Source organism: Genypterus blacodes, unplaced genomic scaffold (genome assembly GCF_046128005.1).
Source record: "Genypterus blacodes isolate CSIRO-AG114 ecotype Tasmania unplaced genomic scaffold, CSIRO-AGI_Gbla_v1 ptg000067l_1, whole genome shotgun sequence".
Taxonomy (NCBI): domain Eukaryota; kingdom Metazoa; phylum Chordata; class Actinopteri; order Ophidiiformes; family Ophidiidae; genus Genypterus; species Genypterus blacodes.
This window is the reverse complement of record NW_027466879.1, coordinates 11,035,210-11,168,104: the sequence shown is the minus strand read 5'-3', so window position 1 is coordinate 11,168,104 and position 132,895 is coordinate 11,035,210. Positions and strand designations below refer to the sequence as shown.

The following is a 132,895-nucleotide window of genomic DNA, read 5'->3' as shown; positions in this document are numbered from 1 at the left end:
GTGGCTTAGCCAACAACAGTAGACATACATTTTTGTGTTGTAATGATCAGTACATGCGATTAAAGGAAAATCCTCGGATAATCGTCAATCCAGAATTCTCACAGTTCAAGAGCTTTGATCCATAATGCCTCATAAATGGTCATATTGGTGATTTCTGTGTCCCCGCCAAACTAATCAGGTCTTCCTGTCAAATCTTGACATCACTGCATCATATCGAATCAATGAACCACCTGAAGTCATTATTTCATGTGGCACTGGATTTTTACTTTACTTTTGTGGCCTCGATGTGAGAAGCAGTTGAGCTTTGATTCATGGTCCTCTCAGAGGCCAGTTTTCCTCTCTGTTGTCCTACTGCCAGTAAAGTAAAATAGACATCTTAATCCTCCCCTGTGTATAAATGTGTGCGGCCATCTATCTGTGTTTGCCCATCGTGATGGACTGGCAGGTCATCCAGGTTATTTCATTCTCTCGCCCCCCCAAGATTGAGTGGCGGTGGGAGTAGAGGTCTCATACTGTAGTTTGTTGTCACGCTGCAACATGCTGCTCTTTGTTGCATTTTTAATTCTGGTGCTTTCTATGCCAGGTTGCCGTGTGTGTTGAGCTTGCATTGGAATGCACCAAACGTTTCAGTAAAGACGCACGATTTGGTAATTTGGTGACTTCGCCTGAATGCCGCATCCGTTGGAAGCTGTACTATTTGCAATCAAGCAGAGTGGTGAGGCTTCAATGTGAATGATTACTTGCATCTGTGTCTGTGTCAGTTAACAGCCCAGGCAAGGTGATAAGTGAACACCATGGTGCAAATTGTTTCAGTGATTCGCTGACAACTTTACCTTCTATCATTTCATAGACAGCCACTGTTCCTCTCCTCCTACCTGCCTTATTTCAGCCAGTATACTGTATATTCACTTGTAGCATTGGTGTTTCTCCTACACAATGGCCTTATTGTTGCTTTAGAGAGAGGCTGCTGTGGACTATTTTATTAAATCACAAAATCCCTCAAGTTCAAAAGACGGGAAAATGGGCAATCAGACTGGTTATGATTGAAGCCAGGCCCAGATATAATACTACACTTCTCGTAATCCAACCTCACTTCCAATGTTCTGTGTGCCTCTGGTATCGAAATTACCGGAATTCAGTCAACACACACTGTGCACATCCTTTCCCAGAAGCAGAGCCCAGAAGTAAGATATCTTTTATCATGCCTATAGTGACAGCAGCCCTTTTTCAGTTAAACTCCACAGGGCCACAGGTTATTTTTGTTGTTCCTTCCTCCTGTCTTCCTCCCTCACCCCTCACTCTCTGAAGCCTCCCGTCCTTTGCTTCTATTCTTGCCTAACCCTTTCTCACTTTCCCCATCTCATTCTCCAACACTTCAGTCCACATCTGCTTCTCTCCTTCCTACCTATATGGCTCTACCTCCATCCTTCTCCCCTCCATGTGCTTGCCGTCCCATCGGTGAGGTCATGGAGGGATTTGTATCCCGTGGCCTCTGTAAAGCTTTGTCCGGTTGGTGTAATTATGATCGATGGAGTAATTTCCAAAGGTGCGTTTCACCAAGAGGGTTGAGGCCACCATGCTTTCTCTGGGCTTTAATGACTTTTTAATAGAGCTCACTCCCAAACCTACATCACAGCACCAGCGAGAGTCACCAACAAATCAGTGCTGTTAAAGCAGGTAATAGCACAGCAGGACATGGCTGGTCCGGGCACTCTAAAAGCAAACGTCCAATTGGTACCAGGAGCTCTAAGTGGAGGTGCATTGGGTCGCCTGCACCTGTGTAATCATATATTAGAGCAACCTGCCTGAGGAGCTAATAGGTGCTAAATTAATGGTTGCTCTTCTCTAGTCTATACAACGCCTCAAATTTCAAGCAGGGTTTTGAAATTCTTAGTTAGTAAGCATCAATAGTTTCTTGTATCAAATATTGTATTTCTCAATCAGATCCGATAAGAATGTGATCTGTGCAGGTGGACTCTACACACACCCATGAATGTTTGCAGAAATGGACTTTTTAATGGACTCGTTATTGATCATCTTGCACTCCGAGTTCTACTGATGTTATTGTCCAGATCACACATCACACAAAAAAATCATTCTCAAAATAATATAAAATTATGCCAGTAGCATTTTCCATCGCCTCTCACAGGGGCAGTGGAATACAGAAACTATCCAACTGGGACTTAGCTTCACTGCTTCCATGTGCCAAAATGTCTGTTGGCCAACTGTCCCAGTGAAAGTTACTGAGAGTACCTTGTCGTTCTTGATGAATTCCTTCAATATAAATGTAAAAATGTCAATGCCCTGCAGTGCTGACTAAGGTTTCTGTTATATGGGCCTTTGAGGTTCTGTAATTGTATACAGTGAATTAGGCTGAGACAGCAACCATCACTTCTCTTCGCCAAGGGTGGAAACAATAATTTAGAAATACTCAATATAGCATCATGGGGCTTTATTGAGTATTTTAAAGCATGTAATTGAGCTTCTAAGCTGTAATATGTCACATGTGTACAGGTCAGTGTAACTAATGGTTTAAACAACCTCCTATTTAAGTGTTTGTAGGCTCTACCTGAGAATCTGGACTTTGTTTGTCAGATATATTTAGGCTTTACTTTACCTCGGGCAGATTTGCTTTGACACTCATTCTCAGCAACATTCTACACCACAACAAGGAGGCTACCTGTATTAACACTGACTCCACGTTGTTAAGAGGGAGCAGTAGGTGTAACCATAATGAGACCGATGCGTCCACTCAGAGTTGCTGCCAGTATGTGGGATCAAAACGTTGACTCCCTGGTAACAAGCTCGCCTCTTCAGCCTTCAGCCCTCCTCTGCTAAAGAGCGGCTGAGTATAGTTGATATCGACGACATTTTAAATGAGTTTCTTCACTCAAATAGCTTTTGCTCCAGTATTCAGTGCGTCCACAGCAAACTGGTGATGAAACTCAGCTTTGAATAAGACCAGGGGGAATTTCTAGTTTATGAGTGTTCACATAAATATATAGTGTGTGTGTGTATGCTATGTGTTTATCTACTGCCTCCCAAACACAGTGTGTTTGGGGTTGAGTCTGAATGTATTTTAGTTTCCATCCCAGGTTGCTGCTCCTCTCTAGTATCCTCAACATGATCTTTCACCTCCTTTTCCCTCTCGTCTGCAGAATTCTCCCCCTCTTCACTCGCCCTGTAAACACTCCTTCTTCCCATTTATAATAATAGGACTTCACTTGTGTAGATTACTTTTCCCTGCTTCCTCCTCCTTGTTTAATCCATTGTCTGCTCTCCTTGTCCCTTCCTCCAAACTTGTGACCTTCTCCACCCACAGCCCCGTGCTCTAAGGTCTCTTCCTTCACCAAAAAATAATTGGTCGCCACCTCAACAATGTTCTCCACCTCCCCCTTCTGTCTCCTTTTAGCTCAATTGTCACCAAACTTTACATGTGGAATGTCTGGGGGAAGCCGGGTGAAAGACTTAACTTTCACCCGGCTTCCTAACCAGAATTTGCTGCCAAAGTTGAGAGGGTATTCACTTCAAGTGCAGAAGAAAATTATAATTATCAGTCGCCCTGACAGTGGCGCTTTAAAGACAACAGTGAATGTTTGCTAATAACTTGCCAAATAACTGCTGCAGTAAACTAGTAAGATCTGTACTGCGGGTGTAGCATTCCTCTGTGTGCATTTCTTGTTTAGAACATTTTTTCTGTCTCCCTCCCCATCCTCCTCCTCTGTATGGTCCTCTGATGTTCCATAACCGTAACGGTGGGACGCAGGGCTGCTGGGGCTCTGTTGGGGCTGAACAACTACTGTCAAATTAGCAAGGAGTCTGGCCAAAAACAGAGAAGGTGGCTATTAAGGCAGACAACAAAGTAAATACAGCACATGTAGAATCGCTTCCCCTTCCCTTTGCACTTTGATAGAGCCAGACAGGAGCTTAAGTTGAAAATGCAGATTATCTCTGTATTCGTTTTAAGAGATACAGACACAACCGTCTCTGAACTCCACCTACAAACAAGGGCTATAAGTAAAACCTTAATAAAAATCTGCCTCTATTACCTCAGTGACACAAACCTCCATCCCATGCATGTTTCTGGTGATATAATGGGCAATCAGGCCAATGACATACTAATGAGGATCTTCATCATTGCCAACACATGGAGAAAGGCCTCATCTGGACATCTGCCATGCAGGAATGTCTCAGTCTTTGGAGATTGGTGTGTTTGGCTGAGATGTGGTGTGTGTGTGTGTGTGTAGCGTTTCTTGGCTCAAGTTGGATTTGGAGTATTAATGCTTTGTGTTATCCTGAGGTCCAAACTGCATGGGATCCTTCACACATTCATAATCAAATATTGGCATTGGCTCAGAGCTGCAGGCTTACATATAATAAGTTGTGGCACTGATGTTGCCTCAAAAATCATAAATATAAATAAGAGAAGTGTGCTTTTTATACATTGATGATTTCTGTTTGAAATAAGGCCCCGAAACACATTGTATACTGCTGACATGGTGTTCAGCACCTTGGACAGCACATTACAGTGTTCATTGTACCAAGCCAGGGCCATTTCTGCTGTTACATCCACCCCCACCCGCTTCCTCAGCCCCCCTTGTTCAGTAAACCTTCCTGCGGCTTTGTGTGCAAGCTAAGTGAAAGAATCAGATGTTCCATGGTGGCTGATTCTTATCACTGTGAGCCTTCTTTTGTGGCTTTACTGTGTCACCGCTTCATGATATAAATAACTCACGAGTGTCTTTTCTGTCTCTTTCAGTCACCTCCTCCGACACAGAATCAAACCACAATCATTAACTCGTGCTTCAACGCGCACATTGGGTGTGTAACACGTGAAACGCCTCCTATCGCTGTGGTCAAGCAGGATACAGCGACCCGAGACATGAAAGCAGCTGGTCAGCAAATTGCCTCTGCTCCCCACCGCTTCCCCGCATGGCCCCTTCTCCCCCACACCATCACAGTGCTGAGCTGTGGACTTGTGGCCTGTAAAGAGGTTTAGGTGCAAACAAACAGGCCATTTAGTAGCATCTCTGCTCCATTTAGGCCGTCATTACGGCCCTCAAGGCCCTGGCTCAGCACTGAATTATGAATTAAGTTGTCAGGAGAGCCTTTGCTTATGAGCTGACGGGGTCATTTAAATTTAATTTGAAAAGGGATTCTGTTAAGAATGTATGCTCAGCAACCTCCTGTGGAACTTCTCCATCAGAGAGGAGAGGAGTAAGTACTGACAAGGGCAAATTAAATAAAAATGGCCTGAAGAACATTGACTAACTAATAATACATAGTGCATGATGGGATAAAAGCTACAAGACACTGACATCACCACAAAGAGTATATGAAATTAAATTCAAATTTAAAGTTGGAGTCTCGTAGACGACACGTTTGCCGCTAAGTGCATATCTTTTTTGTGTGTGTGTTTATGATTTTTTTTGTCTTTCATTGACTTTAGCTCTGTGACTTATTGGGTTGAACACTGAGTGCTATAAATAATTTATCTTGATTTTAATTATTTTATTTCTTCTTCTTCTTCCTCTACTTCTTCCCACTGAATGGTTACTGTGGTTATTAGTTTTTTTATCTGTGACCTGGAAGTGTTAAAGGGATCAGAGGTAAGCGTTTCTTCCATATGGAAGTTGTCTCACGGAAAGAGAATAATTGTGTTTCTTTAGCTTAATAGCCTTTCCGGGCTGACATTTGCCCAAAGCTTTATTGCCTTTTCTCCTTGCAGACTGCAGTCAGAGACGAGGGGGCATTGTGCCCATTCCACTGAGGCAGCACATCCCCCTCACATTTTCCTTTTTGGAGCCACCACTTGTGTGCAACTGCTATTTATTACTGTCAACCTGTAAAACACAAAATTCTGCTGTTAAAACTCCCTTTTTGCTTCATAAACTAGTTAATCCTACAAACACAGAAGCTCCCACCTCTCTATAACTTCAACTCCATTGTTTTAGCAGGTGATGTGTATAAGGGATTTTAAATGCACCCACGGCACCTGTTTATACATAGTTAATGCGGTTTATGATAGGAGCAAATCTCTCTACGGCAGACGCCAGCATTTTTAGGGTTAATTAGTTGTGTGGGTATCCACAAGCGATAACACTCACGCAAAAGGTCGCCGGTTTATGTTAAGAGTCTGTCTCCCTCGCCGAGCTCACATGAGGTAAATTTATTCGGAGCATTTGCAACCCACTGACAATGACTGAGAAGTAATGAGCCCACTCAGCACTCCACAGAGCATGTTGCTGCTTGCACAGGTCTGATAGCAGCACCGAAACCATCAGAACAGCACGAGTTTGACATGTGAACAGACAACCGACGGCCCCAGCTTGAAGGCTCCAGCCACGAAGTTATGAATCTATTAATCTCCATTCAAAGCAGCCTGTGATCTCACTCAGCATCAGACTCCAGAGGACGTCTGAACGGTACACAGTTTATGAGGAGCTGTGGCAGGAGAGAACCCAAACTGTGCCTTTTACTTTGAAGGTCTCAGTTCGTCTTAATTAACTGTGCCTCGCGTTCGATCGCTGTTAGAACTGACGTCGCCTACCAGCCACGTACATGTACACACGCCTTGTGCAACATCCTATAGAAACTAGTATCAACAAAAAACGTCTAAGGATCTGAATTAGTAGAACTGATTTAAGCTCTTGGGGTCAAATCAAAACAGGTTTAATCTAAACACAACTTTGTCACATTTCCAGACAATTTCACAGAGAGGAGGTACAACAGCAGGGAAATGGATAAATCTCCTCAACCTCCTCCTCCTTTGTCCACAGTGATCACCTTGCCTCGAAGTAAACCTTTACTGAATGATATAACGTAGACTCAAAATGTATAGACTGTCACACCGCTCTCCTACTGCTTTCCTGCACCCTAAGGAGCAAACCTCAATTCTTCCCAAATCATATCCTCTTGGGGGACGCAGCTGAAGTGCAGTGATAGTTCAGCAGGCAAAGAGTGCAAAATGTGTCTTCCACACCGACTGCCATCACGCATGCAATATGTAACATTATCTAGCAAAGTCCCCCAGGCCATCCCATCAAAACCAGTGCCTTTTATCGTTGTGGAAACCTTGAGCAGCACTTTAAGGGAAACATTCAGATGACTCGTCTGTCTGGGGAGCAGCGTGTCGTGTCGCTCGCAATCTCTGTTACAGCAGTCTTACACGATTCTCAGTCTCTCTCTCTCTGTCTCTTTCTGGCACGACCTTTCCGGACTAAACTTTGACTTTCCCACCTTTCTGCCAGATGTTTGGTCCTGCTGTACCAGCTGTTGTCCCAGCTTTGGTCTCTGGGGACCTCTGACAGGAGCTGCTGCCAAACCAGAGCCATTCAGAAGTCCCTCAGAGACCATTGATCGCCCTTAGGAAGGTCTTTGGAAGGGGACACTCACTCCACCCGCCTCTGCCAACAAAACGTCCACACCAGTTAACGGAGCTGAGCGGTAACTTCATACGCTTACTCGAGTACGGCAAATCACTACGAGGTGCTATTACTTCGCCTATTTCTGTTTTATGCGACTTTCCACTTTCCTCGCTGCCTTTCAGGAGGCTATATTGTACATTTATGGCACTACATTTACAGCCACATGTATTATTCATTCATTCATTCACAATGAGTGAGAGGCCGTGGTTTTGAGTCAGGTCAAGGTTACAGAAAGTGCAACACAGCTCAAAGATGTGATCACAAACAAATTACATTCAAATCAAAATGCAAAGTGTATCAAACTAGGTTAAATTCAATTACAACGTATTGCAAATTAACTTAAAAAGAGTTTTTATGACTGTAGTAGTTTACCAAATGAATAGATTGACACTTTATTATGAAATAAAGCATAAATATAGGTGTGGCCAGTTAAAACCTTGTATCTGTGCCTGATTTTAGTTTAGTAAAAAGTAACAATGTACTGTATAAAAACTGACTTCAGTGCAGGAGCGTGTAATCCACCAATGTTCTCCCTTTTGAATCAAAGACAGATTTCCATTTTGGGGGATTTTTATAATTTAATTCCAAATCCTTCACAGATATATGAGGTTTTTCAGAATGTTAGATTAATAATATTCCTATTTGGCGGACATCAGCGTTGTGAAATGAAACACACACACATCTCTTCTCTCTGCCTACATGTGACTGAGACTTTGCAGCGGTCTTTGTTCCATATGTTCCCAGTGACCTGGAGGTGTGATGACACTCCTCTCCAGCTGGTGGGAGGTGGTGAACCACTAACCCCAGCAGCCAATCAGAGAGCTGGCAGGTTGGAAGACTCGAAGAAATGTTAGGAGGAGATGATAGCGATGAAGAAGTCTGGGTCAGCAGGGGGAGGGCGGGGGGGGCTGTGGGCTGGGGGGGGTCGTACATCCTGACATGTTGCCATCTCGTTACACAGCGGGACGTAACCCTTACAATCCTGTTACCACTTCACACTCCTTCTCCTATTCTACCCCAGCTCTAGCTACGCCACACACACATAGACAATGTTTCCGGACATCCAACCTTCCCCCACCGCGCGAGCGCGGCCGTGTCACAGACTGACAGCACCCAGGGAGAGGGGCGCTACCAAAGGGCCACCCCCCTTTGGTAGCAGATCCAGATCCAGATCCAGACAGTCAGAGGAAGGGGAGGAGGACTCCCCCTGCAAGCCGGAGGTCTGCCTGCCAAACACAGTATGTACGGAACTGTGTGTGTGTGTGTGTGTGTGTGTGTGTGTCTGTGTGTGTGTGTGTGTGTGTGTGTGTGTGTGTGTGTGTGTGTATGGGGGGGGGGGGGGGGGGGGGTGGAATTAGGGGATGAAGGAAAAGAGATTTGGATGGATTGATGCCAAGAAAGAAATTATGCGTCATAAACAGACTTATTAACTGAAAATGAAGAGCAAATGTGTTCTGTTCAACCATGCATTTCAACAGTCTGGATCATGTTGACAGTATTTTACCATAATGAATATTTAGGGGACATCTGTGAGTCTGGTAACCATGTTTGATATGTACACAAATGAAAAATCTGATCATATATTCATCATAAACATTGTTACGAAGTGACACAGCTCGAGATGAAGCAAGGGATAAGAAGAGGGAGGGTGAGAAGGAGGGATGGATGGAGGTGTGGGGGACTAAAGCGTCCTCCTGCAGTGTGGAGATTGGGACAGGAGGAAACAGGAGGAGCGTCTGCCATCTCCAACTGTTCCTTCCCAACAGCATCGCGCGTGCAATCTCTCGCTCTCTCTCTTAATACATGCAGATTTACTCAAGATGGACTTGAAAAGCAGGAATGGCCACAAGTGAAATATGAAACATTTAGTCTGAGGATTGAATGTGTCTCTTCGTCTAAAGCCACCACAACACGGGCGTCTTTATTCCCCCGTAACTTCAAGCATTCGCTATAATTTCACTTCATCTGCTGTCACGCTGAAAGTTTACTGTGCGTATACACACTGTATGCTTTGTCACTTTGGCCACTTTTTGTATGTGTGAAAATATCCCAACCCTATCCCGTTCAGCAGTGCAGCAGGTGCCACATAATGCATATAACCAGTGACCTCCTGCTCCTTTTACATCCTCCAACTGTCTGTCTGCTTGTGTCAGATGAAGATGTTTACTCAGCCATTGGAAATCCCATCAGTGCAACAGGGTCGACTTTAGCGGGAGCAACGGCTCGCTACCAAATCCATTTTTTTTGTCTTTCCTCTCTGCTTGCACGCCCCCGTACTTGCCTCTGCACTGTGATGGATGGCAGACTACGGGTTCAGATGGCTAACATCACCCCCCCCTACTCAGCCCCGGATCTACGCTATCACAGCATCCCAGCTCCTCCTCCAGTCTGCCACCCTGCCACCCATCAGCAAGGCAGCAGGATCTGTGTTTGTTCCATTTTCTGCTGTGCTGGGCATTATGTGTTGTGATAATACAGCACACACTGTTGGGATGCTATATTAGATGCAGTGTTTGTACCAGAACGGTCAAACCCTTCCACCTAAAGGAAAGTATCATAAAGTCTCATACCCAAATGAACCCCTCCTATTAGATACATGTCCTGCATTACGTAAACAAGCTAATATGAAGCAAATGATCAGCAGTAAGAATGTTTTCATCCATCCCCAATAGTAAAACTACTCATAGTGAGGAAAATCTGTCAAGATATAAAGATTATTCAAAGAAAAGCTACAGAAATGAAGATAAAAGAGTTTTAATCAACAACACAAAGAAGTAAGTTTATGGATCTTCTCTATCTCTCTCACTTTATCAGTCAGACCGAAGTTTGTCTCAGTATTCAGGTATTCCTCAGTTAGTAGTACTACATAGATGCTGAGGCGGTACAATAGGAGCGATGGTAGAAAGATGAAGTGCAGTTTTGTTACGGTGAAGCTGCAGACGAGGATAAAGTGGAGAACGCAGCGGAATAACCGGAGAGAGAGAAACACATCAAACATCGACGTAATCACTCAGCTGGATAAATCAACGAGGAAATGACCATGTTCACAGCAGCAGTGTGCGTGTGTGTGTGTGTGTGTGTATATGAGAGAGAGGTAGTTTATACCTGCATGTTTCTGTGCTTTAATGTATGTTATATAAATATCTTGATAAGCCTCACCATCCAATGTTTTGCTAAGCTGCTGTGAATGATTGGCCTTCTTACATCCCACTCAGTCATAGCTCACATTAGCATGAGAATAAAACGCTGCTCTGTGAAAGTGTCATTGAGGAGGTCTGACGTGTGTGTGTGTGTGTTTATGTGTCCTTTTATGTGAGCAGAAACTCTACGTGAAGAGGTTATTTACACTCAGTCGGGCTGAATCCAAACAAAAATTGTCCAGTTTTTCTGCCATTTTTTACAAAGGGAAGCTTTGTTAGCAACAACAGGTGACACTGACAGATTCGGATCTACTGACCTGTCAATACACACGCCGCCGTATTTGTACTACGTTCATATATGATCACACATTTACAGTCAAACGATGGCTTTATTGGTGTTAATAAATAATTTCTGGACGTTTAGATCCGGTAATAATAAGCACAGCCAAACAGGAAGTCTCCTATAAACGGGTCATGAATTCTAAACGTTAGTAAATGTCAGGTGTGTGTGGTTGTAAAAGTTCACAAGTTGTTCATAAAAGGATTGTGGCGTGAAGGGTTTCGCTGAGAAGAAGAAGTCGCTCAAATCGAAATGGTTGCTATAAACAGAAAAGGGGCGATATTAAGGAGAACTCCAGAATGCCCACTGAGTGAAGCGGTAGAATGGGGACAAAGGCGAGAGATAAGAAGGGCTGATTGCTGCTTCCCTGCCTATGCAAACTGTCTCCCCCTCAAGGACCACTTTGCCCTGAGGAAACCAAGCTGATAGACATCTATACCCCCACCAATGACGGTTGGATTTGAAGCGAAAGCACGAAAACACTCAAATATACTATTTTCTGGGTGTTTTTTTTTTTTCTTCTTCTGCCTGCTAAATCAAGTATGTACTGAAAAAGCTGTTGCTGTGAATGTTCCAGATTTATGACTGCGACTTTCCTGGATAACGGTCGATGTATTCATTGAAACGCTGAGTGGCAGAATCAGAATCAGGCCCGGCAGAACGAACGAGAAGTGATTTCTCGGCGCTTCGGGGGTTAATTAAAGAGATAACAAGGCAATATTCTGCTGGAGGATGATCCATGTTTTGCATTAAGGCAATAACCAACATATCTAAATATCTAAAAACCTCTTTCACACAGCCTCTAATTGGAATACTGACTTTTTAATCAGCGTAGTAGAAGTAAATCCCATCCATCGCCTTCACTGTGTCGTTGAAGCGGAGGTGTTGTATTTGCTTGTGACTCGTCCAAGTGTGTGTGTGTGTGTGTGTGTGTGTGTGTGTGTGTGTGTGTGTGTGTGCGCGCGCTATTATTAGCATGAGGTCGTCCCAATAGAGCTGAGCCCCGCACCTATAGGCGACGTCACGGTGCCGCTCCGAACGCTGAACTTCACAAGATGGATCACAAGCCGAAGGTTAAAAAAAAGTCAGCTGAAAGTCTAAAGGTGAAAATGAGGCCGGAGTTGAGCTGCCTGGCATGATATGAAACATCTCAGCGTCTTCATCCCTCTGGATTCATTTGACCCTTTGCAGGATCTCTCCTGATGCTCTCGCTCTCTAATGGTATGTGGTCCTGGTTTTGCAGCAGGTAGAGGATGGAAAAATTGCTAACCCTTCGCCCCCTTTGCCTGAGGGGAAACTCCTGTACAATCAGTCAGAGCTGTTTGGGCATGGAAGCTCCACCCATCAGATCCTGGGCGGTTGGAGCGCCCATCCTCCAGAAGTTCACGAAAAGGTTCCTGCCTTTCTCCCTGCAGCTCCAGCTCGTCCATTATTTTCATCGATCAGGATACCTACTGTGATGTGTTATTGCTTTAGAAAGGTGTGTCAATGGTTGTAAAGATACACACTCTTATAAAAATACATGTGCAGTTCCATCAAAGCGAGTGGAGGTTGAGTGCCTTGCTCAAATGCACTTTGCCACTGGTCTGTCTGGATGATTATGTGTCATCAGTCACTTTGGACCTCCTGCTTCTTAGGATTCAGACCATCAAGTGTCTGGTAAGAAATCCACTACTCCACCTCTGAAGGTTCTCTCTGCACACACTCTTTGAAGATGCTCTCAAGAGTGGAGAGCAGAAAGCAGGTTGCACCATTTTTGCACTTGCACCACCATTGGTTTGATGTCAGCACAGCAGGAAGCCCAGCAGACATGTAAAGCCTGGTTAGGTGTATAAACCCATGGTCTGACAGTTGGAAAAGGCTTCATCAGATTGATCCGACCTTCATTTATCACGCCGTCACAGGCGATACGTCTGCGTTTCACTCAGCTAATCTCCTGAGCCATCCGTGCATTGTCTCCACTATGTACTTTCAGCAAAACCTGCATATAAAGATGGAAAACATAATGACTTGTCTTCAACATTAAATAACTCTGTGTCCCTACAGACATAAATAGAAAGAACAGGATGATCCCAGCCAGAGAATGGATCGGGAACATCGGAATGCTCTTACCCAAGAATTATCGAAGCTATTCCAGAGGAACATTAGCCAGGTATGATGATGGATATTTGCTGCATGAGTAAGAGGAAGCCAGGTTGGGTAAAAGGAAGCCTCCACAGACACACACACACACACACAACTCCCTCCCTCTCTCTAAGGCCACAGTGTAACAAGTGTAACTACAGAGCCCAGCTGTGGTGTCTGATGCATCAATACTGCCATCTAGTGGCGGACAGCGGTCACGCGCCTGCTGAGGCTCAAAAGTTCATCTTCAGCAGGCCCACGCAGTTCAGCATCAAGTGAACAAAATGGCAGCAACAGCAGCGTTTGGTGCTCAGCCCATGGTTCCCCTTTGTGCCCATTTACAGCTCAAAAACAACTACAAGATACTACTAAAAAAGTACTTCAAAATATGTTCTGTACAAGGATAATGGTCATGTATGTACAAATGGTCATGTGTTGGTAAGGGAGTAGATATAGATATGGCAAATGAAGGCTTTTAAGCACAAATGTATGTAAAACAATTTATTTATACCATTTAGTTTATACAATTAAATGCAAGTACATCATATTGAATGAATCGGCAACATTTTACAAGACAGACAAGACAGATACACCTTCTTAACTTCTCTAACTGCTAAGTGTCCCCTGTCTGTGTTGATCCATCACGGGCCCAGGATGAAGCGGTTGACCTTCATCAGGTACGCCGGCTTCAGGTAGTGCCGCAGTTCACTTTTCTTTGCCCACATCAACGTAGCGTCCGGGGCGACGGAAGGAGGGCCGCCGCCTGACAGAAGGGCCTTGAAGAAGAAGACCTTGGTGCCGACGGAGCTCTCTGTCCGGACAGCTTTGGGCAGCTTGTACTTGTAGACGCCGCAGGGGGCGTTGCCGAGGATGGACGCCTCCAAACCAGCTGCGGCGGCGAGCAAAGCGATAGCGTTATTGCGGCGGATGAGCGAAAATGCACATGTTGCTACATTTCATAGGTAGCAGGTGCAGCAGCTGTGTTTTCTTTGTGCTGCGTTACTCTCTAATGTGTATAGATGCTCAATATGTCACTGCTAATGCTTCATATCCCTGAATCTCAGCACCAGACACTCTTACACGGCTCTGCTCAGTTCAACAGAGAAATGTGATCGTCCATAAACAGACAGCAAAGTAAGAGTGAACTAAGGTAAAACCTCATAATCAAACATCATTTTATGCTTGTCATCCCGCTGATAGATGAACTAGGGCGTCTTCCACCTCTGATGACAGCGACTCAAGTGGATACATCTTGGGGAAAATTGCTTTGTCTGAGAGGTTTTAAGAGGTTTGAGCCGCTTGTTGGAGATTATAGTATAAAGATGAATGTATCTGAAGCACAATAAAGCCATTCTAGATAAGATCACATCAAACTGTAATGATCCTGGCGGTGAAATTGGGTCGTTACAGCAGCAAAGATTACGCCTCAGATTAAAAAACGGCAAATGGAGCGTGATGAAGAACCTGTAGCAGCCGGTGTTATGGATACAGATAGCGCTTATAATCTCACAAAGCGAGGGGGGGGGAATTCATAACTGATAGTAAACGCACCTCAATGGCAAGTTTTGATCATTACAAAAGGCAGAATGGATTACTGTCATCTGTGTGTTAACAGGGACACGATGCAGGTGAGGTTTGCCATACACACCTACAGAATGTAATCAATATCATTTAATATTGGATCAGTCTACTGTCTTTATTAGAGCTGAATAAGTGACAGTAGGGCAACGGTGGTGATCCCAGGGAAGGTTTAATGAATGTTTAGGTGATTTTGGTGTAAAATCTAAGAACCCTGGAGTGTGTCCTGGAGTGTGTTGTGTACCTGGGAGGGTGGCGATCGCTCTCTCAGCCGTCTGCCGCAGAGTTTCGACTTCTTGCCACTGCGTCTGAGGCAGCAGCCACAGTTTGGCATCGCCGACCTGCTGCTGGGCTAGAAGGACCAGTGAGTCGGCCAGGCAGCGCTGGGCCGAGGTCACGTCCTTCTCCAGGTCATCTGATGGACAGAGACAACAGCATCAGCAGGACACACACACACACACACACACACACACACACACACACACACACACACACACACACACACACACACACACACACACACACACACACACACACACACACACACACACACACACACACACACACACAATGAGGAAATCCTGCAGCCAAGATAAATAAAACAAGTCTGTTCTCCTCAATTTACATTTGGCTGCATAGCTTTTATAGATAAAACTGTGTGCACTGTTAAACCAATCTACACCATCATCTCACCTCTGACTCTGGGCGCCGGCAGGAACGTCTTCATCCTCTGCTCCCAGGAGTCCTCCAGGTCCTGAGCCAGGACGATGTCGTCCGCGTGCTCCTGCTCGTCGTCCGAGTCGTAGTCGCCCGCCTGCTTGCGGCTCAAGCGGTCGGCGTCCTCCAGCAGCCGCAGCTCGTGGTCGGACAGCAAACTTTTCTCCAGTTCCATCTGGAAATCCCGGCAGAGTTAAAAAAAATTTAAAACACACACACCGGCCACATTTCCATTTACTGTCCAATATGTCATCTGCTCATATAATCCTCAATATGTCTGCCATCTAAATCAAATCTCTCTATAGTGGAACATTATTCTACACCGCAGCTAATATCATAGTGGGCCAAACGACAGAAGGTCAATGGCTGCAGAAAGTCTGCAGGAGCAACACAGAGCAATACGGCCAAATGAATGTCAGGATCATCATAAATTACTTCAGCGCTGATTAAAAATCATAATTGCGAAAGATTTTGGACTTTCCTGTTTGCGTTACGCTGCTTTTTGATGAAGTGTCTGGGATTTAGAGCCGCGGGCGTCACACCAAGTCTCAAACTATTCATAACGGCACTGACCAATGTTTTCTTTGGCAGGCACGAGTACAAAGCAATTTCATCAGTAAGAGCAGGGGGGGGAGAGAGAGAGAGAGAGAGAGAGAGAGAGAGAGAGAGAGAGAGAGAGAGAGAGAGAGAGAGACTTCGGTGCTTATTAAGTGTTTAAATATCTCAGTATGGAGGAAAGAAATGTGATTATAACTCTGATGGAGAATAAATAATAAACCAAAGCTGCTCAGTTATCTTGACATTAAACAGGATTATTAAAAAGTGTGTCTTTGATCTACAGCTGACACACACAAGCACACACACACTAACACTGTCTCACTCTCACACACACACACACACTCTCTGTCACACACACTCACAGACACACACTCACTCACAGACACACGCGCGCGCGCACACTCACACACACACACACACACACACACACACACACACACACACACACACACTCCCTCTCTCTCTCTGTCTGTCTCACCTGTCGCAGCAGCCGGGTGAACTGCTCCTCCAGCGGGCTGCACTCCGCTGAGATGACCGGCAGCCTCTGAACACACACCGCTGCCGTCAGAGTCCAGGGAGACGCCGCTCTGTCCTCCACATTAAGACTCTGCGCGGCTGCACGACGAGCACAGTTACTGGAAATGTGACGAAGCCCCCCGGTACCGAAACTACAGAGAAACTGTACAAGACGCTGACTCGCCATCCTGCTACAGGGGGCAGCCATCTTTGTATGATGCGTTGTCGTTCACTGCGAAAAGTCGTAACGCTATGTGCCTCTGTATAATATTGCTTCAGTTTGTCCTTCAAGGGACAACGTCAAGCGTTTTAATCACTACTGAAACCAAATCAATAGGGTTGTTGATTACCACTTGTATTTTATTAAATATAATTTGTATGGAAATGACAAAGAAACGAGTTGATAGTTGCAATGTAATATAAATCAAAACAAATGGGGGGAATTTTCACCACTTAAATAAACTAAGAACAACGATTCTAATTACAAGTCATTGGATCTCTATTTCTATTCATCCAACGTAGAAGGAATCTATCTTAATACACCCAGGACCACAAAACAGTGTTGACAATTTAAAGATTGTGGGGTTTACGAGGCCTTTGAATGCAGCATTCTACTGTACCGTTCCCAGCATGCTGTGCAGAAAATAGAGCAGTCCACTTTCATGTAAGCGGGGGGTGATGGATTTAATTCAAATCATTTTAGCACAGTACGTGTTGTATTCCTGAACATACATACAGTTAATGCAGTATAAATTCAGCATGGATTTGAAATGTGCATAATACATTTCAAATACATGTTAAATATGCAAGAGAAAAATTGTATTTTCATTCCGCTACCCCCAAAATTAAAGACGTGACTGGAGCGGTCGGGGTTAGCAGTGCTTCAATGTCACGCTTGTTGTGTGTGTCTTAATGCCAGCTTGTTAACTAAACTTCCAAAACATGTATACATTCAAATGTGCATTATTTGGTTCTGTCGGTAAAGTATGTCGACAGCTGGCTGTCTCTCGGAACGCAGAACACTCTTAGTAAGTGTTTTATCGGGAATGTTAGCATCGATTCTAGCTAGCGGTGGCTAGTTCCGATGATTGTGTGTAGTGCAATGTTCGTGATTTGATGTCACATCGAACAGATAAAGGAAGAATTGAATGTTTTCAGTTGCATTGCGTTTTTTGGACGTGTTGTCATTGTTTGTGTGTGTGTAGTGGGTTGCAGAGGGCTTTATGTTCCAGCGCTGTCAGACTGGAGGAAAGTGCAGCATCCAGCACTGATTCCAACGTTACCTCCCAAGACTTCAGGTCAGACACACTCACTCACTCACTCTTTTTCTTACACTCACTCACTCACTCTTTTTCTCTCGCTCACTCACTCACTCTTTTTCTCACACTCGCTCGCTGTCCCTCACTCTCTCTCTCTCTCTCTCTCTCTCTCTCTCTCTCTCTCTCTCTTTCTTCCTCCCCCCCCCCCCCCCCCATTCACACACTCACACACTCACTGGCTCACACACTCTCACACACACACACTCACAGCCAATCACTCACTCCTCTGACTGAATGAATCTGCATTAAAAAACAATTTTTCTTACACTCACACACGCACTCTTTTTCTTTCTCTCTCTCACACTCACTCACTCACACACTCAATGGCTCACACACTCTCACTCACACACACACACACGCAGCCAATCACTCCCTCCTCTGACTGAATGAATCTGCATTAGTCTCATCCCGTCTCCTTTCCCTCATGCAGCCACCTGCCCCCCCCTCCTGGTCAGGACTGTGCGCTCAGGTGGGCGGGTAAGAAGTTTGAGGAGCTCCCCATCGCTCACATCAAGGCCACATACAACAAGTAAGCTCAGGCTGGAAACATGACCAAGGGGTTTCAAACTAAACTCAAATCTAAGCGCTGCATTCTGGGATGATCAGGAGAAACTGGTGCTTAGCAACATCAAATCCCGTTTCCATGGAAAGTGAAGGTGTTGATTTGCTATTTGCTTAATGTTCATTCACAGTATGTTGTTATGTGACTGTGAAAGTGTCCATATGTTCTGTTCTATGTTCTGTAAATGTGTTTGCTGGTGACAGAAGCTTTAATAATGTTGATGAAGTGTTTATTTACTTCATTCCCTCCAATAATGTACTGTACATGGAAAAATGTCCTCTCACCCTGTCCCCTCCCATCCCATCTCGTCCCAGCACACACATCCAGCTGACAGACAGCGAAGGCCAGCCGATGGTCCGGACGTCCTGCGGAATAGAAGGCTTCAAAAACAGCAAGAAGTCGACGCCCATCGCCGCTCAGACTGCAGGCATCTCTGCTGCCACGGTAACGTCACCACCACACTGCATACACTCTGATGAACACTGAGAGTTCAGGTAGGTGTGTGTTTGTGTTAAGGGTTTGCGTTAACTACCCCGACCTTTCTTATCCCTGCAGTTCTTTTATGTAAAGTTCTTAATTAAAATAAAGTGACTGCAGGTTGCTGCTGCTGCCTCTTCCCTCTGTGTAACATCATCTAACCATGAATATTCAATTAGAGGCTCATTTGTAAATAAACGTCCCTCTCTGAGGACTCTGGGACAAAGTGGAGCAGTTAGCGTTAGGTGCTTGTTTAGGCTCTACTGATTTATGGAGGCTGCAGTTTAAAACGGCTCGGGTCGGCCGCGGTGCTCTGCTTTGTCGCGAACACGCCGGGGGAAATGAAACGTTTTATCTTTGTGCGATAGCCACGTCTCATCACAGAGGAGGGTTGAGGTTATTCCAAACTTCCTCGTTGCTGTTTAGCGTTGTGTTTGTCCAACATTTGTTTTGAACACCCAGGTGGTTTCCTGCCTGGTAAAAAGCTTTATTGCTGTTTTCTTGACATTAAATGAAGGTGATGTAAATGCCATATGTTCCTACTTTATATACATTACACCTTAATGTGCAGTGACCAGATTCAAAGAGTTTAAGCCTCCAATTGGCAAAGTGGCAATTTTGATTCGAGGCGACAATATTTTTGATACTGGAAAGCCCTGTGTCTCTATCAAGTCTTGTGAAATTGGTCAGACAAACCACAAATAAATATACAATAAGTAGAAGTTATTCATGATTATACATCTTCACTTTCTCGCTCTGTTTGGCATTATATGTGTTGTTATTATGTATTTTTGTAAAATGTCCCTGCATGTGTGAGACGTCGGTGTGTTTCTCCTCGTCTGAACAGAAAGCCACAGCGAAGGGGGTGGCGTACGTCCGCGTTGTGATCAAAGGTCTCGGTCCCGGACGTCAGGCGAGTACAAGAAGCTACTTAACAGTTTCCCATTTCTGTTGATCGATTTGGACGATACCACGACCGCATTCACACCTTTGTCTTTAAAATGCCACCATATGTTTCATTTTGATCCTCCCACGTTCGCAGCGTTAATGCATATATTTGTGTCTGTTGTGTAGTCGGCCATCAAAGGTTTGACCATGGGGGGCCTGGAGGTGGTCTCCATCACTGACAACACCCCTGTGCCACACAACGGTTGCCGCCCACGTAAAGCCAGAAGGATTTGACCAAACTACAGTGCAACCAGAGGAAATTATGTTGTAATGTGCTAATAAAGTGTTTTGTTGTATAATTTAGCTGGCTTTGATTTGAGTCTGATTATTTAATAGATTGAAGTTCACAGGGACCTGCAAATTTATGAAGGGAAATTAGCACAAAACCTCACACTTATCTAATCTAATGAAGAGTGCAGGTGGTCACCAGGGGAATGGAGCCTGTAACCATGGCACCATCAGGGACACATAACAAATACTGCAAATGAAGAGATGAAGCCATTGCAACCGTGTTTTGTCCAAACAAAATTGTCTTTATATATATTTACTTAAAGTACACCAGACAGCCATACATCTGTCTTTACAGCGTATAAATACATAAAGTATGGAGGGAACAAGCTGGCATTTACAGCCAAGTACAACATGAGGAGTTAACTCAAAACAAAGACGTGCACTAATCATGCCACAGATCTATCGCCAACATTTTCCAGACCTTTAGCTCTTTACATTTTTTTATCAACCATTCAATTTACAGTTTCAAACTAAAGCTTCTCTGCCATAACAAAGTGCTGTACATTAGTTTTCTGTACATTTGATAAACCAAGAATCCCTCACAATGTCATCCCGAATCCCTTCGATAGTCTGATCAGCATCCGAGGAACCCCTGCGACGATTAAAGGGTTACAAAACAGGGCCGACCTCCTTCAGTGCAAACGTTACACGGGGGGGTGATTAATGGAGTCGTATCCCTTTGATCATAAAGGTGCTTATGTGGTCAGAAAGTTCATACGCTGTAAATCACCATTGACCGCTCTAATGTTCTGAAAGGAGTGTTTTACTCTGACATGAAGAAACAAGATGGAAGCTGCTGAGCTCTTAGCCTGAAATCTGTTTTAACGCCAGGCCGGATGGGAGTGTCATTGTTTACACTTGTAGTTTCTCACAGTACAGAGGTTCAGGCCTCAGCTAGGGAGTGAGCGAGTGACTGAATGAATCCAGACTGACTGAAAGACAGAGTGCAAAGTGGATTCACTACTAAACCCCTCGCATGTGAGCGCTTCATTGAAATGTCAACTGAACTTCAACATAAACACATTCACTCAGAAAGATTAGCCCTTTAAAAGCAACATCAGGATCACTGAAAAATACATCTATCCCCTTACGGTACATAGCAGGAAAAGGTGAGTATAGTGTATACATGTAGAAGCTAAACAGTAGGAAATGGAGACATAGAGTAGAAGTAGTGCAGTACCCATGCAGTGAACCGTGGGGGGGTCAGAGTTCAACATAGACAGTCGGAGAATTTCACCGACTGATGTAAACGTACATTTACCAGCATCACAGCGATTGTGTGTGTGTGTGTGTGTGTGTTGACGTTTGGTATGAGCCCGACCCCCTTTTGTTTACATTTGGATCAAAGCTTGTGGCTTCAATCTTAGCGTCTCTATTCTGCATATTTGTCATCAGCATTAGTCTTTCCATCCTCTTTATATTCATAATTCACCCGTCCACCAGGCTGTCAGTGAAATTGCTCCGGGAGTCATTTCAAATGCAATTAAAATGATAAAAGCCGATTCATGTACTTCATTGTAATGCGACAACGCTTGACCCTGACTATGATGTTAACCGCGAGATAGAGATTAATCAGAATATCTACAGGACCGACGCAGCTAATATAAGATAAAGCTCTTATTTACACATTTGCAGCACTGAAAATAAGATAGAGATTTTTTTTGTTTTTTTACACACTAGCTATACAAAAATACATCGGTTTGTTTGAACGTCTAAACTCTGGGTCAGGCTTCAATTCAACAGCACTAATGTAAGATATCAGGAACTCCCAACAGATGAACCCAGGGTCACGGGCTCAGCTACGGCCTTCACAACCACGTTCACAACCACCACAGACATAAATAATGGGTAAGATTATATTAAATACATTAACACAAGCATCCCACCCCCACACACACACACACACACACACACAACTAACGACACCAGAACAGCTGAACGTCGATGTTAGAACATCCTGGGGAAAGACGGGAGACATCACTGACTTGTAAGAATAAAGCACAAAGGTTGAATAACAATTAACAATGAAGAACATTTCTTCTTCCGGACTGCAGTTTCTAACTTTTTTTCAATGTCTTGGATGAAACCAGACATTTTCCAAATTCTTAGAATCCTGTTGGAGAAGATTTGTCATTTGAAATCTCTTCAATGTGGGGACGCCCAAGAGTCCTCAACAGCTTCTGTTGATGTGCCCTTGATGAAGGCACTTAATCCTTTTTCTCAGCGCCTCAGCCAGCGTGACTGTGCGGGGCTGAAACAAAGAGCTGCCGACACGTGATGACACGGCATGACTCGGCATTTGGTGTGTTTTGCATATTGCACTTTACATTAGGGGAGATGCAGCGTGGTCGTTAAATGATTGAGGGACGTGGAGTGCGTTCAGGCCTCCGTGCGGGGCCTAGAACAAAGAGAGTGGCGCTGCATCCAGCTACAGGAGTGGAGCGGAGGAGAGGAGGTGTGGTAAATGCAGGAGTGGATTTGGTGGAGCTGGAGGAGATTGACGGGAACCCTCGTTTTCCTCCTCATCACTTGCCCTGGAGGTTGCTGAGCTCCAGATCTTCCTTGCGGCGTTTCTGCTGGGCGAAGAGGGAGCTGAAGGGGTAGAGTTTGGCTTTGGCTGGGTAGCGCTGGCCGGCAATGTCCACCTCGTAGTCCCCGCGGTTGATGAAGTCCGGGGTGATGGGAGTCGGGAGTCCCTCGGGGCTCAGTGGTGGAGATACGAAGCCCAGGCAGACGTGGCGTTCGAGGGTGTAGCTGTAGGCGCTACTGGTGGTTGTGCCGGCGAGCTGGCCGTTACGGTAGATTGGCTCCCCCCACCACGGCCACAGGTCCAGCTCGGTGTCATGATCGTCCAGAACCAGCATGACGAAGCGACGAGGCACGCCGTCCTGACGCTGCTGCAGCAACGCCGCACGACCAATGAAATCTGAGTCCTGATGGAGGAAAGACGAGAAACACATGTTGTTAAAAGGCTTAGTAGTAGAGAGAAGTAGTAGAAGTAAAACCTTCAACATTTCAGTTTGCTTAAAACAGGTTTGCCAAAGTCAACAAATATCTGAGCTCAGCATTTACATTTGAGATCATAAATAATAAAAACTGTCTTTAAGATTTTAATTAAATGCAGAAATCCTCCAGGCAGGATTAAACAGATCGTTCCTGCTGTGTTAGTGAAGTAACAAGAGGATTTGCTGGACACCATAGCAACAGCTTTCTTGAAGTTACACACCTGGTCGAATTTAACCCTGAACTCCCGTCCGCACTCCAGCGGGGTGGTGAAGGCGTCAAGGTCCTGACCCCAGAAGGCGAAGAACTTCTCTATCCGGAGGCTTCTCAGAGCGTAGTATCCTGCGTTGCGAATGCCGTACTTCTGCCCCACTGACATCACTTCATTGTAAACATGCAGAGCGTACTGGGGGAGCAGAGACACGTCATGTTAGTTAGACCGTAAGAGGCTTGCATGTGTGTGTGTGTGTGTGTGTGTGTGTGTGTGTAGGTATGAGTGTGTGTATGTGTTGTACCTCTATAGGGATGTAGAGCATAAAGCCTGGTTCCCCTGTGTGAGTCATACTCATCACTCTGATCCCATTGGCGTAGCCCACACTCATTTCCTGTGAACATGCAGGAACACACACTGTCAGTTGTGAAGAGTACAACAAAGAACAGATAGTAGTGAAGTCTACTCTATCAAGTTTACTCTCAGTAAACCACTGCAGCTGCAAACAAAATGTATGCTGCAAGAATCCACAGTCTCAAATACATGACTACTATCTCTGCTATCCATATTATTAACATGACTGACACGAGTGTTTGTCTCCTACCTTACAAAACATGGATGGGAAGTGATCAGGTGTCATGGAAACGTAAGAAAGCTCAGCCAGAACATCCATGGCACGAGGTCCAATCAGGTTCAAAGCTGAGGGCAAAGGACCGGAGCCAAAGAACAAAGACGTTTTAGGTAATTTTCCTGACTGATGGGTTAATCTTCACCAATGTGTGGAATTGTTTCATACGCCACACCACTCCTAAGGCAAGGTTGGTTGATTACCTGTGTACTTCCAGCTGACATCCTCTAGGTGGAGCTGTGGGTCGTTGGGCATGTGTTTCTTGATCCAGGACCAGCAGTGGACCTGCTGATCCGTTGGTGAGACGATGAAGAAGCTGGACAAAGAAAAGTGACATTTGTGGGTCAATGTTAGTTACAAGTGAGATTGGCCAGTGAACTCTCACTCTACTGCACGTCACACTATAGTATTAGGTCTTATAGCTTTAGTCTGAGGGGGTTTCCCACCTGTTCTTGCTGATGCGGACGACGCTGCAGTCATTCTCGTAGCCTCCCTTATCGTTCAGCATGCCCGTGTGCACAATGTGTCCTACAGGAACCTCCACGTCATTCGAGCACAGATGCTGCAGCAGATCCAGGGACTGCTCACCCGTTGACTACAACATCAGGATAGATAGAGGTTTTAAAATCACTTGTATGAAGTTCACCCGTTCAAAAAGACACAGTATCAAACGTTTTTGTGTCTTAACACACAGTGGCACATTGCTGCTATGAATAACATTATGCTCACAGTGAGAAGGTCACAGGTCAGACCCCAGAGGAACGGGCCTTCTATTGCCTTGCACCCATAAAAGCATGCATGTTAGGTCTTAAATATAATTCTGTCATTAAGCAAACATAAGATTTATTTTGGGCTCATTTCTGCGTCATAAGATGGGTCTATGGGTTCAAAACGACTTCATCCCACTTCAATAATAGACATCTTGGCTAAATAAATCAAGAGGATGCAGTTTAACATTTGTATTCATGAAACTATTTGATGAACAGCTGCTGCAAACATCAAATGCTACACTCTGCATGGGATCTATGAGTGGTGACAATGTGAACGACGCTCATAGTGCACATACAGTACACAATGATGTACACGTTAAGATGTACACATCGAGCAGGCACAACCCAGTTCAACCGAGTGACATAACTACACGGTTGGACATGTTGCCTCGCCAAAAGTTGTAACTAATAATAGCCTTTCCATTGAGGTGTGCCAGGGAGAGGGGGTATTTTGTGTCAGCGTCGTGGCTTATCACTACACCTAAATGAACGAGCAATAAATAATGTTATCAGTTCAACCAGTGCTTTTCCTGTCATAACAACTCATAAAAAGGGTCTAAAACAGGGTCAGAGACAAGGATCACTCTGCTCCGTCCAAATGTCATGTATGCTGCACTGTGAATGATTGGTTGGTAACAGGGTGCGTCATGACTTACAGTCAGCTCGAACTTGGTGAAGGAGGACATGTCAATGACACAGACGGCCTCTTTGCAGCATTTAACCTCTGATCCAACGATGTCAAACCAGTCTGGCTTGTAGAAGGTCTTACTCTGGTCCAGAGAGAGCAGATCTGCACACACACACACACACACACACACACACACACACACACACACACACACACACACACACACACACACACACACACACACACACACACACACACACACACACACACACACACACACACACACACACACACACACACACACACACACACACACACACACACACACACACACACACACACACACACACACCAGTAGAAGTGTCAGTATTTCTTTGTATTTACTTCATTGTAGAACTCATTGCATTGGTTTTGATAGATCACTGTGGACAACCTAACACTAAGGTGCGTTAGTCAATCTGTCTATCCTGTCTTGTCTTGTTAAGAACTTAGAATAGAATATGTATCTTTTGGAGGGTCAGTGAAGGCTTTGAGATGAAGGGAACGTTGTGTAATCTGTACCTTTCCCTGGAGGAATAAAGTATTTGGCTCGTTCAAAGCCGTGCTTCTCCATCCAGCGCGCTCCCTGGGTATCCAGACGATCGTACAGCGGGCTGGTTCTCAGCTGACGCCCGGTCTGAAAGTCCCAGCGGGGGACCTTGAGCTCGTACAGCAGGGCTGAACAAACAGGCAAGCACATGCAAACTGTTCAATAATCTATCATACAGTAGAGAAATAATAACGGGAGCAAAAGTTCAGGTAGAACAAATGTGGGGGACGGAATTATTAATTTCTTCTACACTGTGGAGAGCGTTCTCTACTTACGCATGACTTCCATGACTCTGTGGCGCAAGAAGGTGCGGCTGCTTTGCAGGTTGCCGAAGCGTTTGATGTCCAGTGGCCACACGTTGGCAGTTGGGTAGCCATAAGTCATCCACTCTGCCAGGTACCTAGCAACAAAGCCCAGCACACAACACAGTCCATCAAAAACTAGACAGATGATTTCAATGAGACCTTCATTTTGACCTCAAGTCTAGAAGTAGTTCCTTATCCTCCAAATTCAGCAAAATGCTAACTTTTTTGATAACAAATATAGTGTATTTTGTGTGGACTGGATGGCTTCAAACGTATTTGGTGATTGTCTTCTTAAATAATACTCCAGATCGTTTCTGTAGCACAAACACTTCCACTGATTCTTACTTGCCAGCTCCTCCAGCTAAGGACAGGCCAGAGGAGTTCATCCCAGCCAGAACAAAGTACCCAGAGACCCCCGGCGTCTCCCCCATCAGACAGCGCATATCAGGGGTGAAGGACTCTGGACAGTTGACCAGCTGGTGGATCTCAGCTGAATCCAGACCCGGCATCCTCCTCAGCAGGGCACTGAGCATTGGTTCTGGAGGCAGAGGACAACAACAGGGTTCCTATTGACAAAATCACTGACAAGGCGTTTTAACAAATTCCATCATGAGGAGTAAGACAACTGCTGAGCTAAAACTCGTGCCTGCACTTCTCTCACCCAGTAGTTCTCAACATTTGACACCATGATTTCGTCACAAAATAATGCCGCTACATGGCTTCTTACTTATTTTGCGCTTTACAGAAATAACACAGCGATGTGATATGTTCAGATCTCTACCACCACCTGCTTCTGTGAGAGACTCTCCAGGCTTTACTGCTGCTTACATTGCAAGAACGCTGCCCTTTTCCCATGTTGTGCCACAAACAGCCCTTTGTGAAATGTGACCCACTGGCATTCGGTGTAGAATATACACTGTGGACTGGACTGGACTGGACTGACTCTACTGGCCTTCGTATGGATCCCTGTGTTTAACATATTGAAAAGCGGCTCGACCTGAAGAAGTTATAAGTTTAGTTTGATACAAATATGTTGCAGCACACAGAGTGTACTTGGGAATCCACAGGATAAGTCAATCTATTATTGAGGTGTGGAAGTACTAAGCACATACAGAACTGACATGTGAAGGCCAAATCTAATCCATAATGGTATAACTTAGATTAAAAAACTATGTCGGTGATCTAGATCAGACATCATTTGTAAACTAGAGGCTTTTAATACTGATTTGTAGCGTGACACACACACACACACACACACACACACACACACAGGAGTTACTGCTGCAAAACTACACTTGACAAATGGGTTTGACCCTGGACATGGCTGCTACAGTTCAGGGGTGACTGGTGATTTACCACTTTGACACCATGTCACGTTGCACAAGACGCCCCAGATTATAGGTGACATCAAGCCAAGGCTAAGGAAGTGTGTGTGTTAAGCTGACTGATTGAGCTGAACAGAATTTACAGTATCGCTTGCATTCGTTCAGTTAAGAGGCTAAACTAAAACCTGCAGCTTGATAGAAAACTGGCCTTGAATATATAAAATCAACTTAAATAATTGCAAATAAGTTCACTTTGCACTCTGTGGATGTTGGATGTTGTACTGTAACTTAATATCAGCTAACATAGAACAAATATTCAAACTAATTACAAACTGAACTGGACACCAATGAACACAACACAAAGGTTTCATCCTTAGATATTAAATCAAAAACATATTACTGCAAATAGCACACAAGCCTCAACATAACTCCATTAAAAAAAAAACATCCCAACTTTAATGTAATTATGCAACACATTCTAACTGGGTCAAGTCCATTTCAAGGCCAGGTTAGGACATTTACCGTGGCCTAAAAATAGAGACAGCCCTGCCCCGCTACAACACCACAACCTGCTCCTTCATACCAACTTTAAGAGGCACTTGGGAAAAGTCCAGAGCCGCATGATGTAACCCTTAAATCACACAATGTGGCCAATGTGTTCAATGTGTAACTCTTGGACAGGAGACAAAAGTGCACAGGGATTCTACTCGTACAGTGACAGAGCAGATAAAAGGACGACGGGACACTTGTGGACGTTACAGCTACATTACCAAAGTGGTCCCAGTCCTCCTGCATGTTCTGGATCTCTAGCTGGTTGCGGCCCTCGGTGAAGATGGGCTTGGGGTTCTTCTCGAAGCCCCCCGACAGCAGGCCCCCCTGCCACGGCCGCACATATATCCTGCCGTCCAAATCCACCACCACTGAGGGAAGAAATACAGGCTCATTTAGACCGTTTGAGTATTTAGGCCAATAGTTTGAAGCCTGCGACCTCATGGAACAGACATCAGCATAAGCATTACTATTATCATAATGAGAAATAAGACACCAACAGATAACTTTAGAGTAAACTCACTTACTCCTGCATTTGTTTAAGGGCGGTTGGGCAATGGAAAATTTTACTTATTTTTTACAGACAAGCCTCATTTTCAGCTGTTTTGCATTCTGATGATGTCACATTTACTTCAGCGCAAAAAACAAATCCACAACTAAAATATTATGGGTATATTATGTCATTTTGAGTCAATGGGGTAAGTCAGGGTGTGTCTGCTGTGATGAGGCTTTCCTGTGTGTCAGATGTTTCAGACCTGGAGTGTTGGGGGAGAGCGGCTGCTGGAGAGGTTTGGTTAGGAGGTAGAAGTGTTCACAGCCATGAAGAGGAACGGACACCTTCACCTCGCTGGCCTGGCCCAGCTCGTACGCCCACTGCAGAGGAGACGAGACAGAACAAGCGCTCAACCTACATGCTGCATTCCTTATAGTTAAGCTTTGTTTAAGTTAAGCTCTAGTGTCTGGTTAGGGTTGTCCTGGTCCCGTCCCAGCTTACGCCATCAAGTGTTAACTAATATACTTAACAAACTACCATATAATATCTGTCTGTCTGTGTATTACGCAATGATCTGAATCTGTGTTCACCTGTCCAGCACAGTTGACGAAATATTCGCACTCAATGGAGCCGCGATCTGTCTCCACCGCCGTTACTTGACCTTTTTGTATCAGGACCTGCTGGACGCTGGTTCGATCCAGGATCTGGACACCTGGATAGGATGAGAAGGACGAGGAGCAGGAGGAGCGGGAGGAGGAAGGAGGGAAAATGACAATGAAACATTATAGACACACACTTAAAACAGCAAACAAGAACCGAAGGTAGATTGTTTGTCATGTTTGCTGTGACTCTTCCATTAATGGCTACTTATGAGTATGAGTTCTTTACCTTGACCAGCAGCAGCCACAGCCAAAGCGTGGTTAACATCAGGCGGTGACACGACAGCATCTGAAGGCAGGTGGAGCGCCCCCACCAGGTCGTGAATGTTGAGCAGAGGGTGGAGCTTGGCAACCTCCTTTGGCTTGATGATGTTACAGCTGATTCCCTTGACCCTGGGGAGGCAGCGAGGGAGGTACAGGTAAAGGTCGCCTGTTAAAATGATCTCCACTGAATGTATAACAATGTCTGATAAAGTATTAAATAAAAGGGGAAATGTAGGAGAAAAGTATTACTTTAACCGCGATGCCATGCGCTTAAGAGAGATGAAGCGATCCTGATTTTGGGCCAGACACAAAGAGCCCGTCTTCACATAACCTAGAACACACACACACACACACACACACACACACACACACACACACACACACACACACACACACACACACACACACAGTTCAATTATAGATCTCAAACCTCACAAGCCTCATCATGCATGGATGAGGCTTGTGCACCTTGAATACAAACTAAAGGCAAAATTATAGAGATTATATTCAAATTGTAGGGGAAGTAGCACGACTCGCAGGAAAAACAGGTAAGTAAAGGTCCATAGCCATTTAATTCTTTAAGATATAACAACAATAATAATCATAATAATAATAATCCCCTAGTATAATTTTGTTTTTACGTCTTCTTCACCTGTTTTGACTCCTGTCTCCTCCTCCAGCTGCTCGTAGAGACTGTTGGAGTAGTTGGCCATCTGACACTCAATAGAGATGGGCTTGGCAACGCTTACAATGCCAGCACACAGTCGGGTTGTGCCTGCACCCAGTCTGTTGGCAGAAGAAGACACTTCACATGCAATGACATTATCCACTTGACTGATCCTCTATTATCTCCCAAAGTGTCCCAGCTCAGCGGCGGGTCCATCCAGAGGACCCAGCTCATTAAGGTGGGTCATCATGAGGACCCTGATGGCAATGGGATCAATACACACAACAAGCCTCAGTTGGGAATGTTGTCAGTTCATCAAATAGTTTATACATGTCTTGGCTCAAACTACAGATATTCAGACATAAACACACAACTTGTATTACTGTTCATGTGGATGTTGGTGATGTCAGAGTGGGTGTGTCTGTGATATAATTCTGTGTAGGGTAGAGAAGAACCACATGGATGAGGTGAAAGTGATTCCCATTACATTTGTTTACAAAAACAGTGTTAGTAGAGGATGATGTGCACCACCTGCAGAGTGATGTGGCACACAGGAGCTTCAGCCATACAGGAGCATACAAATAGCTTTTATTACGTGACCCAAGCATTCCGAGCATATCCCAGACATGTTTCTCACCTGCCTTGCTCCAACAGCACTATATCAGTCCAGCCCAGTTTGGCCAGGTGGTAGGCCACTGATGTGCCCACTATACCTCCTCCACATATCACCACTCGAGCCTGGCTGGGCAGTGGCAGCGGCTGGGGATCTCCACTGACAGCCAAGCACAAGGGGGACGTCCAGAGACTGCGGGCACCTCTGTACCCTGTCTGAGGCAGCAGCACCCTGGGGAGCAGAGCCCTGGAGCTCCGCACACAGCTGCACATGGCTGTGCTGTCTGTAAACATCACATGTGGTCAAATGTTCAGATTGTATTCGTATTTGTATTCGTATATCGTATTCAAGGTTACTGACAACGATGGCTCAACTGGCTGCACTGCTAACTTCAGCCTGTTGTAAACGCAGCAACCCCGTTGTCCATGTCTCAAACTGCAGCTAACTTCTGCTTGGCATCTTATCATTAAGTCATTCCCAGTTCAGTTACATACGTAAGCAAATTTCATACATGTTCGCTATGTTGAGGTTAGCTGTCACTCATACGTCTGGAATTGCCTAAGCTAGACTGAGCTCACCTTCTCCATACATACGTAACCTTCATAAATTATACTGAATATTCATAATATTTATCCGCAGCTGACACGAACACGGTCTGACTTCATTAACACTTTCCCGCTATGTTGTGTTTGTTGGGGCTGCAGAGTTAAAGTTTATAGTGTGCTACGCCGCTAGCTAACATGAGCTAGGGAAGCTAAGGTTGATTATTGACCAAAGTAGCTAAACGTCATCGTTTGGAAACTTTCCCTTTCGTTGTTTGTATCGAATAGACTCACCGAATCACTCCAGTCCAGGCGTTGTATTGTAAATATTGACACAGAAGCCACTGGCGGAATGATGTGACTGGGCTTGTTTAGTCCTGTCAATAGTAAAGTGAAGTCAACTACCAACATCGACTTCCGGTCATCAGAAGTACGGACTTCAAAATTAAAGCTGTATTCAGTGGCGTTGGATTTATATGATGGTAAACGCACTAACTTTTCATCACACAAAATACGTTTGAACTGTGCAAATTGTTTGTTTGTGGTGGTTATATATTTCAATGTGAATACAAAAACAAGACAATCTCAGCTATGGACTAAACCTGCCTATTTGACCGCAAACTTCTGAAGAGAATGAACACTTTTGCGTTGATGTTAAATATATAAATGGTTGTAACGCTGTAAGAAATGACCAAATGCACAAACAATACCAGCGCAGGCTTGGAAGGCACGAGGAATTATTATAAAAGTAGAACAAAACAATACAAAATGCTAAATCTCAAAATGCTTAACAATGACCTCACATTCACCCATTCATACACTGGTGACAGGGGCCGCCACAAATTACCAAGCAGACATAAGACAAAAACAAAAGTATTTTAATGACTTTTCAAGTTCAAGTTCTTAAAGTACATAAATAGATTCAAATGACAGTTGAAAGAGTAATTCCAGAGCTCCGCCAGTTGGTGGCAGCAGACACTATTTATTGCTGCTGTAATAACTGAATTGTTCTCAAAGATTTAAGCTGGTGCAACTGGTCCAGGCTTCTGACAGGGCCAGGCTCCAGGTTACTCCAATCCTGGCCTCCCTCTACTGACCCAATCTCAAACTCTGAGGTGACTGTCCTTTCTCAATCATGGCCCCTAGACTTTGGAACACCCTGCCCCTCTACCTCTCCACCTGATCAGCCCCCTGTGCCGATTCTCTTAGGTCCAAGCTAAAAACCCACTTTTATTCTCTGGCATTCGAGACCCCTGATCTGTTTTGCCCTTATGTACATAATGTAGTACGTTTTTAGCAGTTTATTCTTAATTAGTCTTTTGTAAATTGAGTTTTCTTTCAAGGAATCTTTGTCTTTGTGCAGCACGTTGGGCAATCTCTGGCTGTTTTTAAATGTACATCATAAATAAAAATGATTTGATTTGATTTGACACAAGCATTATCATTGTGTAGCAATGGCTGCTCCGTGTATCTCCCACCACCTCTCCTGCTGTGATCCTGCCTTTGTCTCCATACGCCTCTTCCCTCTCTTTGAAGTCATCTTGTGTGAATCCTTCATCTCTGCCTGCAGCTCTGTGGAGCCCAACATTAAAAATTGAATAAACAGTTAGAATGAGGAAGAGATGTTTTCTGTGGAGGCAAACCGGCTCAACATATAATTAATAATATTAATACTAATACTAATACTAATACTACTACTACTACTACTACCCCAACCAGTAATAATAATAATAATAATAATAATAATAATAATGATGACGATAATGATAATGATAATGATAATAACTATAATATCAAAATAAATATGAATAATAATTCTGTATTATGCCCAAGGAGTTGAATAAAGTATGTATCTATCTATCTCCATAAATTAAATATTGCAAGTGAAAAATCAGCTCATATTGGGAGCGAGTGCACTGACGAAGAGTGGAAGTAAAAGTGAGCCACATTAGTGTTGGAGAAAGACTACAGCTCCCGTCGTGCTTTCCGTTATTTAGTCAACATGGCGCCTGTCTGTCGGACAAAAGGCGAATCTGTCTGACGGAGCGATGAAACCCAATTACAATCACAGAAGACATTTTGGGGAATCTGTCTGTGCCCGGGTGTCTCTGCGCCTTCACACAGCGGAGCTACAGTAAAACAAAGCCCGGCGGAGGCTCTCTGACTGCCGCAGCAAGGTAAGAGACGCCCCGCTGCAGCTCCAAACTGCAGCCGTAAATCCTTCCTGTTAGCCGGACACGTTTCCCTTCGCTGCATGGAGAGAAAGTGGAGATTCCTTTGGATTTGTTGACAGCGCTGTTCTTGTGGACTCACCGGGCTCACACACACCGATTTCACTCTTAATTCGATTGCGCATATGGACGATCCAGAAGCAGCCTTCAATTCGGAATGTGTGTTGATCACCAATAAACACTAAATTCTAAGAAATATCAACTTTTCCTTTAAGTGTCCTTGGCTTGTTTTCCGCTATGGTCCGTGTACTTTAGTGGAGGATCGTGATCACAGGTGAACCAGTACAGAGACAAACGTGTAATTAAGTGTGTGTAGGTGTGTTGAATGGAGACTTCCCTTTGGTAAGCCATGGAAGTTCTTCAAACGCCTTCCATCACATATTGTTCTACACACAGGGGGACGTTTAAATGTCCATTTTATGAACGGGCTTCTGCTTGAGTTGTATGGAGAAAGTAGATTTAATGTTAGAAAGTAGTGTTGTTGTTTGTTTGTTTGTTTGTTTGTTGTTAGTTGGAGTCTCTTCTACTGCATCCTGGTCAGCGAGTGATGCTTTGGTGAAAGTCTTCACTTTTTGCCTCTACTTAGAGGTCATAGGTCAAGATCGGTGACAGAGCAACAACCCTGGTTCAGTGTTTGTTTGTGGGCTTAAAACACAAACCACTGTGTTGGCCTCATTTAATCTAGTTATCTGACTATCCTGGTGCAAATGTGTCAATAGTTAACATGTTCTTGTGTGTGTGTGTGTGTGTGTGTGTGTGTGTGTGTGTGTGTGTGCAGTGATCTGAGTGAGTTGAGCACTATTTGACTTCTAATCCATCTGACCTGACATGCTCCGTCTGTGGGTAAACGGTTACACATACACCGTCTCTGTCTCAGGGTCGTGTCACCTCACTCTCAGTCCAGTCATTCAGTTATGATGGAAAAATCTAAAGATATCATTGTGCTATTCTGACCCTAATACCGTGGTAGCTATGGAGTCTGTATCCATGGTCTCCTATAAAGTTACAGTACTGTCAAAGCCCTGTGTACATCGTGTACAGTGAACAACAAAAAAATAGATATGTCTTGCTGATGTCACTTGAGAGTTTGGATGACATCACATGTGTAACTGTTATTGGATGATATCACTTTGTTAGTTGAAGAACATGACTTTGTTAGTTCGATGACATCACTATTGTTAGTTGAAGGACATGACTTTGTTAGTTCGATGACATCACTATTGTTAGTTGAAGGACATGACTTTGTTAGATGACATCACCATTGTTTCTTTATGTGGCTGTACAGTCTGACGCTGTTGAAAGCAACATTGGAAGCAACAGTTTTTTGACTGCACTTTCAAACATAATTTTATCTAGTTGCGTGTGTGGGAGTTTTTGTCAGGTTCATCCTAAAACGTGACAAATGTACTGAATGCTGTAGAGGGTAACGACGTGCCACTACAGGCTGTAACCTGGTATCAACAATTTCCCTCAGGATAATAAAGCTATCTTATCTTATCTTATCTTAGATGTCTTGAAAACTGGAAACATAATTTCCGTAACCAGTTTAAGGGTCTGTGAGAAATGTGGTTAACACGTGTAGATTTGTGCAGGACTCATCTGGTAATCTGGCCATGTAAACCCTGAACAGATTTTTTAAAAGTGCACGTCTTTGTAAAACGGGTCAGAGAAGTAAACGGTTAAATTAGAGGCATATGAAGAATATAAAGTTATAATGACTTCAGAGAGCAACACCACAGCTGCAAATAATGTCAGAGAGGAATGCTGACAGAGAATCGTATAAATGTGTAAGTTCATGCGTTAACCTTCTTATTCAATGCGCTCAGAAAGGCCTTAATGAGAGCCAGTACTCCCTCCAGTATTTGAAATATTTACATGTGTGCGTGCGTTGGTGTGTGTACTACAGAGAGACCCCCTAACAACGCATCAACGGGATCCTGCAGGAACGGTGAATCTATTTTCCAAAGGAGTTGATTGGTCGTCGGCAGTGCTTTATATTTCAGTCCAACTAAACTCAAACATATGCAGCTCAGTACCCAGGCTGGCCTTTGGAGCTTAAGTTACCGTGGCGACAGTGCGACCAGAAGTGAGGCAGCTTGTCATCGTGACCTAACCCCTTAATCACACCGTGTAGTACAGGCCTCAGGTTACTCTCACTAACCCTGTTTTCTGTGTGCATGTGAAAGTACTCGCACTGGATGCATTTGCTTCTCTCTCTCTCTCTCTCTCGCTCTCGCTCTGGCTCTCGCTCTCTCTCTCTCTCTATATTTCCAGTACCAAAGTGAATGGTTCTGGCTTGAGTTTTGTCAGCCAGTGTAGGTGGACTGGGCTTCAGTTCAAGACCCCGACAGGCTGCTTAAGAGTGCTGATATATGTTCAGCCGATCCTCTCTGACTGCCCCTTTTTAAGGCTGCAGCTTTACATGCTGTTTGGATTGATGATAAAATCCATTCCAGCATTCCAGCTTGCATCTGGTGAAATATGAAATGCATTACTGAATACATCTCTCATGATGGCATTTCAGTTGCAGCCTTTTAAATGGCCCACATATTTTTTTCATGGCTTAATTATGCATAAAGTGATTCTTAATATACCACATGATGAAACATTTGAGACTGTTTCTATAGGTTTTGCATAATTAATTGAAGTGAAATGAAATGTACCAAGTCCCCGTGGTCAGTGACTGAGGAAATGTGGGAACTGTAAGGTTCATTGTTTAGCAAAAACAAATCCAGTTCTGCGGTGAAATGATGCATCTGGTCCCTTTGATGGTCCCTGATTTGGAAAAACACACACCTGACTTGGTTCTCTATAAGGTCGCGGTGCATGCCAGAGCAGCACTAAACCATGATGTCCAAGGAAAATTTCCCAGAACGCAAGTGGCCTCCCTCGCTTTTAAAATGGAAGACATTTGGAGCCACGAGACTCAAATGAAAGAGGAAAAGCAGGCCCAGGAAGATTACATAAAGATTGAAAGCAGATGACGAGTTCCTGATTCTATAGAAGTTTGCTTTTGTATGGCAGCTGTGCATAAGTCATTATTTGTGATGCAGTTAATGTATTATAATGGAGTGAAAACATCCTCATAGCTGCCACTAGTACGACAAAGACTGTAGTAGGAAGTGAAATCATCGAATCAAACATTGTTTTTCCGAAATGAATACCCGGTCAAACTAGATATACATACTGGATCTGCTGTTTGCATGATGCATGACTCATCCTCTGCAGCAGAGGGGTGAGCATGAAGCTTGGCTGCCTCAGATGTAAATTTTTCTTGGCATTTGCCCAAGATACAAACACACACACACACACCCTCACACCCTCCTTTCTGTCTATCTATTGTAAGTGTTGACATGCCGGCTGACTGATTCTCTGCTGTGTCTTGTTTTTCTGTTCTGCAGTAGAAACAAAGTGTCGAGACAGGCGTGTGACCTCATCCTGCGTTCCTCTTACTGTCTTGCTGCCTGTCTCTCGCTCAGATTAGTTCAGTGACTGCTGCAGCAATTTGTGAAAGACCAGCAGACTTTTAACAATTAATAGTATATGATACAAGAAAAGGAGTTGGATGTCGTACGGGACAAATCTGCATGACTAAGAGACTGAAGCAATGTGTTCTTTGAAGGTTAGCCGGTTATCAATGGTGACACCCAAGTTCCTGGCAGACTTTGTGAGATTGACTTAAGATATCTCGAGCTAGATGCTGATTGGTGGTTGACTGCAAGTATTGGCTGGGATGAGAAGGAACTCAGTCTTTGATGGCACGCTCACATTCCTGCCAAGGCTGTACAGTCTACTGACAGGAAGGAGGGGAAGATTTGCATGTCGTCAGCAAAGGAATGGAGGGAGGAGCCAATCAGCACGAGAACTGAAGGCTGGCCAGCAGTTTACACTTGGCATTCAAATTTCTGACACATTATCCACATCCTAATCATTATCTAGCGTTACGCTAGTTTAGAGGAACACGTTTAACTAGACCCATTGGTATGGCAATGTTTACAAAAGCTTGATTTTTAAGCACAGATAATAATACACTTTTCTTTATTGCTGTAGTCTTAGCAACTCATTTTGCATCGAATTCCAGGGAAGCGGAATCACGGAAAACTGGAGCGTGTAACAGAGAGATAATCCACTTTAAACTCGCTTCTTCGTATTCCATGTTCACAGACAGCTGGACGGTTCTAACTGTACAGATTTTGTTGTTGTATAGACCTGATGTCCCTGTGGTGTCCTCCCTCCTCCAGGATGTTCCAGCAGTGTGAGGAGCCTCGTTTCACCATCGAGCAGATAGACCTTCTCCAGAGGCTAAGAAAGACAGGAATCACCCAAGCCGAGCTCCTGCACGCACTGGATACCCTGGACCACCTGGACAGGCAACATGGACACAAGCTCACCCATAAATCCTCCTACCTGCCGCCCTCTTCTTCCAGCGCAGTCGCCGCCTCTTCCTCCACGACTTCCATTGCCACTCAGACGAACTTCCCCGACCGCCAACACTCGCCGTCACCCAACAACAATTTTGACACCACCTCCCCACCCATTTCGCTACCGGCACCCGCTGTTGCCATGGCAGCAGTGGCTCAGAACGGTCTAGTCGCCGTCACCAATGGGAAGCTGTCACCTCCCCGGTTTCCTCTCGGCATCGTCAGTGGCAGTGTGACAGGGCCAAGCTACGGGTTTGAGACCAGCGAAGAAGACATAGACATCGACGATAAGGTCGAGGAGTTGATGAGGTAAGACAAGATCTCACTCGTCTATATTTAGAGCTGTGTTGAAATACAAAGACAAGCTGAGAGAACAGTATTGATTGCTCTGGAAGGAACAATGCCAGATCAGTTAACCAAAGTGTCAACTGAATTAATTTGCTTTGATTTACTGTTTAACTTTCATCTCATCTCAGACTTTGCATGTATGGACTGCTAAGATCTGAAATGTGATGGTGCTTGAGTAAAGGTGGTGCTCAACCTATTAGTGCTTCCTGACAGGCTTAACTCAGGGTGTCTATGTCACATTTCAGGGTTTCTACGGTCATGAAAATCACAAAAGTGTTTTGTAAAACTCTGAAATATCCAAATATTTTGGAAAAACTTTGATAATGATCTTTATCTTCATAAGTCAAGCTAGAACCTGATGATAAGGGAAAACTATTCAGTATTGTATTCTTTTTTTCCTTGATATCTTATCCTTTGAGTCGAGTGAATGATGGTTGCTAGGAGACATGAGGCTTTCCATTCCCTTATTTGAATGTGAGTACTGATTGTGATAGACTAGAGCAAGCTGGCGACGGCTCACTCCAGTCATCATAATGTCTCGCAAACATCATTTTAACAACACCTGGGAATCTGCCAACAATTATACAATGAAAAGGTTGCCGTAGAAACAGAATCTACCTTTTTCACAACAGCCTTTGTTCATTCCAACATTATTTCAAGCTCTGTAGCTGTTGGCAAATGAAGTACCAAACAATGAAGCAGCTTGTCCAGAGAAGTTACATGAGCTCTTCAACTTATTGTTTTGCATCCTTATACTTATTATTCACTCATTAGTCATTATACAGCCGTGGAGATGTGGTATTCAACAACAACTCATGGAAAAGTTTCAGAATTGAATCAGGAGCTCTGTTCCTGGATCCAGATTTTCACCAATATTGAATGGGTTCAAATCCCAGCAGGTAAATCAGCAGCCATTCCTCAATCAGACTTTAGATTTGCTGCAAAAGGTGAACGTCGGCCCTTTGTGTCAGCAGCTGCACCACAGAGCCTGGGGGTCCTGCTCCCGCTGCATGGATTAATGACTTAGCTGGATTCAATTGTCCAGGATCTGGCGTGATCCCTGGATCCCTCTCCTCATCGACGCTGGCGTTGGCATTGTAGCCATGGCAACATATCTCGGGAGAAGGCTTATTCGATGAAGACACAATTAGCCTTCAACAACTTTAGCTCCTGCAGTTAAATAGTCTGTGTGTGTGTGTGTGTGTGTGTGTGTGTGTGTGTGTGTGTGTGTGTGTGTGTGTGTGTGTGTGTGTGTGTGTGTGTGTGTGTGTGTGTGTGTGTGTGTGTGTGTGTGTGTGTGTGTGTGTGTGTGTGTGTGTGTGTGTGTGTGTGTGTGTGTGTGTAGGAGGGACAGCGCTGTGATCAAAGAGGAGATCAAGTCCTTCCTGGCAAACAGGCGAATCTCTCAGGCGGTTGTCGCTCAGGTAACAGGTGAGTGATGTCATGGCAGTTGTTTTCAATTCCCCTCTGACAATCATGTATAACTAAGCATGGGTAAATGATGATAAATAAGCAAACATAAAGGAGCATACGTGATGACATGAATATGATGTCATATTCAGTGTCACTTCATGTGCGATTAAAGTGACCTCATCATGTCACCGCTTAGTTTACAGGTCACCAACCTTTATGTGCAGCACAGCTGTCTGTTTTTGGGTTAATATAAGATATTGTGTAATTCATATACGGCAGTGTACTCAGAGAAACTTGGGTTGGCTCCAAATTTGTCCAACGAACAGATGAACAGATTCCATCTTCGTCCTGTCTGTCCTCCTGCAGGGATCAGTCAGAGTCGGATCTCACACTGGCTCCTCCAGCAGGGGTCGGACCTCAGCGAGCAGAAGAAGAGAGCCTTCTTCCGCTGGTACCAGCTGGAAAAGAGCAGCCCCGGTAAACGCCATGACGACCACCACCACATGTCCTACTGAGAAAAGCACCGCAGCATAACAGGAACACACACTTTTAGCTCAGCCGAAACAACACGGCGGCGTAATACTGAGTAACAAATGAAGTATAAACGGTCTTTGTTGTTGACGCCGGCTGGTGGCTGTGACTTCAGGTGCCACCCTGGCCATGCGAGCGGCCCCGCTGGCCCTGGACGACATGATGGACTGGCCCCAAGCTCCAGCACCATTCGCCTCATCCCCCGGCAGCTTCCGTCTGCGGCGAGGGAGCAGATTCACCTGGAGGAAGGAGTGTCTGGCTGTTATGGAGAGGTGAGGAGGTGGAAAATATATCAAGCTTGAACTGTGAAGGAACTGTGTATTTTTATGTGTGTGTGTGTGTGTGTGTGTGTGTGTGTGTGTGTGTGTGTGTGTGTGTGTGTGTGTGTGTGTGTGTGTGTGTGTGTGTGTGTGTGTGTGTGTGTGTGTGTGTGTGTGTGTGTGTGTGTGTGTGTGTGTGTGTGTGTGTGTACAGTTACTTCAGTGATAATCAGTATCCAGATGAAGCCAAGAGGGAGGAGATCGCCAACGCCTGCAACGCCGTCATCCAGAAACCAGGTAGGAAAGAAATTAGGACTGAGTGATAAAAAACTGAAATATAAACATGTTACTACATCACATGTCGACCAGCTGTTAAAATGACACGTGCTGTATGTGACAGGGAAGAAGCTGTCTGATCTGGAGAGAGTCACATCCCTGAAGGTCTACAACTGGTTCGCCAACCGCCGCAAAGACATCAAGAGGCGCGCTAACATAGGTAATGTCTGCCTCTCTGCCTGTGTGTTGTTGTTTGTGAGGTTTGTGTTCTCGAGTGTGATATGTTATGGTGAGGTTTGTATTTTTGAAGAAGCAGCCATCTTGGAGAGCCATGGCATCGAGGTCCAGAGTCCAGGAGGTCAATCCAACAGCGACGAGGTGGACAGCACCGACTTCCCCGAGCAGGTAAACGTAACACAAAAGGTCAGAGGTCAGAGGTTCAATTCCTGGCGAGGCGATTTCCTACATACATAGTGTGAAGTAACAGCAAAACATCCAGATCTGCACCAACATTTCACGCTTTCCTGCTTGGACCCTGTAAATGTATAAACACACAGTTTAGTCATTAAAGTAGAGCAGGCACCACTTTGTACTTCTTTTTCTTCTTCTATATCAGGTAGTATAATCTGCTATCCTGTTGTGTGTCACAGAGTTGCGACGTCTCATTATTTGACAAGAGGGCTACAGCCAGGATGTTTGGTTTCAGTCGGGCCGACCTGTCGTCTCCGACTCAGGTACAAGCTCACAATATCCTCCAGTTTGGAGTAGTTTCTTGATATTCTCCTTTGTTTCTTTGCTGTAAACAAGCTCTCCTCTCCTCTCCTCTTCTCTCCCAGGTTCCCACTCTGCTGCCCAGCTGGCTCTCCGTCCTGGGTAGAGGTGGTTTGGGGCAGAGGGGAAGCTCTCTGATCGCCCGCTCGCTTGTGGCGTCGGGGCCCGGCCCCCAGGTAGAAGGCGCCAGGTTGACCGGTGCATCCTGGTCTCCGCCCTCCCCTTCCCTGCAGGACGAACCCACGAGTATGCTGTCAGAGTCCCAGGATCAGACGGCTGCTGCGGCCACGGCGAAGGTGCCGATCAGTCAGGCGGACGGGGCGGCGTGCAGCCTGGGAAATGACATCAAGACAGAAACGCTGGAGGACGACTGAAGGGAGGAGGAGGTGTGTTGATATGCAAGCAGATTTTATAGGAATGTAATAGAGAAAAATGTCAAAAAAGACCAAATGTGGCGTAAACTCGGACCCTGAGATACCTCCTGACCTCCTAACCCTACCTCCAACCACCAACCTGCTCTGCTACTCTCCATAGGCATTAGTCCACTATCATAATAACGAGATAAGGCGAAAGTGTATTTGTAGCGTTGCTTCCCAGCAGATTGACTGACAGGATGACGCATGAACCGTTTGAAACCAGAATCCATATAGTTCACTGATCACAACACAACCGATCAGCCTGATTGATTAATACAGGAACATCAAAGTCAAGCTCATTTTAAAATCCACTTCAATTGATTAATTCTAAAAAAAAAAACAAATGCATCGTATATCATCGCAGCAGATTGTGTTACATTTTTAAAATCTGTGAGCGAGCAGCAGAACGAGCTTAATCAGCAATATTAAGATCGCAAGTAAGTCACACGAGGATTGAATACAAATCTAATCACTGCCTTAATCGCAGTGTAATTGAAAGTTTCCAAAGTGGATTCTCACTTAGTGGGCGATCGTCTGTTCAGCGATCGATCTAAAATCCCTCATCCATATCTGTCGTCTGGGATGGAACCTGTAGTGTAATGAAAACCAGTAGGTAGCAAAGCGAATAGTGTACAGTGAAAAAACCTACATACAGGAGTACATACAGTATATATCATTAAATACAGTATACTTTATAAGCTGTGAGGGTGTATAGGTGCAGTATAGACCCTGACCTCCACCCTATTTACATTATATCCACTGTAGACAATATGAGCTTCAACAGAGAGTGAGAGAGATTGTTGTGAAGCTTTAGCCAAAGTATTAAGTTTTGTATATTTTTTTTTTCTTGAGTGTGTGATGGTGATGAATGGAGATAATCATAGACGCATCAGATGTGTCAAAAATTATAGGAAGCAAAAAAAAAAAAAATGCATCACTTCCCTCTCCGGGTGTGTCTTTGTGTCGGCTTTGGCGGGCCGTTGTGTTGTAAACGCACGCCGCCATCGCTTTGCCTTGGTTGTATTTTGACTTTTAACGACACTTTATTGAATCTGTACCGTGGTGCTTCGTGGTGCTTCGGCGTCCCTCCCCGTCCCCCCCTCCCCCTCCCCCTCTCATCCTATATGGATTTGTTATTGGCCTGAATGAGTGAGCGATGATAGACCACATCAGCAGGAGGAGGAGGAGGAGGAAGAGATGATACAAGTTCACATTTACAGAGCAAACGTTCTTCCACCACAGCAGAAAACAGATCAACCTCAGAAGTGTTTGTCCCAATATGGCCGCTGCAGGAGTCCAACTGCATTTCTACTGCTCACACTGCTCCTCCGCCCCATTCAAGGTCCAGTTCCACAGAACAGAACACACTTTGCACAGTCTTGATAGTTATTTGGCTGAAACAGAAACGCTTCTTACATCTTTATATAGAATCATTTAAGCCTGCAGTTGATTCATTCACTCCTTTATCAAGAATCACAGACTGCAGCTCAGTTTGGGATCAAAACGTTTGAACCCTGCTGAACACCGGCTTTCACCTGAGGCTCCTCTACACCGCCCATTAAAGCGTGATCTGCATCTTATAGTTCAAAATAATATGTTTGAGTAATAACATGACACACACACACACACACACACAGGCTGACAGTTTGAGCTTATTTGCCTTTCGACTGTAATGTGTCCTGCATCAGGTGAGGTGAGGTGACAGAGGTGCGTCCACCTCACATGACCACACCCTCTTTCTTACCTGGATAACCTGTATGGATACGGATCACATTTTAATGCAAAGTGTAAATGCAGCCTCCATATATCTGAAAGTCATGTTGTACAGCTCAATAGATTAGAATATCGTGGAAAAGTTCATTTATTTCAGTAATTCAATTCAAAAAGTGGAACTCTCATATTTTATCGATTCATTACACACATAGTTAAATATTTCAAACCTTTTATTTGAATTGTGATGATTATGACTTACAGCTCATGAAAACCCCAAGTTCAGTATCTCAGAAAATTGTAATATTGTGAAAAAGTTCATATTGTAGACTTAGTGTCACACTCTAATCAGCTCATTAACTTAAATTACCTGCTGAGGTTTCCTGAGCCTTTAATTGTCTCTCAGTCTGATTCAGTCGGCGACACAATCATGGGGAAGATTCTAATTTATTGAGCTGCACCTGTAGTTTGAGGCCAGCGTGGTTTTAGGTTGAGGTTAAGTGCCTTAGTGTTTTCTGCAGTGTACTGTCAGGATAAATGCACGGACATGGACTTCTGCAATGGCTTCCACTGTATCCAATACTACTGCTCATTCTGTAATGGCCTCCACTCACCAGGGGGCTCATGTATAACCCTTGCGTTTGCACAAAGCAGCCTTGAAACACACGTTATGCCACTTTTCTACGCAAACAGTGGGATTTATGGGAGTTTATGTGAGACTTTGCGCACCAGTACAGATACTTTCATCCACGCCTATGCACATTTTGGATCTGGCAACACCTATGGACGGCAGTGAATGATGACAGGTTTCACAGAAGTGTTGACACTGGCATCACTGTGAGAGCAGTTATTAATGACAGAACAAACCTCCACACCCACAGTGTCAATGTCCATCAGCCTAGATGAAAGTTCCTGCCCTGGGGGCTCACATTCTCACGTAAATTTGTTTTATTATTCCCAAGGTTTGCTTAAGTGACATATGCCAGTTTGAAGTCCCATTTGTCTGTAAGCAACGGTTACAGATGAAGCCTCTGGTGCTTTACAGGCTGCGGACAGTTTAATAAAACCTGTGTTTACTGTCAAAGACAGTTCAGAGTTAAAAACTCAACATAAATACCTCAGTTTACTTTCTCTCAGCTATAAGCTACATACACACACACACAGATACATTCATACTATACCTAAACAGCTGCTCCAATGCATTTCTCTCTCCCTCATGGAGGCGCTGTTCTCTGGGACAAACATGATGTTAATGGTCACAGATATTATTAAATGATCAGGATGGATTCTATGGTGGGCAGATATTTGCCCCCAAAATGACCTCAGATGATTTCCTCCCTAAATGTAAAGGAGTACAGCTGATGGTGTCTCCCTCTTGCTGGTGGTTCTTTAGGTTTGGTTTCATACTAAATGCCTCAAAGAATTAAGTTTTTGTGGTGGACTCTTTTTAATTGTGTGACAGCTAAGCTGTTGTTGTGCCCTAAGAGTTTCTAAAACTCTGAGGCGTGGCTCGTCCAGTGTGCCGCTTCCAGTCAGTAGAAAACTCTCCTAGTGAGCGTTAGTTCAACTTTGTTTTAATCTGCTAAGCAGAAGCTTTTCAGAAGGGAGTCACTGGATTCATTTTAATGCATCGACAAGCTGTTCTGAGATTTACTCGTGATTTTTAAATCATGTGCTGCTGCCTTCAAAGTCTTCTCATGAAATGAGCTCAGACGGTGCCAACTGATGTGCAGGTAAAGCTTTTCTGTACCTGATGTAGACCAAAAGGTGAAAAGACATTGTAAAAAAGTTTGTAAATGAAAAACCAAAAACACTTAACAGGAAACAATTCCATGAATCAAAGTGTAATAAATCCATATGAGATTTACATTCACTAATACCCTTAAAAAAGAAAAGAAAAAAGGACATTTATACAATCAGCTGTTGACATGGCGTCGATATTTCCCACAGAACTTGAAGGCAGCATGGGTTCAGTGCAGTAGAGGTTTCTGCCTTCAGTCCTGCTCCTCTGCAAACCAGATTCACTGTGTGATCCAGTCAGTAAAGCGTCAGAACTGAATGTCATTCGTCTTCTACCATATCTGATATAGTGAATAAATGAAATGCAGTATAACATGAAGAGTTCTATTCCAAAATGTTGTTTTCACAATCAATGTGGGGAAATTGGCCAAATGTTTCTGTCGCTTAGGAACATTTGGTTCAGTGGTGTAAAATCAATAACTCTGACATTTCATTTCATTTTGGTATTAAACTCTTAATTTCCTTTGAGATTTAAAAACTATCAAACCTCAGCAGGACACGTGTTGTATCAGTTTGAAATGATTAATATTTCCTCTATTTCACGATTTAGTGCCTTTTTTGGACAATAGACTGTAAACGCTATGTAGACAATCTACATATGCATTTTGTTACTTTTTTTTCATCTGTTGGATAAACCTTATGTTATTTTGAAGGTGTTTTATCGATTGTTCTATTTACAAGGGAATAAAAACAAATCAGAGACCAGTGTGTGTGTGTTGAGTTGTTGTTTTGCTGTTATATAGTCTGCACTTACTTCAGTCTAGTTTGGCAAAATAAATACAAACAAATCTTAATATTTAATCTTTTATTTACCAGATTATTGTTCAGATGATAAAAAATGAAAATTATAAATGTATTATAATACACGTTTATTCTTTGGATTGCAGCATATAATTACATAAAACAATTAAATTAATCAAAACCCAAACTTGTGCTCAGATTTTCTTTTAGAAGTCTTAATATGCACGTATACACACACACACACACATAAGCACGCACACACAGATCAACCACGCCAACGTTGCATTCACACACACACAAGACACTGAAAAGACAAACCCACTCCACAGAATCAACAGTAGCAACAAACATGATTGATAACGATTAGTGAGGATGATCGCGGCCTAATACTGCTGTCCGGGATGAGGCAGGGAGTCGGAATAAACCAGGATGCTTTAAAATCATAAATAAAAATAGAAGTTTAATGTGACTGCGGGGATTTCTGGAGCCTTTTTTTTTTTTTTTGCAAGAGCAGCGCGGTTCTGTTGAAACCCCCTGACGAGCGAGCACCAAGCCCTGTGAAAGTCCGCTCAGGATCTCCTATGGATACTTGGGAGATGGCAGGTGATGGCAAACACACGCCAACTGCCTTTACGATACGCAAAGGATAAAGAGTAACGACGGCAAAGTGCGCGGTGGACCTGCCAGAGGGTCTGTGGCGTCTCCTGACATCCGTGTATTGCTTCTGTTTATGTGTAGTTAGCTAGAGAAAGAGAGTGTGTAGCAGTGACGCAGCAAGAAGAAGCCTTGTTGGCGAGAAGGCCTCTGGGTCGAGAGACACACACACACACTAGCGAGGGACAGAGGTAGTAAATAGGTGAGTGCTCACTAGCAAGGCAGGAAAGGACTGATTGACTGTCCAACAGCTACAGTGACTGCCGATGGCGGGTTTGTTATTTTAATGTTTTATAAAATACGTCCCGTGTGTGTACTCAGGGCCATTTCTCCATGAGCTTTAACGACAGCCACCAGGGGGCGACACCAACCTGCGGTTAAAGGCAGTAGCACACTTTGTTTCCTGTCAACAGAACTGAAGAGTTCCCCCAAAATTCTTTTACCGGGAGTTCCGACAGATTCAGACTCTTCAGCGTTCAGTGTGTTTGACCCCCCGTCCGGCTCAAGGGTCGAGACAGAAGACGTTTCGCTCCACATCAGAGATCCCACAGTTAGAAAATGAGTCCAAACCAGAAACACTGACGACAACAAAACAAACCCAAACAGTTTTACATGTCAATATGGACACAAAATCAATCAAATAGATATATAACTAAACTGTGTTGATGGATTATTCAGTGCGCATATTAACACTGATGGCTCTGATATTATCTAAGACCAAGTTAAGTTAAGTCTTTGCACAGTTCCTCAGTGAAAAGCTTCTTTTTTTCTCTAACATCTAACTGACACCGATTCCAGTCACTGCTAATCACCACGACAACACTTTTTTGAGTCTCTTGACACATAATGAAGGCGGCATGGTAATGACTTGAAAACATTTTTTTTTTTTAGATCTGTGCTGTTTGGGGAAACAAGCAATTCAAAATTCTTAGAAATGACTGATACCAGAAAAAGAAAAAGAAAAATCCACTTGAAATTCTTGGAACACTGAATTCCTGTTCCAGAGAGGAAATCTCTGGAGGCTTTTGTGCAAAAATGACGTGACGCACTGCTGATATGATACGACCGTGATATGATACATGATATGTATGGAAGAGAACAACACGGCAACATGGTTTCTGAGGCACAACAACAGAAAGAAACATTTAGAAGCCTGAAGTGATCTCAAAGCTTTGACACTGTCCAGACCAGAGACCAGGACGGGAAAGTCCACGGGACACGGAACTGAGTCAGTAAAACAGGCTGTGAAGTTCATTATCCAATTTAACAATAATCCAATGAGAGGGAGGAGCACAGACCGTGGACAGCCCGGAAGCATGTAGCCGCCATCAGAGCTGCCCTGTGATTGGATGGTTGGAGCAAACGCAGCTCACACAGCCGGGACACGTTGATTATAAAGGTGCTGTTGGTCTCCAACGACCCAACGACTGAGATCCAATCACAGGGCAGCAGGATGCAGGATGGAGCTACTGGGTTTCTCCCGTCCTGGAAAAGAGGCCTGGACCCAAATGAATGAAGGCCAAGTCCAACCCACACACTCACACACACTCCCAACATGACGCACACAAAAAACAAACTTAGCTCTCTTCCTTCTGTTACCACATAACCATCACGAACCACAGTTTAAAGAATAACCAATGCACTTTAACAAAAAAAAATAATAATCCAACCAACCACTTTACAACCAACCAATACACCACCTACGGCAACCAACAACCAACCAACAACCACCCAACCGCTCACTCAGGGGGACACCGGGGTCCTGGGCTCTGGGGCCACATTGACACCACATAATAAATACACACAGCAACAACTACAACTATGCTGATATTGCCTCATTGATCCAAATTTCAACCTTAAAGAAAAGTAGGATATGAAACGTTCCTGGTTTCCTCCGATTGCCGATTGAATGTTCAGCAGAGCGTCTCCCATCAGTCACATTTCCATACAACTGTTACTGTACGCCCATATCCCACATTTTCAAGTATTCTGATGCTGTCTGACAACTTCAAAACATCAATGATCCGTGATGATTCCTCCCCCCGCCTTCACCTACAGACGTCCCCACCTTTACTCCCCTCTGCCTCCCGGCTCAGAGGGCAAAGTGCCACAATTGAAAGAGTTTAGTTTCTATAAACTATATATATTGGCCACTGAATCAAAGCGCTTAGTGTCTTCGACGTCTTCTCTCCCCTCGGCGCCTCTGAGGGATTAGAACAAACCGTGCTGTCTGTTCTACAATCAATCAATCAATCATCACGATTAATCAATGGATCAACTTCAACTTCAATCACTTACAGGAAATCTTACAATGCTAATAGCAGCGATTTTCAGAGAATCATTTGTGCAACATTAATTAAAATTTCAAAACAAAAGGCTTCATCTATTTTCATGCAATAAAGGCATGTGTGTGTAGAAACATTTTTAAATATAAAAAAAATCGTAAAATGAACCGCGGTGAAATTAGGAAGACGTCTGATAAAAAAGAAAAGAAAAAAAGGAACAGAATGAATTGAATCTGGGCTATTGCAGATATAACATCCATTAATATGCGGCAGAAATCTTCATCGATTTCTGGTGTACGAGGATAAAGTGAATGTCACTATAGAAACAGAGCTCGAGGACCTGGATGACATTAACACACGTCAACTAGCATCATCAGGATATGAATTCACCCTCGGTTGTCAGTACTCTGGCATTATTAAGCACCATTGAAAAGAATTGAAGCATCCCAAACCGTGTTGGAACAGTAACTTAGTAACTTTTGCACAGTGACGAGCTCGTGCCGACGGCTCACTTGGTGAGACGCCCCGCCCCCGTCTCTCCTCTGGAATGTGACGCTCCAATAAACGACCCCTAACTTATGCCACGCTATCCTGTATTTCACACGCAGACCAGGAATGTTCGTATCTCTCTCCCCCAACACGTCCCACCTGCTCGCCCACTTGCCACATTTGCCTCAGTTCTTTTCCTCAACACACACACACACACTTAACACACCGACACCTGCCTTTACCTACAAGCCAACAATGCAAAACCAAAGTAAGTGGCTTTTGCAGTTACACATTCACACACTGAACTGGCTGCAGTGTGTTTAACCCTCTGGAGTCTAGAATCATTTATTTTCCATTGAATTTGTCTTTCATGCTGCAGTGCAACAAAACCAAACATTGTGAAATTCTGCAAAACTTTTAAACAAACTCAACAAAAAATTCTAGAAAGATATTTTCCAGAAATATTCAATTTTGTGAGACCTATATTTTCTAGATTTTTTGAAAATCATCATTCTATTTAATTTAAATATACTATAGACTATTTTCATTTTTTCATTCAAATAGATTTTTTAAGATTACCAAAATGTCAACAAGAATCAAGGATCCATTCTTGGCAGAATTTTCTCAGTAGAAAATTTAGCAGAAAAATATTCTTACATGTAACTTGTAAGTTGCAAAAAAAGGCTAATTAAATGTTAAAAAGGACTTAAAATGAATTTAGACTTCAAGGGGTTAAAGACCATCATCATCCTCCTTAGGTTCCCACGGGTGGTCCGTGTAATCTCTCTAAATTGCGTCTCCGTCGTCATGACCACACAGATGTCTTATTAAGGGCCATTTGCTGAAAGTTTCCAGTGCAAAATCGACTTTTAAAGCTGTCGTCCCAGCACAAACAGCTCTCTCCCACAGTGGCTTTGTCCAACCGCCACTTCTCCTTCTCTAAAACACAAATCCTCACCATTATGACTGAGACAACATGAACTCAAATCACACACACACACACACACACACACACACACACACACACACACACACACACACACACACACACACACACACACACACACACACACCCTTGTCTTTTCCCCTCTGCAGTCCCTGAGATCACCTCAAACTTGGCACAAAGGCTTTCTCAAAAACAACAAAAGGACTTTAAACACACAGAAAACGATGCAAACCAAGCCGTGATGAAGGCACATTCTGGGAGGATCCATCTTCAAACACAAAAAAACAGTCCAGGAGGAGAGAGAGAGGGTCACACAAGCGACCGGTCAGTCTACAGACCAGACGAGGAGTTCAGGGGGGAGTGGCAGCACGAGCAAGGGATTGTGGGACACTGGACAGAGAGGAGGGCGTCCCAGGAATAACTGAGCGTCTCAGAGGCTTTTTCCTAAACAGGATTGCAGGTATGCAGGGATGCAACGCCTGCCGTCATGTCAAACATCAGAGGACTGCTGAGAGGTGTAAAGTCTATTTCAGATGCAAACATGAAAAAAAAAATGTTTTCCCTCTTAATTGTTTCCCAAAACTGCAGAAATAGTGACCAACAATAACAAGAACAACAAATCATAACGATCTGTGAATTATTGATTATGTGATGGAAAGGAAGAGAAAGGTTTCAGACACAAAATCTTCTACTTCCTTACTGTGATGATCCAAGTTACAGATGTGACTTTTAAAAATATATATATACGTATATGACTAACGTGATGAGTTTGCATCCCTGCATGTGAGCTCAGGCAGGAGATCTCAGGCGTATCATCCAGACTGCAGCGTCCAATCCACACCCTCGATGCTCCTATGCTCCCAAATACGCCGATACGAAAGTCCAAACCGTTTTCCAGCGATTCACAGCAGCCCTTCCCACTGACTGGATTTACTATAAATACTCCAATGGACTCTTCTTATACTCTGCATAGTCTTCCATTTACTTTTAACTTGCAATAATTCTCAAGTCTTTCCCTCTATCATAAATAAACCTATCCCCTTCCATAAACTCTCATTAGAAGTACTGAGTGTGGTTTCCAACTACAGGAGAGTCGGCAGTGTGTTGGTTCTGACACGTTGAGCCCGTTGCATAGCTGGGATGACAAGAAGAAGACAAGGAGGAGGAGGAGGAGGAGGCAGGACTACAAGGGGGAGCGGATCTCTCCCGTTCAGCTCCAGTTTCCTCGTCAACTGCTCCAGGACTTGCGGTTCTCCCCTCGGCGGACGACGATCGCGTCTCCCCGCAGGATGGGGACGTGTGCGGGAGCGGCCTGATCGCGGCGGAACAGCCGGTCCGGACGAACGAGCACGCCGTAACCTGGTTTACAGTGGAAGTAGCGATGACCTCCGACAGAACCGTCGTTTTTACCTGTAAGGAGAACGTAAAGCGTGAGGATGTGGGGGCTTCATTATATTTCATGAGAATAATGTTTGTTTTTAAAGCAATAATACTCAATCTTGTGTTCCCTTTTTGTTGTTGATTTTTTGAACACTCACTCGCTTACACACACATCCACACGCTTCAAAGGATCCACCTACCTACAGGTGTGTCCAGCTCCACCCCCACCCACACTCCCTCAGCAAACTGTGTGAGTCCCACGTAGCGAACGGTCCCGGCCTTATTGCTTCCAACTGTAACGTGCGCTCCTTCCGTGAGCCAGTCGGGCAGCACGTCGTCATGGCTACCGTGCTCGTCGCCCTCCACAAAGATCTCCAGCCGCTCAAAGTTTTCACCGCCTCCTCCCGAGTTAAGCCCCTGCTCGGAGGAGCTTTCGGCTGTAACGTTGTTGTGATTGGTGGCGCTGTAGGAGGTGAGCGGGGCGACGACGGCCACCCTGGCGTCGCACTGAGGGGGAGAGGTCACAACATTGTTCCTGTCAGCGCCCTGCTGGTGGGGAATTGTGGGTAACGTGGTCTCAGCGGCCAGGAGGGAGGAGGAGGAGGAGGATGGGTGGAGAACTTCAGACAGGGTAACCGTAGAAACGCTACTGGAGAAGTAGCCGCTCGACGACTGGCTGAGGGGGCTGAGGGGTGTGATGTCATGCGGGTCATGCACAGGAAGAGGAGGGGCATCTGGAAACTCTGTCCGCCTGTCTTTGTTCGGGGGCCGGACCGTAGCAACCTACGGGGATGCCAGCGATTGCCACGGAAACAGAGGGATAGAAAAGAGCATGCAGACAAGGTAAACAACAAACAACATGAGCAAGGCTTCCCCCGTAAGGAGACACAACCAGTCAGGAACAGGTCGCAACCTTTGGATCAATCAGGAACAAAAGTGACAGATCGACAGTACATGATGGGTGGAGGGATTCTCACCATCTCCGTCTTGACTTTGTTGTCGTCCCCTCCTGATGATGTCACGATACGAGGCACATGCTGCTGGATAACAACAAACAAGGTCACGCAGGAGAATACAAACGGTATGTACACATACACACACACACACACACACCTCTGTCCTGCGATTAAGGGAAAACATCAAGAAAGATGTGCATGGAAGGATTAAACACAACTCTAATAAATAAATAAATGAGGCTGACGAGAGTCTGAACGAGGAGGAGATGGGTTCTGACCTGCTGGTTGAGAGGCGAAGGTCTCAGGTCCTTCTTGTCATCTCGAACTGGAAACAGAGACTTGAGCAGTTTGGGCATCTGAGGGACCAGCGCTTTAACTGAAAGATAAGAGGCAGCAAGTCCTGAACGACCTGTGGGGGGGCGGGGGGGAGGAAGTGGCAGAGACAAGAGGAAGCCGAGAAAGAAAAGGTGTGGGAGGCAGAGGAGGTGTGAAAGAGAAGTTGAAAGCGAGTCCAGGAAACACAGCAAAACCCAACACAGTGACAGGCTGACAGAAGACGACAGTAGCTGGCCACACAGATGATTGCTCCATCCATTACGATGTGATTAATCATAACTAATTGCAGGATTGTAAGACACAAATTAATCAAAACTGATTAATTATGTTCACAAGAAGAACAGAAATATGAAATGATACAGTGAGGTGAATTCTAACTTAGAAGGAAATGATTATGAATCAACTTGTAGACAGGAGCAATGCTCAGAGTGATGGAATTGATGCCAATGGAGATGATGCGAAGACAGAGATGAGGCCGTCTAGGTAAGTGTGGGAAAACATGCAAAAGAGGTGAGGCAAAGAAAAGAGCAGAGTCTCTTCAATTAAACTGCAAGTATGATTGATATCAGCAAAAGGATGAAGTGAGTTGAAATGAAGAAGACGAGCAAGGATATTTCCAGGAAGAGTAGAGAAGAGAAGAGAAGAGAGGAGAAGGTGATGGGGGAGGGGTGTTATATACCTTGCTCTGGGTCCTGGTTTTGTGGGGGACTGACGGCAAATGTAGTGGAGGATGAAGAAGGTGAGGTAGAGTAGGTGGAAGGGGACGAAGCCGGACGGGGGAGGGTGCGGTAAAACTGAGACGGCATGAAGATGTCCTGCTGGCTCTCCCATCGACCCTGGAAGACAAGAGGAACGGAGAGAAGACGTCCGTTTAGAATCCACCATGTTTTGTTTACCGCTATTAACTAATATCAAACACCCAGAACGCATGGTAGTGGTCGGGATCATCATCAGTGTGAATTCTATGTCACCAATGCCAGCTACATGTGTTACCTTATCTTCCACAAGACAGGTGGAGGACAAATCCTGCCTGCTTCCAGATAGCTGAGGATGGGCGCAATAGAGAGAGAGAGAAAGAGAGAGAGAGAGAGAGAGAGAGAGAGAGAGAGAGAGAGAGAGAGAGAGAGACAGATCTTGCAATATCATCTTACATCAAAATTAAAATACAACTAACTTCATACAACTAAAATAATCTCAAGATTCTTTATTTTAGGCAACATTGAACTGTAAAGCCTCTCCAGTCCTCTGCTGCTCTGACCTGTATGTTGGCTTGTTTGCGCTGCATTATGTCACCATGTTTCCACACAGCTCTGTCACATATGGCACCACTGTGTGACACTTACCCTGTGGACAGAAGGAGAACTTAGACTCCGCCTGCTGCTCCGCCCTCTAGTGGCCAGTTGCTCCTTCACCGCTACTTCCTGTTAAAACACAAACCACAAAAAACAGCATTTTCAGGAGGCCTGTCTCTCTGTGTGAGTCGTTTCTATCCTCTAGTCTGTGTCCACCTCTACCTGTCTGAGTCTGTCCAGAGTGAGAATGTTCTCCAGGCTAAGGACGCTACGGAGGTATTTCTCGATGGCGGCCTCGTCTTCAGACGATTGGCTGTTGGCAGCGAGCCTGGCCAGCATCTCCCTGTCCTCTGAGCCGGGGGCATCCTGATGAGTCAAAACATCAGAACATCACATCCATCCCTGATTAGGTCTTCTGCAAGACACTAATAGTTTCTGACCGCCTTACCCCAGGGATGTTAGAGACCACCTCGAAGGTGACCCCGGAGCCAGGTATGGTGCTGCGGGTTGACATCCGTCTCAGTAGGTTCTGGGCAAAACCCTGTCGCCCTGGGTTTACATTAACACAGATCCTTTTTCTTAAGACCAGCTGCATGTCGGCAGGGTGGCTAAGCTGAACCACCACGCGAATTGTCAGGTACACCCGTTGCTCTGGCCACGCCCCCCCACGACTGAGCTGGGGACACTCGTGAACCGTGGAGTCCCAAGACGCCTCCGCCTTCACCTGGGATCAACAAACAAAAGGTGTTTATTGGCTCACTAAACACGGTCTGTACTGGCTATTAGTCGGGGGACGGTCGGCTCACTTCTCCATCGTAGTGTTTGACAATTTGCAGGTCAAAGAAGTCATCCTCATCCTCTCCACTCAAGATGGCATCCCAACCTCCAGCCTCAGGAACCTCAAACTGGTCTTGGACTGAGCTCAGATCGTCAGCTACAGGGCCAACAAAACACAACAAAGGCAACTTCAAACTTTTGATTCATTTACTGAAACGATACAACTTCAAATGCAGCTTCCTCCAGCTTTGACTGTCTACATTCTTGAGGTTTTGCAGCCATATAAAAGAGCTGATTTACCTCTGAGGTTCAAGAAGAGAACAGGAATGTGAGTCTCCATTCCAGGCAAAGGAACCCTGTGGACAAGCACACAATATTTCCTTTATACTTCATTTAAGTGCAGTGAATGGGTTGTTCATTTTACAGTCATAAAATACAGTTGTGTCTGTTGTACAAACTCAAGATGTACAAAGAATCTGCAGCTGTTATCAGTGTCAATTTCCTCCCACACACAGAAATTCTTTGAAGTTTTTCCATTGAGGACAACTTAAGTTCTGCTTTAAAATTCAGACAATCACAGGGAAGAATTTGGAAATCGAATCAAGGAAATAAACATCCTGTGGTTCCATACCATTCTGCAGGCGCTCCAGGGATGCCGCTGCCAGCAGAGGGCACCATAACAGCATTCCTTTCCTCTGTCAGAGTCAAGCGCCACTCCAGCAGCTGGGCCTCCCTCTCCATATCATCCTCTGTCTTCTCTGTGCACACGAAACCCAAACATTAGGGTATGGTGAGTCCGTGCATGTACATGTAAACACAATGTCGGTCTGTGTGTGTGTGTGTGTGTGTATTACCTGCTTTGCTGACCAGACTCTGCAGGTGTTGGTCCAGGTATTCCTGTCTTTTGGTGAGAGCAGCCAGCCACTGACGCCGCAGACGCTCCAGATCTCTCTCCTATAAAATAGACGAGTCTGTCAATTACATGCAAATACTAACATGACCCTAGAGAGGTCAAGGTGCTTGTAATCGATAATGGAGCCAAGGAAATCAATGTGTTTATTAGTGAACTAAAGCAACGCATAGGCAGTGAGTGGATTAAACTGCTCCCTACCTGATAACTGTCCATCTCATCTCCTTCCTGACTGGCAGAAGTGGGTTTGATCTCCACACAGCCCACAGACACAGCGAGCAGGATCTCTGAAATCAGAGGCATGGTGCCCGAGTCCTGAACCGAACGTACGTCCACCTGGATTCGCCTAGACTGACCCTGGAGATGAGGAATGAGGACAAGGGAGGAAGGTTAAAGAAAGTGATATTTCAACTTCAAGGCTGCTAATTCCACCATGTAGTTAACAAGGAGTCAATCAATCAATCAATCAATGTGAACTGCAAATGTGGCAAACATTCCTACCTGCCGAAGCTGGAAAATTCCTCCAGTTCTGACATCTCGAGCGGGAACGACCTCCACTGGGACGAATTCCCCGCTCTCATTAATCTCCAGAATTTGAATCCAGAGCTCGAGACGCCGCGTTACCTCGCTCCACCTGCAAGGCACCACATCAGGGCACTCTTCATGGGTAAATCGGCACCTTTAATCTACATCCCGACACTGATTTTGACCAAGATACTAACGTTAAGATGTCTATTTCAACCCAACAAATGTGCTTTGTATGTTCTCTAACCCAACGCTCTGGCCATGTGTGTAGTTCTTTGCACTGTCAGCTACTTTTACTTTATTTTGTGGCATTTGCTGAGTATTGTGAAACATTTCATATCGCAGTGATTTTTTGACAGGTGGCATGCAAAGTGCAACGCATTAGGATAAATGAAAGGAGAGGACATTGATCAGGGTTTATGTGGCCAATACAATCCATTCAGTCCGGTCATGTGGAACAGCTGGGAACATCTCTAATCAGATTTTGATATTGATGTTTTTAACTACACTCTGGACATAATGGCACTGGTGAGGCTAACCACCCTGCAGTGTTTGCTGATTCAGCTGTTTGAGGGAATGCAATGTGTTTTTTTTATGTGGCGACATTTGTGGGAGATTTATTTCAATACATTTGTGTGATGTATGAAAAATATTTAATAACCGACACTGACTCTAAATTTGATGACTTCCGAGGTCAATGAGTTTAAGAGAAAGATAAAACTGCCTCCCTCACTGCACAACAAACGAGGATTTGTGGAACTGTTCGTTGCTTTAGGTTATTGACTCTAAACAGAATCGAAAAACAATTTCACTCCTTAAAATAATAGAAGCCGATTTGTCTTGTTAAAGCACATCTTGATAGAGTCGAACTGGAGTATTTGATGTTGTTACTGTATGACTGTGTGTAGTTTTCCATACGTGCAGGGCGACTGCACTCGGTGTACCTGTCTCGTAGCGTGCGTGTCTTGGCCTGGATGATGCTGAGGTCCCAGAGGGCCGGGTTCCTGCCTGCATCAGCCTGTCTATGCCCGTACACCTCTATAGCTACTGCCCCTTCGGTAAGGTACTCAATGAAATCCTCTGTTACCGACACTGCCAGCTCCTACAGGACACACCAGAGAACAATCAAGACTGATACATGACTTTTCCCCCCTACAGACTAAACTAAATAAAAGTTAAATGTAAACAAATGTGCTCCTTCCAGGGGGGGGGGTCACCTTGCAGCTGTCGAACACCACCATGCAGTGTGGGTCCTTGGTGTTTGGGGATGAGGAAGATGGGTCCACCTCAGGAGCCACGATGATGGGCTCAGTCTGGTCCCAGAAGGAGTACTGACAGAAGACGAAGTTGGACAGGTACTGGGGAAGACCAGTTGCCTGCAGGATCTTTATCTGCACAGGACACACACGAACACACATCCAGGTCACCGCTACAGCACCTCGGTTATTACATGGGGTATGTGTGTGCAACAGCTTCTGAGTTAATCTGTGAGAAGTATTTATGTGATCTATCTAAGTGCTCATCAGCAGTAATTCTAATGACTGACTGAATCATGACTGACTGGGACCCGTCTGTCTTACCATGCAGACCAGTTTGCGATCTTGGACCTCTGTGTCTTGGTTGTTGTCAGATTCATCTCCTCCGGCCATGTTGTCCTCTAAGCCTCCACCGACCCTCACCACCTCCACATGGAGACGCCCAGCCACCTAACCACATGGAGGAGAGGGAAAACAAAACAAACAGCCTTAACCCCAGCTGTGTCTGGGAAATGTGTGTGGAAGGAAATTATTTCCACAACTCCCCAAACACTGTATGGAGTCTTTCTGTAAAGACATATCTGAGATTTCTTTCTACCTTTTCACTTAAACTACTCTTCTACTATGAGTTCAATACAACAGAATAAACTCCAAGTACACAATTACAGTTTGGTTGAAAATTACGTTTTCAGTTCAGTTAAATCCTTAAAAAAAAGAAGTTATTGTCGGGCAGTGAACTGGAATGTCCACCAGAGGTCAATGTTACAGATAAATGATAAAGATAGATAAAAAGGGCTATAAATCAAATTTTTAATAACCCAACAGTTTTGTGACTCCCTACCTCTCCCTTCTGGTTGATGATGGGAATTGCATACTGTAGCTTGACATCATAAAAGAGACAGGAGAGGAAGACATTGGCAACACCAATCAGACTGTGGTTTTCTTGCTCGTCAAAAAACGGATCAGCTCGGCGGAAATATGACCGCAACACCTGAACAGTTAAGAAAGGAGAACAGGTTAGAGAGACAGTCGTGTCATGTAACATCATAATAATAATTCAGTCGTTGTCACGTCTCCCTTTCAATCCATATAGGCATTACCTAAAACACACCAACATGATGTTGCTTTACCCAGATGTAATTGTGTTACTGTTACTCTGCTTTCACTGGGAGATGTGACATCACCACATATCCACAGTTGCACATGGCACACATGACGCAAGTGGAGTTTTAATGATTAATGACAGAGATAACATTAATCATGAATGACACACAGCAGTGTCATTGTGAAACTGCTGCGCTGTGTTTTTAGTAACTCACAGGGTTGTCTTGGTGATGGAGGTGATACTCCTGCCATTCCTGGTACAACTCTCTCATGTCCACTAGACGGTTCTCGGTCTTCTCCAAACTCCAGATTTGCTTCCCTCGACATCTACGTCGAACCTGAATTGCTGGTTCACTGAGCACAGCGTCCCTCTACACATGCACACACACATGCAATGGTACAAGTTAGTATGGGTAATGGCTTTTGTGAAAAGAGTGTGTATATTTGCGTGCTTGTGTGTGATAATGTGCGAGACCTTTCGATTTGCGTTGAGATTATCTGATGGGATCTGCAGCGTGACTTTGTATTCGGTGTGTCGCTCCAGCTCCTCAGAGATGAAACATGCCTCTTGAACAAGGAGGTTTGCCCTCACTATCTGCTCCCTCAGCCTGCGTAGACTCCTCACCAACACGGCCTCCCTACAGGGGGCAAGTAGGTGGTAGAAGACCACAGAGGAGAGGGAGAGAGGGGAGTGTCAGTAAGGTCAGGAGCAGCACATGAATTTGAAGCTTGAGAGAGAAGTTTATATGGACACTTCTCCAGATGAATTCATAAGAGGAAGTAAAAAGAGTTTAATTCTGGTGATTATGTGCACACAGTTACTCACCTGTCCTCATTCCATTGCCTCAGTCTGCTCTGAGCACTGGCTGATTGGCTCATCCCTCCCATGCTGAGTCTCTCCAGGCTGCGGTATTGAGGCTGCTGCCCCTGAACCTGCTGGCCAGCCGATGATGCTCCACCGTGGCCCGACAGTCGCTCTGGATTCAGCTTACGCCGGAGCTGCTGGAGCTCCTGTTCGTACATTTGCCTCTGGCGCTCCAAAGCAGAGCGCTTCTCCTCTTCGTGCTGCCTCTCAAGAGACTGGAGGACAGCCTGCATGGGATCTGACAGGATGAGACAGAAGATTAACAGACTGATAAAGACACATTTCACCTATTGAAGCCTTCAGTCTACAACAGACTTCAGAACGCCTTCTTACCGTTGTTGCCTAAAGCCTTCATCATGACCTCTGTCTGAGCAAACTCATAGGAGAAGCTGACTTCACTGGAGACTTCGCTGGCTGAGTCACCGTCGGCATCCAGCTGCTCACTGCTACCACTGTTCTTCATCATTCCACTCTCACCGTCATCATCCTCAGTTGACCGGGATCGCCTCTTAGGCAGGTTGATCCTGGAGGGAGGAAGTCCAGCTAAGTGAATTTGCTCTTAGTATCATTTTGATATGGTGTAAGCACACAGTGGGTGTCAGTGTCAGGCTACACATCATTTAAACTGATACAGGAATAGAGCCAGTGAGAGGAAAAAATATTCTGTACAATAGGAAAGAATTCATTTTTAAAGAAATATTTCAAAAAGCATTTCATCATTGGAGGCCTATATGAAATTACCTAAAGAAGTGGTTATTCCCCCAGAGGATTCGGTCGCCATGGTGAAGCTGCAGAGCGCTGGTTACTGGAGAACCATTAACACATGTCCTATAAAACCAGTACAGACAGCAGTGACAGAAAAATCATTTAAAGGATGCGAGGGACATACAGTGATGGTAAAAAATGGTGAGAATCCTCCAACTGCCAGAGTGCTACAAAGACAAATGACCTCATCTCCACCTTTTCTCCAGAGCTTAGTTAGCTGATGGTCTCACTCAACCGTGGCGTTAAAAAGTGTCCTTACCGAGCGTTGCGGTGGGGGTTGAGCATGACGGCCGCCTCTGCAGTTATGTCGATGACACAGTGCTCTGCCTGGATACCCATCCCGCACAGCTGGATGTCCTGAGAGTCTGCTGAGCCCACCTTAGTGTGTTTCTAAGACAAAACACCATAGACAATATTATATTAAGACATGACATAATTCCTATGGCAGCTAAGTTGAGCCCACAATTACAAAGTATTCAAAGTACAGATAAGTTATAAGCAATGTAAGTGTTTTTACCTTCAGATAGTACACCAGCAGTTCATTGAGGGCAGGATCAGCATTCAGGTTGACAAGAAAGCTCTTGTCGTCTCCTACTTTAATCCCTGAAGACTGGAGAGAAATGCCCAGACTCTCCAACTGCTTCTGACGTTCCTACAAACACATCATCACACAAAAATTTTCATATAAATAATTCATACTGTGTAATAAACTCAATGGGTTTTACCACAGGGCGCAGTCTATCAAATAAGACAAAAAGAAACTTGAACTATACTGTAGCTTTTTATGCTTAATTTAAAGATCCACCCACAAGGCTTATATGTCTTACCTGTGCAATCTCTTCTGTTTTACGAAGTTTCTCCTCCCAGGTGATTGTCATCTCTTGAATCAACTTTTCGGACTCTTCCAGACGGTCCTTCAGTTCTGGAGCCTTCAAAGACTGGAGGAAAGAGCAGAGGAAAGTACGGTAAAGGAATGTCCCCCATCCTGTATTTCTATGTGATTTCCAGCATGTCTCACCTCAGCCTGGGTCAGCTGATCCCGTAGTTTCTCTACTTCCTCTCGCAGCTCCCTGATGATGCGGGCGTTGGGGTCTTCATTCACAACGGCGTGGTTAACGATGCTCTTAGCTCGGTCAGCGTAGCGCAGCGTTGACAGCGTCTCCTCATAGTTGTCCGCTGCTGGACTAATAGTTGCCACCATGGCTGTTCTACTGTTTCCACCCAGGCAATCCTGGAGGCCAACAACAATGGAGGCAACAGAGGGAGAGAACGAGGGGAAGAAGAGACGCAGAGAGAGAGAAAGGACAAACGGAAGGGATTAAAATATTTCTGGTGTTATTGAAACAAAAACCTTGCGGCGTTGAGGAATCAAATGACGTTCTGGGTTCAGTGGGTGCTGATTCTTTTAAGTGAATAATTCATTACACTGTGCATTGAATAGGTGAGCAAGAAAAGATGCTTGTACCTTCAGCAACCATGTCAACACGGAGTCTCTGTAGGGAACAAACTTGTTCTTATTCTTGGCCGATCCCTGTTCGGCCAGCGCCGAGATCACCAAACCTAATGTGGTCAAAGACCTGACACACACAAACCAGGGTTAACCTATTTCCTTTCATATCCTACCCTCAGATCCCATATTGGCGTCAACACATTAAGATCAATGTTTTGAAGTGATTTTCACATACTTGTTGATGTTGCTTCCCTCCTTCAGCCGCTCTCCTGCTGCTCCGGTTTTTGCTGCTCGCTCGCTTCCAGCCAAGTCTACCAGACTCAACCGGCTCACCTTCTCCCCACTCGTCTAGAGTGGAAGCCAGAGAAAATGAGAGTGAGAGAGAAACATCTAACTTTCTGTACTCAGTTTACCTTGCATAATCATATTCCTTTCCAACATTGCCAACAAAGCATAGTCATAATAATAATGCTGTCAAGAAATGCTACTGTATTTTATTCATTCATAACTGCAGCAATAGTGGTTATTTGTGACACAACAGCACCACTCTCACTTTACTTCAGTCCATATCATACACCCAGACTTTACAAAACCCTTGACGGTGGGCCAAGTCTGGTAGGCTGAGGTAAATGGGGGGAATTTCCTGTACTTCAACTGTATAAATTATACAAAATAGAAAGCATTTAGCTATGGTATCTCAATTTAACACCTTTTGTCATAATTAGTGTGGAAGGTAAAAGGGTAACATTTCTTAAAATTGTAATACACCTGGCAGCAAAACACAGCATCAGCTCTTCTTTTCTAACCGACTCAGGCTGTGGCGAGAGATTTCCTTTCTATTGTACCTATTGTCACTACTGAGATGTGCAATTCAGTGTGCAGAGCCATATGGCAACACAGCCAGTGACAGAGCTGAGGGATGTCCAGCAGAGTTTGGAACACAAATGTCTTGGCACTAAGACGTGTTTTATGGAAGGACACGACAGCGCAACTGCATGAGGCCTGGAGAAACCTTGAACTCTGAGATATACGAGGCATAATCTTGTTTCTTAGTGGCTTTGTGAGTGGCAAACGTCCTTTGTAAGCATCACAACAACAACAACAGACATCACAGGTATCACATATCCTCAATTTGCTGCTTCCCGTGCATTTGGACAGGATGTGTGGGGCTGTCCTCTGACTTCCAAACAACCTTAAACACAGCAGGGAAGCAGGTGATCCAAGAGCTTCCGGGGGTGAAGATAATCCATCTCCATTTGCATAGTATGTGTAACCCTTAGGTGTGACAGAGCAGTGGATGAAAAATGAGCTCCCCTTAGGTACGACATGACTATAATATGAATACAAGCAGTCGGCAGTGTCTGTGATCTTTGCAGACACTACAGGTGCACTTCTACATCTCTTGTACCACTTAAATCTAGTCTGAACTAAAAATAGTAAAGTATTGGATTCTTTGGAGTACATGGACTTCCAGAAACACAGACATACAAATTCCAAAGCTTTGAGTGATGGAGGAGGGAAGAGATGACAGAGCAAAATACTGCAGAGAATGAGAGAGAGCACCAGTCACGAGAATAACAGCTTCAATCTTTACTGATAAAGATCGGTCTCAAACCCCACAGAGTAATCCAATTCATTAAATAAAGAGAGATGGTTATCTGGAAGCAGAAACAGAGCTGTCATTCTTTACATTACATTACATTACGAGCATTTGGCAGACGCTTTTATCCAAAGCGACTTACATTACATTTCATTACCACCCTTCGCAGAAGGGGGAGCAATTGAGGGTTTGGTGCCTTGCTCAGGGGCACCTCGGCAGGGGCTCAAACCGGCGACCCTCCGGCTCCCAAGCGGAAGCTCTACCCACTGAGCTACTGCCTCCCTTCTTGTTATCGGGCTTAAAACTGTGAACACAAATCTGAACTGAGTAAAATAAAGACTGAACGACTGCCTTGTATTTGAAAAAGGTCAACAGTTGCATTCAACAGACACTTGGACTGGAACAGATTCTGACCTTAGGCTTACAGTTCACCATCTTACTCCAGACTGTACACACACACAAGAGGCAAACCTGGTGGATTGGACTTTTCAGGGAATCAAAGTAGGCTTCTTTTGTTTATGAGTGACTTCGATCTAACCGCATGGACATTCCTCTGCCCCTCAAACACAACACATACTTTGCACATTCAAAGCAGCAACGACAGTCAGCAAATCCCCATGTGGTGATGCTGTGCGCATATGTGTGCGCTGAGGCGTGCCAAGCTGCAGTCTGAAGAACAAACCTACGTCTTATCTCATCTCTTCTTCTTATACACGGGAAGCTACAACTTGATCTCACTCTGACGTTATTTAATCACAGCTCCTTGCCTCACGGAACACTTTTGAAATTTGGACGAGAAGAAGCCTAATAAGGAGCAACAGCTTTCAGATAACCGGAACAACTGAAATTTCAGATAAGGTGTTGGTCACGCTTAAATAAGAACTGACTCATACAGTGAACGATGGGTGAGCCCAGTTATTCACCAACTGACGACTCGACCAACAGATGGTGTCACGATGAACCTACTCACTTATCGACCAACTTAGTGTCTGATTCTGGGTGTGCCATGAAAACAGAGCAGGCTGTATCAGCTGACTGACTGTCACGTCTGTTAATTATTAACAGGCTCGCTTGTAGCAAAGGCAGAATGGAAACAAGAGCAAGGAGCAACTGGGTCAGCGAGAAAGGAGAATTGCTCAATTAGCTGATGTGACTGGTCAGACAGCTGACATCATCTCGTTTGGAGCGCAGTGTGTGTAGACTTAAAGGCACAACAGAACACTGGGGAGACGTGCTTTTTTTCTTGGAGGAAGACTCAGCATGGACAGAGCAGCAGGCAATTTATAACCTCAATGGAGTGTCAGTTAAGTTACTCCTGGAGTGGGAAATGGATTCTGGTGTCAACTGTAGGACATAGCACGTTCATCATGGTCTAACATTTTCTGTTTTGCCCTACATAAAAGTATTGTGTAGACTGACAGGATTCTGGGTTTGCCTAAGAGAGAAACATTGAATGAAAGTGAAACTTGTATGCAGAAGTGGCAGACTGTGGGAACGCACAAGCGAGGTGTGTGTTGTCAACTTTAAACTGCTGTGAATGATGTGGTTCTGCAATTACTGAACGTTGGTAGAATGTAGAATAGAAAGTACAATGTTTTGGCAATTAGTGGACTCTTCACTGATGAATAAGGGTTGAATGTAAGATAAAGCACATCTACAAGTTCTTATACAACTCAGCTATTATCATGATTAACTATCTGTGCATCAATGGAGGGTTTGCACGTAAACCACAATGCCTCCGATATCAATGTCTGACATCATTCAGCTTCATCCTTAAAAGTACCTTTCACCAGGTTATGTTTGTATGCATGCCGTACATACCCCAGAGTGCAGGTCTTTGAGTGTGTGTGTGAGGATGATGTTGAAGACAGCGTGTGACCGACTGCTCTCCTCGTTCATGTTGGTGGCGGCCACAGTCCGAGACTTATTACCCTCCGACATGAGAGACTCAATGTCCTGTTAGAGCATAGCGATAAAACAAGATAAAGTACAACTACCAATACTATGACTACTAAAACTAATACAATGCACATACAACTGTGAGAAATAAATACACTGTGTTCCTGTTCTATGGTTTTATGACAGGATGGGCTTATGAGGTCATCAAATTTTGGAGAATTAAACCTCAGGTGACCAACGCCACATAACACATACCACCATGTAATTATGTTTACCAAGAAATTTGAAAATAGAAAGAGCAGAAGCCGTGTGTGAAACATTAAATCCCCCCCAGGATTCAAGTTATCATTTTTTGCAGTCCATCAGTGTCTCACATCATTTTGGATGAACATTTCCGTTAACATACTCCATGCACTAATCTCAAGAAACTTCCCACTGATGCGCATTTTACCACATTTTACCTTGTAGCATGCCACAGCCAGCCGAGACAGACCATCCACGTAAGGACCCAGCACTTTATGTTCCCTTACTCTCAGCGTCTGTCGTCCCCTGGGGCAGAAAACAAGATCAGATTAAAGAAACGCAAACATCTACGACACTGTTCATAAACGTCTAATGATCCATGTGAATAATGTATGTGACCAAAACCACGAGGAGTCTTATGTACAATGTAATGACTTCACCAGTCAACCAAAACCACCAATACAGCATCACCACTTAAGTGGCAAGCAACTGGTTTGGTCCAAAATGAGGCCACAGCTATGAATTATGTCCCGAACATCTGGTTCTGGAACACTCAGAGCTTTACCTGAATGAATGCAAGGCAAACCTTCAACCATAATCAAAACACTTACATAAACATTAAATAAAACCATTACCCTCAGTGGGGCTCTGGTACCCATGCTGCATCGTCATCCCCCCCCAGTTCATACAGACTTTTTCAGCACTTGGCTTACTGACCCGGATCAAAACTTGCTCCACGCCTGAGAACTTCATCATTCTAAACTCCACAGCAAAGCCCATATGGCTGTCAGATGGCCCGCTCCTCTATTGCCTGTTTTACTGAGGTGAAAGGTCAGGCAGCGAGCGGGGGGGGTCAAAGGTTATGTTGTCTGGGGCGCCAGACAGAGGCCTGGGCTGCTGCTTTAGTGCTGACCTGTTGGACATGAACTGCCCTCAAAGAGTGACTTACAGGGCAGGAGGCCAACATTATCCACTGACCACAGCAGCTGGTGGTACCCAGAATCCACCAGTGGCTGCTGCGCCAGAGCACAACAGAACAGAGCTCTTGAATGTGGTCATTTGCTCTGAAAAAGCCCATGGGCACAAACGTGGAGCACATTAATGCATTTTTTGGGCATTATTAACAATTCACTTCTGGGGAAAACTGAAATCCAATTCCTTCTTTGGAATTGCTTTAGTGCAATACAGCTGCAGGAAGTGCTGAATTTGTATTAAGAGGGCATTTGTGAAGACAACTCCTGAGTGCTTCTCTCACTGCTCAGCAGGACGTTATGGGGGCGGGGCGATCAGGGTTTTATCTTTCAATTTGCCAAAACAAATCACATTACACCTCCATAAAAGCTTGAGTTTGAATGTGATGATGTGATTATAAACAAGGAGGTGAGTTGAGTGGCGTTTTTCTCTGCCAAGTGTTTGTACTTTACTGGTTAATAAATAAGGTAATTACATCTGATGAATAGATAATATGAGGGATAAAACAAGTTGGTACAACAACAACGTTTGTGTCTAGTGAGTCAATCTTCCCACAGGCAGCTAACCTTTCATTAATTGCATGTTATTCTCTTCTGAGCAAAGCAGCCACGTCGCCCGTTTTAGCATTCGCCAGAAATGCTGTGGCCTACTGACAAAAGACCAAAACTTCCTTCCGTTTATGAAAAGGGCTGACAGATTAAGTCGAGGTCGTACCCTTTGGGGTCAAGAAGATCTCGGACTTTCTCGTTGTAGATCTCCATGAAGGACACCTCGACGGTGAAGCACTCCTCCTCGCGCTGTTCCTGCTGGGTTCGGTCAAACAAAGCGCTGCACAGCCGAGGAATGAGTCCCGGCTGGTCCCCCGAACCCATCATGGTGTACGACTTTCCCGAACCTGGGAAGAATTCACATAAACACACATTCAATAAAAGATAAATCATTTTAAACAAATCTTATTTAATTAAAATACGGTTGCCATCAGTTTGAATAGAGTACATTTGTGTGGCCTCCCCTCCTGCAGTCACCCCTGTAGTTACTGCATGTCATAACCCCTCCCCCCCCCCCCCCCCCATCATAAGTACAGTTTGTACAATGAACGAACAGAGACTTTTGTGATAAATTACCAGTTTGTCCGTAAGCAAAGATGCAGGCATTGTAGCCCAGGAAGGCGTTGTGGAGAAGACTTTCCCCAAGGCACTGGAACACCACCTCCTGACCTGAAGACACACACACAAACACATCACTTTATTCCACATGCACAATTATGTATAGATAGTCGATTACGCTCACATTATAGAGGCATTTTAATGATGAATTGTTTTGAATAGACTGACCTGCAAAGTGCTCCTTATCCGTCTCGTCCATGGACAAGAAACAGTAATCATAGGCAAATACCTGGGAAACACACACAGTAAGTAAGGACAGTAGGAGCATTACACACTGACTACACACTGAGCCCTGAGTCGCATAAGAAGTGTCTTTTTATTATATAATATTAGGCAGCGAACCAGACGGTAATATTGAAATATATTGTTTAGATGTTTCACCACCATGAATCACCATCGTGTGTGTGTGTGTGTGTGTGTGTGTGTGTGTGTGTGTGTGTGTGTGTGTGTGTGTGTGTGTGTGTGTGTGTGTGTGTGTGTGGTTACCTTGGATTGATTCCTGGTGACGTTGGGAAACATCAAAGTCCAATGGCAGAGCACATGGAAAGAGAAAAGTTGACATTTAGCACATATTACAGAAAACACAGAATGTGAAGAAAGAGGTTAAGTACTTGTACAGATTTCTTCTTTGAAATGACATCCATTCATTTCATTGTGTATCCCAATAATTAAATGTCGAAGAGTAAGCAAGACACAGAGACGGACTATTAGTCAGACCCGCTGAGAAAAACAGACGGCTAGGCCAGTGACCAGCCTCAGGCTAGGCATGTGTGTCACATGTCAAAATGAACTTGATATGGTGTGAGCTGTCTGACGTTTTGGGGACACAAATTGGATGAGGAATTTGATGAGTTGGGGTGGTGGTAGTAGTAGTAGTGTGCATGAGTGCGTGCATGCATGCGTGTGTGCATGTGCATATGTTGGGGTGGGGGTTGGTATGTTGGCAGAGGCTTCTAGTAGCTCAGAGTGAGATGTGGTGGTAGAGTCGATGCATTGAGCCCAGAACTGGGGCACTGGGCAGAAATCAGTTAGACATTATGAAAAGAGACGATTTAAGAATGACCAGGTGACTGTTAGTTATCCAATTCTACATGCAGTCATTCACAGGTAGTTTGTTTAATCAGAGTATTGGTGTCTCACTTTACCAATCAATACAAAACTTGTATCCCTCCTATAAATTGATTTAATTAAAGTCTTTCAATCAAAATTTAGTAATTTCTCTAAACCCCAGCTAGTTTAGTGCATAAGCTAGCTTTACTCGGTTCTTCCATACAGGACATTTGTATTCCTCCTCCAGCTGTGCAGAGGCGGCTCCACCCACAGGGAGGAGGGCAGCTGTCAAAGATCAGCATCGAGTCAGATGATGAGGCCAGAGGCAGGAGACTGCTCACGGGTTAACACACACAGTCACACACACTTCTAATAGCACTGACCTTAATCTTCAGCACCCTTGCCTCACATTAACTTACTCCATATTCTAACCTTGACCCTAAGCACACAGGCAACCTCTTCTCATAAATGATTGCAAGCTCAGGCAAAATGTACATCACATGTCATCACTCTGAATGCCAAAAACACAAACTGGTTCTCACAGAGATAGAAGAAAAGGAATACACAGTCAAAGCCATTCACACACCTGTTTCCTTTTAACCATGGACATTCTTTATAAACCACCAAAGCTTCAACCCCAATTTATAACGCTTCATATTTCTTTGACATTCCACGACCTTTCACTTACAGAAGATAATAAAAACAGGAAGACTGACTCTGCAGCCAAATTAATTCCAGTACACATCCATGTAGCAGGCTCTTATTAGGGCCACGCCAACACAATAGGAGGGAGTCAGGGAGTCCAAGTGTCTCCTCAATTCAATCAAAAGTTTTATTCAGTCTAATGTTTACTTCATTCAGACTCCATTTCACATTTTCTAATTGTTAGTTATGGCAAGTATCTCTCTTTAATGCAAAGAGAAACAATATTTCAGGATTATTCTACAACAATGATTGCAACATCCCAAACATCTTGAGTTTCAGGTCCAATGTGCATCTATTTAGAATCTGTATACAATTTTTGATAACCTGATTAGCATGTTGTTTGGGTTTTTTTACTGACTAAACATTCCTGCTATCTTCACAACAGTCATGTCTTGCATGTGGCAGGTTTTGATATACGTTGCTGTGACAGCTGTCATAGTGGCTTCAAATGTTGCAGGCAAGAAGGGGGGGGGCACCCATGTCTTTCACTCAAATGCCCATTATTGAGGCAAGGGGCCCCACTGACCAATGACAGAGGGGAGTGAGGTGGTCAGGTGAGCTGTGAACCCGCCTCCCTCGGTCCTTGAACACTTCCATTTGCCCCGCCTCTTCCAGCCCTCTCCTGTACTATGATCGTCATTTAAAAAATAACTGAATGCATGGTTGCTCCCCCCTCTCTCCCCCACTACTGTCATGCCTGAGACTGTACCATCCATGTCTGGATAGGGGCCACTGAGGAATGGAGGATGGAAAGAAGCTCAATGTAAACAGGGGTTAGGGAGTTAACAGGCTGAGGATTGGTGGGATGAAGTAGAAGTACTGTGATGAAAACGGTAACACTGATGGTACAGGATGACAGGAAACATAACTGACACACAAGCAACAGACAGACCATTGTATGTCATTATACTACAGAATGTAGACTACATGTTTCCACATGCATACAGTTGCAGATTCTGGGGCACCAGGTCATGCAGGTCAACAAGCATGTAGTATGGAGAGTGTTGTTCTGCCTTCCCTTACATCACATGTTGCTATAGTCAAGGTTGAGGAATAAAATTGATAAAAAATAAATCTCTACATCCAGCAAAAAGCTTTGTAGAAAAATGCTCCGACAACGTGAAATGTTCCTTGGAGCAGCACTGTCTAACACCAAGCAGCAAGGCTCTTCCAGGAGCAGCGGGCCACACTACAAGCCTAGCACAGCCATTGTTTCCAGCTTCCTCTGACATCAACTGTCACTATAATCATTATCGGGATTCACATAGTAAATCATGCTTCCTCTGAAGGGAAAGTTGCGTGCACACCTCACTCAACTGCCAAGGGGGTGTGTGCTAGAAGGTACAAGCCTTACAGAGTAAACAAATATAAAGCTGTTTTACAAGTGTGGCGGGGCATGAGAAAGGTGGGGCCATGACAAGGAAATGGCCGGGAAAACGCTGCATTCAAAATCCCAATATGCTGCAATTCTACAGCCTTTTGGGAAATAAATCAAATTGAAATGCCACAGATGCTTTGTTAAAGCATCCACAGCTGCATCACACCATGCCTGAGGCGGCTGTTATTGTTTTACTAGCATTCATGAAATTTACTCAACACAAGGTACTGGCATGTGCCATTTTAAGGTCTTCATTGATTCATTGCTTCCTTTTCAAACAACGCAATTTAGTCTTGTAACAAACATGACACTCTTACCGCTCTTAGCCTTTTCACTGCTACACTCCAGTACTCAAAGGCACCACAACATGTCTGTGTTTTATTAGTGTCTGAATGGCTCATAGGCTATGTTGCAAAATTGGAGTATGTGTAATCAAGACAATCAATACCTTATATAAAAGGGTTTGTTCAGTGAATGAGTTTATTGTCAGAAGCCCTATAAAAGCCTAATAAACCTATATCATCACAAAAGATTCTGCCTTGCCACTGGCTTAAGGCTCCACCAAGGACAAGTTGCAGACCTCTACAGCGGTTCAGACAGAATTCACAGCTGATGAATTTTGGACAACATGAGTCAGTGTGGCCTGCGGATGAAAGTCAACCCCTTTCCTTAATTTCCAACCCTGTCATTATGTTATTGGACTAGAAGGGATTTCCTTCAGCTGTGGGTTTTAGCTGGATTTTCTGAATACACAACCTCTTTTTTTACATGAATGCTTCTCTCCTACATTTAGATGTTAATAAATAAAAACACCCCGCAGACAACACACACACACACAAACTTCATCATTCCTAAAATAAATGAAAATACAGCTTAATAAGTGAAATGCCTTCGAAACCAAACAGCTTGTATTTGCCTCACTCGCATCAAACAGGAGAGAGGTCAGTTTTTACAAGTGTCATGCAAACAGCGTCAGGTCGCCATGCTGTCACACCACACAGCTCCACAGAGGTTAGGTGTCTGCTTATCAGACAGGCCTGTACAGAGCGCCCTTGTCCAGCAGTTCAAAAGGTCACGACCACCCTCGGAGGCTGCAAAGTGATTCAGGACAGGCAGGTTCAAAAAAGCATTCGTACAAATACAGACGAATTCAGCACATAGTGAAATTAGTCCCTCCTTTCAAAACACAACCAAACTACAGTCTATCACTCATGTACACCAAATGGTAAAATTATTTTGAACATATGCTAATGTATATATTGTTTATATATGCTTTATATTGAACGGTCCACATGGAGGTAAGATAGCTACCAAAGTAGATAGTTTAACTTTACTCCACAAGTCTTTAGAGCTTAGCTAGCCATGAACAAACACCGACACTGGAGACATTCTGAATGACAGCATTTAAATGAAAAATACCTTTGTTGGATCTCAGATTATATATTTGCAGCATCATGGCTTCTTTGAATTATTTATCATTACAAAAGCGTGTAAAGGCAAAAAGAATAGTCATCTATCCTGCCTCACCATGCTGACACTAGCAACAGAATGTTATGTGTAAGCAGTACTCTGTTTGAATTTGCATTACATCATATTTTCTTTTTTTTACACTAAGGAATGCCGTTTTTGTATCTTCAACATGGGTTTCTAAATACAGACAGAACACTACATTCTTTATGAACCTCGGCTGACTGGGCACAAATTGCAGTTATGTTTCTCTGACAATCCTGTATAAGCAGTACATAAAGACGGCAGAAACTCTCACTGCCCATAAAACCAGATTAATGTCACCACTGCAGTGATTCACTAAGAGTGCCAGTCTGAGGAACTAAAACCTGGCATGGCCGGGAACGCTGCCTCTGGAAAAACTGAATCACACACACACATACAGGCAGACTACACAGCTGACAAATGAGAAGTTGCACATTTTAAAAATGAATAGACCTAAAAATGAGCAGCAGATAAAACAGTGCCGACATCTTCTGAATTATGTTAACTGTTAAAGTGATAGTTCACCTAAAGTGTCAACTGTCCAAGTAAGGAAATTTTGCTAATAATAGAAATTACATTGTTCTGTTTTAGGAGTCGGTACCCTGGCATAAACAAAGCACTACTAGACAGGGGGCAGTACCCCAGTGTGGAAAGTCTGTGTAGTTGCATAGTTATGAGGTTAGAGGTCTGCAACTCTGCCCGGGCCCTGATACAACCCCAGGGTACTGACACACTGCGTTTACTTGAGGCAACATTTAGCAAGAACATCCTCTGGGTTCACTTCAGTTTGGGCCTAGAGCAAAAAAAAAACATTTTTCTTGGGAACCCAGTGAGAAAAAAAACATTTGAAACAACACACAACCTTTAGGATATAATAACCAGACTGGACCAGCGTGAAAGAACTGGGTCACCAGATCCTAGACTAAGCCTGGTGCTGAGAATAAGCAAGCCATGCAGAAAATGCTGGAGCCTTTGTTTACACATTTCACACAGTGTGACCGAGAAAGGATCAATAACCAAATCATCTTCTGAAGTAGCCAAAATGCCGGCCCGAAGATAAAAAGTCTATAAAACTATAAAAATAATGTCAATGGAGGTATTAATGGTTGATAATGTGTACAAAGGGAATACTAAAGAGACAAGTGTGCAGCTGCAACATCTTAGAACAGGGATGGGTAACTATTTTTGCAGGGGTAGGGACATGAGAAAACCTGTTTGTTGTCAAGGCTTATTATAATCCCATCATTAGATTACTAAACCATGAAACATCGAAACAGCAAGAGCAAGTGCAGATATCTGACTACAAAGATGAATGAGTCAGAAACTAATGCAATACTAACCATTTGTCTAAAGCAGCCCTTCCTGATCGGTGGATAGAATACTTCCTCAATAATGTTCTTAGTTCTATCTTATCAGCTGTAGAGTAAGCATCATATAAAGAGCCCAGTATTTCTTCTAAATCAGGGTGTTTCCCTCTTCAGCTCGGCAGATATTCAATCCACTAAGCTGCTACAGTGGGAAAAGCTCAATATCTCTCAGTCCGTTGGTACTGGTCTCTGTGGTCGGTTTGAGTAGAAGGAGATTCACGTGGCTTGATGGATTGATTGTATGTCCGAAGGAAAACCGTCTCTTATGGGTTCAGAGAATATTCGCGAAATGTTCTTTTGTGGTTTGTGTGGGTTTGGCCATTGATCAATAATACCTTGAAAAAGCAAAATACATGGAGTTTGGACTCAGTAGGTGCCGCTGTGACACGTGGAAGGAAGAAGACGAGCACCTTCACAACACACAATCGTTATGTTTCAAAATAAAAGCCAATTCAGTTAAATTTTCCAGCCCCTATCTCTGTATCTTTGTAGCTAAAGTCAAATGCCCCGCTCCGTCTCGAAAGCTTTATTGTCTGCCCCGGTCTCCTCTGCTCTCTCTTTACAACTAATAGTCATTATCCGATTCCTCTGTGTAATCAAAAGTGATACAGACTACAAAACCCCCACCGACATGAAAAAGAAGGATCTGCATGCTGATTGTGGCAGTCAGTCAGTACATCCTTCTGCTGCTTCCTCAGCCCTTTGTCACCGATCCACAGACAGAGGGACTACAGCTCCGCTCTTGTCCGGGCCTCCATAAAAGTCACTGGGGAAAGTTTATGGTCGACAGATGCTCAAGCAAGTGAGCCCCTTCCATCGTCTCCTCACTCAGGGAAGGGGGCTTCGCGGTCACCGACAGTGACCCGGACTTAACCTCCCCCTGTGTTGCCAGGGAAACGGAAGAGCTGAGAAAAAGGGAGGAAGCCGAGCGTTTAGGGAGTTATGTTCTCACACAGAGAGGGAAGGCGAGGACCAGAGTGTATCTCTTGCATATAACTTGTCTGTGTGTGCCGCCGCCTCATTGTTGTCTTTCTTTCAGGTTCAGACACCACTAAAGAAAACACATGCTGCTGCTGTTTGCTCCTGAAACTCAGCCCACAGCCCTGCCTTCTCCCCCTCTGGCAGCCAGTGCTAAGCTCCACCAATCACGAGGAGAGATTCTTTCCTGGCATTGCACGCGAGTTCCAAGGTGGTGGATGAGTAGTCAAATCTACTCTTGTCCTCCTCCCGGCATTGGATTTGCAAAAGAGTGTGTTGGTTGTGATCACTCTTGCTCCAGACCTGGGTTGCGACATACAATAGAACAGCGCATGCACAAACTTGTATTCTACCCAGTGTTACCGTGGCTAATGCCTCCATCAGTGCGGGGAAACTCGACTGACGGCAGAAACCAGCGTAACCAGCAGTTTGTTGTTGTTTACCTGCAAACCTTTCCAACGCAACACATATCTGACATGAATGAGCCGAGATGTGAGGCAGCTGGTGACAGACGTACCTGGAGTCTCCCTTGGTCAGGTTGGCTCCTGAAGGATGGAGGATGGTCTGGTTCTTCGCCATCTCCACAATGCATTTGGTGTTCAATTCCTTTTCTGTGGAGCACAAAACAGTGTTATTATCATGTGTTATATGGCTGCGGTATCTTTGTTTCTACATTATCACATTACGTTTTCTCAAATATGAGCGCACATCTAGGTTAATACACATTTAATGGTCTCTGTTGGAAAGCTGTTTACTAGAGCAAAGAGGCAAACCACCATAACAAAAGAAAACAGCAAACAGACAGTTACATAGGTGTGTGTGTGTGTGTGCAACTGACGATACCAACACTGATATATACATTACAGTAGAAATGTATGAATTTTTTTTAGTCTCACAACCAGCATTCACCAAATTCCACCCACACCCACACCCACACCCACACCCACACCCACACACACACACACACACACACACACAAAATGCCAGAATTACCAAAAATGTGTATATAAATATTTTAAAAGATGTGTAGATTTGCAGATGATCATGTGGGGCTGAACTGTGAGAGCACATCCATACTGTGTGTGTGTTCCCTGTAGACATTTAACATTTAACTTTGGCAGTGTTTATGTTTCTGTTCTTCTCATTCCATTGACGTATTGTTGCTCCTCCTGCCCTATTTCATAATTCACGACTTAATCAACTCGAGGAAGACTTCTCCTTCCTCTTCCTCCAGCTCCAGGATGTTACTCTAGAAGAGTGATACGCTCAATTTGTTTTCCTGGCAGTAAATAATAAATTATCCTGATACATATCTCGGGAGGAGTGTTGTACCGACATAAAGCATCACCACCAGGTCTGTAAATGCAGAGATCTGTCTCTCAGCAATAAACTATGACTATCTAGTCTTACTGTAATGTTTAGAATATGACTCTAACTGATGTTTTTCCCCCTGTAGAACAGACTAATGTACCAGACACAGGAACCCTTTCCAGTATTCCTCTGGCTGGTGGTCACCTCTCAACCTTCTCTGCGTTCAGAATAGACCAGCAGCGTTCGTACATCCAGTTGAAACGTCTGTGTGGTCAAGATGGGAAAACACTGAGTCTGAAAATGCAAATGGTCTTTTACCATGGAGCGAACATTAGGCTAATCAATAGCAGAAGAACGGCTGAGGCAAACAAACACACACACACACGTGACCAAGGATCTCACAACTGACCCTGACCTGTTGTGTCATGATGCATGACTTGGCCTTCAGAACGCCAACAAGCGACTCCCACTTCAGCTAATGGAGAAGTATTACCACCAAAATCAATCAAAACGTGCTATATGAGAATGAGGCTGTGTATGTATTTCATTTATTTCCACAGCTGAGTCATATAACTTACTAAGAGAGGCTTTGCTGCAAAAGTAACCAGGAGGAATCGGAAAACAACCACACGAACCACCCTGGAACATCATGAGGCTGGTAAAACTCCCTATTCATCCGTCTCACCGCTGGGACTGACGGAGGTCTACATACAGGATTTGGTGCTGCCAGCATGTGGAGGGCATCTACTTTCTGGTGTCAAATGAATTCCCAGCATCATTGTCAAAGCTGACAAACTAGCATCAATTATGCAGGGTTGACGTATTGTTTACAAAATCCAAGGGAAATTTCGAATCCGCAAAGAGAAATCCGACTTTGTGCGTTTGCTTCATATAAAATACGAGCAACAGCGTTCACTTCACACGGCTCTCAGAATGAAGCCTGAGAGGAAACGAGTTGCTGGGCGGAATTCATCTTCTACTGGCTTGCTGCTTGTGTAAAACATGTCGGAATTTCACTAATCTCAATTTTCAGGACAGCCAGGCAGACCCTTGTGCCCCCTTCATCGAGGGGCCCTCCGATTCTACCCATGCAAGACGACAACGTTATCTGTTTTTGGGTGATGGATTGAAAAATGGACCACCCACTTTCACCCCCACCATTTCCACCATGATGTATGTTTCTCTCCATATGGACATCCAGAGGAGGGTAAAACATCTGTACAGCCTGTGAGCTTTCCACAATCTTGACACTTTCTGAGGCAACATTGAACATATTACTAGTATGCTTGGGTTTACAATGAAATTGGGCACGAGTACTATAAGGGACATTAAGCGCTCCACTGCAATTTGGAATATCGATAGTGAAACAACAAACAAAAGCTCAGTAACAAAGTCATACTATTCAACTGAGTTGATAAGATAAGGAAGAGGCTCAGGTCTCTTTGCCCTCTTGTGTCCTTGGCTCCTTCCCTTGCACAGAGGTCTGAGGTCAGACCCGGACTGACACTCCTCGATTAGGTCGGAACTCAATATTTGATGGAGGACAGCCCAGTCGGGCGGACGCAACCAGACAGATTTTAGGACTGAGGACATATAAGCACATTCTCTGCTGCAGCTTTAAATTGGTTCATTTGTTATATTTGTTCTTGTGCAAACATTTGAGGGGGGAAAGAAAAAACTGGAAACGGGAAAACTGTAATTTCCATGCAGTTATTTCGGGGCGGTTCATCCACCTAGTCATTTATAGAGACAAATACTGCCTGCTGGCTCTGTGGTGCCACACAGCAGCAAGGTCATTGGTCTGTATGGTGGACAAGGTGAAGTCCCTGTGAATGTAAACAGAAGAGCGGGTATAGAAAATATAGGGGTTTGGCTGTTAAGTTTACTTTTTGATTTCAGATGTTATTGTGTAATGAGCTGCTCTACATGTGCAGGGAGGCTAGCAGTGCCTACACAATCCAGAAATGTTGGGGATTTGAGGCGAGCAAGTCTGTTTTTAGGGGCTTAAGGGTTCTTGTTCCTGCCAAGACCATAAGGGGTAAAGCCATGGAAACCTGGAGTCAAAGGTCAGAGGACATAATTTGGTCTTCCGTGTCTTCTGCTGTCAAGGAAACAACAAAGCAAAGAAGCAGGATGAGGCCAGTGAGTGAGGACAAGGTGGTGAGGGAGAAAGTTAAACAAACACACTGACGCAGCCTAGAGTAAGTAAGGATAACAAAACAAAGACGCCATTTCTTATATTCTGCCGGTGCCTACATTACCCACACAACCTTAGTACAAAAGTGCTTCCTACTTTGTGGAGGGGAAAGTGTGATGTAGTCTGCTAGTGAGACTAAATGTACTCATTGTCGTCTCTGCTCTCCTTTATCCATAACTAGTTCCCATTTTCCACCCGCCTGCTCTCCGGTCCCTTCCCTGAGCTACCGGTGCTGAGGTTTGGCACAATAGCATTGACATCAACCAGGAAGCCGATTGGCCATGTTGTTGCCGTTGCTATGCTTTGGGGTTGCTCTGTTCTTCGAAGGCCACAGCCATGGAAACATGGAGCATTATGCAATGCTAGCAAATATTCACTCAAACTCACTCCCTTCCTGCCTTTGTCCAACCAAGCAGCTATACCTCCACTTCTCTTCTCTCCAACCTTTGATGCATAGAGACAGTGGCCTCGCTGTGACAGAAACAGGCGTGTTATTTCAGTGTGTCACATGTTTAAATCCCTAAAGAAATGTGAGTTAGGGAAGTTCTGCACGTGAAGCATCTGAAGCATCTGTGTACAACAGCTGTGGCTGCACTGACCGAGCTCCTGGGAGCGACTGGGAGGATTCCTGCCTGTGTGTGGATTCCGGACAAGGTGGCAAAAACAAAAGTGCATACATGGCCGCTGCTCTGTGGTTAAAAGCTTAGAGAGATTTTTTTGGAGTGTCACTTCTGCAGAGGTGACATGTGATGGGAAAATTCTTTGTCAACTCAGAGCAGTTCGGACTCTGGTAGCCATTCAGAATTATGTGGAAAAGTGGGAGTCTCAATTTAACGCCAACAGCAGTGGATAGAGGCTCTATTCAGGCAGAGAAGGACGTCAAGAAAGGCATCGTGGGAAACGTGACATTGCAAGTTTCAAGCATATTCCTGACTGAAGGAAGCCCCTAATGTTCTTTTTGCTAACCAATTAGATATATACACAAGCATCTATGCGGTCGTTTGTATGCATTATTGCCTTTTAATTCTAACTTCTAACTCACGGCTACCAGAAAAAGAAAGAAGAAGATGCTTGGCTGCATCGCTTCCTCTCTCTCTCTCATGCCCTTTGGTAAAGCTGATGGTTTGGCAACACCTCTACCTGGCCCGTCTCTTGTCAATGGGGCGGCTAAATGTGTGAATCCTGCAGTGTGGACACTAACTGCAGAGGAGAACAGAGACATACTGCTATATCATAAGAAAGATGCCTACATGTACCTGGTCTTGTGGTAGAACGGCACCAAACCTAATCTGAAAAACCAGAGTCTCTCCTACTCCATCTCCTTGATTAACTAATGCCTTCTTAATAAGCAAAACTACTCAATGGACCCTTTATGGTTCTTGATTAAAAGGTGATGAAGAAATACATGGGGTTGTCTGTCCAGAAAGTCAGCAGGATTAACCATGCAGAAAGCAGAAAGCAGAAAATGTCATCCTGCCTGCTACAGTATGTTCCTCCTCCTTCTATAGTAGGGTGCAGGCTGAATTCCTGCCTATGGGAACAGTGGGGGGGATCTGCTGCCTGGGTCTTATGACAGATTTCTTCAAGTCAGCGGGTAGAGGGGGAGAGGGATATACGTGATCGGCGCTGCTGGATGTTGGTCACCCACTTCAGGCTTCAGCAGCCTTCCCACTGCGTTCACAAGGGACTCATGGTCTCCCACGGCAAAAACCCCAGCTGGCCATTAAGCAAAATGTCAGCCCTGTGTACGGTCCTGAACATGTTAACCATAACTGACTGAGCCGTTTGAGCGTCCTCACAGATTCATTAACTGTGGAGGCATGCCAGCGTGCTTTTGTTCCATAGGCTTATGGTATAGAACAGGAGAGGGGCTGACCGTACATGTTGATCGCAATGATTCATGATATATCAACGTATCGGTGTAGACGGAGAATAGAAATTGCAGGGGAAAAAGGAAATTATCTTTGACGACGCTTGAATGAACCTGAGCAGACTCGGTACTTATCACTTTCACCTCAGAGCTAAAAGGTCCTGGGTTCGAGTCGAGCCACCAGCTGGGGGTCTTTCATTGTGGACTTTGCTTTTCCTCCTCGTGAGTGTGTGAGTTTCCTAAGGGTGCAACATTTTCCTCCAACAGTGGAGGCTGTGCATGTTAAGTGAATTGGAAACTCTGAACTGGACTGCCTGTAGTAATAAATAAAAGCTGCCTCACGTTCCATGTTGCTAAAAGATAATGCCACTTTGTAACCACATTAGGAATAGATGAGTTTAGGAAGCTGTTCAGACCACTGATCCTGTTGAGCTGCACAACACTGTCAATGCAATGTTAGCAATTTCTCCCCCATATGATTGTAGGACAAGTCACACGTCCTGTCCGTGACCCCTGTGCATTACACGGACAGCGTTAGGATCAGGAGCACCTGTTGTGGTAAACAGGCCTGAGTCTTGTCTTTGCACTTGGGGTGTGGAAACAGGCGACTTGACAAGTTTGAATAGAGGCTTTCATCAACAACATCACCGTAGTGGATTTACAACTGGGTTTGGCTTCACTAGTGAGTCAGTAGTGAACATACAAAGGGTAAGGAAGTACAGAAATGCTTGTATGGAGGTATTTATGTTTGATTTGCAGCTTTTTGTAAAGCTTTCAGATAGAACAGCAATATAAATATGATGTGTCATCATTTCAATATAAAAAAAAAAAAGCCATAATCTGACAAAAGGCTCAATTGCAGAAACCAAAACCTTTCAGAGTGCAAATGTCTGCCGGAAAGAAAGAAAACACCTCTGCCTCAGTTACACAGCAGAACGTTTCGAGATGCTGGTGGCCGAGTATTGCTGACATATTGCTATGGACTCTAAACATAAAGTTACAAAATACATTTAAAGACAATGCCTAAAACATTATTATATCAAATAAAATCATATTGACGATATCCTGTCAGGATAAACTACTGGCTGAAACCACACTGGCATCAGCACCAATGTAGGCTGGTGTCTAGAGATCCTCCTGGTTGATCACAAAGCGTCCCCACTTTAAATCTGGCAGGGATGACAGGCAGCCACAAGTGAGGCTCTTACAGCTGTACACTTCCCACCCATGTGCCATCCAGACCAGACAGGCTGCAGTTTTTCAATCTGCAGCAGCTCATTTCACTAATGGGTGAATTGTAATGGCTCGAGACCGACACATCATTCCCAGAAAACTAAACAAGGAGTACTTCAGCCAAGTCAATGTGTACCATTGATAATGTGATTCTGAGAAGCAGTTTCACTCTCATATTAATTTTCTGTGTCAAACTTTCCACAGTTAAACCGATTACAGGTTCATCTTATCCACTATGAGACATCAATATAAGACACACAGTCCATCCACCATTACCGATTTTAACATTATTCTGTGTGATACCCAAATTTTGTATAAGATTTGATCTATGTGTGGATATTTGAGCAGCAGTGTACCAGCAGCAATGCAAATGTGAGCAGACTGAAGCGTCCTCACCTCTCCTGTTCATGGGCCGAACACGAACAGCCACCTTGACATTGGAGTCGTCCAGGCTGGGCTCCCCCATGCTGACTCCTTTAGGGAGGTAGTGCTGATCCAAAAGCAATCAGCTCTTCTATACAATCATCCAAAAGCCTGGAAATGTTGCGCTAGCCGGGCAGCTAGCGTCGCTCGGGACTGCTCCACAGTCCAGGCATATCCACAGAAAAACAAAAAGCCTGGGCAAAACCGCACAGGAAGCCACCCGCTGCAGCTTAGCCTCCGTTTCTGCTCATAGTCCCGGCGAATATCTATCCACAGAGGCGTGGAGGCTGAAAGGGAAAGGACAAATGCAAATTAAGTTCCATATTACAGCAGCTGGTAGATGGGACTGAGCAAACATATGCTATCTGCAAGACAAAAAAGGGCTAACCAGCTAATTTGCCAGGCAAACTGACGGGGAGCAGCAGCAGCAGGAAAGGAGTAAGTTTTGGCCATTTCCTCCCATTAAACCATGTAACACCCTTAGATACGAACCAATGTTCGAGGTACATACCGTGTCGCGTTCATCCCAGAAGTGACACCGCTAATGTACGCGTAACGCGGAGGATAAAGAGCCCCGTTATTCTGTAACAAACCGCCTAGCGCTGATCTACAGCTTCCCAACGGAATTCGCTCGGTCCTGCCTCAGTGCCGAACGCGTTGTTTTACCCCACCCGTGGTGCGACAACAAGGCTGTGATTGAGCAAACGGAATTACGCGTCACATAAATGTTGTACTGTACTTCGTCACCGGGGTTTGTTATTGATTGTACAAAAATTGTCATTCAGATTTACGTCATGTACCCCTAACCACACACAAGCATTAAAATGTGTAGACGGAATATTCGTAGGGTTTCTCCACATCTGGGATGGTTCCACCAGATTTCGTATTGGCTACGCGCTTCTGGACTGCCCCGCCTTTTTGTCCGACTGCGGGTGGAAATTAGAAACGTGTCTCGAACTACATTCAGTTAGCAGCATTCTAATTTCCGGCTATATACATCAAAATAAATCCGTGGAAATTACGTTACGTTTTATTACGTTTAAATTTTTTCAAGAGTGAAAGGCATTTAGCGTAGGACTGGAAAAAGACTGGAAAACTGAAAACATTGTGTCTGGTTGACGTTTGAGGTGCCAAAATGTGTAACGCTAATGCTTTCATTTTTAAAGGCGTGGGAATTGTCAAGCTTCCTGCTAACACATAGTTTCCGGTCACACCTTTCAAGCTTAAATTCAATTTCAGTAAAACAAATTTAAAAATCCGTTATTACTTAAAAACTGACCAATTTCTTCATATTGTTGTACCGCTACCATTTGTGATATAGTTCCTCAATAATATAGAACGTTTCGCATTCTGTACAACACACGCTTTCAAATCTATATTCTAAATTATACCCCCAACTTCTTTTTGATGACCACGCCACAATGTAGCTACATTTTCTATCATTTAGTTTAAGATTAGATTAGATTCTAAAGCGTTAGATTATCAATTGAGCGTGTTAACGTCGTACTTTCAACGTCGCCCAAAATTGAGACTGTAATCTGTCATGCTACTCCTGACTGACTAACCCACTTCCAGGGGGACAGGACGCCCGCCCGGTCTAACATTAGCGGCACGTTTATGAGTAAATGTGCCGGTTTGGCTCGGATACTTAGGAACCCAGTCGTTACATCGCGGACAGAACATTATAAATTCGAGTAAACAATTGTGTCTCGGCATTTCGGTTAACATGTGTCCATTACCAGCCGTGGAAGCCCCGAGTCACGCGCCACTTCCGGTGCCCTGAGTCAGACAAACCCTTCCCCACAATGGCTTTCACAATAAACTCAAATAAAGAACCCTGTAGCACAAAGCCACTGTTTTAATTCACTCCCTTTCTGTTCAACCGCCTCAATTCAATTCAGTTTACTTTCATGACATTCCACTACACACAAGTTGGTACACAATAGTCTAGTTCAAGCCTGTTTGTGGCACATTGTTTCAGGAATAACTGAGTTGTAATTGACATTATTGATGTCTTCATTCCATTTAGGTGTGCCAGGAAGCGCAGTCCATTTATGTCGGGAAATGCATTTTCCAGGTTGTTTTGTCATCAGCAGTGCAGTTTCTGGAATGCTGCTGACCTTGTTGGTGACGTTTTGCTAATTGCTTTGTAATAGTACTTTCTTATATTTTCTCTAGCTTTTGTATAGTTTGTGGGATTCTATACATATGTTTATTAGCCTACTTTTTTATTGTTGCTATTTGCACAACCTCCGTGAGCAAGGACAATCCATTCCCCTACATATACTGCATGTATGCAAGTGTATATAGGTGTGTGACAATTACAACGTCTTGAATCTTGACATCACCTCCTGTTTTCAATGATGACATCATATAATTTTATCTTTCAAGCTGCATTTACACTGATTTTCTTTTTCTAGTGTTTGAATTTAATGGTTCACCACAATAAGAGCCTCACTTGGGCAGCTTTGCTCTCCACCATGAAACCAGGAACTTCAGTCTGGAGCATCTCAACCAAAAGCAGAAGGAGGAGAAACAGATCATGTTGCTGGTAATTTATGATGACGCTCAAGATTCACAAGCTCCATCAATATTCTAAAACATGTAATTCATGAACATAAGTGGGAGAAAGAGGCCACGATGCAGGATGCAGTCTTAACCTCATCCAAGATAAATTACATTTCCTTTTCTCGAACTCTCTCTCTCTCCTTTCCTCCCTCTTTCTGTATAATAAACGATCTCCAAAATGTCCCATAACCGTATGCGCAGTGATGTCAAATGCTTGCTTCAATAAAAATATACAACAACAAAAATAAATCAATAAATGATAGTATAAGCTGCTGTTGACTAGCGTCTGCTTGAACCCCCTGGAGACAAAAGACAGGGAGAGAAAACTCCCCATGGAATGTTACTGACACCTGCTGAACATTGATTGAACTGCAGGGATCCTATGCCTACACACACACACACACACACTCAAATAGTAGGCATATACCCTTTTTAAAATGTAAAATTTAATATTAATGTACACCATTTCTCATCTTCACAGGAATATTTGAACTATTCAAAGTCTGCAAATATGGGCGACGTAGACATAGGCAACAATAATAACCTTTGGTGGAGTAAATTTTGAATGAACATCAACTAAATTAATGATTAGTTGAGTGATTAGTTACATGCTTTTAAATAGATTATTCAGTTCTACCATCTGTGGCGACTATTTCGATGGCATCTGTTGACCACCGGGTGGCAGACGGTGACTGACAGTCCTGATGGCTTCATAAAGTGATCATGGGAAATGGTTTCAGATTTATGGACAAGACGAATAACTCAGAGGATGAATGTTAAAGAAATATTGTCTTTAGCTGCTCAATGCTAAATGTTCTTCCTCAGCCTCACTTGCTACATTTAAATGAATGAACAGGCCAAAGAGGTTTTTCAGCTCACACAGTCACACAGTCACACAGTCACAGTCTTATAGTCATTAACGTTGAATGTGTTCATATAGAAACATTGATTAAAGCAGGGGGACAGTACAGACTCTGTTGAAGAATTGGTTCAGTGGACAACGATATTAAAGCATCTTAGAGCCAGTTAGATTAAATTTCGGCTTAAACCTCTCTGAGAATCACTGGGCTATAGCAAAAAAGTCATTTGGACGACTTCTATTAATGAGATTACAGAGAAACAGACACAAAGTTTTGTTCTCAGTCCAAGAAAACTGAAAAGCTGCAGAAACTCAAGTCTATCAAAAAAAATCCTTAAATGGAATGAGTGCCCTTTACTATCTCTTTATTCCAAATTCATTCATTTTCTCTCTCCTTTTCTTCCTGTTTGATTCTGTGAGGGTTGAAGCCCTCGCTCTCTCTCTCATCTCCTCTTAATAGACTCAGAGGTTTTAAAAATGGAATAGGGCCTCAAACATTTCTTTTTTAACTTCTCTGGTTGTGCTTTGATTTATACTCAAATTTGTTTGTTTAATTATGTATTTACATGACACCAGTTCTGTCAATTCAAGTTCATCTTACATCTTACCAGTACTTGATGGGGAGCGGACGATTCACTCATGTGGGTGACAACATGCCACGTACAGAAACTTGCTTGTGGGCACTCAAACAGGAAACATTGACTGCCTCTTGGAATCAATGGAGGGCAGCGTGTAGTAGCAAGCAGGTGTGGTTTCTATCTAAAGAAAGTCACTTCTTTCAGTCTATATATCAGCATGTTTTTACCCAAAGCAGTGATTTTCCTTCTTCTTTAGATTACATCATCACTCATTATCACTCCAGTGGTCTTGACAGATGTGAACGGAGAGAAAACTTGTTCATTCGTCCGGTAGCGTAGGCAGCATGCGGACACATGTACTCCACCCTTTCAATCAATCAATATTCACACCAGCATCAGTTTCAATTTCTATTTGGGCGACTCCCATTGCGATTGGGGCTATGGCTCAAAAAGTCAATGATGTAAAATCTGTGTTCAGTCTGCACATTGTTTGAGTCACTGTGGGCAGATAACCCAGAATCTTTCCACATTTGGGTCATTCCTTCCTTGAGACACGAGTCATTTGTGATCCAAGACAATGGATTGAATTGTAATTCAAATATGTAATCAAGCACAAATGTGTGTCTGATTCAGTAGCATGGAAACAGTTGTGACGAGTTTAGTTAAAATGAATCCATAGGTATATTTAAAATTTTAACACGTTTGTGCTTTGGTCGTTGTTTGATTGGTTGGTTGGTTAATTTTAATACTGACCAACTTCTGGTGCTGGGTGACATAAATCAAATCAATGTGCAATCAGGTTATAATGAACAACTTTCTATAGTCTATGTCTGTTTTTCTAATTGTTCTTCATGTCTTATTCAATGTTTTGATTATCATAAATTCCATTTTTGTACATAATGCAAACATAGTTAAGGGAATGATCCACAACAGAAGGAGCCATTGTCTCTCTCTCTCCCTCTCTCTCTCTCGCTCTCTCTCTCCCTTTATGTGTGTAGGGGGGTGGTGATGGGAGTGATAAGGCCGAGGGGTGGAGGAGAAGGTCTAATCCTTTATCTGCTTCTTTGTTAAGATGACACGATTACAGTAATTGTTCCGGCCACTAATCAGACCAAAGCAGGAGATGGTTTGTGTGCGTGTGTGTGTGTTGATTAGCTAATGATGAGTGCAGGGGACTTTCAACATTATCTGAGCTTTGCTGTGACTGACGCACAACTATATACAACAGGTGTGATCAGACTGCTCGGAGCGGAAGTGAGCTTGTTCATTTCTAATTGTCCACAGGTGTGAATGTGTGTGTGAGGTAACATGACATGATCTCAGTTACAGATGATAGACAGACAGATAGATCAGACAGACAGACAGACAGACAGATCCACTGCTTTTCCTTCCCTACGCTTCTTTAACTATTGTGAAGTTTGCCAGAGCCTCAGCAGAAACTTTCCCTTTGGAAGCAATCCAGCACATTGTACTCAATACTACTACTCACTCACTTAGTATTAAATGCCTTGCTCATGGGACACATGGGAATTAGAGTGAAGAAAAACATCCGATCCTTTATTACTCAAGTGTGTTCTTCTGAAAACATTAAAAGCTCCGTCCAGTGTTTTAAATCTTGAGATCAGCATGATTCAGCGTTATCTGAGCGTGGGTGGAGAGCTGAAGGCGTAGCTCACAACTGGAGAGGGATTTAACATCAATCCGGCCGGTTAGTAGACAAGATGATGCATCTCTCCTCCCACATCCTCCAAACCCAAACCAAAGCCTCATTCCCAGACAACCAAACCCTGATGGCAACTGGAGCTTAATGTAATTGTCTTTATTGCCGATTTGCTGCTCTACCTGCATGGCCGGGGTTAAGGCTGCAGTTTATAGTGGTGCGTTCAGGGGTGGGGGCGCTGGGGGGCGGTTGGTCGGGGTGGAGGTATGAAGCTAAAAGCAGAGAGATTGCTCATTATGCCGTTGATCACTGAGCTCCACGCTAGAATATGGCCGTCCATTACAGCAGGCTCTGCTAGACTAATGACTTTAGCAGCTTTATGGCCATGAGCTCATTACTTAGACGCCACAATCAAATCACCGGCAACCACTGTCACAGCAAAGTGGGTTGTGGGTAAAAATGGACCCAAGGGTTTTTCCCCTATGCAGCCCAGGAGATACTGGTGGCATATGATGGATATCCTGGTCGTGAAGAACATATTAATAACATATTGATCGCTGATTCTTACTTGGTGGTGATTTGGTGGTGGTTAGTTTCTCAAATAATGCTTAAGACTGAGATGTTTACGTCACATGCATGTACGATGTAGCATGACGCAGATGAATTACAATCAAAACTGATGAAGGGTGATGTTGTGGTAGCGCCCAGAGTGTGGATCCAGAATCGTTTAATCAATAGCAGATGCAGGCAGACTGTGATGACTAACAGCAGCATCACCACCTGACCGTTGCTGCATCGGCTCGGTGCTTCCGTGTGGTCAATATGGATCTGCAGGGGGTTTCTTTGATCCATCTCGCACATGAACAATTGACAGATTTATTTTAAACCTCTCAGCCGAGAGTTTAAAGAGATGGAGACAGAGACGAGGAGATGTGTTGTATCAACTTTTCAACATGCTTAACCCTACATCAGGTTCTTATTTGCTATGTTTCCCAGAATGCACGGCGACAAACCCAGGATAATATGCCAAACCTTTCTGGAGGACAGTGTAACCCTGAAAACAGACCGGTTGTCTTTTACGGATGCATGAAATTGCACAAATTGTCTGTCTTGAATGTCTAGGCAGCAGGCGCTCAGTGGTTCTCAATCTAAGGTATGTGTACCAGTGGCGGTACCTTATGTGTTATGTGTATGCTGATACCTCAGATGGCCGCAACAGTTGAACACCATGTCCATTTGTTTATTGTGGCCATCCAAACCTTTGAAAGAGTCAAAAATGTAATGCTACAGCTCAGAGGTAACACAGAGAATCCCCCCCTAACACACACCTACACACACTGCCCTTGTCTTGTATTCCTTTGTGGATAAATGTGTGTTTTTGTGTGTGAATGGCAGAAGAGAGAAAAGAAGCATCAAGGGAACACTGGCTGATAAGCAGTGTTTCTGTTCACCGCTTCGCTGAACACCAATCACTTCCCCTCTCTCTGGTAAAAGCTCAGACTGAAAACAGGGCCGGCGTGTGTGTATGTGTGTGCGTGTGTGTGCGTGTGTGTGCGTGTGTGTGTTCCTAGTGGAGTGTATGGAATGCTGAGCGATGATGTGCCCAGGAGCATACTGTTTTTAATCCTGTATTGAACATTTTGGCGGTTTTGCTGATCCAGCTGTCCTTGAGTCACTTTTTCTCATCTGTGTTTGAACTGATCATGTGGCGGCGGTGGAGAAAGAAATCCCATGAGCCATTGTGTCCGGCAACTTGGGGTCCTTGAAGCTTTGGTTTGCTGCTGGTATCCAGGTTTCTGAAGTAATGGTTCTGACCTCTATTAGTGCCCCTTTCAAAGTGTAGCTCACCTTTTCCGTCCTCCTACGCGTCTACTTTTCCCTTCTCCTCCTGATCTTCTCATCTGAACTCTTTACTCTTTCTGTTCAGCTGTTATCAACTCTCCTCCCCCGTGCACCTCACAGCTGGGCCGATTCCAGACACAAGGATACCACAGTGAGTTAAAACATTTGCCCGACACAGAAAAAACACCAATACCGCCCTCTTATTCTAAATTTAATGAATAAATATACAAATAAAACCACTTATTCCTTACTCACCTATTATTTTCAGTAGTAGAATCATTCTGCCCCTCCCAGCCCTGTTGGAACTGCCTCCCCCCCAGGTTGAGAACCACTGGCATCGGTCGCACCGGCCACCCCAAACCCCTCCCCCTCAGCCTGTTAATGACTTCCAGCTCCATCAGTGCACTCAGTTGTGATCAGAAGCTCTGCAGGGAGGCCACGCTTCAGTCCGTATGACCTCAAGAAACCCCACACATCTCCCAGTGGCCAGTGTAACGTAGAACAGAGCTGCAGGTTGAATGTCTCCCCTCTCTCCGTCTTCCTCCGATTCTGTAGAACTAACGACTAGATTATTGACGCTCTCACTATTGACCAGCTGATGACGCTCCACTGTGAATTATGGGTATTGCATTGAATTAACAGCCCCATCATGGCGCTCTGTCATCATTAAACTCCGGTGATGTGACAGGCCGTCATGAGACAGTGATGGAGAAATATATTTATTCAATCATTTCCTCACGATTTCCAGCTGATGTGGCCATCCCGGCGTGGCTTTTAGAGGCTGATAAATTTGCCATTTGGTGGAGGTGGGATGAAATCCTAATTGGCTCTGGCCTCTGCTGTTAAATGAAGCAGGCGATGGTGAAGAGAGCAACAAAAGCTTGCCGGCAATGCCAGTTCAATTGTCGTCATCGCTGGTCAAGGTCAGCAGCCCAGGCCATAAGATGTATGTACCACGAGAGGCTAGGAGAGGAGAGGAGAGGAGAGGAGAGGAGAGGAGAGTGAAAACAGATTGAAAATCATCTCCTCTCCAGGTGGTGAAGCAGCATCACTTTGTAATCATTCAGCTCAAGAGGCAAAGAGATTAATCGATAATTAATGAAATGACCGAGTAAATAATTACAATCACTGCCAATTCCAGTTTTACACTGAGATACAAGAGCATCTTTAGGAAGTTTTGTGTCACACGTGTTCTATCAGCTGAGTCACTCAATCATTTCTCAGTTTGCTTGAGCTTGAATAAGATAATGTGAAAAAACTGTGGAAAGTTAATTGCATTGATAATATCAGCAACGCAATTTAGCAATCATCAATTCAGAAATGGCTTTTGAATAGTGTGAGACCTGAGAAAAACATAAACGCCTCACTCAGTGTGCACCGGGCTACAAAGTAAGTTAAAGCATTTTGTGTGTGTGTGTGTGTGTGTGTACACTTGGACCTGGGTCCTGGTATACGTGCACAATACCAGGACCTTTGCGCCGGCACTTCCAAATGTCATTTTGGGTGAATTTTCTGGTGTGAAAGCAATCAAACACAGGAACAAAGTGTTTATTGCACCAACACTCTGCAGGGACCAAACACTTGTGCATTATCAACAGAAATGACAGCGTTTGTGGCTAGAGGACACCCATTAACCTCAATAGCTCAATTAGATGGGAGAGAATGGCAGCTGTCTGTGGTTGACAGGAAGGGGCAGGGACTGTAACCTTTTTGGCACCTTGGTGGGGAAGGAAAATGACATTGCCTGACATGCTCTCACATCTGTGACATTTGCTCCATTGAGAGGTTTTCCACGCATTGTTGTGTGGTGCCAAGCAACAGCCCCACATCTGTACCTCGACAACAAACCCAGTGCTGGTTTAAAGATGAGAGTTTAGATTGCTGATTGTGAAACGACCGCACACACACACACGCGCGCACACACACACACACACACACACACACACACACACACACACACACACACACACACACACACTGTGCTGGTGCAATGCGTTTTATTTTAGTATGCTTGGTACAATGTCCATTTTCCTGTCAGCTTCAGGGATATTGTTGTTTTGTTGATTTTGTCCTTTTGCAGAAAAATATCATCACTTTTATTGACAGTTGGCAAAACAAAAACTATCCTGGGTGACCTGCAGGTTTTAGGGTTTGCCGAGCCTTGTAGAACACAAAAATCAACTTGGACATGAACAAAAACAGAATCCTTGACAATGACTGAGCGAGAAGCAAGTGGTGCTCATTGTGTCTGTGCAGGGACAATTACAGGTGTGTGTGTGAGACAACAGGTCAGCAATGTTACACTCTAAAGCTGGAGGCAGACTCACATTTACCTTCACAGTCTAAATGAAGGTACGATGCCTCTCTTAGACGTACCTCCCTGATCCTTTTCATTTTCTCCTCACCAGGCTGCTTTATTGAACTCAATGGAAAATCATTAGGTCAGCGAGATGTGTGAAGAGGACAGACAGGTTACACAGATGGTGCAGACTGTTATTGTAAAAGTAAAGTTAAGAGGAAACAAAAATCATATAAGACGCTTCTTACATTTTGTGTTTCCTTGACTACAGCTTTCAACATAGCTACTATGAAAGTAAGGTGACTGGGTTCCGAAGATTTTGCTGTGCCCCTGGGATCTTTGTGCAATGATTGCTGACACAAGGAGCTGATTGGCCCCCGCAGGGGTCAGGCTGAAGTTAGTGTCAAGAGCGCTGAAACTCCGCTGGTGGTGCAAGTCCCAGTGGAGAAGGTTGGACCACCCTAGGTCTTTGTCTTCACGACAGAACTACACCGTTGAGGTCAGGATCAAAGTCTGCTCTGCTTAAGCTCAAAGGTCAGACTTTAGTTGTTCAGAAACACAGAGACAGCCGCCAGAAAACACTGAAACCAAAGTAAAGATGGATGAGTTTGTACTGTGTGAACATTTGAGATAAAGGTGGTATCGGCAAGAAAATATAACAGAAAATGTAAGATACTATGAAAATAAAATGGATTTGGTTTCTGCCTCTGACATTCAAGTGGATATGAAAATGCAAATTAAACATGGATAAGACCTTTCACTTGGATTCAACTGATCAGAGCGGAATCACCTGGCGGAATCGTGGAGTTTCAAGTGGAGAAAGTTTTCAAATCAAGAGGTTTTAAATTAGAGATACTAATGCTGACAAACGGTGCTTTTGCTATATTTCAACTGAAGATGAGGAGTTGTTGTAACTTGTGCATCACTTCTTCAAGTCGAACCTGTTTTAAAATTCTTGATGCTGAGCTCCATTGTGGCGTGTTGATGTCTCCTCCACGCCTCCTTACATCAGCCCAACACGCAGCGATCTGACAGGACGTTTAACCTCCCACCGCACCCCCCACCTCTCCATCTGCGTCTTTGTTTTCCCCTGAACATCCCTCCTATTAAGTCTTGGCTTTAAAAGTCAATGAATCCTTTAACCGGGTCTTGATTGGATCAGGGCTCTCAGCGTCTGGCAGGCAGAAGATAAGACCTGTTATCTCCATCCCCCAAAACCTCCAACCTCTCATCGTCCTCCCCAGGACGAGGACAGCACCGAAAGGAGAGGTAAAAGAAAACGAAAGAGACAAAAGACAACAAATTACATCAGTAGAGTATTTAACAACAGGGATTTTGATACTACAAAGTCAAAAATGTAAGAATGACATACATACTGTGACTAGTTGCTGCCTGGAGCATCGTTAGGAGCCTGCCATGAATAACAATTGGATGGAGTTTAATGAGGAAATTTGGCAGCAGGAAACAGTACAAAAGAGTGCCTTTGATCGCAAAACAACAACTCTGGATCCATTTTTGTGCTTAAAAGCAATTATACAATTTATATGCTCTTATTTTCATGCCGTAATGTAATTTAACAAAAAGCAAAACAAAAACATTGACACACGTCTGCTCTTTCTTGCTGCAGAGACAGCTTAGCACACTGAGTGAAAACATCCAGTCTCACTATGATCTGACTGGCAGCACCTGCGGGTTGTGATGTCCAGATTATGGCTTTGGTTTATGAGATGCAAGTGTGAGCCTTACATTTTGACAATGTTCAATAGCAGCTCATGCTCTCTATGAAACACAGTAAAACTAGAATCAAATGTACCCTACAAGCATTAATAGTGTGTGAGTGTTTTAGATTATGGGTTCTTTCCAATCAGTGACTTTGTCCTCGAAACCCAGACATGAAAAGTCATGCACCGTCACTGGGATGCGCTGATCCTTTGAATGCACCTCTGATGACACACAGAGGGAGGGAGGAGGCTTCCTGAGGAGCTCACAACATGGAAAGGGGAACAGACCTTCACTGCTGACTTGTTTAATGATCAGTCACTGCTAATGGGAATAAAATGCAATCAATGATTGTGTACAGTATAGGAAAAAATGTTAAAAACAACGTGCCAACAACTGTTGAAAGGAGTCAGCTGAGATGGTTCAGACATTCAAACAGGAGGCCACAGGGAAGAATATGATAGAGGGATTTTGAATATCTTGGAATTCCCCAGGAAAAGCAGGAGGATGTGGGCAGGGCGGGTTTGCCTTCACAACCAAGACAGATGGACGTATATAACATAAATAAAACACTATTGCATCAATAAAGTTAGATACTGTCAGACTTTGAGGACATTCTTAAGTCTGAATGGATGAAATGGACAATAAAACTATATGTGCAGATTTGTGGGACCCCAACATGGTTTAGTGAGGCTTTATCCTTTTACAGCAGTCGATCTTTGGCTTCACTTGTTACTACGAGCATCTGGACGAGGCTTTGGATAATATCATTGCTTTGTCTTGTCTTGTCTGTTTTGAAGGAGGCTAAAATTAGCAGCTGTTGCGATTCTGTCTAATTTACTGTTTAGCTATTGGCCATTTCCCGGAGGAAAAGTCTTAATGACACATTAATGACACTGATTCATTGTCGGAGGGAAATCTGCTTCATACATCAGACGGAGGGATCAGACAGATGATCTCTGTCACTGTTTCTCTGTCTTGAGTCTCTCTCACTCTCGTCTTACTGCATTCACTTTGCATCTCTGTCTTAAAAGCTAAACGTGTTCTGTGTACTTTGGCTTCGTTAGAGATGATGTACTCGCACTTTCAAGCGCCACAATGCAAACTAATGGCTGATTAGGAATTTTGCATCTCTTCTCCGATTGCCAAAACACCAGACTGTGGGCAGTCGTGGGCACTTGGTGAGCCGAAGCTACATTGATTTGCTTTGGTCTCTGAAGATGGAGAATGTAGAAAATACACGTGTGTTGACTCAGGCTGTGCTGTCATTATTACACTCTATCTGATCTCTGTTAATCTGATTCCTGTTTGATTTGATTGAGGTTATTTGCTCTGAGTTGAGTCAGAGTTGAGTAACATCGTTCGAGTGGAGTGGAGTCATCTTATTCTTTGAGGAAAATGTAAAATGCTGGACAATGAATCGACAACCATGATCCATCAGTGTCAATTGAAACACAAATTCATGATGGATGGATGGATGCAGGTTCACTGTGGTCATTAATGCACTGAAATGATATTTGGTTGTGTCTTTCAACAACAATGAAACATAGGAGATCACAATTACATTCAAAGTTTCCTTCAGGTTTATGTGAGTCTATTTTTAGTGAGACATTCAATGGGTTAATGGTAGATTCTAGTGGTTTCTGGATCTCAAACCTTAGGAAAACAAATTATAGTAAGGAGTGGAGAGCCAGGGAGTCACATCACCTACAGAACTTGGAATAAATATCTCATGACAAGGAGGTGCTGGATGAAGTCAGAAATTACAGTGTGTGTGTGTGTATCGACACTTCATTGAGACTTTTCTCACCCATTCAATCAAATCTGGGTTAATATGGAAATAAACAAGCCACTATTGCTGTAGTGGCACCTCATCAGTAAGCTGTGGAGTGTGTAAATGACTAGAGGGGAAGATAAAGAAGGCAATGGTTACCAGATGTGATCAGATGTGTGAAAAGAGTTCGAGGAGCTCTCCCCGTGTTCACACCTGTGCACACCTGCCTGGTGTCACCGAGCCAATCAGTATCAAATGCAGGTGTGACTGATTGATTGTCTCTTTTAGAAGTGATACACACTCCCACACCCGCACACACACAGAGACAGACAAAGCTTTTCACCTCTGTATGAACCAGTATGCCAATTGGTTGTAAATGAGGACAAGCAGGACAGGACGATGTTGAGTTCATGTTCTCTTTTTAAACATGAGATGTTGCTGCTGTGTGTACATACATAGAACATGAACCAAGGGGGCACTGAACCTGTGACATCTTAACTAAGGGATGGTCTCTTTGATTGTTTAACTAAGATGCTGCTGTCTCCATTGGTACTTACTGTGTCTCTCGTCTGATGATTATCTACTAATGAAGCAGTGGCTAGAAGACACAAACACAATAATGGCCTATTGACCCCCAGAGGCCAATCTTTACTGCTGCCATGTCCACTCTGTGTCCGCAGTGAACCCCTGTGAGTATAAATAAGTTTAAACAACTAGAAAAGAATTGATTTGCTTCCAAAATGATTTGCCACTTTTGAGAAAAGCTGCACTCACACACACACACACACACACAAAACTAAATGTAAAAACTATCTCACAAGTTTCTGTTGCCATAATAAAAAACAAACACGCTGCAGAGTCCAGACTGACATGAATTCTTATCAGGAACGACCACCTACTTTTGGAAACTTGGCGTAAGCTTCTTCAATAATTCATTCTGACTTTTTTTGATTCATTTCTAATGCAAAAGCAATTTCAGAATCACAAGACAAACATGGACAAGAGAAACTACTTCAAACTGTATGCTGGGAAAAGCTGTGCAGGTAGAAGATACAGGAAAGGATTTATGTAAAGTAAACAACACAATACGGTCTTAATAGTCTCAGCATGGAAAGTTAAAATCTTCTCTCTGTGGTCATGTGTGTGATTGATTGTAATTAAATGGACCACTTTTGTTGTCTTTCTACCACATAAGGCTATTTGATGCCGTATCAAAAGCGAAATTTCATCATTTCTTACCCAATGAATAATCTCTCACTGACAATTCTGATGGTTATGCATGTATATCCATCAAAAGGGACTCAAACTTAAGGGACTAAAAACACAATCTGATGGAGCCATGTGTGTGTCAAACCTGGGTGAATTGTTGGACTTGAATCAACTTCACGTCAGGAAAGACAAACACACACAAGCAAGTTCCCTAATGGCTGCTGTGATAATATTTATGTCCTTGCTTCAGTCAACAAGAGCTCCACGATGGACCACAATTTAAATGAACGTTGACTTCATTCTCTAAGGCATCAGAACCACACAGAGCAGCTGAAGGCTTGCTGACTGATTCACCTCCATGACTGGGATTGAAAGTAGAGACGTAAATGCACAGCAGGTGTGCGTGTGTGACTGGGTTTTTACATACAGGAGCAGAGACTGGTTTCATACCAAAACTGAAATTAAACACTGCAGCAATTAGCTCTTTTTGGCAACTAAAGCTAAGTGTGAAAGGAAAGAAATTAAGTGCAACTAATATAGATAATTGAGTGTGACCACATTGTGATGATTTTGGCATGCATCATTCTGCTCGTTTGCCAGAAGATTTTGTGAAAGTGTTTTAGGAAAGTACATAGTTACAATACTGGAACAGAGACAGGATTCAGGTGTTGTCCAAAATGAACATGATATGCTAGCACATGGGTTCTCAAACTGTGGTATGTGTACTTCCAATGGTACTTGAAACTCCTCCCCTGGTGGTACGGCAGATGTAACTGGTACAAAGAATTAAAAGAATAGAAATCAATTCGAATCTAATAATTGTGGCAAATTATTCCCAAAAATGGTTGTTAAGATTTTGTTTTCGAATGTGAGTCTTGTGTACATGAATTTGAAAGTGACAAATACTACAAAATGTTTGCCAGCTGTTGGTTTAAAACTGTGTATTTTTAAGCAGAACCACGTCAAGATGAAACATTTTCTATTATTAGAATATTAACAAGAAACGGATGCCCTGTTGGGTCTGATAATTGGTTAATTATTTTACTGTGAAGCCCCTGAATGAGAATATACATATGTATGAATTTGTTTCATATGTTTAAACTTGTTTCATAAAGTGTCTTTCTTCATGTTGCAGTGAGCTGTGTGTAGTTGTTCACCATCAGTAGGCACGCACGTGACAATAGCAAATAGAAGCTGATCAGAGAGATGGAGGCAGCATCCTGTTGATAAGGTTAGACATAATATAAAACATTCAACAACATGCAACATTCTCTTTTGTTTCCTGCACTGATTTACATTTTCCTGCAGACTGAGCGTAACACAGTCCTGCCCGAGGAGAAGCTGGACGACATCTGGCTGTCAATCTGCCACCATGGTGGGGGAGTGACAGTAAACAAAAGAATGAAATGTTTCTGCCCTTCTCTCCCTGGTCAGTTCTGGTGGCCTTATTTCCTGTGATTTAATGAAGGCGTCTGAATGCTCAAACACTGAAGTGAAACCACAAGGCGCCGTTGTTTTGTATATAAAATATTTACCTGTAGTGTGAGTATAATCAGCATAAAATCTCACTTACTGATCTTTTGTCATGCCTAATAACAGATACAGTAGGTTCAGATCATTCATATGTATTAATGCGAGGAATGAAAAGTAAAAAATGACTCTAAATTATCCTTTAGCGGCGGTGAATTGATTCAATCTCTCCAGATCTAATAAAGTAATTACAAAGCCCAATACTCTTGTGTAGATAGATGAGAGGGCTGCCCAGGTTTACAGTAAGAGATTTCCTATCTCAAAGGGTGATCGATAAGTTATGAACTTGACAGATCATGAAATGAGAAAAGCCCTTTTGTGCAAGGGATTTACGAGCTTTCATTGATTATCAGATGAACGAACAAGTACAATGTGCTGATTATAAACTGTACATCCACCGTGATCCACCACTTTGATCTCTAGCAGCTTATTTGTCTCCCTCAGACTTTCACCTCTTCAAAAAGAGGTCCAGAAAGGCATCTTTGGCGTTCTCTCCTCGGCTCATAACTCAATCAACCCTTGTTTATATTTGCTGCATTGATGATTTCGACAAAAGAAAGCAGTAGAATGTATGGAATCAAAGATGTATGCACAAAAACAGAAATATACCAAAAAATACTTCAACATGTGGATTACGTATGTATTTATTTATTGGTTATTTATTATTTAATGTGCATTATACATAATTAATGCTACTCACCATTTTAACTGAATTTTTGTGTTTAGTATTTATCAAATGTTGTAAATGTTGTTTCTGTCAGGTTACAAAGTTGGGAGACACATACAAGTAAAAAAGAAAGCAAAGTGTCCAATGTGAGACAGGACGATAGGTTGGACAGATGGATAGATGTCCCCTCATATTCATCTACATATCCTTCTTCCCCTCCTTCTCTTCCTCTTCCACTCCTCCCCATTCTCTCCTAATTGCCCTTACCACCCTCTCCATCTTTTGACTCTGTCTCTGCTCCCCTTTGCATCTAGTTGTTTTCCAAATTGTGTGTCCCGCTTTTCCTTCCTTACATTACGTCCTACTGCCTTCTACCACCACCTTTTCCACCTCTCCATTCTTCTCCCAAATTCCCATTATCTTCCTCTTAGTCTCACACTCTTCCTCTGTCCTCTTTGTCCCTTCGCTGTCCATCTTTCCTCGCTCACAAGCTGTCACTTCCTTTCTCAGTTATTCCTCCTCTCTTTTCCCTCTCCCATTCCTCTCTCTGACTGCATCCCTCCCTCTCTCCCTCCCATCCTGTCTGCCATGAAGGAAGGAGTTCTGAGAGTCTGAGAGGGAGAGGATCAGAGTAGGGGGTGGGGGGGGGGGGTGCGTCCCTATAAGAGCAGTTGCCTCCTGCATCCACGTAGCCAGAAAACCACAGCGAGACTAAGGGAAGGCAACGTACGCTGACAACTTGACCTGCATCCGAGGGACCCCAGGCACCCACAATCTGACCCCAACACAGGTAAGTCTGTAGAGGAGGAGGAAGGAGGAAGGAGGAGTAGGAGGAGGAGGAACAGTTTGATCTATGACCTCAACTGTGGAATCTTTTTGTTCCGTACGTAGTAACAGAATTAACTAATTTTGATCATGTAAAAGACTTCAGGCTTTTATATTTCTATAGGCAGGCAAATGGAGCTGTATTAACTGCGTCTGATGCTAGTGATGTAGTGAATAAAACTCCATTGTACATGAAGAACAAGAAACCATTTAACCTTTTATATTCTTTTTTAATTATTTTTTATGGAGATGAAAACAAAAAATGACACACAGGTTTGCAAATTTTCAACAACAATGTAGTTTTATCATTCTGTGTCCCTCTACTGCCTCGGTATATTGACAGGGTGCTTTTACCTTTGACCCCTAAGCTCCTTTATGTTTGTGGTGATCAAAGTAATATTGACAGCATCATAACGTCTTTATGAATACAATGAATAAATGATATTAGTGGTGCAGGTGCAGGTCCCCCTCATTGATTTTGTGTTCCACGGAATCAATGCAGCACCAAATAATTGGGCCTTAGAAATGTAGACGCTATAGAGAAGAGGAGGAGACAAGGTCGTATTTAAGGACTGTGCAGGCAGTTTGTTGTTGTGTCGGTTCATTGCTGTTCACAGAGACAGGTCATGAATAATTTTTTCTTGATTGTAAGAGCTTTATGTTTATGTTCACGGTGTCTCTAAAGACATTAAGTACTGAAAGATAATTTACCTGAGTGCATGTTGGTGAGTTAGGGTCGGATCCCCTTCAGCTCATGTGATCACATGAACATGGGAATGTCTGAGCCGTGAAACTTTACTCAAGTTATTATAAGGTATAGGTTATAAAGGTTGATATACAGTATAATTCTGTGTATAAAATATGAGGTGAGGATTCCCTGTAAACTGTCTATCATTATGTATCATTAATAATATTGACAGTCATACAGCGCCTGGCACCTATAAGACCAGCAACGGTTCAGTCTTACATGGCCTAATGTAAAGTAATCATTGTTAAAGGCAGTGGTGCAGGTTTTCCCTGGAGCAGAATGGGGAATAAACCTCAGATTGGTTTTATTGTTGCCACCTAATGTGCAGAACATGAACGCAGGGAGAGACTGAATATCAAAATAGATTTTATCGATCATGATGTTGCTCAGTTACACTGCAGAGCTATTTTACAACAATTTGAACCACAAGCTGCCACAATCTGAACTCAGGGACTAAAGAATAGACTACAAGTTATTCTGACTGGGTTCCAGTTTTTGTCAATTTATTTATTCCTAAATCGCTTTATTAAAGTATTCTATAAAAAACATTTTATAAAATGTAGCCGCAGAGCAGCTGTTAGGCAATGATATGGGATTCTATGCAGTAGTCAACATTTCAGCTTAATTATTAAATGTGTTTGTTTGATTTTTTAATTCATTTTCATTTTCATTAATGAGATGGACTGAGGTAACACAGTTTAGTAGTAGAAGGATATTTTAGGTGCAGCAGCTTTCTATTATTTAGTTCAGTTTTCAGACAATGTCAAGCTTGGTTGAAATAGTGAAGTAATTATCTAATGAATATCTAACCTAAAGGTTCTGGGTTAGTTTTCTATATATATAAAATAAAAAATAAAAAAGTATATATACTGTATGTATATAATGAATTCTTCACAATATTGCGCTTGAGGCTCTTTGGATTTCACATTTAAAGTCACACCAGAGCTAAAGACACTGTTAAGTTGTTTCGCTCTCATTCCAGTCACTGATAAGAATGAAACGCTTCATTAAACCAACAGAAGAATCTTCATCCATATCTCAAAAAGCACACGACTCTGCTGCTTCAGATCTACAGATAAACTTCAGGATGAATTGCTGGGATAAAAGGGATTAGAAGCTGCGCTCTCCAACCTCAGGGCAAATATTCAAAGTCTTCCTTTCATTTGCTTTCTTTTTACTCGATCTGCACCGCATCAGCTGTATGACTGCAGAGAAACCTGGAAAGCAGTGAGGGTGCGCTAATGGAAGGGAAACATGGTTAAATGAAGGAGCCATATTATGTTAGGTCAAACTTTAAACGCTGGCTGATTAGAATTTGACACGCCTAAATGTTTTATGGTTTTTACTGCTAAATACATACATAATAACAACATACGTCAAAATTAATTGTTTTGTGAATCCTCCACCTAAAGAAGTCGTTCACAGAGCAGGAATCACATCAAGCACATTGTAATGTGTGGAAAGTGCATGACTCTTGTTTTTCCTACCATTTGCCATCACTCAGTCCACCTACACGTGGACTCATCGAGTCCAGGCACGAGACATGAGACATGAGACATGAGACATGAGACATGAGATATGAGTCAATATTATAATCCTGGCTTCATGGATGAACTTCCTCAAAGCCATGAAACCATTATCATTCAATGGCTTGATGGGAGGAAATTGGAGGGAGAGCAAGGGGATGCCGGAAGGACAGGTCATGCAGCGCTGTGAGTGAGGAGTTAATCCAGACCTACAATGTGGCAAAGCCAGCAGGGCCTCTGTCCTGCCTTTTGTGCTGGAGGGATTTCAGAGATGCTTCTTTCTTCTCTGCCCATCACATTATCTTCTTCTCCACAACAACAGAGATCTGAGCTGTTTAAAAGCAGGGGGAGGAAAAATACATGATTCTCTTCATTCTCTTCTTCACACTCACACATTTGTTTTGTGTTCTCAAGTTGCCCCTCTAGGATATGTAACATATTTGCACATTGGAAGTCGTTCTGGGCCGCATGATCACCTATAAACCTGTCCATAAGTAGACACTCTCTGAGGCGGTTGTATTACACATTATCATAAGTCAATTTAGATTAACTTAGCTGTTTTCAACAGGAGCCACAATATGTTATTCACTGCAGTACTGCTGTGAATATCCTATCAAGTTTTTATTTAAACATCCTCTCTTTTTGAGAGATTCGAGACGAGACGATGGCCTGCCCTGATGCAAACCCTGACCTCTGACCTCCCTATGAAGGATTAGAGAAATGAGCATTAGAAAACGTGATACGGTCTCTTTGTGGTAGTAGGACGATTGCTATTCTGTGGACATAAATCTTTATCTATGTCATTTCAAATTAGTTTGCATCTGAACAACTGGATAGTGGCCATTTAATTAAGTACGTTAAGGAGAACTTTAACACAAGTCATTAATTCTGATATCGGCCTCCATGCGTTGTCTTCCCTGCAGAGTTTCCTTCAAATAATATGACCTTTGAGAATAAAGGTTTTTTAGCTACTAAGGCATTGACTTTTGTTGATTAGGTTTGATTACTTTGTCATTTAGGTTCAGTGTCTTTTAATAGGAGATGAAAGACAAATCTCATAACAAGTTGCTTTGCATTGTAAAAAAGTGAAATTATCCATGATTTGTTGTTTTTAATGCATCAAATAGAACGTTGTGGATTTTGTGCATTTAGTTTGTGTGATAATAATTCATGAGCCTGATTTCTTATGGACCTCTTACACCAGCAGCACCTGTGGGTGAGAGGGACACTGGGCGGGTTACAGAAGGTGACACATAAATCAGTGGGCTGGAAACATACGTAGGCAGGGAAGGCAGGAGAGAATTAATATAAAGATTTTATATCTTCCATCAGCCTGATTGGTTCTATAGATTTACTGTCCAGAATTGTGTGGAATCAGAGACTGCTCTTCCATTTTACCGCTTAGCCATCACTGTTAAAACAAAGAGCACAATGTATTTTGAGTGGGCCTGGACAATGTGTCAATCAAAGTGAGTTTTTTGATAGATAAAGAAGTCTGCAATCTGGCTCCAGGCAGAAGACTAAATAACATCTACAGTAATTACCTGTCAAACTGACTCATCAACTAACAAAGCAGACACTCCGAATACCCTCTAATTATTCCATATTTGATTATTTTCCTTTAATATTCTGCTCCCGTCAGCTTTAAGGGCGAGTCGCTGCTGCTCCTCCACTGAATTTTAAAGTTTTCAATCTTAGGGTCGCACTTCATTAAGCTTCATTAAGCAGTTTATTAGCAGGTGTGCTTCAACACCATGCAAAAATAATGGAGAGATTAGTAGAGCTTTATTAGAGCTCAACACTGTGATGCTTTTGTTAGACAATAACAAAACAAAAAAAACAACAAATAAATAGAATAAAAGAACTTCACCATTTCAGAAATGATCGTATGAGGGCGTTTTAGAAAGGAACTACTTTAAAAAAAAATACAAATTAAACACGTAATGTTTATAGAGCACCTGTCAATTTCAAAGATTTCAACATGGAACAATTTAGAGTAAAAACAGAAACACAATCAACCCAGAAATCCTGTAACCTGCCTAGAGGGATTACACACAACTCCTTCACAACAAGCATGGTTACATGATTTCTTAAATGCTTTTTAGTCCAAACAAATTAGTACACAGTAATATAAAAATGTTATCTGAAATGACAAAAGAGCATATTGTGCATTTTTATGCCAATTCCTCCTGTGGACGAAGAGAAAGCTCAGCAGTTATTATGCAAAACTGCTGATGTGAATTTGACAATTTTGTGGGTTTTACAATAATCCACAGTTGAGCTTTTAAAAATAAGGAACACTACAGCAGAGTCACGCTGCTCCTCTCTCTTATTCATGCGTGAATAATCCAACCTTAAATCGCTCTTCACGCCCAGAGTAATTTATTCTATAATTCAAGCACTTGATGAGAAAAGCGTCAAAATGGAGAAAAATAATGGTTGGAAACAGCAGATAACAGAGTTTCAGGCAATTTTGCTTCATAAACCGGACCAGACAAATGACCTGTTTTGTAAGGACTGAGTGAATCGGGCGGACTGAGGCAGCACAACAACCTTATACACAGTGGGACCTTTTTCTATTCAACCAAAACCTCCCGAAGGACTTCATCTTTTCACTCCTGGCCTGTAGTTACACACACCTAACATCCTAACTGAAGAGCTTTGATATTCCTTTAGTTTATTATAAATCTGTATGAACTGATAACAACCTGGAGGTCTCAGTCCCACTAAGCCTGCATTTTTGTGTTGGCTCTAACAAATCATTCTTGCAACTTGGCAACTTTAGAGGGAGAACTCGACATGTTGTCCACTTATCCAGCTGTGAGGAGTAACTAAGAAGCTTTACAAAAATGAGCTTATGTGTTGACAAATCAGTTGGAACATAGAACACAATGGCCTAATGTTCCCTACTGGTTACAAACTTCACTAAGAAATTGATGTGAATAGCTTTTATTATGTAAAGCTGCAGGTTCAGATATATTTCAACGACATGAAATAAAGTGCTACACCATGGCTGCTGTACTGATGCAATGACTGAATATTTATTTCTTCAATGCTCCATGGTAGATATCTTTGAAAAGACCATTGGCCTTCCATCAATGAACCATTTCTCCTTAAGCGGTTGCTCGTTGCTTGCACATACATCATCATCAACAGTTTCAGAGATCCAGGTATAGACAGCTGCCATTGATTTGGATTGTGTTGCCTCTATGTTGCCTTGTGTAATACACTCTTCTTCAGCAACACTTCATAATGAAAAATGTGAATAGAATTGGTAGTAAAGTAAATTAAAAATAAGAGCATGATAGTAAAGCTCTATCAGAGAGCATCAATGAGAGAAGCAGGGATTTCCCTTCATCTGGAAAATGGTCTTTACTGATGTACTCATGATGTGCTGGACTCTCAAACCTCCATCAGCAGAGCTTCAGTGCAGCATCGGGCCATAATGACTTAATTAACCGGTTTATTTAGTTGTTAATCACCTAATTAAACATACTAATTGGGTTTTGAAGACTCTCCAGAGAACCTGGCAGGCGTATAAGACCACAGAGAGCTCTAGCTGTTGTCAACTGAAGCTGCATTCATTCCTGCAGGGCTTTTAGAAAACCACTGTAGCTGGATCTCATTGTATTAAGTCTCAGTCTCTTTGGAAAGGTCCAGTAAACCTAAATGTAATCCTGCCAATTCTTCATTGAGGACAAATTGTCCTCCTGTGTGTCCCCTGGTCTCACTGGGGCAAGGAGACCTGAACGCTTCTTCATTCGGACTTTAACCTTTGGAGCATCCTTAATGATGGCTGCCTATTCTGGATGAGCCAAAGCAGCATGGAGTCAGTGACGGAGGATGTGTCAAATGGGACGCACCCAAACTGCTTGTCTACATCCTCCTGCCATCTGCCCTAAGCTTCCCCACACACTGCCTGTCTAGAAATGCCTCCTTTATTGTTTGCTCCTTCGCTGACAAACTTCATCTCACAACTTTCTTATCAGGCGGAAGAAAATGAAAAACTGAAAGGACTGAGAGACACACGACGCATTTCACACCTTTTAGTGCTTTCCAGAGACTGATTATTTTTTCCCAAGACTGCAGTGTAGAAACGTGATGGATCAAACTGTAGTAAATGTATTTCTTATCAGTCTTTAATTAAACTGAATGCAAAACTTCTTGGCCTCTTATAAAGCCGAGTATATCACTGAGGATGAATCAGTTTACTTTCCTGTCATCTCACTTTAATAGATAATGACATCCTACTGCTCAGAGAGCTGATTAGTGTGTGTGTGTGTGTGTGTGTGTGTGTGTGTGTGTGTGTGTGTGTGTGTGTGTGTGTGTGTGTGTGTGTGATGTGTGTTTATCTGAACATGTGTGACTAATGGATATTGGTAACTGGTGGCTGCATGGTGTGCACACACATTACAGATATTTCTAGTGGGACTCAAAGCATGTGAGAGAGAGAGAGAGAGAGAGAGAGAGAGAAAGAGAGAGAGTGTGTGTGTGTGTGTGTGTGCCGGTGTGTGTGTGTGTGTGTGTGTGTGTGTGTGTGTGAGTGTGTGTCTGTGTGTGTGTGTCTGTGTGATTGTGCGAATATCTTAACGTTTGTTGTGCCAGTAGTGACTTTTTTTGCCAGAGGCTTTAATCGAGACATCAATTAAAAGGAGTTAACGAGTTTGTTTAATGAGATGAAGCTTGATGCGTGTGTTTGTGACGTCAGAGCCTTTAGACTGGCCTCCCCCAAACACGACGAGGTCAAAACCCTCAAATTCCCTCTTTCCTCCTTTCGGATCGTCTCTGTCTCTCACTTTATCTCCCTCACCCTCTAACCTTCTGTCTCTCACTCTCTGTTTATTCTTGTGACACATATTTAACTGAAGAGAGCCACAGGAATTACGAATGCAGCATATCCAAAAGTCGAAAAAAGTTTTGCTGATATTTTCTTGACACACAGGCATATCTGTCTTATGCACGCAAAGCGATTTTTGACATGTTTCTTTTTAGAGGTGATGCCCAACCCATGTTGTTCTGATACAGATGAGAGCAGACAGGCAGACATCACAGCTCTCCGGCAGTTGCAGTTTCTCCTCTACAATGATGCTTTATAATAATAATCACATTTTGTATATATTTGCATATTGTAGATTGAAGTAATCCACCTCCCTACATGGATGGTTGGGCTTGACAGGAATGTTCATTCATCTTGTTATATGCGAGATAATACATTTGCATTTACATTTGGCAGACGCTTTATCCAAAGCGACGTGCAAATGAGGTTTTTATACAACACAAGCAAGCATTATGGATGTGAGGGTATAATTCCATTCTGTGTCTAAACTTTTAAATTGACTAAATTTGTCATACACCACATGGATGTGTGTGAGCACGTGTGTGTACGTGCAGCACCCCCACATTATAAAGTCGATGCTTCAATTGTCTCAATTTAAAAAATAAATAAATGGGCCCATCTGTTTTTCACAAATCATTCCAGAGAGCGTATTGACAAGTGAAATCAAATAAAATCAATAAATCAATTATATCTGAATGAATAACGTCGCTATATGAAATCTATACAGGTTTAAAGCAGAGCACAGCTGCTGTCTGCATCTCGTGATCTCACCACGAAGGCCATAGATAGATAATGAAGTTTATTATTAGTAGTAGTACTTTTGTGTACTCGCCGGCCTGATCATTGCCGTTTGCTGTGTTGCTGTCCAGACGGAGGGACCATGATGAAGACTGTGGTGGCTCTGCTGCTCCTCTCTCTGTGTGATCCCGGACTGAGTGACTGCCAGACGGACTGCTTGTCCTGCAGCCGCCTCCTGCCCAGACAGCTCAGCTTCAACACTGTGGTGAGGAGCACAAACACACATACACACACACACACACACACTGTCCAAGGAAGCTCCTTCAATCGGTTATACAGTAGAACATAACCGAACATAACCCGTCCCCCGTATTCTCTCGAGCGGACTTCGACCTCCTCTCAGTGGCTTTTATCAGCCTACTCAGTAATTTTCTGAGCGTTACTCTACACTGAGTTGTTGGCACCATAGGCCTCTTTCATCTTCCTCCTCTCATTTGTCTCCATCCTGACCGAAGGGCATTTTACATGTAAATCAATGATCAGAGCATAATGTGGATGATGAAGAAACTTGAAGTGTCATCAGTCACCCACTGTCATATGGATTTTCAAGTTTTATGATTAAAGACTCTACCATTTGGTCTTTTAATTGCCTCTCTATGCTCATTAATAAATGGAATATGGTAAGCATTTGATCTAAGAGGGAGGATCATATGACACATCCCATAATACAATGATTCATCCCAACATATTGATTATTAATGTTAAGACTTCCAACAGAAAGGTTTTGTTGTCCTCCTCTCTGACAGGTTTGTCTCATTGAGTGTGAAGGCAACGTCTCCCCAGCCTCCTCCTGGGATCTGTGTCGTAAGACACTGTTGTCACCACACTCCTCCATCGCCACGCTGGGCGTCATGCTGAAAAGATCTCAGGAGGAAGTTGGCGCCATGGTTCCTGAAGAGGAGGAGGACCAGGTGGACGGAGATCTGTTGCTACCCCTTGCTTTGCAGAGGTTTGATCATGTGACACGGGCTCTTGGATTGGATGAGAGCGATTTTGGGCCGCAGGGACAGCTGGACGGTGTCTACACCTCCCAGAATGCTCTACCCCTTGAGGATGAGGATGAAGAAGAAGCAAGGCAGGAAGAAGGGGATGTTAGAGAGCAGGGTGAAGCAGGGCTCAGTGTCTCCAAAAGATTTGGTGGCTTCCTTAAAGGGAGGCACGGCTACAAGAAGCTGATCTCTCCAGGAAGGTCATACCAGAAGAGATACGGTGGCTTTATCGGAGTTCGGAAGTCGGCCCGCAAGTGGAACAACCAGAAACGCTTTAGTGAGTTCCTGAAGCAGTACCTGGGGATGAGCACCCGCGCCACCGAGTTCAACAGTGTGTCAGAGGACCTCACCCAGCAGAACGAAGTGTAGCAGACTGCCCCTTTAAAAATGTGGAAACAATTTATTTTCGCTGATGCTGTTTGAATTTAAATCACCAACCTGTCAAAATGTAACCAAGCGTCAGCAAAGAAATCACCCACAGAATCTGAGAAACAGCAGTGTATTAACCAAAATGTTAACATCAGCATAGTTAGCTCAGATCCCCCAAAATTGGTCGTTTTGAGCGTGTTGGCTTCCACACACCTTCTAATGGAAATACACGTTTAACTCGATTAGCTGCTGTGACACCAGGAGCGTCCATCTTTATTAGCTACACAAGAGTCATTCTGTCCTTGAGGGTCATGGAGTGCTTACAGCCAAATAAAAACTATTTAATTCTAACTTTTTTTTTTGTTCTGAACCGAAGTGTGTTATCTTTGCCTATTGTGCTGAAAACGACTTCCGGGAACCTTGAGGGGCTGAATCAGTCTTTATTATACTGCCATCTTGTGGTTCGTGTCTATATCACATCCTCTGTTAAAGGATTATACCACTTTTTTATACCAATTATTTTGTCCCGAATTAGTGTTTTAAATAATTATCCAAAACTCGTGAATAACTTATATCACTGCTGACGATTTCCCAGAATGCACCAGTGTTTCAGATTTGTACTGTTGCTTAAATCCATTCGAGGCCATTGGTTTGTATTTTTCGTGTAAGATTAAAAGTCCTCGTCCGTCGTGTAACTGGTTATATAAAGTCTCAAGGTTATTAAAACACGTTTGATGAAACTATCCCGCCTGAATCCAGTGAAAGTCCACTAATGAATCTGAACTTAAAGACTGTACTCAGTTATCATGCATATCGTGTAAACCAATGATCTGTCTGCAAAACAGATTTTACTGTATGTCTGAAACAATGACATCATCTCTGACTGGCTCGAGTGTATAGACGCCAGATTACTATATGTACAAACAGTCGTAGGTCTTTTTTTTTTTTTGGAGTGCAATGATGCTTATTGTTTTTGCCCAGTATGGAAACTTGTAAATAGCTGAATTTGAACATAATATCAATAAAGATAGTTTACTATTTCCTTTATGGCTTGTCATGCAGCAACTGATTCTGTGTCTTGAGGTGTTTTGTTATACGAAATCTCATCATCTCAAGTCAGTAAACCACCTGCTGATCAACTTATAGCATGTTTTAGAAAAATAATTATAATTTGGATGTAATATCAACAGAACTGTGAGGTACCGTTGTCCCAGGAGATAAAACATAAACTAAGGAAGTTAGAACATAAAAACAGAAACAGAAATAAGATGAAAAGTATGTGATACACAACTTTTTTGTTTATTGGTAAAATAAAAAAATACAGTATAAAATGTGCTATTCTGACAACTAACAAACAGACAAAACTGACAATCATAAGTAGTTACATGAGTTTCACAGTTATAGTAAGACAGACACGTATGCATTTGTGTGTGTGTGTGTGTGTGTGTGTGTGTGTGTGTGTGTGTGTGTGTGTGTGTGTGTGTGTGTGTGCGTGTGCGTGTGTGCGTTCAGGAGGGAACCCAGACGTTTCCGTGTGTGTCGGGCGCCTGGCTGTAAGGAATGTTCCAAATCCAGGGCTGATCTGATGACAGAGGATTAGATATTAAAACACACATCCAGTATAAAGACAAACACATTCACAGTGTCCTTTTAATATGAGTTCTACTACTAGAGCATGCACACACACACTCATACACACACACACACACAAACACACACACACATACATCTGTGCTGCAGCCCTGACCCTGCTGTGGATCAAGGAATGCTTTCATACAGCATACAGTTTGAATTGATAACATTACATTACATTACATTACGAGCATTTAGCAGACGCTTTTATCCAAAGCGACTTACATTACATTACCACCCAGTAAGTTACAGAGGGGGGAGCAATTGAGGGTTCGGTGCCTTGCTCAGGGGCACCTCGGCAGGGACTCGAACCAGCAACCCTCCGGTTTCCAAGCGGACGCTCTACCACTGAGCCACTGCCTCCCAACAGCTGATACTAATGACCATCACGCTCTTTTACTGGCGTTGTTGTGATCATAGCAAATTTAGCACACTATAGTACCTTTAGCAGTGTAGCATGTAGGAGGAAGGTCAAAGGGCACCGGGAAACCAGAGGAAGATGAGGAGACAGGAAATGGTTTGTTGTCGACAGGGAAGGTCTTCATGTTCTGGAAGGAGGTAAGCCATCACTCCACATCATCCAGTTCTCTTAGTCAACAGTGATTACTTGTCTGAACTGTGATACTGTGTACACGGACAATTCAGAGGATTCTACTGTTCCCCGGTGTGTGTGTGTGTGTGTGTGTGTGTTGTTCTTACAAAGGCAGAGGGCAGGTAGAGGACTCCCAACTCATAAGAACGAACCATCACCTGAGTGTTGTTCTTCTCTAATGCACCCCATGCTGCTTTAGACAGGTTGGCACTGAAAACACACACACACACACACACACACACTTAAGTTTTCCACATCACAGATACAGGTAAAGTACATCATATTATATAATTTCAAAGGAATCCGAATGAACAGAGCAGACGTGCACCTTGTGATGAGGAACCAGGCCAGCTGAGTGAAATCTGGGGACGCCCTCATGTACGTCTTTATGTGTGGCATCGCGTGAGACCGTCCTGTTGCATTTGCCTTCCACCGGCTATGGGCACACACACACACACACACAGAATGTATTTCTATAGATATCTCGATAAAAACTGTTCTTCTTGAATCTTTTACAAGTTAGAATAGTTTTCAGTCTTTTGGCTTTCCACCTGGTTCAAAAGACAAGGACAGCAAATCGTCTTTTCCTAATGGACAAGTTACATTTTAACATTACACTCATCACATTTGAACACAGACGGACCGCTCCAAGACAACCGCTGTCAGATTAGAATCTCAAGTGCAGGCCACACTTGCCTGAAGCAAAAGCAAAAGCAAAAGCAAAAGCGATGGATGATGCGAACTGACACCCTGACACTAGGATGGTGACGACATTTCGGGTTAGATGGAGGTGAACTCACTGGAAGTAGGAGTGGAGCCAGAGCTGTTTTTGAGCTGTCTGGATGCTGTAGGGAAGAGAGCCGCCCGCTGGAGGGGAAAAAGAGCTCAATCATAATCCAAAACACACCATGGTGCACCAAATACTCAAGTGCTGCCTGTCAATCAATCAATAAAGAAATCAAACAGTGATCAACTCACCAGGATAACCCTCTAGACTGGTTCTCACGTCGTCTACAGATGGATATACCTGCAAAGCATCAACAACTCGGTGAGCTTTATTATCATAAATTAGGGATGAAATGAGCGGTGAGGGACAATGGCATTTTCGTGTTTGGTTGGTGGAACGTACCAAGTGAATGGGGGGCTCTGGCCGAAGAGAGGACTTGCCCAGGGTGGTCAGGGTGCGCTGGAACTCCCCCGCTAACCACTTGGTCTTATCCAGGCCCATGGAGCCGATGCTGGAGAACTGGCCGACCACGGGCCAGCTTTCCCCGTCTGAGATCGGCTGTGCGTGGTCATACAGCAGCTATGAACCACAGAAGAAGAGAGGAGAGGGGAGGAGGCGTGGTTCATTTACATGTTTAAAAGAGGAGAGGAAGACACTGTGATGCATGTGTTTGTCTGTGTGTGATTTGAGGGGGTGCAAGATAAATTTCAATTGCATGCGATTTGCTGTGAATTGCATGCAAAATGACGATTAATAAAGTATCTTGAATCCTAAAGCAGAAGAGACTGTGGAAACATTAGGGAATTCATTTTATGATTGAGGATAATGTTGATTTTCAAAGCTAAACACAAACACACACACACACGTTTTCACCTTCCTCAGCCTCAGGTGGCCCCAGCGCTCCATGTCTGAGCCCACATATCTCCCTGGAGTTGAACCGATCAAATACACCCTAACCACAGGGAAGAAGATGAAGGTGACCTCTTATTTCCACAATCACTGACACAGACACTGTAAGGATCATAATGTCATAACATGGCAGCAGCAGATGCTTGTGTGTGTCGCCTCATGTTCACCTGGCCTCTGACAGGTCGTGCTCTTTGATTCGCTGGATCCAGTCGGCCAGGTCGGGTGCGCGGTACGACTCCAGGTACTCCAGCAGGTCTCTCTTGAAGAAAGTCGGAGATTCACCTACGCTCGCGCCGCTGCTGCCCTCTGGTAACCGTGGAAACAGTGGGCTCATCCACATCCTGGTCGGGGGAAACACAGATTAAGCACAAGTTTGGCGTGTTACATCCATCTGCTCCGGCTCCAGCGCCTCCAGCCTGATCCTCGCTTGGGCAGGCAGACTCACCCTTGAGTTTTCTGGTACCAATCGGCTCTGATGAGGTTGGAGGTCAGAATGATGACTCTGAAGCCTTCCTCATACCACAGCAACATCATCTTCCTGTACATAGAGGACCAGAGGAGCCAGACCGTTACCTACAAGAACTATACAAGCCACGACAAGAGTGCAAAAAGATCCTTACAGCTACTATAAACCAGTGATGGGAGTCATTTTTGCAATCAATATTACTGGTGTAATAATAAACACATCATGTTAAGTTGTTAACAGTATAAGTGAATGCTCCTCAATCATTTAGTCTTGATTATGTAGCTCTTTACTCCAGACGCTTCCTGTAAACAGTCAAGATGTTCATGCAAGATTTCACTTATGCAGACAATAGATGGGACAACAAAGACAGATCATCTACGGATGGCGGGGGAAATGGAGGAGATGAAACGCTTACGTGTGATGAGTTCCAAAAGCGATATCCAACTTGGCCTGTCAGGGGAAATCGAACACAATAAGTCCACTTCATAGGACAACCTGAGCGGCAGAGCACCATTATGCTCCTAACTTGCGCCAAGAACGTCTCGCCACCAATTAATTAGAACACGCAGCGTGCCGTACCTGGCAGAGTCGAATGTGAGGGAAGGGCTGAGTCTGCTGCACCAGCCGCGCCTTGGCCTCCCTCTTATCACCGTGGACTATCAGAACCGGACGATCCCTGACAACGCAACCCGAAAGCAACAGTTAAGTGCTGGACGTGTTGAACCTCCTCATCATTAGGTCGCCGTCATCACCTATGTACTTTATTGGTTATACAGAAGGATTCCCCCCTCACCTAAACTCCGGTGGGTACTGCTGAACCATCCAGGCAAGATCAAAGCAGTAGTTAAACTATGAAAGAATAAAACACATAAATAAATAAGAGAAATCTTCTTCATATTAGTTGGAAAAGATGTAAAGACAGGACATCAAAACGTTACAATCTACAGTTCTTCCTCACCTGAACAGATTCTTTAATGGTCCCAAATAACGGGGAGAGGACGTCTACAGGAGAGAGGATGATGATGATTAACTAATGCAATAAGGACATTTAAGGACATACATTTGAGTCTTTCTGTCCTAAACTCTCCTCACCTCGGATGTGCAGAGCTCCCGTGTTGTACTTCTTATCCAGGCCCGTGACTTTATTGAGGTAGAACCTGTAGGTGTCATTCAGAGATGGAAAACTGGCCTCGTAGAAGTCTTCTGGCTCGTCGATGTAGTAAAAGCGGCCGTGTGGGCTGGGAGGACGCTCCTCCACCTTTGCTTTCTTGGCTTTGGGGCTTGGACTCCTCTTCCTGGGAGGACTTTTCCCCTTCTCGCCTGCATCGTGATCGTCGTCGCTATCTGAGAGAGCCCAGCCCGGGCCGTCCAACACCTCATTCTTACGCTTCCCTGCCAACGATGGACTAGATTCATACTTCACTGGATTTAACTGGTTGCTTGCGGCGGACTGTCTGGCCTCAGAACCGATGACAAGTGGTACTGGTTCTGATTTCACCACTGCAGAGGCTGTTACTGGTTCCAGTTTGGAGACGGGGGTAGAGTCAGACGAGTGGGAGCCCTGACCTGAGTTGGGTGATCGGTGAGGTTTCGATGGTGCAGCGCCGGAAGGAGGAAGATCGTCGTCGTCATCGCTGCTGGAAATGCACCACTTGCCATGTTGACTGTCCTGAGACATGCCTGGTAAGAAAGAGAAGAAAACAGAGCTCAAAGATGATACATGTTGATGAATCTAAGCAAATCAACGGGATGAGTTGGCTCGTATCTCACACAGAGCATTCCCTGGTTAGAAATACACAACACAATGCTTTTTTATGTGTTTGTGTTTCACTCCTGTTGTGTTTTTAGTCTGTGGCTAATGTGTCACAGAATATCAGGGGTTCATGTGTTTGTTCATCTTTCAGTCCACTGCTTAACAGAATACAAATAGACTGAGGTTGTTGTTTACACGTTTTTTTCTTAAATGTAAACATACTTACAGATGTGACTCATTTTACAAACCTAAATATGATATGCAAGCCTATTGTAATAGAGATCATAAACATGTTAAAATATCAAATGTGTTGACATCTATTAGCCAAAGTATCCATGCAGAATTTGAATAGTCGCAGAATGGAAGAACAGAGGAAACTATTCCAAACATGTAAAAAAAGGAAACATGATAAAATAAGCGTAAATGCGAAAACATCAACATGCACCATGTTTACAATGAGACCTCGAAGTGAAAACATGCAATAACAACATGCAGTGCAATGCATCTATAGCTAAGAATAATAGGGCGAATTTAAAGGAAAAGTGATATTTCATTTACCAGTTCGGATAAATGAGCAGCACTGTGGGGTGATTAATGCGAATGCAGGAATTCCTCAGAACCTCGAATAACAAACTGGATCAATCACACAACCATGAAACAAACCGCGGTGTGATTTGGGTGCACGCGGAAATGTGTCCGGAGTGAAACTCGGGTATCTGTGGTTCCGCCACAACGATGGGATCGCCAGATGAGTTAAGTTATTATTTTTTAAATGTTCAAAGATCGTGCTTTTTAATCTGCATTCCTTCTAATTATATACAACCGGATGCTTGACTAAAAAAATCAATCAACGCGTTAATAAACGAAACAGGAGTAAAGTGGGGTTTTATATGCTCTAGAATGGGCTGAAAAAGTAAAGTAAAAGTAATCTTCTGATAAATCTGTAATTGCTAAACTCACAGTGCCCGGGCCTATAACTATGAAGTATTTTAAGTTTTGTCAATGGAGTTCATGTTTAGGGACTGATCCAAACCACTATCAAGTAGGGATGGGCGATACCAGATGTTTTGATCCGATAGGATACCAATGACTTTTTTGGCAATTTTTTTCGATACCGATACCGATTACTTTGGGTGATTTTTTTTACCCCAATAAAACACATGACAAATACTGGCAATTTAACAACTTAAATGTGTATTTTTCACAACATCTGAGTCATAACAAATTACTTTACTTTAGTTTTACACAATGTAACCTAAATAGTTTGATTGCTACCATTAAGGGACAAAGATGTCCTCTTCAAAAACCATAATAACAATATTTTAAATCAACTTCTATTTTGATCAACTTCAGTCCTGAGTATGACGGTTAGAATATTTGTAATCAAATATTTGGTATTAAATATCAAAACTGAAGTTGGGTGTTGCAGCACAGAAGCCTGTATGTATTAACATTACCCTGAAAGATGTGGAAGTGACACATGCGCGTTTTTTATTTATTTATCTCATGCGAGTATCGATATATCGATACCACGGTATCCATACTCCCATCACTCCCGGACGTGGCTCACAGCATCCTGATCCACAGGGTCATGATGGGCTCTCCAGCCAACAGCATGTTTACAGATTTGTTCCCCAGGGAGCATTGCTCGACGACCATCAAGAGCAGAAGAACATTTTGACGATTGAACCCATCGGTCCTGACAACGCTGTACATGTTTCAGCAAAGCTCTGAAGAGTCACAGTGATGATCGGTGTATTCATCTCTTTCAGATTCGTCTGCTGGGCAGCACGTCAGAGAGCAGCTCTTCACCTTGCCGCACCTCACCGGCGACGGTCAGCCATCACTAAAGTAAGTAATCATATGTTGTTATTTGTAGTGATATGGTTGTTAATGTTAGGGTAGGTATTGCACCATAAGACAGAATGTGTGTGCTATGAATAATGTCCTTGGCTGCACGTATAGAATTTTCAAACATAACACAGTATAAAAAATCCCATTCGCTGCAGGAAAAAAAATAAATTAATGAAATTTTTGAAATAAAATAAAAAAAGTAAATTAAAAAAAAAAAAAAAACTGACGTCACTTCCGGTCCTGCGCAGAAAAATCCAATCGGGGTCTGCGCAGGTCCGGAAGTGACGTCAGTTCCGGGAAATACGTCACTTCCGGACCTGCGCAGAAAAATCCAATCGGGGTCTGCGCAGGTCCGGAAGTGACGTCAGTTCCGGGAAATACGTCACTTCCGGTCCTGCGCAGAAAACCCCAATCGGGGTCTGCGCAGGTCCGGAAGTGACGTAGTTCCCGAAAATGACGTCACTTCCGGACCTGCGCAGACCCCGATTGGATTTTTCTGCGCAGGTCCGGAAGTGACGTATTTCCCGAAAATGACGTCACTTCCGGACCTGCGCAGACCCCGATTGGGTTTTTCTGCGCAGGTCCGGAAGTGACGTATTTCCCGAAAATGACGTCACTTCCGGACCTGCGCAGACCCCGATTGGGTTTTTCTGCGCAGGTCCGGAAGTGACGTATTTCCCGAAAATGACGTCACTTCCGGACCTGCGCAGACCCCGATTGGGTTTTTCTGCGCAGGTCCGGAAGTGACGTATTTCCCGAAAATGACGTCACTTCCGGACCTGCGCAGACCCCGATTGGGTTTTTCTGCGCAGGTCCGGAAGTGACGTATTTCCCGAAAATGACGTCACTTCCGGACCTGCGCAGACCCCGATTGGGTTTTTCTGCGCAGGACCGGAAGTGACGTCATTTTTTTTTTTTTTTTTTTTTTTTTTTTTTTTTTTTTTTTATTTATTTATTTTATTTTATTTTAATAATTTCATTACTTTATTTTTTTCCCTGCAGCGAAGGGGATTTCTATGCTGTGTTGTGATGACAATTGTTACGTGCAGGCAGGGAGGTTATTTTATTTCACACACATTATTTCTTATGGTGCCAATAGCTTTCCTAACATTAACAACAATACTACCATAAATAACTACATCTAAATGTTAATAACACACCAAACTTAGACACACATTATTTACTTAGTTTAGTGTTTCTTGACCGTCGCGGGTGAGGTGTGGCAAGGTGAAGAGGGAGCTGCTCTCTGAGGTGCTGCCAAGCAGACGACTCGCCCAATCTGAAAGAGATGAAAACACCGATCATCACTGTGATTCTTCAGAGCTTTGCTGAAACATGTCAAGCGTTGTCAGGACGATGGGTTACTTCGAAATCTTCCTCTGGCTCTGTTGGTCGTTGAGCAATGCTCCCTTGGGAAAACATCAAACACAGAGGCTCAAACCCTGCATGTGTACATTTGTAAAGCCTGATGTGTGAACAATGTCTGGCTCACCTGTCCAAGAATTTCAGACAGTTTTCTTTTGCGCTGTAGGTTCTAAGCTGCCAAGGTCCGGAGTGACGCATCTTTGTTTAACTGCGAGACTCTGCAACACAGTAACAGTGACTTAGCAACATAAATTAGATCTGCCGCAGGAAATTCAGTAAGGTTTGTTGACACCTACAAATGACAGCCGCAAACTCTTAGCGATCATTGCGGCTGGATCGGTAGCATCCATTGAGTCAGGCGGCGCCTGGCCGGTGATGCTGCGCGACTGCTTTGTCCGCTGAATGGCTAGCTGGGATTAGGGACTGTGAGCAGGAGAGATTTAAAAAGATGTGAGTGATCCACACGAAATGGCCCCGAAATGGAAGTCATCGTACAGGCATGTACTGGACTGTTACACAATTCAATGTATTTACCTCAGACTGATAACTGTTAAATGGAGAGAACATTCAGACCACTCAAGGTTTAAACAATAAGTTCATAATTGTGGAGTAAACACATTTGTTAAAAAAAACAAGTACTACAACATACAAGTACGAGGAAAATAAAATAAAAGGCTTGATATAAATTGCTGGTAACAGTTTTCTTTTTAAGAAAATACAAATTGTGAGACTTTAGCTCACAATACATTGCTGTCAGTTTTCTTTTGCGCTGTAGGTTCTGAGCTGCCAAGGTCCTGAGTGATGCTTCCTTGTTAAACTGCGAGACCCTGCAACAAAGTTTGTTGACACCTACTTCACCTCTTAGCGATCATTGCGGCTGGATCGGGAGCATCCATTGACTCGGGCGGCGCCTGGCCGGTGATGCTGCACGACTGCTTTGTCCGCTGAATGGCGAGCTGGGATAGGAGCTGTGCACCTCCTGTGTGCTGTGAGCAGAAGAGCTTTCAATAGATGTGAGTGATCCACACGACATGGGCTCCTCCGCTGTCAGGCTGCGCAGCTGGAAGTCATCGTCAATGGGGAATGTAGGGAGCCAACATGTCCAGGTCCAAGCCTCCCATTCCCTTTGAGACACAGACAAAGATACAATGAGTGAATGAGGGATGAGGAATCCTTCCCTACATTAGATCAAGGATGTCCTCGGGTACAGTCGTCTTAACCGTAACATACCTGTGTGGTGACTGGCGTCCTGGGTTGTGTATCAATGGCAAACAGCTTCTCAACCAAGTCTAGTTTGAGATCTGAGCTCATGTCTGAGTCCATGGGGAAGCAGAGGTCCTGTCGGCCTAAAGGGCAGAGATGCACACGGTAACAAATCTGTAAACAATCTAAACAAATCTGTAAACATGCTAACCTGTTCGCTGGAGAGCCCATCATGACCCTGTGGATCAGGATGCTGTGAGCCACGTCCGGGAACATCGGGTCTCTCGGCTGTAGCTCGGCAACAATGCTGGAGTGAAATGACAGACACACAAAGCACGTCAAAGCTGATGGTGAGATATTGTGCAGCTTAGCCACCAGACGGCATGACTTCTAAGCATTTACCTCTGTGTCAGCGTCAGCATCATCACACCGATGTACGGCCACTTAGTCCCTGGGTCACCGAACCACCAACTTTGGAAAATGTGAAGAAAACAGACAGATGCCAGCAAAATGATCTGGCTTTATGCTAAAGCAGAGAATTTCAAACTCAACATGCCACATGAAATGAAATTAATTAAATGAAAATAAAGTAATTTCAATGTGATTTAATCGAATAAAAGAAATTCAACTTAACACAAGTAAAATACATTAAATTAAATAAAAAAAAACATTTAAATACATTTAATTAAAGTTATAAATAAGTAAAAATAAAACATTGACATAACATTTTCTCCTTTGGATTTAGACCCAAAACACACACGGTATTTACAAGTTACACACTACTAGACCGTCATGGAGCAGATATGTTTATGTTGTAGAGCAGGGCATGGATCAATGTTATTATACTGACCACCATTAACTGAGCAACTCACAAACACTACTTAAGAACCGGTTCCCATCAGGGCTGCGTTCTCTCTCCTCTGCTCTTCTCCTTATACACCAACGCCTGCAGTCATCTGTTGGTCCAGCTCCTGAAGTTCGGGGAAGACACCACGCTCATTGGACTCATCTCTGATGGTGAGGAGTCCGCCTACAGGCGGGAGATTGACCGTCTGATGAATTGGTGCAGGCAGAACAATCTGGAGATTAATGCTCTGAACACAAAGGAAATGGTTGTGGATTTCTGACTCAACGCAGCCCCGCCCGCTATCATTCTGTGTGACTCCCCAGCTGACACCGTGGAGTCCTTTCGATTCCCGGGATCCATCATCTCCCAGGACCCCGAGCTCAACATCAGCTCCCACTTGCTGAAGAAGTTCAACCTGCCAAAGACAATGATGGTGCACTTCTGCTCTTCCATCATTGAGTCCATCCTCCCCTCCTCCATCACAATCTAGTTCACACACAAGTAAAATATGAATGAACTATGTACAGAAACACACTTACAGTAATGTATTAAAGAGGCATGTACTGGACTGTTACACAATTCAATGTATTTACCTCAGACTGATAACTGTTAAATGGAGAGAACATTCAGACCACTCAAGGTTTAAACAATAAGTTTATAATTGTGGGGTAAACACATTTGTTAAGAACAAGTACTACAACATACAAGTACGAGGAAAATAAAATAAAAGGCTTGATATAAATTGCTGGTAACAGTTTTCTTTTTAAGAAAATAGAAATTGTGAGACTTTAGCTTTACAATACATTGCTGTCAGCAGCCCCAGACTCAGTGGTGACCTGCTGGAAAAGGGAATCCTTTGCACCAAAACCCAAGACACTGCTGTGGCGTTTGTACGGTGGAATGCTGCAGATATCACATGAAGTGCACAAGCGGCAGCCAAACTAAGGTCAGACTCATACAGATACATATATAAGGGGCGGGGGCTTAGAGAGGGACTGAGAACGTTGGGGAGAAACTGTAGTGTCCAGTCTGGTCCAGCAGTGAGCAGGCTGAGCATCGACTCAGTTAACATTGGGCTCCTCCGGTGTCAGGCTGCGCAGCTGGAAGTCATCGTCAATGGGGAATGTAGGGAGCCAACATGTCCAGGTCCAAGTCTCCCATTGCCTTTGAGACACAGACAAAGATACAATGAGTGAATGAGGGATGAGGAATCCTTCCCTAGATTAGATCAAGGATGTCCTCAATACTGACGTCTTAATCGTAACATACCTGTGTGGTGACTGGCGTCCTGGGTTGTATATCAATTGCAAACAGCTTCTCAACCAAGTCTAGTTTGAGATCTGAGCTCATGTCTGAGTCCATGGGGAAGCAGAGGTCCTGTCGGCCTAAAGGACAGAGATGCACACGTTAACAAATCTGTAAACAATCTAAACAATCTAAACAATCTAAACAAATCTGTAAACATGCTAACCTGTTGGCTGGAGAGCCCATCATGACCCTGTGGATCAGGATGCCGTGAGCCAAGTCCGGGAACATCAGGTCTCTCGGCTTTAGCTCGGCAACAATGCTGGAGTGAAATGACAGACACACAAAGCGCGTCGAAGCTGATGGTGAGATATTGTGCAGCTTAGCCACCAGACGGCATGACTTCTAAGCATTTACCTCTGTGTCAGCGTCAGCATCATCACACCGATGTACGGCCACTTAGTCCCTGGGTCACCGAACCACCACCCCTGGAAAATGTGAAGAAAACAGACAGATGCCAGCAAAATGATCTGGCTTTATGCTAAAGCAGAGAATTTCAAACTCAACATGCCACATGAAATGAAATTAATTAAATAAATAAAGTAATTTCAATGTTATTTAATCTAATAAAAGACATTTAAGTTAACACAAGTTAATACAATAAAATACAAAATACATTAAATACATTAAATACATATAATTAAAGTTATAAATATATTAATAAAACAAAATAAAAAATAAAACAATGAAATAAAATCGTTTGGATTGGGCTCCGTCATGGAGCAGATATGTTTATGTTGTAGAGCAGGGGGATTCAACTACAATTTAAAGAGCGCCAGTAGAGAAAATCTCTCGGAGCAAAGGTCTGGAAAGATCATAATGTCTAACTATGTAGTGTGATATTTAAGCAGCCAGTTGTATCAACATCTGCTTGTAATAAATACCTGACGGTCAAATCAAATGAATTTAGTACGATTCACAAACGTTTTGACAATATTCATTGTCACGTAACATAGAACATATATGTAGCAGGTTAAAGTAGGGCTGCATTTCAAAATATAATTCAGCATGTTCAAATAAAATGCTCAATTTATATAAAATAAAGGAAGCAAATGCTTGAATCTCCCATTTTCTGTTTCACATCCTGACTCAACTGATTTCACAGATAATAAATCTCAACACAAAACGAGGAAAGAATAATACCAGCAGCTCTGAGGGAACATTGAATGCGCGGATCCCGGTGGACTTTGCTCATATTGGGCTCTAAGACCACTTGTTTTCTACGATCTCACTTCAGATTTTAGCGGCTACATTTGTTCAAAACCGTAATGTTTTGTCTCATAATGCTGTTTCACATTGGCACTTTTAATACGGAACACCGATTCTGAACAAGTATGTGGACTACACAATTTTGGAGAGCACCATTTTGTCTCCCTTTCTCCGCCTCACTCCTATTTCTCAACTTTCTACGGCTCAGTCGTCTGTATATATCTCTTAGTTTTAACACACGTCAGCAAAATGTTCCGACTTTATGCTAAAGCAGAGAATTACAAGCTAAAGCACAACAACATTTTCACTTACCTGTGTCGCTCTTTCCTTTTCCGCTTCCGTCTTCAACTTGGCTCTGACACAGCAATCAAACCGTAGACGTCACCTGTCTGCGTGGCGCGTCACAATTTTTCCCCGCCAAAAGGCACAAACCTGATTGGCTTGAGTAGTATCACGTGGGATGGCTTAACTCGCATGCAATTGGTCTCTGAGTTTTTCCTCGCTGAACTATTGCCGTAGACGTCATCTGTCTGCGTGGGAGTCACATTTTTTTTACCGCCAAAAGGCACAAACCTGATTGGCTTGAGTAGTATCAATCTCCCTCAGAGCTGGACAATATTTTTTTACTTTGATGGGAAACATTCAGTGATTTCAAGACACCTCAGAGGTACAAAAATGAAGAGGTATAAAAATAAAATCACCTTGTCATGACTAGAAAAGCAACAGATTTTTTGCACACGATTATTTTGTTACTTAGTGTATACACAGGAACATGTTTGTCTAAGCTTATTCTGAGGCATTACACAAATTAGTGTCCACTATTGTAACTGTCAAAACGTATTTTTGTGCGATCTGGCCAAAAAGTTGATACTTAAGCACCAAAGTTACAGAATGACAAACAACAACTCAACACTGAGAAATGGGAGGAAATCACAAGGTGCCTGATTTTTAAAGTTAACAAAACAGATGATGACACAGAAAGGGCGAGGGATGGGATGTGGAATACATGATCTTTCAAACAGTCGCCAGCTAAACTTGATTGCTAATTTTCAAAGACAAATACTCTTAACGTAAACATCTGGGGCTAAAGTTGTGCACGAAAAAACAAGAGTGGGAAACAGATACAGATACAGATAAAACCAATCAGGATCTGACCCGGGTATTTAGGGCCTGTCTCGACTGAACGGCACAAGAGGACCTGGAGACTCTCGACTCCCGGTCCTCCTGAGGGAGCCGTGCAAGAACCCCCACTGGGGGCAGCATCAGTAGCAGCAGTCCAACAGCAGTCCCATTAAAGGCTCAGTGAACACCATAGAAATCAGTGTAGTGTGCCACAGTTTAAGGGTGTGTCAACCTTTCCCAAAAGCTTTTAAAATGTCATGCCTACAAACAAATACCATGTCCAAAAAAAGAGTTTCGTAGCTGTACAGTGTCGAGGAGTGTTAGTAGCAATGATTTTTATGTTTTGTTTTTGTGTTTTGAGAGTTCTGCATGGGATATGAAGAACCATTGGGACCATCAAATATGTAAAGACCAAGCCAACTGCTCTCCTTTCATACAAGCTGCCTCTCCATCTGAAGCCTCAAATGGAGACAATTAGGGATACGGCAATGGATTATGGAAATAAATCCCTGCACCCTTTGAACTTTTTGCCGCTTGATGAGTGTAGGGCACAAGGACACATCCTCTCTTTCAAGTGCAACCATGATCAGAAAATAAAGAAAGATTGACAAAAAACAAACTTAACTTGTGCTTTAGTGTCTCCCTTCCATAGGTCCATGTGCAGTGGTATGGGTGTACCTAAACTATATAAGGAGCAGATGGATGTTTCCGTTCTGTCATTGCCATTAAGAGTTCATCTGAAGTTACGCAAAGTGTTTGGATTTGATGAGTCCCAATCGAGGAAATGCAAGTGTCCTTTAGCGACAATCTGTTTAATCCTTAGTAGACAGTGTGCCACCGTGTTAGTGTAAAGTCCCTTGATGGAGGTTGAGATGCTTTTGGAGAACTGTTACTTCAGTTCTTTACATATTCAGTGCACTCCTTTAAGTTAAAGTTAGTTTATGATTCTGTTCCAGGCAGTGTCAGTGTCGCATTTCATTGTCAATGAGGCTCTCCTCACTAGACTGGAAGCCCTCGTTCAGGCCATTCCCGACAATGATTATTTCCTCGTCCTGCAAGGACCCCTGGCCATCTTCCTCGCCGCTGACTGAACTGCCTGCGTCCTCTGAATTTGGGTCTTGAAGTACCAGAGCAATGTACATCTGGCGGAAAGGAGAATGAACAGAAAGGCACATTAGAATCAAGATATACAGACTCCTAGCAATCATTTATGTTTCTTGACTGTCATAAAATAAGCAGCTGAATATAATACCGGTCTGAAATGTTGACACGATTTAATTGGACAACATGAAAGACAAGCAAATAGTAGACTGAGTGTATTACCTTGTAATTGTGAGCACTCAGATATTTAAAATGTCCGAAGCAGACATGAGAGAGGCAGATAATGATTGTGATGATCAGAACTATGAACGTGAACATGGACGTTCCAGCTGTAATCCCTGTAAAGAACAAACATGTTGGGACTTTACCACACTGAAGACCAAGGTGCCAGAGCTTAACACTTTTGGGAATGTGATAGGACACAAGTAGCCAGTAGATGGTGCTCTCTTCCTATTCAGTAAACAGACAAGAATTACGTAACACTCTTGTCAGGTGTTGAAATGTCAAAATTTCGGCATTTCGCATTCTGTCAAAGTTATATAGGAGACCAAAATGAAGGCTACAATTAAGAGAAAGACAGACTCACCAAGAAGCACATAAAGTCAAGGGCAAGGACAGTAGGTACTCCCCCAAAGGGCAGGCCCTGCAGCACTGTGCTACGAATTTGGGCCGAGTAGCAGAAGTCCTTGGAAGTAGCATTGGGTGGTAATGTTGTACAGCCCCCTTTGTCGGTGCATGCTTGCGTGCCCAAGATGCTCATAATTATTATCAGTAATCGGTGCATCACTCACTGCAGCATGTTGAGAACCTGCAAGTAAAAGAAAAGTGTTATATTAAAGAGCAACCATATTGGACTGTTGCAATTGCTTTCTAGTCACTACGACCAGAAGCAAATTGTGTAAATTCCCCTTTACACACCATGGTCGGCTCTACAAAATGATAATGACAAAGTTGTCCGCCTCGTCCTATTGAACCTAACCACAGGAGTTACAGGAAATAGTGGTTTGATTCAGATTGGAATCATGAAGCCACAGAGATGGGGCAGCACAATTAGTAATAGTTGACCTGTCGCTTTAAAGAGTCACCTTCTGAGATGTCCAGTTAGATACGACTTAAAAGAGAAAAAGATATTTGGATGTATGGAGGGTCCTGAAATCTACCCACTCAATCATGTAGTAGTCAAGAAAAAACTATGTACTACACAATTCAGAATAGCTCACGGGTGCAAAATGATGGGGTCAAGGAAGGCTGGACAGGTAATGGAAGACAATTAGTTGTTCTGAGTGTTTGCACAGTTGCACTGCTATACATGTGCCCTTCGACCCACTATTAGCTGCATTCACAATGCTGCTCATCTGCTCTTACACTAACTCATTTATCTGCAGCCTGGAATGCTTGTGACATCACTGGAGAGGGACATGGCCAGAGCTGAACAATTAGCCGATAGAGACCAGAGGGTTCAAATGGAGCGGTATCAACCCAAGGAGGACACAACATACCCCCCTGTGCCTTAAACAACTCTGCAACACATTCTGGATGCATTGCCGTGGCTCAGACTGTTTGACATTCAACACCGTCTAAAAATTGATTAGTACACAAAACAACTTGCCGAGCAAACTTCAATGACCAATGTTGCTCATAAGTACAGAGACGTTCCATTTTCTTGGCTGCGCTGTCAGTGTCCTATGAACACACAAACATCAGCAGCCACTATTCCTCGCTCGTTAAAATAGCACTGTAATGTGACACCACAATATGTACCTTTAAACTTTTCTGGATGGTTGAACAGCTGTAGTTTACACTCCTGTACATTAGGTGGCGGTAAAGCACCAAATGTAGTTTGCTGTCCATCCTAAAATAGAAGCTTGCTACCTGAGAGTGCCCCCCCCCCCCCTCGCTCCGCTCTGCTCTGCTCGCTGGACTGTGGAGAGTCTCATCCTCTGTCTGCAGACTCGACTGGGTCTCTGTAAACGGCGAAAAAGGCTTCAACGTCGCTTGGGATCGCACTGAAATTACAGAGAATGGCTTTAAACCTCACCATCAACCCAACCAACCCGCCGCTTGGTGGGTTACATGTTGTACCTTGAACAAATGAGGACATCTTACTTCTCTCACGAGTCGAGCTCTTGCTTTCAGTGACAGCTTGTTAGCTCTTGGCTAACTAGCTTCGCTGCATTTGACAACGTTTTCGTTTTAAATTCACTCGCATTCATCAAATAATTATTTTTTCAAAACATGCCATAAGAGCTGAGGCCAGTCACTGTGACAATATGGTTGTTTCGGCGTATACAAGTCTGTTTAATTTTAAGCATTTATTGTATAAGTTGACCGACAGTCTTAATAAGTCGTATAATGTTGTGGTTTAAGAAGTAGCTACGTGGTTTACTTTTGCAAACAGGCGATACAAGATACGTATTTTCTCCTGTGTTAAGTGAGGTGTTTCTGTGTGCATGATTAGGTGGAAATGAAGCGTATTGGTTTTGGTTAACGTCACGAACCGGCTGAAGTACAGCGCATTCTGTCAGCTAAAGATAGCTACGTTAGCTAAGTTGTCGTCGTGGCACGTTGTAACAACAATTACAGTGTATAGAGTTCAGTTAAATGGCCGGTAAATTACGTCATTAACCCCAGGCGTTAGTTTCACGTTGTATTGCCGTTGAGAGTTCGTCGCTACTAGTTAGTGTGTGCATAATGTCTGTTTGTGTATTTGTTAATAACACATGGGCAGGGACATGATGTTGTCACGCTGACATTAGCCAACTGTGTTAGCTCAGGTTTAATATGCAGTATATCAGGGCGTATCTGTAACCCGTCGTATTTAATTGCATATATTTATTTTATTCATTTATTTATTTAAGAATGTCAAAGGCTTTCAGGAAGTCACTATATTAAAGCTTTGTTTCAGTATTGGGTCATTTACTGAACTTTACAACAGCGCCACTGTGCGTTCGAAGCGGTACTGCAGGCTGATGCAAGCTTCTTGTAACGTGGGTTGTTGGCTACAAAGACGTTTGTGTGCGCTAATTATGTTGTTTTTAATTGATATATATGTGTATATTGATCACGTAGGTTGCTCCTAAAGCTTGAAGACTGGCTTGACACAAATACAGACACGGCTGAGTGTGACTTTAAACTGTATGGTAACACCTAAACCATATTAAAACCTTTAGAAATGTCAAAGGGAATCCATCAAAGAAAAAGAAAGAAAAGCAGGGTAAATGTCGTTGTTGGTTCAGAGAGATCATGTTAGTGTCCATTGTAGAGACTTTGAACCAGCAAATCCACAATGATTGAGGCTGCACTTTTAATAATGCATTATTGATTCACTGGGGTTGCTTGTGAGTGGGCACAAGGAGAACTAGGAAGGCCTTCAAAAAAGACATTTTTTGCAATGTCATTATGGTATGCTGAGTGTAGCTTGATAAGATTTAAATATATAATGTATATATACATGTAATATATGTCAGCATAGCATGATCATTATAAATGGGTTTTAAAAATTGATGAAAAGCCTTTTATAGTCTATACATTCTACATTATAACTATCATTAGGACAAAGCTGCTGTGTGACTTTGTTAATAGGAGTTCAGCAGAGGGTGTCTGACAAAACAAGTTCAACTGGTTCTATTGTTTATTTAAAGTGCAACATGTTCAGGCTGTTGACTCATGTTGACATGGACAGTATGCCGTTTCATACTATGTATATATAACCTAACAGGGTTCGACTATGCTGTATGTTCTCACTGTAGTAGTGATGGTGAGTGAAGCTTATGCTCAGACATGGAAAGGAGAGGAAAAGGAGCTGAACAATGAATGGACCCATAACGAGGCACAAGCTCTTACGGTGGTCGTAGTTTACCAGTTAATTTGTAATGTATCTTGTGAAACAAAATTGCTGTGTTACTGTTCATTGCAGTGATGGAGCTGGAAAAAAGGACTTTGTGGACTGTGTTGAGACAGCACTTGGAACATCTTTGAAAAGAACAAATGGTTCTGTTCTCTCTCAAGTTTCTGGACAGTGGCCATTATAGTTTAATTGATGTACGTCAGCACATATCCTCCCAGTGTATCTGGTTAGCTTATAATGGTGTAGAGTACTGCATAGTAGTCTAAATCATATGGATTTGGGGCACAGGCCCAGACTTGTTCACACAACAACAAATGGTGTTTTTTTTTGTCTATCCTGCAGGGGCACTCTTGGCAGCAGAACATGTGAAAGGAAGCGTCCCACTCTCAGTGCAAGAAGGAAAAGACACCCGTCTTCAAGTCTCCGAGTTAGTGACACATCTCTCAAATATCAGCAATCTAAATTAGCTCAACCGCGTACTGCAAGGGCGGCGTGTAGCAAGAAAACCATCAGTGCAAATTCATGTCAAGTTAATGGATGTTGATGCTATGATATTTGTTCCTCTCAGTCTTTTCCATTTTATGTTGTTCTTGCATCTTCAGCGCAGTCCAGTTCAGTGATGTGAACTCCATCATTCGCTACTTGGCCCGTGTGGCTCCTGCTCTTGGCCTCTATGGAGCCAACATGATGGAGCAGACTGAGGTGTGTGTGTTTGATTTTCTTTTTCCTTACTCTTACATCTTGGTGTCCTCGATCCTCATTTGAGATGCTGCCTGGTTTCTGCAGGTCGACCACTGGTTGGAGTTCGGCGCTCGGCGTTTGTGCGGTCAGCCTGGCTTGACTGTAACGCTGGGTGAACTGGACAAGGCCCTTTCCCTCCGGACCTTCCTGGTTGGAAACGGCCTCACTCTGGCCGACCTCTCTGTATGGGCTACCCTCAAAGGTCAGTCCTAAAAAGACTTAACTGCCAGATAGCATTCACAAATCCTCACATGTGCTCCAAGCTCACTGTTGTTTTCTGAGATGCTCTTTGCTGAGCATGGCCTGAATACTGATTGATGATGATTTTTTTTATCATCACAGTAATCACTTCTTACACATATCATGTCAGTTTTGGAGTGAGAATTCAGTAGTCAATACAAGTTGTCTGCCTTGTCTCTGCAGGTCATGGAGGGTGGCCCAGCCAAGCTAAATCCTTCCCTCATGTCAGCCGCTGGTTTTCTTTCCTGGGCTCGCAGGTTCCCTTCACTGCTGTGGGCAGCAAGTATGCCACAAGCAAAGCTCCCTTAAACAAATCAAATGTAAGTATATGTATATAAATGAATTTTCCAATGCAACTTAAGTATATGTGTTATATTCATAGGTCTCACTCACGAGGCATCTTCATAATTCCATTTCAAAATGCTACACTATTACTATCTTGTTATGTGTAATGTTTCTGGCCGACCAAGGAAGAGAACTCAAATCTTTAGGAAAGATCCTCAAAAAATGTCTTAATATTAATGTGTTTTTGTATAACAAGTTATTGTCCCTTTATGTACCAAAATCTGAGAATAATCTTCTTAATGCAAACACACTTCACAGATCATCATTTACTTTGTTGCTTATTATGTCCATCAGCTTATTGAAGCGTAACTCTGTGACCTCATTGTGGCTCAATGTCGGTAAATCACTGTAAGTAATTTCTCAGAAGTGAAAGTGGTTCTCATGGTATTCCCTGTGTTTCTGCTTCAGTCTGACGAGAAGAAGCAGGACGTTGGGAAGTTTGTGGAATTGCCCGGGGCAGAGATGGGCAAGGTGGTAGTTCGATTCCCCCCTGAGGCTAGTGGGTGAGTTTGGAAGAAGCACACTTGTGCACAGAATACAAAAGCTCATGTATTTCAGATTTTTCTTTCTCTTTTATCTGTGTATGACCTCACACGCTGCCTGCATACTTGAACTGGAGCAAAATGGCCGTATTGTACTTTCCTTACATTGGATGGATTCTGTTTCTGCTTCTCTGTGCCCAGCTACTTGCACATCGGTCATGCTAAGGCTGCCTTGCTCAACCAGCACTATCAAGTGACGTTTAAAGGAAAGCTCATCATGCGCTTTGATGACACCAACCCCGAGAAGGAGAAGGAGGACTTTGAGAAGGTGTGGTATCCAGATCTTTCCCCAAAAGGCCAAACAGCCCCTTTCCCTCTTCTCTGTCCAGTAATTTTCCTTTATTCCACAGTCTGCAGCTCCTGTTATTTCTTATCTTTTCATGTTTTTGCTTCCTTACAGGTGATCTTGGAAGATGTTGCCATGCTCCAAATCCATCCAGACCAGTTTACCTACACCAGCGACCATTTTCCCACCATAATGGGTTTCGCCGATAAGCTGCTTGCTGAGGGCAAAGCCTACATAGACGACACTCCACCTGAGCAAATGAAACTGGAGAGGGAGCAGCGCGCAGAGTCCAAATGCCGCAACAATAGTATGTCTGGCAACACGGAAAATGTTATCCTACATTCTGATTCATTCTGATTGTTTTTAATATGAATTGAGATGATGATGGACGAAATATCTAATCAGGATGTTTGACAAAACACAAACCAAGGCCTGGCTGTGTTGTGAAATTGTTATGAAACTGTGTTATGTTTCAGCTTTTTAAAAAAAAAAAATGTTGTCTTCCTTGCAGCGGTTGAACAGAACATGAAGATGTGGGCCGAGATGAAAGCGGGTTCAGAAGTTGGTCAGACTTGCTGCATGAGGGCAAAGATTGACATGAACTCCAACAATGGCTGTATGAGAGACCCCACCCTGTACCGCTGCAAGAACACGCCACATCCTCGCACTGCGCACACCTACAAGTATACATTATTTAACTTCACTTTAAGTCCAAGAAATATATTTTCATGAGGAGGCTTTATAGCAGTCACTGATTTGAAAGCCAACACTTTACTTTCTGTTCACATCTGGAGTAATTACACTGGGCGAGAAAGGAATATATCAATCACTTAGATTGTCCCAGAGGGCTCAGCAGTCTGTCCCTCCCAGTTCTGCTGACACGGTTTAACCCAAGCTGTGGCATTGCCCACTCTCCAACAGGGTTTACCCAACGTACGACTTCGCCTGTCCCATCGTGGACAGCTTGGAGGGTGTGACCCATTGCCTTCGGACCACTGAGTACCATGATCGCGATGTTCAGTTCTACTGGTTTATCGAAGCGCTGAACCTCAGGAAGCCTTACATTTGGGAGTATGCTCGACTCAACCTCAACAACACGGTGCTCTCCAAGAGGAAGCTTACCTGGTTTGTCGACCAGGGATACGTTGAAGGATGGTAGGTTGAGTTAGTGAGTTTGTGTTATTGATGTGTTCATCAGAAGTTTGGAATGTTTTTTAATACATAGTAAGTCAGTTGTTTGTAATTTCCTCTGCTGTCATGGGTGGTCACGTAAGCACTGGCCTGCTGAATGTAATTCCATTAGCTTTCAGCACAGTGCCAAGTGTTCCAGAGAAAAGGTTCACACAAATGTATTCCTTATCATTTGTCTTCATTTTTACATGTCCTTCTCTCCACCCACTGTTGCCCTTTCACTCTTTCTCCCCCAGGGATGACCCTCGCTTTCCCACAGTTAGAGGAGTCCTGAGGAGAGGGATGACTGTGGAGGGCCTGAAACAGTTCATATCAGCTCAGGTAGGTTTCCCAGCCAGTCATGGTTTCATGGTTTCATACGGATTGCATAATGTTGTACAGGGGTTTCTGTCCGTCTCATAATAAGATTGTGTCTCTTTCTAATGGCTCAAGTGTCAGATTCAATATCTTTCTGCACATTATGTCAAGGATTTTCTCATCTGTTCTACCAAGGAACTCAAAATTGTGTTTTTTGTCTTTACAGTTTGGTAGTTTTAGTCTGGTATCAAAGCCTAAATATCTTGGACTTATTACTGCACAAGCCATAACTCAGGCCTTTGTAAATTAGTCAAAATTAAAAACTTTATATGCAAAGGAATATTTATGCATGCTCCTGCCTTTTTTCATAGGGTGGATCAAGGTCAGTGGTGAACATGGAGTGGGACAAAATCTGGGCCTTCAATAAGAAGGTATGTTTGAGATTTCCAATGTCACACTTTGGCTTGGTTTTCACTGTGGGGTCAAATTA

At 43.6% G+C, this 132,895-nt stretch overlaps 8 protein-coding genes and 3 long non-coding RNA genes across 17 annotated transcripts in view; 4 read left to right on the top strand and 7 right to left on the bottom strand.

Moving 5' to 3' along the window:
• Nucleotides 1-13,519: 13,519 nt before the first annotated feature.
• Nucleotides 13,520-16,631, bottom strand: mrpl46 (mitochondrial ribosomal protein L46). Its single transcript, XM_076155306.1, has 4 exons — nucleotides 16,363-16,631; nucleotides 15,303-15,501; nucleotides 14,854-15,024; nucleotides 13,520-13,920 (listed from the first exon to the last, which is right to left on the bottom strand). The coding sequence occupies exons 1-4, from the start codon at nucleotides 16,606-16,608 to the stop codon at nucleotides 13,673-13,675; spliced, it is 864 nt and encodes a 287-aa protein (XP_076011421.1). The 5' UTR covers nucleotides 16,609-16,631; the 3' UTR covers nucleotides 13,520-13,672.
• A 627-nt stretch (nucleotides 16,632-17,258) lies between these two features.
• Nucleotides 17,259-20,009, top strand: mrps11 (mitochondrial ribosomal protein S11). The gene is made up of 6 exons (XM_076155849.1): nucleotides 17,259-17,428; nucleotides 17,606-17,698; nucleotides 18,150-18,248; nucleotides 18,596-18,725; nucleotides 19,606-19,671; nucleotides 19,833-20,009. Exons 1-6 carry the CDS (start codon nucleotides 17,343-17,345, stop codon nucleotides 19,938-19,940), a joined length of 582 nt encoding a protein of 193 aa, XP_076011964.1. The 5' UTR covers nucleotides 17,259-17,342; the 3' UTR covers nucleotides 19,941-20,009.
• Nucleotides 20,010-20,683: 674 nt separating this feature from the next.
• pdpr (pyruvate dehydrogenase phosphatase regulatory subunit) lies at nucleotides 20,684-31,649 on the bottom strand. Its single transcript, XM_076155979.1, has 18 exons — nucleotides 31,538-31,649; nucleotides 30,726-30,984; nucleotides 30,074-30,207; nucleotides 29,671-29,752; nucleotides 29,387-29,550; nucleotides 29,089-29,210; nucleotides 28,761-28,878; nucleotides 28,227-28,376; nucleotides 26,477-26,669; nucleotides 26,102-26,226; nucleotides 25,799-25,954; nucleotides 25,266-25,399; nucleotides 24,286-24,434; nucleotides 24,043-24,155; nucleotides 23,816-23,910; nucleotides 23,516-23,605; nucleotides 23,224-23,406; nucleotides 20,684-22,930 (listed from the first exon to the last, which is right to left on the bottom strand). Exons 2-18 carry the CDS (start codon nucleotides 30,971-30,973, stop codon nucleotides 22,523-22,525), a joined length of 2,664 nt encoding a protein of 887 aa, XP_076012094.1. The 5' UTR covers nucleotides 30,974-30,984; nucleotides 31,538-31,649; the 3' UTR covers nucleotides 20,684-22,522.
• Nucleotides 31,650-33,251: 1,602 nt separating this feature from the next.
• LOC143004657 (homeobox-containing protein 1-like) lies at nucleotides 33,252-44,509 on the top strand. Of its 3 annotated transcripts, none has more exons than XM_076155743.1 (10): nucleotides 33,252-33,420; nucleotides 37,716-38,204; nucleotides 39,589-39,674; nucleotides 40,023-40,133; nucleotides 40,303-40,459; nucleotides 40,662-40,744; nucleotides 40,848-40,943; nucleotides 41,040-41,128; nucleotides 41,374-41,457; nucleotides 41,560-44,509. In XM_076155743.1, exons 2-10 carry the CDS (start codon nucleotides 37,717-37,719, stop codon nucleotides 41,866-41,868), a joined length of 1,503 nt encoding a protein of 500 aa, XP_076011858.1. In that variant the 5' UTR covers nucleotides 33,252-33,420; nucleotide 37,716; the 3' UTR covers nucleotides 41,869-44,509. The 3 variants fall into 3 exon arrangements, with proteins under 3 accessions (XP_076011858.1, XP_076011857.1, XP_076011856.1); XM_076155742.1 differs by having other exon boundaries at nucleotides 41,037-41,128; XM_076155741.1 differs by having other exon boundaries at nucleotides 41,034-41,128.
• A 2,166-nt stretch (nucleotides 44,510-46,675) lies between these two features.
• On the bottom strand, nucleotides 46,676-50,889 carry LOC143004498 (uncharacterized). Its single transcript, XR_012963971.1, has 2 exons — nucleotides 50,635-50,889; nucleotides 46,676-50,570 (listed from the first exon to the last, which is right to left on the bottom strand). It is a non-coding gene; the product is annotated as an uncharacterized LOC143004498 (long non-coding RNA).
• Nucleotides 50,890-50,989: 100 nt separating this feature from the next.
• On the bottom strand, nucleotides 50,990-83,822 carry kif13ba (kinesin family member 13Ba). Of its 4 annotated transcripts, none has more exons than XM_076155415.1 (39): nucleotides 83,774-83,822; nucleotides 82,008-82,321; nucleotides 75,518-75,611; nucleotides 68,518-68,530; nucleotides 68,200-68,260; nucleotides 67,990-68,082; nucleotides 67,580-67,760; nucleotides 66,112-66,199; nucleotides 65,573-65,707; nucleotides 62,387-62,499; nucleotides 62,167-62,278; nucleotides 61,720-61,932; nucleotides 61,529-61,639; nucleotides 61,219-61,353; nucleotides 60,961-61,091; nucleotides 60,678-60,764; nucleotides 60,270-60,460; nucleotides 59,898-60,174; nucleotides 59,547-59,709; nucleotides 59,287-59,442; nucleotides 58,809-58,958; nucleotides 58,292-58,417; nucleotides 57,929-58,102; nucleotides 57,656-57,813; nucleotides 56,688-56,820; nucleotides 56,388-56,543; nucleotides 56,131-56,230; nucleotides 55,908-56,034; nucleotides 55,577-55,632; nucleotides 55,306-55,433; nucleotides 54,948-55,223; nucleotides 54,722-54,865; nucleotides 54,551-54,628; nucleotides 54,201-54,251; nucleotides 53,887-54,043; nucleotides 53,150-53,247; nucleotides 52,893-52,955; nucleotides 52,116-52,698; nucleotides 50,990-51,945 (listed from the first exon to the last, which is right to left on the bottom strand). In XM_076155415.1, the coding sequence occupies exons 2-39, from the start codon at nucleotides 82,075-82,077 to the stop codon at nucleotides 51,764-51,766; spliced, it is 5,364 nt and encodes a 1,787-aa protein (XP_076011530.1). In that variant the 5' UTR covers nucleotides 82,078-82,321; nucleotides 83,774-83,822; the 3' UTR covers nucleotides 50,990-51,763. The 4 variants fall into 4 exon arrangements, with proteins under 4 accessions (XP_076011530.1, XP_076011529.1, XP_076011532.1 ...); XM_076155414.1 differs by lacking the exon at nucleotides 83,774-83,822 and adding an exon at nucleotides 82,546-83,763; XM_076155417.1 differs by lacking the exon at nucleotides 83,774-83,822 and adding an exon at nucleotides 82,546-83,763 and having other exon boundaries at nucleotides 52,893-52,952.
• A 23,736-nt stretch (nucleotides 83,823-107,558) lies between these two features.
• Nucleotides 107,559-108,831, top strand: pnoca (prepronociceptin a). The gene is made up of 2 exons (XM_076156292.1): nucleotides 107,559-107,678; nucleotides 108,220-108,831. Exons 1-2 carry the CDS (start codon nucleotides 107,559-107,561, stop codon nucleotides 108,829-108,831), a joined length of 732 nt encoding a protein of 243 aa, XP_076012407.1.
• Nucleotides 108,832-110,228: 1,397 nt separating this feature from the next.
• tdp1 (tyrosyl-DNA phosphodiesterase 1) lies at nucleotides 110,229-115,589 on the bottom strand. The gene is made up of 16 exons (XM_076155791.1): nucleotides 115,469-115,589; nucleotides 114,250-114,837; nucleotides 114,116-114,159; nucleotides 113,951-114,006; nucleotides 113,737-113,833; nucleotides 113,573-113,607; nucleotides 113,137-113,229; nucleotides 112,859-113,032; nucleotides 112,656-112,734; nucleotides 112,185-112,361; nucleotides 112,034-112,082; nucleotides 111,856-111,922; nucleotides 111,384-111,491; nucleotides 111,163-111,265; nucleotides 110,906-111,011; nucleotides 110,229-110,413 (listed from the first exon to the last, which is right to left on the bottom strand). The coding sequence occupies exons 2-16, from the start codon at nucleotides 114,833-114,835 to the stop codon at nucleotides 110,340-110,342; spliced, it is 1,848 nt and encodes a 615-aa protein (XP_076011906.1). The 5' UTR covers nucleotides 114,836-114,837; nucleotides 115,469-115,589; the 3' UTR covers nucleotides 110,229-110,339.
• Nucleotides 115,590-118,988: 3,399 nt separating this feature from the next.
• On the bottom strand, nucleotides 118,989-119,798 carry LOC143004991 (uncharacterized). The gene is made up of 4 exons (XR_012963996.1): nucleotides 119,735-119,798; nucleotides 119,544-119,639; nucleotides 119,360-119,475; nucleotides 118,989-119,253 (listed from the first exon to the last, which is right to left on the bottom strand). It is a non-coding gene; the product is annotated as an uncharacterized LOC143004991 (long non-coding RNA).
• Nucleotides 119,799-120,814: 1,016 nt separating this feature from the next.
• On the bottom strand, nucleotides 120,815-123,063 carry LOC143004861 (uncharacterized). The gene is made up of 5 exons (XR_012963991.1): nucleotides 123,006-123,063; nucleotides 121,842-121,912; nucleotides 121,651-121,746; nucleotides 121,449-121,564; nucleotides 120,815-121,343 (listed from the first exon to the last, which is right to left on the bottom strand). It is a non-coding gene; the product is annotated as an uncharacterized LOC143004861 (long non-coding RNA).
• Nucleotides 123,064-126,800: 3,737 nt separating this feature from the next.
• The window catches only part of eprs1 (glutamyl-prolyl-tRNA synthetase 1), a 20,789-nt gene continuing 14,694 nt past the window's right edge, over nucleotides 126,801-132,895 (top strand). For both annotated transcript variants that reach the window (XM_076155487.1, XM_076155486.1), the window contains exons 1-12: nucleotides 126,801-126,980; nucleotides 129,106-129,190; nucleotides 129,366-129,465; nucleotides 129,550-129,706; nucleotides 129,928-130,064; nucleotides 130,498-130,592; nucleotides 130,773-130,899; nucleotides 131,032-131,224; nucleotides 131,429-131,600; nucleotides 131,839-132,072; nucleotides 132,345-132,429; nucleotides 132,777-132,836. In XM_076155487.1, coding sequence (XP_076011602.1) covers nucleotides 126,938-126,980; nucleotides 129,106-129,190; nucleotides 129,366-129,465; nucleotides 129,550-129,706; nucleotides 129,928-130,064; nucleotides 130,498-130,592; nucleotides 130,773-130,899; nucleotides 131,032-131,224; nucleotides 131,429-131,600; nucleotides 131,839-132,072; nucleotides 132,345-132,429; nucleotides 132,777-132,836 — 1,488 coding nt within the window. In that variant the 5' untranslated portion in view covers nucleotides 126,801-126,937. The remainder of the gene's footprint in view (nucleotides 126,981-129,105; nucleotides 129,191-129,365; nucleotides 129,466-129,549; nucleotides 129,707-129,927; nucleotides 130,065-130,497; nucleotides 130,593-130,772; nucleotides 130,900-131,031; nucleotides 131,225-131,428; nucleotides 131,601-131,838; nucleotides 132,073-132,344; nucleotides 132,430-132,776; nucleotides 132,837-132,895) is intronic.

Coding starts and splice junctions, on each gene's coding strand:
- mrpl46 (XM_076155306.1), bottom strand. CDS start 16,608: ATGGCTGCCCCCTGTAGCAGGATGGCGAGTCAGCGTCTTGTACAGTTT. Junction 15,025..15,302: donor GCCGGCGCCCAGAGTCAGAG/GTGAGATGATGG, acceptor TCTGTCCATCAG/ATGACCTGGAGAAGGACGTG. Junction 13,921..14,853: donor AGCGATCGCCACCCTCCCAG/GTACACAACACA, acceptor TCGCCGCCGCAG/CTGGTTTGGAGGCGTCCATC.
- mrps11 (XM_076155849.1), top strand. CDS start 17,343: ATGTATACATTCAAATGTGCATTATTTGGTTCTGTCGGTAAAGTATGT. Junction 17,429..17,605: donor CGGAACGCAGAACACTCTTA/GTAAGTGTTTTA, acceptor GTGTGTGTGTAG/TGGGTTGCAGAGGGCTTTAT. Junction 18,726..19,605: donor CAGGCATCTCTGCTGCCACG/GTAACGTCACCA, acceptor TCGTCTGAACAG/AAAGCCACAGCGAAGGGGGT.
- pdpr (XM_076155979.1), bottom strand. CDS start 30,973: ATGTGCAGCTGTGTGCGGAGCTCCAGGGCTCTGCTCCCCAGGGTGCTG. Junction 24,156..24,285: donor GTCCGCATCAGCAAGAACAG/GTGGGAAACCCC, acceptor TTCTTTGTCCAG/CTTCTTCATCGTCTCACCAA. Junction 23,911..24,042: donor TGTCAGCTGGAAGTACACAG/GTAATCAACCAA, acceptor CTTTGCCCTCAG/CTTTGAACCTGATTGGACCT.
- LOC143004657 (XM_076155741.1), top strand. CDS start 37,717: ATGTTCCAGCAGTGTGAGGAGCCTCGTTTCACCATCGAGCAGATAGAC. Junction 40,460..40,661: donor TGTCTGGCTGTTATGGAGAG/GTGAGGAGGTGG, acceptor GTGTGTGTACAG/TTACTTCAGTGATAATCAGT. Junction 41,129..41,373: donor GCACCGACTTCCCCGAGCAG/GTAAACGTAACA, acceptor TGTGTGTCACAG/AGTTGCGACGTCTCATTATT.
- kif13ba (XM_076155415.1), bottom strand. CDS start 82,077: ATGGGGGAGCCCAGCCTGGACGACTCCAATGTCAAGGTGGCTGTTCGT. Junction 61,092..61,218: donor TGCTGGTGTACTATCTGAAG/GTAAAAACACTT, acceptor GTTTTGTCTTAG/AAACACACTAAGGTGGGCTC. Junction 60,175..60,269: donor GAAGGCTTTAGGCAACAACG/GTAAGAAGGCGT, acceptor TCATCCTGTCAG/ATCCCATGCAGGCTGTCCTC.
- pnoca (XM_076156292.1), top strand. CDS start 107,559: ATGAAGACTGTGGTGGCTCTGCTGCTCCTCTCTCTGTGTGATCCCGGA. Junction 107,679..108,219: donor AGCTCAGCTTCAACACTGTG/GTGAGGAGCACA, acceptor CCTCTCTGACAG/GTTTGTCTCATTGAGTGTGA.
- tdp1 (XM_076155791.1), bottom strand. CDS start 114,835: ATGTCTCAGGACAGTCAACATGGCAAGTGGTGCATTTCCAGCAGCGAT. Junction 114,007..114,115: donor CCATTAAAGAATCTGTTCAG/GTGAGGAAGAAC, acceptor ATTCTTTCATAG/TTTAACTACTGCTTTGATCT. Junction 113,033..113,136: donor TGGTACCAGAAAACTCAAGG/GTGAGTCTGCCT, acceptor TCCCCCGACCAG/GATGTGGATGAGCCCACTGT.